The sequence below is a fragment of the Tinamus guttatus genome, unplaced genomic scaffold, assembly GCF_059628265.1.
Source record: "Tinamus guttatus ecotype Peru unplaced genomic scaffold, ASM5962826v1 Tinamus_guttatus_pri_ptg000472l, whole genome shotgun sequence".
NCBI classification, from domain to species: domain Eukaryota; kingdom Metazoa; phylum Chordata; class Aves; order Tinamiformes; family Tinamidae; genus Tinamus; species Tinamus guttatus.
Genome location: NW_028289006.1, coordinates 5,753,338 through 5,897,516, shown reverse-complemented (window position 1 = coordinate 5,897,516; position 144,179 = coordinate 5,753,338). Strand labels below are relative to the sequence as shown.

The 144,179-nt window shown below is 41.1% G+C and overlaps 2 protein-coding genes across 3 annotated transcripts; one reads left to right on the top strand and one right to left on the bottom strand.

Moving 5' to 3' along the window:
• The first annotated feature begins 97,171 nt into the window (after nucleotides 1–97,171).
• On the top strand, nucleotides 97,172–120,377 carry NUDT4 (nudix hydrolase 4). Of its 2 annotated transcripts, none has more exons than XM_088532942.1 (5): nucleotides 97,172–97,465; nucleotides 110,049–110,159; nucleotides 117,430–117,474; nucleotides 118,572–118,656; nucleotides 120,072–120,377. In XM_088532942.1, the coding sequence occupies exons 1-5, from the start codon at nucleotides 97,367–97,369 to the stop codon at nucleotides 120,272–120,274; spliced, it is 543 nt and encodes a 180-aa protein (XP_088389068.1). In that variant the 5' UTR covers nucleotides 97,172–97,366; the 3' UTR covers nucleotides 120,275–120,377. The 2 variants fall into 2 exon arrangements, with proteins under 2 accessions (XP_088389068.1, XP_088389067.1); XM_088532941.1 differs by having other exon boundaries at nucleotides 118,569–118,656.
• An 8,769-nt stretch (nucleotides 120,378–129,146) lies between these two features.
• On the bottom strand, nucleotides 129,147–143,784 carry UBE2N (ubiquitin conjugating enzyme E2 N). Its single transcript, XM_088532944.1, has 4 exons — nucleotides 143,646–143,784; nucleotides 130,765–131,011; nucleotides 130,430–130,570; nucleotides 129,147–129,842 (listed from the first exon to the last, which is right to left on the bottom strand). Exons 1-4 carry the CDS (start codon nucleotides 143,673–143,675, stop codon nucleotides 129,802–129,804), a joined length of 459 nt encoding a protein of 152 aa, XP_088389070.1. The 5' UTR covers nucleotides 143,676–143,784; the 3' UTR covers nucleotides 129,147–129,801.
• Nucleotides 143,785–144,179: the final 395 nt, after the last annotated feature.

Here is a 144,179-nt window from a genome sequence, read left to right as displayed (position 1 = left end):
GTCAATGAGATAGGATTTTTCTGATTGTGGGACTATATTAAAAAATTAAACTAATATTAAATAGGTACCTCTTGATATGTCCTAAAATTTGCATAATTATGCATTTATGAGCTGCCAAACACAGCATCTTTGAGCATCTCTGAAGACCCTCCACCCACCACGAGGGTGCCCTCCTCACCAAAAGCCCTCATCACTTAGGCGGCACAACATGCTCACCAATTTCATATGCAAGATTTGGAGGCAGTCTCCAAGAAGCCATGGGCTGAGCAAAAGCACTGGGCAGGATTCATGATTTTATAGCCATGAAACTTATAAAAATTCAGCCTTTTTTTTTTTTCTTTCTATCTGAGGAGGAGATTTCAATCCAATACTTTGTGGATTGACTTCCAATCCCTACCTCTAATTCAGAGCAAATACTTATTATAACTGAAAAGTATCAGCTGATCTTCAACATCATTGTATACCATGGAACACTACGGTTTCTATTAGTCTCACACCATGGTTCTTATCTGTTCTCATTTATCCATTCTTGTCATTTTTGTTTCTTTCAATTAATCTACTGCATTTCCTTTCACTCTGTCTGTGCTCCCTACACTCCATGATTTTGTCTTTACTCACTCCCTGACCATGTTTCTCACTACTGTAAATCTTTCCTCCTGCTTTTGCCTGTGTACCTACTGGCTCTGCCGGCTCTGACACTCCAGCAGTTCATCCTGCTCCACCTTCTCCCTATGCTCTTCCTTCCTCTCCTCCCTGTAATGACTGCTTTGCCTAAATTCCAGTCATTAGAGAAGTCAGGAAAAGACAGGATCTTAAACCCCATGGAAAAAAAAAAGTTCCTTCTACTTCCCACTTTAGGATAATCTCTATTCCAGATGGTTATACATGTTACCTGGTTGTGAATTGCTAATGTGCTCTAAAATTAGGCAACAGAGTGTAAGCAGATTCAATTACAGAACAGAGAGAGACACTGCAAAATTAATGTGTTGGTTGTTAGAGCTGGTTGCCACACCTATAATTAGCACTGTCTGACAATTCCCACACTGAAAACTTTGCCAGATTTCTGTCGCTGTAACTTACATATTCCAGCCGGACATCTGCTTTAAAAGAATAGCTGTCAAGAGAGTACAACAGTGTCTAAAAATAAACTCAAAGAAAACCATGCTTTACTCACATTTAATGCTGATTAAAAAATGGAGATTAACTTTTTCTTTGAAAAACTTTTATTTAGGGACAGGGGTTTGAAGCTTAGCAAGGAATTACTTGATGAAAGAGAAAAGGCCTTTTTCACATACATAGGAGGAGAGAAGATGGGAGATATTCCTTATATAGAAATGATAATGATGGAATTCTGAAACTAAGTAAGAAATATGAGGCTGGTTCAAAAAAAGGAGGGCAAGCAGGTGAGCAGGAGGTGCCTGACTGACCAGCGGGAATTTGTGTTCAAAGCCAAAAGGCCCTGTGCCCGCTGGGACGTGGTCCCCTCCGGAGCGTGCACCTCATCACTGCCCAGCTGCAGCAAACACGACACAGACGTACTAACCCTCTGCACTCTGGTGTCAGCACACGAGAGGGATGAGAACGTGCCCAGGTAATGCAAAGGCTTCAAAGGGCCTACAGAAGCATCAGTGTCATTGCCGTGTGCTGAAATTGTTTTGTAGTATTTAAAATTCAAATGAAGGAGGCATCATACCGTGAAATACTTTCTATTTGCCTTTTTTAAGCACTGCCACAGAAAAAAAAAATCTTAGGCTGCAGAATCAAGCAACAAAGAATTAGGAAATGTCACAACTGCTTGCACTACCTTATTTCATCTCCATCTCCTGTGCTACCATGTATATGCTCTATAACATAATCTTTCATTGCAGGAATATGTATCTTTTTTTTTTTTTTCAGTCTGTGCCTCATTCAGTGCACAGAAGGTCCTGCTCTGAGGTATCTTCTCAAAAGTGCCTGTTCTTCCACCTTGCCTCTTTGGCTGCAGTTGTAAAGTGCGTAGTAAAGTAGATTTATAACCTCCAGAAGAGAAAGGATCATTCCACTGCTGAACACATCCGAGGGTAAATGGGTTCTATATTTGTCTCTGCTGCAGACTTCCACAGAAGGTGTTTTATGGACCTGTGTTATTTCAGGAATATGTATAACTCCCTAGTAGACATAAAGAGCAAAGTGCCTGTGGTTAATAAATCCCTTGACTTTGTTTGTTTTTCAGCCTGCCTGCCGCCTTCTCCCCAGATACCTAAACCAGGAGCCTGAAGCCCCCCTAGGTGGAACACACCAGTCATTCCCAGACCTGGGCATTGGGGCTGGCTGGACTGCGACGTCCTACCTCCCCAAACTGTAGCAAGGAGTTTCAGCCTGCAAGTCCCTCAGTCCCAGAGCTAGAAGCAGTAGCTACACTGAGATCCAGGTACTTCCTCTGAAGAAAGGCTTCATGAAAGCAAGATAAGAAATGCATCGTGTTTAGTTTTAAATATCCAAGTGCAAATTTGTAAGCAAAGACAAAATAGTCTGAAATCAGCTCTGCTTCCTTCTTTTTGTAGAACTGGATAGCCACTGTTTGTGAGTCATCCTCTGACAAACGTAGACTTTTGTCCATCCAAACGCCAGGGTCCTGAGGGCACTACCCTGTCCATGGCCACCCCTAGGCCTCCCCGACACTGCCCAGGCTCAGTCCCCCTTTCAGCCCAGTCCGAGGGCTGTCAGTCCCTGCCACTCAATGCCCTAGCCATGACTCTGTGCCGCCTCTGCCCTGTCTCCTGCACGGACTTTGGACCACACTGTAACCTTGTTTCCAGTCCTGTCTCTGGTCCCCTCTCCTTTTGCTGCCAGCTAAACTGAGTACCTGGGCCAGTGCTCCCTTTGAGCCCCATTACCAGCAGCCTCCTCTGCCCACTGTGTTCAGCTCCTGCGGGACTGCCCCACTCACAAGGACACCGCGCCACCGTTGGCTCTTGGGCCTCCTGACCTTTAGGGAGCAGCCTCATTGCTTCCCAGCACAAAGGAGAGAGGTCCTATGGACCACAACACAGACAAAATTTGAGTTCACTAAGTCTCCAGATAAGAGATGAGTCAAGCTGTGGCAATTAATTATTCTCCAGAATATCAAGTTAGATGATAGACACTGCCCTAATCCTAACGCATCCAAAGCAGAGCCTTTCCAAATCCCTTTTTTTACCCATTTCATAAATCTTGTTCACCTTCTATTAGAATCATCTGGTGACTCAACATCCATCTGAGTCAATGTTCCTTGTTCATCTCCCACATACCTCCCCTTTTTGAAGAGTATGAAGTACCACTAAAACACCTTTTTCAAAATGCTTTGGCAGTGTTTCAGATTTCTCCACCCCCCAAACACCTTTTGCTTTCAGAAACTGTATCTGAGTTGGACCCTGGCACCTATAAAAAGCACTCTCTTGAGTGCCATCTGTCAATGAGTCTTCAGCAAGGCTATGAAACAAGGGCACTGACAAACACATGCCAAAACACAAAGCACATCAGATTGAGCGTTTACAGAAAATATTCCAGGTTATATAACCACGGCTGCAGTCATATAGGGTTCCTCAGCCTCTTTTGCGTCAACCTCCTATCAGAGCTGGCATTTGCTCTTGGCTTTACTCCTTTTTTCCGTCAGTCAGATTCGAAAAAGGGGATATCATCTGCCCCCCTGTCAGTGTTAACACCACTGTCAGGATGCTGAGTGGCCACAGCAAGCACAAACGCTACGTGTGATGCAATTGGAGGTAAGGAGAGACGATGGTTTCCAGGAAAAATGTATTCCAAGCAGATGTAAACACTCCAAACCTAAAGCAGGAGAGAGGCTGCAGATTAGGTGACAGGGCAAAGGCCTGAGAGCTAGGATGCCTGGGTGCTAATCCTAGATCGGCTTCTTACGGGCTGTGTGACCTTGGCTATTCATCTCTATATGCTTTTGTTCATCTTAGCTATTCCAGTCATAAACCTCTTGCTTTCTCCAGATACGTTCTTTGACAAATGCAGCTACCTTTCCCAGCACTTTTACCATGGCGTGATCACCTCCAGTGACCAGGCACATTCCCGCATGGCACATCCCCACCAGCAATGCCGCACCACGCTGACGCGCGTGCATTGCTGACCATGGCTGGCTGCTCGACAGGGAGTCAGGATGCTCCTTGGCAGCAGCAGCAGGTCCTGGCTCTTCTGCTGCCCAATGCACAGGTGCAGGAGTGGAAGTTTAACAGCAGCCAAAAGAGCTGTCTCCAGGCATGCGGGCATCCCCCTGAGGAAAGGTGGCACTGACATGGAGGCAGGAAAGCCAGTCCATCAGGGACTGAAATAATCACCAAATCTGACTAATGCTCTGGAGTGTAGAGTCTATTTCCAAAGACCTCATGGGGAGCTCTTAAAAATAACCATCTTGCTGAAGACAGTGACAAAGACAGTACGTTTTTTTTTTCTGACTTCAAAGAATTAATGCTTTCAGTTTTATTTATATTTTTTAAACTGAACAGGCAAGGGAGGAGTCATGAGGCAGAACTGTGAAAACTGCCTCTGCAGAAATGTTTATTATGCATCCCATTTTTTTCTCCTGGGGAGAAGCCATCACGGGGAACAGAGACAAATCACTAGGCTGACATCCATATGCCCCAAGAACTTTCCTCAGTTAAATGAACAATGTTAGTGATAGGATATAATATGCAATAACATGTCTCTGCCTGTCACTACATCCAGCGATTCATGTCTGGAAGACAAAAGGATGAAGATAATTCTTGGAGAGACAGAACATGTGAGTTCTCAGCTGAGATTTCAGGACATGTGATATAAAATGGACTATTAAAAATGGAAAGGGTGAGTAATTACAACACACTCTTCCAGTGTACAATTTTGCTTTTATTTCAGAATTTCTCTTCCCTAAAATAGAACTTCAAATATTTTTGATAATTGAGAATTTGCAGTTTCTCTCATCTCCTGTTTTGTTTAGAATATCTTAAAGCTAGAAGAGCAATAGAGCAATATAGGTTTCAGTTGGTCGGATGTGCTAGCTAAAAATAAAATTACTGGATTAAAAAAAAAAAAACACTGCAGAGCCCTTTCAAAAAAGCAACCACAATAATGAGTAGAAAAGGGAAGACTAACTAGAACTTTCACCATTATTCCCAAAATGGAAAGGGGAGAGAAAATGCATAGCCCTGTTTCCTCACAGGAAAGGTCCCACATGAGAGAGGGAGAAAGAACTTTAAACAAATAAATAAGTAAACCTCTTCATTCCAAGACAATTTAAATTTTTTTCCCCATTTTTTTTTCACTCCAAAATGTTGTCAACATGGAATTGTTCTCCCCCAAACTTTGTCATTAAAAGAGCACTGTCTAGTGGAAAAGTTCTGCCAAAATGCTCCAGCCAGCTCTATCCAGCAACTTCTGTTGCCACGGAGATAGTCTCAAGGTTACAAACAGAGCATTAAAAATACTATTTCTCAGCCAAGTTGCTCACCCTGCAGAGGAGCTGGTCAAATCACCACTCCGCAAGCATCTGCCCATGAGGCAGGAGTGCAGGGCAAGTCTGAAATGGAGATTGCAACATTTTCCAGGTAGGTTGAGTCATTTTGTGAGATAGTTAACCTACTTACAAACAGTTATTCTTGACTTTATTTTTTAATTTATCTTCCTTTTCTAGATAATCATATCTGGAAATCTCTAGGCCATGAGTAAATGTTTAATAATATTTTCCTCTACAGGTAACATGCCTGCTATGCTGTCGATGTGCACTGTCCATGTGGATGGTACAGGTGTGGACCAGGCTTGAGCCCCACTGAATCTGTACCAATGTTCCCTAGACTCAGAGCCGTGAGAACAAATCCCTGCACCTGGCATTTTTTTTCCCTTGCAAAAAAATAAAACAATAATATTGGCTTTTTCTGCCTTCAGTTTATATGGCCTTTATCGCCAGGTCTATTTTTAGAGAGTATGATATGGTAAACTGCAGTTAGCTGTTGATACTGGGCTGCACTGGGCAAGAAGCAGGTTCCAAGCATGATAATGAAAGTTTTTTTGTAAGCAGTGCTTGAAGTTCCAATTTTCAAAGTATAGTTCTGGTCTGTCTAGACTCTCAGGGCCACAGCCTTTCCTGTATGTGTACGTATGGAGGTAGACGCTCTTCACTCCATAGTAATGGGCTACACTGCCCTTGACCTAGTAGAACTAATGAAGTAGGATGTTTTAGGCAGCATTTCTCACTGATGTTACTTTGGGGTACATCCACTGAGCCTCAGGGAAGAGGCCTCGTCATGTTGTAGGACAAGGCAGACACACCTTCTGCTTTTATTAATTTAGTACAAGACTCTCCCACAGCTGCTTCTTGAGTCTAGAGGTCCCTTGTACTTCAGAGATACCTTTCCTCCTAGCATAGCGTCAACAAAGCTTATTCATTATCAGCTCCAAAAATAGCTTCCTCCTACCCATCACAGAGCTCTCCTCACTGTTCCTTGTCCTAAGTTCATCCAGCCTCACTCTTCCTGGCTCACAGATCTTCAGCAGTATAGTGAATTCCCCTCTAGGGCAAAAGGAAAAGAATCAAAAGTATCATGGCCATGGGACATTAAATTCAGTATGAATTCATCCTGCTGGTTCAAATACAATAAAGCGTTTTTGATGGGTTAATTGTGTACTAGCAGAATTTATGCCAGATCAAGCACTGCCCATCTTTGTATGGTCACCACAAAACCTAAATAACAAAAAAAGCAACGTCCACACCAGAACGAGTCCAACAGAAACAAGAGCCATGTGTCTTTCCAGCTTCAGACATGTCTTGCTGGGATATCTGGGGGTACATAGGTCTGCCAGGAACAGTTGTGCTACAAGGCCTGAGGGAATTCACGCCCTATAGGGAAGGGAGAGACTCTCCCCTGGATTACAGGATTATGACTTGGCCTGCTGTTCTGTTTTGTGGGGCAGCTTCTGCTTGTCTACCCAGCTCCACCTTTGCTTTGCCTTCTTCTCAAGGGTGTGGGGAAGGGCACATGCCCCAGCAATGCTGGCTAACTGGTTGTGCGTAAAGCGCTTGGCCTCAGCCCTCTACAGTCGAGCAGTTTCATCACCCTAATGAGGAGTGGACTAGACCACTCCTTAGAGACAATATCTGAACTCTTCAGAGCCAACCATTCACAATGATTAACAGAATCTGTCATTCCACCTGCAAAGCTATTGATGATATGTTATCACTCCTCAAACATGTCTTTAGATTGGAGTTTTTAGCTACCAGTGGTTTTATAGCTTCCCCAACCTTTGGCCATGATCTGCTTAAGCAATTCAATAAAAATAACTGCTTCAGCAACAAGTGAAGATAGGAAGAAGTGAATAACCACTGTGCTTTCAAAATCTAAAAGCTCAACTGTGGAATAAAATACTTTGTCTGATCTGTTCACAGAACAATCCTAAGGTGCTCTAACATTGTCCGACTGGAAAAAAAAAAAAAAGGTAAAATATTAGTTAGGTACTACCCTGGTCCCTTCTGGGCAAAGCGAGGAAGGCAATGAGAATGCAGCATAATGGCTTTGCTCTAGGCAAGATGGTAAACCTGAAGCCATAGTTCCACAGTAACCATTTTTTGGCAGAAATGCTCCATTTCAGTGCCTTTGCCTCCCATTGGCCAAGCAGGTCCTCCCCACTCCCACAGTGAAGTACTACCCTTGCACTACTGCCCCTGAGACCCTGCCGTGAACTCCACCAAGAAAACAATGTGAGTTAAAACAAAATAATGGTTATTTTTTAACCTGGAATAGTTCCTCGGTCTGTGTTAGCCGACTGTGGGGCTGGCTGCCTGCAGTGCAGGGGAAGGAAGGAGTATCCAAAGGCAGGAGAAGGAGGAAGTGGGAACTTGGCACAGCCCCCAGATGCCTCCTATCGTGGGACCTCGACCTGAGGCTCTAAGCTGAATGCACCTTGTGTGCACGACAGCACAGCTCGACTATGAGCACCTTGAAGGGAAGTGGTGCAGTCACTGTCCCTGGCAGAGTTTAAGAAGCGTGTAGACGAGGAGTTAGGGACATGGCTTAGCAGCCATGCTCATGTTGAAGGGTTTACCCTTGGACTCAGTAGTCTTGAAGGTCTTTTCCGACCATTTTCTATGATTCCAACCGGGATTCTATGATTCTAGGTTTTGGTAAGTTTGAACATGGTACATTCCTTAAATACAAAACACCTCTCCACATAGTCTATGGTAAAGAACATTCCAATTTGTAATGATTTTGAGAACTGTCTCTTGATTAAGATTCTTCTTCTGAAAAGCAAGAGATTTCCTCTATACTAGATATATTCATGATGATGGGAGAAATACTAAGGATATCAGGAGGCGATATCAAGAGATTTTTAGGAGGAGCTTGGACAAAATGAAAAGGGGATCATAAAAATACCTGAGTGGATATTTTTTGTAATAGTAATAAGCTACAATAAGTTGAAAAGAAACTAGTCGTTCTTCTAGAAGTCAGTATTAGTGACTAACTTATTCTTCACCCACAATATGATCTAAGTAAGACAAAGAAACAGGCCAAAGGCATTTAAAGTAATTTCTTAAATCCCCAAACACTAGGCAGTTATCACCCATCATCTTTTTCTAACACTTTTAACTCAGCCGTACTGACATTATGAAAAGGTACTACGAAATACAACTGCTATATTCAGCAGATAATAAACTCTACTGTGGGATCTTCTAACTCCAATTTATGACAGGTAACTAAGGTCAAGTTAAAGAGTAGAATTTTAGCAGCCTAACACTCAAATCTTCATTGCAGAAATAAATAAATTTTTACTTGTGTGTACCTGTACTTAGAAAGAGAACCAGTATAATCAGGAAATGGATTTCCAGTGCTTCTCCTAAAGCATATCTGCTTGTTAAAATCGGTCCGTTTTTGTAAACTGTTGGAAAATAGTTAGTGAGATGAAACTGTGGGCATGGTTATGAACATGGTCTGGCCACTACATTCCTTCTGAATATTCCTGCTTGAACTTAATTCTGAGATAACCTCCATTCTGAGTTAGTATAACTCATGAATCATTCATTCGCTGATGCCATCAGAAAAGTTCTCTTCTATAGCTGCCCAATATTCCCTGTGCCCAGAAAGGAGAAATGTAGCACAATTGTATCAGACTGATAGTGCGGGACATGGTACTCTCTAGGATGGTAAGGTAGCCATCCCCAAGTCATCCACAGGCATTGTACATTAATACTTCCAAGGAGCAGTGCCAGGAGAAGTGGTAACCTACCCCATTTTTAAAGGGCTAATTCAGGTGCCTAAGCTCGGAAGGTCCTATGGATTTTCATCTGGCCACAACACCTTCTTACCGCCCAGTGTTGGCCAAGAGAAAGAAGTGGCTTTTAAAACTGCTTCTCAGTTGACTCCTTTCTGTTGGATATTTTAGGTAACTGCAGACTGTCTTGAGTCTTGCTCTGAGAAAGATTCTCTGAGTCTTGCTACTTTTTTCTAGATTTTGTATTGGAGCCATGAGGCCTATTCCAGGGCTGAATTTCACCTCAGGAACCAGTACTCTACCAGTTAAGTGTTGCTGTGACAATGCTGAAGTGCCTCTGCAGATTTAGTCACCAGTGTCTAACCAGTCTAACTCTATTACTTGAGCTGGCAAAACTGCAGTAATAAATTCACAACTTATTTTTCTGTTAATTGTGTCAGGTAGTTTACTGCTTACAGCTACTCCTAGTGCTCCCTCCGGGCCAGATTTGTTCCTTCTGGTACCAAGGCATTTGCAAGTCATATTCTTCAGGGTCATAAACTTCCCTAATGATTAAATTAACAGCATGAATTTCCAACTTCTAGGACTGATAAAACTAGGCTTTGGAAAATCACTTGTCTTTTTTTTTCATGAAAAAAGAACAGAGTGCTACAGCCATCATCCCATATAGAGCTGATTTCTGGTTCAGTTTGGTGACCTTTTTGTCAAGCTTTCTGATTATTGTACAAAAATCATAGAAGCCATAGCCACAGTTTGGAAAAAACTGTGAAATATTTTGGTTAAGGATATATACTTGCTGCTTCTTTTGCCTTCCACACTACTGCTTGCCAAAAATAAAAGCTTACGAAGACCTACAATCACTTTGCAGCAGTAGAAGAAAGTGGGAAACACAGAAAATAATTGAAGTTTTTACATCTAAAGATTCAGGTCATGAAAATACATAGTGCATTTTATCCATGTTCAACCACTTTAACCTATGCCAGAAGAGCAACCATCAATAATGAGATAAGCAGACCATGACCACAGCACAAGCCTGTGTCAATCTGCACACCTGCATATGATAATGACAGCCACCGGAAAGGATAAGGGCATCAACGGGTTGATGATAGAGACTTAAGCCTCCTAAATCACATGGCAAAGATAAATTGGAACTATATGCCATCTGCATCAGATGGCGAAGGAGGCAGGGACACAATGCTCTGGATACCAATTAGTAGCATAATGGAGCCGGTATCTTATGTTCTAGTGTGTCAAATTCCAGCAGTGCCAGTGAGATCAGAACAGAAGTCACAGCAAGGTCACTGCAATCTGTCAGCAGGACAACTTCAGCTAAGTGCCACATCCTAATCCCTGCCTGCTGAGAGCCTAGCTGAGGAGAAATGCCTGTGGCTAAGATGCACCTAAAACAATCTCCTCCAACAGCATCGGGCTGAAAGCAGAATTTGTTTTACATGAGAACAGAATGTGGTCTATGTTAACTGTTAAATGAGCAATCTTTATTTTGATACAGGAGTGTACTGAAGTCTGCTTAATCACAGAAACAGCAAGGACATCAACAGTGTGGCAGGGACTGCAGCAACTCAAACTCCGTCAAACCACACACCACCTTTCCCAATTCCAACTTGGAGAAGCTGTATCTGCATGGAAAGGTGGCAACCCATATGGAACCCTTTGGTGGCTCAGCTTGAGGGGACAGTCAGTTCAAGGCAACCACAGTGACTGAGTGCTACACATACATTGATTCATTTATCCTCTAGGATCACTTGTCAGGCAGAGAACTAATGTCCCTGTTGCACAATGTGTGAAGCACAGAGCAAAAACCTTTGTCTACACTAATGCCAATGCTAGAAGTAATTAATCAGAGCTTATTCGCATGTCTTAGATTACCTGTTACAATATGGCTATACTTGTAATTTTAGCATACTTCTGTCGTGTTTCATGCTTGCCCTGAGGCTGCATGGAGCCACAAAAAGCAGTATAGCTTCCAGAGCAAAGATGGCAAGGAACACAGTCTCTCTAGTGCACTCATCATGCCTGGAAGGTAGGCTGAAGTGACGAATGAACTTACATGACATGTTTGGGCAGTGATACCATGCCCTGGGATTGTTGCTTTGTATGCAAATACAGTGTTTATGTGCCTGTTACAAAAATAAACATCCTTTCTTTTCACTTGGTTAGAAAGTCCTTGATGCTAAAAAAGTAGCTGTCCTAATTTGGTCAAAGTATGTGCAAATAGAGAGAAGAACCCACTCTAATTGATAAGAAGACTCATTAGTCTCATCTTTGTTCTTTTTGAGGTCCACTGGATCCTGTCATTTCCTCATCTTGCCATCAATCCTCTGTCTCGAGTGAACTCTTTTCATGGAGAATGATCCCGAGGGAAGAAATTGAGAGTTAATTTTAACTTCAAGGTATTCAAAACAGCTGTTGGAGTGAAAGGAGGTGGGTAGGCCCGTTACTAGAAGACACAGTAGCAGTGCTCGTTTTGCTGTGCCCTTTTCAGACTTCTGCCCACTTGCAGCATGGTGTGCTCATTTAGGTACAGTTTCACACTGCAGCTGGCCAGGCCTGAGGGCACAGTGCTGCCACAAGGTGGGCTGCCTCCTCTGCCATCCCCTTCCGTGCATTCCTGCCCTGTCCCTTGCCTGGCCTGGCCACTGATTTGGCTCACTAAATGCTCACAAAAATACTCATTTTCTTGTGCTGTGTCAGTTTTCTGTGGGCTCAGTGAGCTGCACTGACCTACCAGGGATAAGATGAGTGCCAAGGGAAAAGAAGGGAGAATCATGCAGCTAGTGATGAGAAAAAGATTAGGAGAAGCAGAGGGAGAAAGGAGAGAAATCTATGTTTTTTTCACTTGACAGTGAACTATGGATCAGCTCAGCTATGATATGAGACCTCAGCTTTACACACAGCAACAGAAAAGAAAAACAGTTATTTATGATGTACAAGATGACAGTTTCCATTTGTATCATGGAAATATTTCTGGATCTTGCATTAAAGGACCTCAGGTGACCAAATGACTTGACAGGGGTCTGCAAACTGCAGAAGTGGCAAGGAGATGCTTATCTTATCTTACAAAAGCATTACCGACAGAAAGTCTTCTCTCCGGAACAAAACTAAAATCTATATCTAGACGCTGTCTAGATAAGCAAGTGGTTTGGCCAAGTAGGTAAAGCATGTAAACACTTCGCAATTTAGATTTCATCAGGAGGTGGACACAATATTTTAAATCTTTATATTCATATTTTTCATTTTCAAAGAAAAGTTCACCTCCTGGGAAGTGCCAGATTTCCTCCTTTTTTTTCTGTATTTGCCAGCTACTTTGAAGTGCATAGTGATAAAAGGATCTCAGGAATCAGTGGAAGAGAGCAGCATTTACAACAGAAGTATTCTAACAACTTAGAGCTGCAGCTGGGCTTACATGATAAAAGTGACACAACAATAACTTAGCTTTTATGCCCCCTTATACCTAAGGGGAACAGTTTGAGCAGTGGGATCCAAACAATGGTAGAAGAATATGTGAGATCCATTGGCAAATGAGCACTGGTGCTATCTCTAAACACAAAGCTCCAAGATGTAGATCATTCCTTCTATTTCCAACTGTCCTTTAAAATAGAAACAATGACAGTTGTCTCATCCCTGAGATGCTGAGTTTTAATCCACTTGCTTTGGGAAACTGTGCAGCATATATTCATTCCACGATATCCATCTTGTAAATCAAAGCTGACCTTTATCCCACGCCAGGGTAAGGTCACTTACCTCCTCCTTTCGTTCTTTGATGGCCATGTGGAGGGAACTGGGTTTTGCAGATGTCCACATTCCACAAGAATAATTTTGCCCGTGGCCAATGCTTCCAGGAGCGCCCGAGTAGGGACCACTCCAACACTGGAAGATCTACCACCTGACTTCCAGCCATCTCCCTTCAGCCGCTTTCTTCTCCTCCCTACACTGATCTTCGGTTCTCTCGAACCAGCAGCAGCTTCGTATATGGCATCCTTTCATTGTGAAAGTAACAGGTTGTGCTCTCTTCACCAGACCAGCATCAGACACCTACGTGTTCCTGCAGTCAAGCATTTGGTAAGCAGACTCTCGGGTTTCTGAACGGCCACCATTCTGCTGCTTAAAACATAAAGGATGAAAATTAAAGAGACTGTAGGCAGTTTGGGATAATAGCTGCTAAACAAAGATTTTATGTCTTTTATATTAGGTCAATGGTTTAAAAAAGAGTCAACATGAGTAGTTTTACAAGAATAAGTGCCCAGAAGTCTTCTGCAAAGGTATTAGAAGACTGTACATGTGTTTACTAAATTCACGTGGCAGCAATAGCTGATAAAAGTCACCTCAAAGTAGCTTATGACAGTGCTTTCATGTATGGCTCTGACAGCTGCTTTAGATCCAAGAACGCACCCCATGCTGAGGAGGGGGGAAAACCCAACTAGGTACAGAATTAGCACATAATGAAGAAAGGACCTGACGCTAGAATCTCTCCCAGCAGCCAAATCTTCCCTAATTAGCAGAACAGAGACGCTGAGCAGCAATATTCCTGTCACAGCAGTAAGACTAATTGAAAAGTACAGCAATCAGTTATTAATTTCATAGCTTCTCTTATTGCTGTAAAAATGCAGTTTTGTCATGATCCATTCATAAGAGATTTCTCATTGCACCAGCACAGATGACTTCTTACACCATTATACCTCCATAAGCGATTAAAATCAGCAGTACAGGAAGTCGGAGCAAGTGAGCTTGAAAACATATCCCTAGCAGGGATGACACCACAGTGTGGCAAACACACTCCCTGAATAGTTCCCACCTGAAGAAAGATGTAATTTATAACTCTGCTTCAGTGCAGATTATAGAGACTGAGCAATGAAGAAAGACTTCATTTGTTTCTGCTTCAGCTCTTTCTTGATGAAGCTATGACAGACTTTTCTTCAGACATACTTAGTGGTTCATTTACTACTTCAAATCTAGCTGATACTGACAAAAATAAGTCAGATTTTGGCAAATAATTAAGACTAAGTATCTCCCATCTAAATTTAGTGAACACTGTGTTCTGTTGTTTATCACAGTGGACATTTATTGGATGAACTAAAATCCTAATATAGTAGGAATGTATTACAAAATAAAAAGCCTACTCTAAAGTTATTAATATAAGCCTATTTTTGAGAGGCGAGGGAGACCGGGCAAGCGGAGTGATCTGGAAATAATGGATGACTTCAGAGTGTGACACTCGTTTTGCGCAGCTCACACTGGTATATGGTTACACCCGATATCTAATTTTCACAGTTATGTCTCATGATAAGTAAGAGTGTGTTACTTGGTAGATTCACATTGACTGGTGTCAATTCTGGCTTCTTCAACATTACAGGAAACTACTCAGCTGACCACAATTATGTAATTTCTGTAAATCAATACCTTGCCTAGGATATCAACAAAAAATGAAGTATAAGTGCACTGATCAAGGTGATAGCCCTGAATACCTTATTGTGCTGTAAACGTCGCTCAAACTTATAACATTCGCATTCTGTCTTTTTAACTGGATGTATCAATAGGTAAACAAGATCATCCTGATAGAACTTAGAAATATGCCTAAAGATGGGGAAACCTAAATCAAGGTTTGGAGAGGAGGAATTCTCAGTGCCATCTTCTCTTTGCCATTGAAAGATCAGAAGATATATGGCAAGTCATTACAGAGCACCATGCCTCCTGAAAAACACAGACAGTTCATCCTCATGAAAAATAACAGAGTTGAATTATCTACTATAGAGAAGTAGTGAGAATATCAATTAGGAAAACATTTTCTTTTCCTCATCTTGATTTCGATCTACTTCTTTCATTATGTGATGATGAGTTTATTTCTAGTAATGTGAATTTCACACATGTAGAGAGCAGAAGAACATTAAGTATAGCCCTCACTTCCAAATTATACATTTCCCGCCCCCCCCCCTTTTTTTTTTTTTACATCTGTACTTCTGTAAGATTGAAGCCAAACATTCTAGTCCATGGATGGAAAACTTAAACACTCTAGAACAGAACAGGTCATGCACTTCAGTGAATGAAACAAGGAGAAGAAAATAGAAGAAGATTCATACATGACTAAGGAAGAAGAATCAGAAAGAACACAGCAGCTACAGAAGAACTTTAAAAATAGTAAAGAGAAGCCCCGTGACTGGAAAGGTGAGTTACGAAACAGACTCTCAGCACACATGAATGAATACTTCCATTTTCATTTTTTCATTCTGCAGAATTTCAATCTGGAGCATGGATTTTTAACCCAATTCTTTCCTTAAAAAGTACGCAGCATGTTTGTATTAATCTTAACTGCCCTTCTTGTATGGGCAAACACACTGCCTCAATTTGCTGATGCCTTTCTTTAGTGTAATGCTAGTTTGAACAACTCCCACCTTCTTGCCACCACCTGGGGTTTGATTCTGCCTCCTTCTCCATCATGATGCAAGTTTGGAAAGCCCCAGAGTGAACTGGTATGGGTCTGCCTGTGCCCCTACTCCCCACCCCTTCTTTTTTCCACGGGGAACATTATTTCCCCAGCTGCACAGAGAGATTTTGAATATTTAGGAATGAGAATAAGCTGCCTAGAGAAAGGTGGCCTAGAAGGTGCTTATGAAATATGAGACTTGCCACCAAAGTCACAGTTCAACAAATACTTGCCCCCAAGAGAAACAGTCCCTTGCATCGTGGGTGCATCTGCACTTTTCCATCCCATGTGTCCATTCCCCCTTGGCAGACACTGATGTTTTTGCCTCTTTGCAGTAAACAGAAACAGATTCAGCTAAAAAGCAGACCTCCTCTTTGCTTTGGTCAAGTTACTTCTCAGCAGGATGTAACCTCCATCTATTTCACCCACATGGGAACAAACATGAGGGCATGAGTCAGTGTGTGGGAACCACAAGACTGATTCTTTTGCCTGGTAGGATGGCCTAGCTGGTTGTGTCCATCGAGCTATAGCCCTACAAGCCCCAAAGTTGTCCTTTGTAGCCGTAGCCAAGCCACTTCTTTGTTGTAATTGTAGACACAGCAAGAAGCTAGTGGATTGAAGTAGCAACCTGCAAATAAATAAATAAATTTCCTCTCAGGTTTACTTCCAGTTAATCTGATGATTTCTTAATGTGATCTTCTGCTCTGTCAACAGATACCTGTGGAACCTTATCGCTCAGAGTCACTTGTAATTAATTTGATTGCTGTCAGCAAAGACAATCAGATAAGCCAGTCAGGCCAGGCCTGGAAACATCCATGAGGATCCTGAATTTGCCTGAAACTGGAGGAAAAGACCAACTGCTCTTGCCCCCTTTTTAATGCTCTGCTATCTTTCTCTAAAATCTAGAAATAGGGAAAGCATGGAAAAATTTCCTAGCATGCCAATGCAGAAGACGGTTCAAGGAACCCATCAATCAACCTGGCATGTCAAGGTACTTAGAATTACCAAGGGTAATGTGAATGCATAGCTGAAAAACAAGATAATTCTTCAAGGCTGTCAGAAAAGTCAATCCAAAAGCAAAGAGAGGAGGGACTGAAAAGTCAGTCATTGATCTGCTCTAGGTAATAGGAATTTGCAAATATGAGGGGAACAAGTTCTCCTGAGATTATGGGAAAAAAAAAATCACAGTATGTTGGGCAAGGCAGGGCAGAGAACTGGACAAGACACCCAGCACCGGCACTGATCCTGCTGCCCGACCTGAGCCAGGTCGTGAGCTTGAAGTTCCCCACGCCGCCACCGTGACAAGCTGTGCACTGTCACCCACGGGTGCCACCCTCCCTGCCCAACCTGTGCTCCTGCCCCAGCTGTGCCCTTCATGAATGAGCTGAATGAAACTGCTGGTTCTATTTGCAGGGCCCGACCTCTCCCTTCAACAGCAGCAGGGCCTTAAGCTGGGTATGAATTCACAGCTGAGTCCATAGCAAATATCTGAGCACCAAAAATAGCCTGCAATATTTACAGTAGAGCTGTAACTCACTCTTCCGCTGAAGGAAATGATTTGGGGTTATGAGAAAGATTGACTGCTTCTTTCTGTAAATATGTCTAGTAATGGCAGGCTTCCCATGCCCTAATTGCTGCTGATATGAAACCCCAGCATACAGCCAGACATCTACCAAATAACTAATGGGTTAGAAATGCAGTGGAGTTAATATGAAGACAGCTTGATGGTGAGTGTGCAGACTACAGAGTGGAGACATTTCAGAAAAAAAGCTACTGCAAGGGAAAAAAAATGCTCAATCTCTTTCAAAGTATTTAAAATATCTTATTTGAAAAAAATCAGGCCTGTTAACTTGGGACACATTGTTGCTGAAGTCTGGGACCACTCAGGGTTGGTGAGGAGAAATGAAGGTAAATGGGGAGCCAGGGTGTACATCTTATAGGACTTTACAATTTACCTCCCATTTCCAAATTCTTCACCAGAATGAAATTGCCCAGTCTGAGATGAGTGCTAAGAGGCTTCAGTCAAAGTATATGGCTCTTGCTCCTGGAACCTGAGAGCAAATAAGTATTAGAGGGAGCTTCCCAGCAGGAAGATTTTCCTCCCCTGTGCACCCAAGCAGAGTTATGGGTCTCAGAGGCGATCAGCCTCCCTCTCTTGGGTCATGCTCTGTTTTACCAGTAACAAAACAATGACCAGCTGTGCAAAACCCTTGCAGAGTTTTGCAATCTCTTGCACAGGCCGGTAACTATCACCTGAGCCTATGTCCTACAGGCACTGCTGCTCTATTTTCCGGCACTACTTCCTGTACTGGGTCCTCTCTTTTTTTTTTTTTTCACTAAAAGTTAACTAGGCTCTGTGATGGAACAGCTCAAATTCTAGGGAGCAACTGACCGTGAAATAAAACTCAGCTCTAAGTAACCCCAGCTGTTTCTCAAAACACAGGGAGAGAGGAGAGCAGTGAGAGGAACAGATTGATTGGGTGCGATAGCAGAACCTGCCCTCAGAGGCAGAGCCAAGAGGCCTTTCTGCATCCACTTAGATGTCCAGGGCTTGCAAATGAGTTTTTGGCTTTACCTGTCAAAAAAAAAAAAAAAAAAATCGTTCCTCTGGCTCAGGGATTGACAACACTGCCTATAACTTTACAAAGCATTAAGAATAATATAAAGCATAAATCTTGTGACTTGCTGGACTGGGTTCAAAAGCCAAGAAGTATGTTATAGGCAGAAGCTTATCCCCTTCCTCTTTGTAGTGACCTTACATGTATTTGACAGCCGTTATCACATCTCCCTTCAGTCTTCTCTTCTCGGGGCTAAACAAGCCTGATTCTCTTGGTCTTTCATCACAGGTCACGCTTTTGAGATTTTTGATTATTTTTATTGCTCTCAAGTTGGCCACAGTTCTAAAAAATAACCTCAGTTTAAGGCAACCTTGCAACTGACATACCACTGTGCTACACTAATACAGCAAAAGTTTTAGTGACCTCCTGTCGTACTAACAAGCACTCTTTGCAGAAATCTGGCAGATGTTAAAGAAAATAAAAGGAAATAAGCTGGGAAAGTCGGACTATTTGTGACGAGGCAAGAACTGACACTGCCTGTCATCTGAGAGGGACTTTCCTTGTTTACTATGGACAATTTTTCACCATGCTTGCTTGCTTGCTAAACTAAAAGAGAGATCAACCTTCTTACCTTAGGAGAGAAGTAGAAGCTTCACATTTGCAAGGAAAATGCACGGCTACTGATATTTTATGGCTTGATCTGCGCTACAGAATGCATTGAGTGCAAATAATACAAATGTAAATTTGTTTTTTAAAGTTGCATCCTGGCAAAACTCCTGCCATGGCTACCTGACAACAGGAACACTTGCTATCTACTTCTGTGAACTGAAATTCCAAAACAACAGAAGCAATGCAATTCTGGTAGCTGCTAAAAGCTACACCTTTATTTAGAGTTGACTGATTTTCAGGCAACTTTATTCGAGATGCCTGATGCAGGTAATTTATAATTACTTACACTTGTCTGGTATTATCCTGCAATCTGGGTATGTTCATTAAAACTGTAACTTCATTTAATTCTAGTGGGAAATACCCACCATTATCTTCTTAAAAATCTCAAGGAATCTAATTGCAGGAGAAATCTGTATTTTACAGCATCACCAGCTTTGAGGGCATGGGTAGGCTACATAGAAGGTCATGAGTGAATTTTATCTACTGAATAATTGATTCCTATATTTTTTAGGCAAATTAAAATAGGTCTTTGAAAGAGACATTGCATTTTGTTTATTGTAGGAAAACTTGCTTTTGTCAATACTACTCTTCTCAATAAATAGCCTGTAGTTCTGAAGAACAAGCAGTTAATCCTCTTTTTTGGGTGCTAAGAGGCAAAAAAACCTCTGGCAGTAAAACATGCGGTGGAAATCATATGGTTAAAACTTTAAAAAGGTTTTTCTTACTGTCTCATATGATATTTCCATGATCAAGCTACAGGAATGTTGTCTTGCTACAGTTACTGCATGCTAAGTGCAAAACAAGCTGGAAGACTTTATTCAAAGAGTAATTATCACTGTAAGGATACATTAGATAAGAGTTTCACATTAGATAGAGGTTTCTTGGGTCACATTTTATTCTGTGTTTTCATCACTGATTTTGCTGACAGGATAGCGAAGACACCTTTTAGATTATAACAAGCTGTGAAGTGCTGCAAAAAACAGAGTGAAAGGGAATAAAATTCAAAATGCCCTTAACAATCCGCTGGACAGGCAGTATATAATTCAGTGAGGATAAGTTCAAAGTACTACACTGAGGGATAATTGATGGCATATATGCATAACAAGGAAAGACTGAGCAAAAATTCTGAAGAAGAAAACTTGGGATTACAGAAAACCACAAACTGAACTTGAAACATTCTTGTGCCACAATATAAAGGACCCCAGAACTGCTACCAGGTCATCTTCAACCATGTAGATAGCTGTAGGCAAACACCATTTTTCCTAACTACATTCTGACTACATTTCCTGACTACATTCTGCTCCTAGATAGGGCAGCATTAGATAATATAATTTTAAAAGGAGCAAAAAGAAACTAAAGTTTTTTTAATAAGCATTTAAAAAATCATTGATAGAATCTCATGGGTCATTTTGGGGTGACAGAAGTAAAGTTTTATCTACCACCTTATGCATGAGCCACTTTGCTCCCTAGTCAGCTTGTCAGCTTATTTGTGATAGTCTTGAGAACTTCAGAGCACAACCTCTTCCACATCCCACAAAAACAGTCTAAACAGATGTAGCAGATGCAGCTGCAGAGGTATTCAGCATATCACTATAAAGTCACTTTAGACCAGATGGTTAAAAAATATGTATGGCTGACTCATTTAATCGCCTTCCAATACACAGAGGGAAAAAACATGTTAGTGGTAGAAATATTTTTTTCTTACTTAATCCAACATAAATCCAAATATATTCAAGTAAAAAAAGTTCCAATAGTTTTTATAAGTGAAATATAATATAAGGAAAATAATGTTATTATATAATTTACACAGTCATACCCAGGAAAGCAACTGTATTCCAAGAATGATTGTTTTGTTCATGGTTTTTAAGGTCTAAAACTCTACAGAGTTGAGGGTGACAGGGAAAAGAAGGTTCTAATGTGGAATTTTTACAGTTGAATAAGCTTATTACAGAAGTATGCGTGTAAGACCAAAATGAGAAAGTATTATTTAAAATAATTCAAATACTTATACTTTATTTGATGAGGAAGGAATTGAATCAAATTTGAGACAATTTTCCATCTTTCCCATTCCATTTATTTATTAAAATCCACTTTTTATCTTCCTCCTTACCATAACTCAGTTTCTTTAGTTTCTCACCATAATTACGTCTTTAAATCCCTTACAACAGACATGAATGATTAAACATTTCTGATAATGGAAGATAGCCTCCATGTACAACATTCTTCAATTAAGATAATGTTTATGCATCTAAGGGAAAGCAAGACTACAATTTTAAATGCCATTAATGGTTAAAAAGTACCTATCAAACTATCTTTACTTCTAACAACAGTGAGAAAATAGCAAGATAAGAGAAAACAAGAAATAATGGAAGATATGGCTATTCAGCATGGTATCACATGTCACAAAACTCAGAAGCTACATGCAAACAGAGTCATCAATGTCATCCAGAAGCTCCTATGTCAGTCAACCCACGTCATCATTTGTGACTGGATTCAACTGTTAACGGCAAGCGTTAGAAGCTGGCTTGAATTTCTTGGGCATGACTTCCACCTTTCATTTCAGGGGACCATGGAAAAGTCCCCAAGGTTCTTTGGGAAATCAGATGAAATACTGACACTCTTCAAAACATAAGCCAGATTTTCTTTTTTTTTTTTTGTCATCCCTGTGCAAGACTGAATGAACTATGGAAAAGGTCAGTTGGATAGGCCCTTGAAGACGGTGAGCCTCAGGTAGTCCACGGCACAGCAATAAGACAAGGTCAAGTTCATGTGATCTCACGGAAAGCTCAGTCTGAGAATTATTTCCCCCTTATATCAAAATGGCTAAAGTTTTCACATTTTCATATGTTCACATTTTCTACTGTATAATGCAGACTGGGGACATATTTTAAAAGAAAAGTTCCCAAATATGATTTGGTTCCTTTTGATTGCTTTGTATCCAAGTAAGAGAAGGTGGGAAACTGAGGAGCATGGCCTTTGTAGAGGCGTATGACTAAGTAAAATAAAGTGGTTATGAGGTGGTGACTACCATTCATTGCTTCCCCTTTGTACAGAGAAAGAAAAACAAGCACTGGTACCTGCATGTCCAACACCCAGCCATCAAAACAAGTGTTCTTCTTTTTAAACTCTGCTTATTTAGGAATTGTCCATTACATAAGATAGATAGGATAACAGAAAGTCAGTTCAGGTTCCACAGTGCTTATCTTTTGTTACCCCCAGTACACTGTATATGGTCCAAAGCAAACGGCACGTGCTGTTGGATTAACAAATCACCGCTCTGCAGGACCAGCCCCTATGAGAACAATAGTTTTGAATCACACCAGAAGGAGATCACATGAGCAAAGGAGAAAGAATGCAAAACTACCTCAGCTCCCCACTCATGTCTATAAAAAAGCACCGGGGGAAGTTCTGCTCACAACTTTCCCTGAAAGTCAATGGGATTTAAGATGGATAACTGGATTAAGCAAATTTACACACTTGTATCTTTGCAAAAATCACCTCCTTAAGTATCCTGAAACACAGTATGAATTTATACCTAACTGGCCTAAGTATATTAAAGACATGCATTCTAAATGACATTTCCATGGTCCCACAGCTTGGACATCACACTACTACTGTATACTTAGAGAACCAAAAACTGAACTGAAAGGTCTAGTCCCTGAGATAGGCTTGAGTTCCTAAGAATTGCAAATTAGAACCCTATATTTATTTAAATAATGAGAAATTTGTGAATTTTGAGAATAAATTAATGCACAAGAGGCTTCTGCTACATACACAGTATCACAGATCACTTCTGAAGCACTAAAAAATATATTATAGGACAATTCCCTTTGTCAGAAGTAACTAACTGTTCTTTCTTATCTCCAGCTTCTGTGGAAGAGAAGACAGCTTTCTAAATACCTACCAAATGCTGTTCTTATTGTATCGTGGAAAACAATTTCTTTTTTTAGATGCTATCTCTTCCTAGACACACAAGTGAATGCATCACATAGAATGCCTGACAAAAAAAATTGACATACATTGCATAAGTGTATATATAACACTATGTCGAATCGGATCACCAGGCAGAGTTTTAAAATGTTTAAGTATATGCCTAAGTGTTGCCCTGAATCCTCAGTGAAACCAGGCACTTATATGCAAGTTTAAAAGTTTTCAAGATACATTTTCTTGATAGAAGTTATTGACTACTATAGGACGTCATTGAAACGCTGTATGAAAGTTCCATTCCAGAAATAAAAATATTGATTAAACTACTTGAAATTAAGCAGTCATACTCCATAAGAAATTTCATCATGATTATTCTGCTGCATAGGCATATGAAGTAGGTTTGATGTACATGAAAAGTTCTTTTACATAGGATTCTCTCAGACTTATTCCGCTTAACTTCTGATATAATTATAATTAATTTGTTGAACATCTCTTTTCTGTTAAAAACTTCTTTGTTATTCTTTTAGCTGCAGAATATATACCCTTTTTATTTAAGAGGTTTACCGTATAATGAAGAAAGGTCTGTAGTCAGCAGCTGACTAGAAACCATCCTATAAAACTGTGTATGAAGACACAGTCTCCACCTGAGATTAGTACCACACTTCCATATCAAATTTTGACAGGGGTGTAAGTCCTGTGCTCCAGGTAGCTCAACTTTGGTACATCATAGTTGAAGCATCTGTAGGAAATTCATATAAGCCCAGCTCTAAAAAGCCAAAACAATGTACAGATATTAGCAACTTTGCTAAAATAATATCATGAGCTAAAAGTTAAGAAGAAAACCTAAAACAGTAAAATCCTCTTTTAGTTCTGCTACATGATTCACTTGTAACCTTTAGCCATGGGCCTCTCTGTGCCTGCATTTACCTATCCAGAAAAGAAGGGTTTTGAACAGCTTTTTAAGGTGTTTCAAATTTGCTTTGCCTCCAAACTTCTATTAATAATAGTGATGTGCAAAATGGAAAGAAGCCAGCTGTAACAACAAAATATGAGTTAAGGGAATTTGCCAGTTACAGAAAAAAAAAAAAAAAAGAGGCCAACACATCTTTAGCCAAGGAAAGCATGACCTAGCACTCGGCTTAGCAGCAATTCTCTCTCTGTCTGTACATGAAGCATTAAGTTTTGGACATCATTGCTCATCAACCATCTAATTATATAGAAATGTTTGGTTGTTTTCATATGAAAATTTGTAAGGAGAGAGAAAACACAGGTTACATTTGTCAACCTGAGCTTTTTTTTTTTTTCAGCAACTTCCATTTTACCATAAAGTTTCAGGAACTATGGTTTAAAGAAACCATAAATACCTCCTATTCTTATTGCAGTATCTATCTCATCTTGATCGTTCAGCTCTGCAGGTGTTGCCCATTCCTGAAGAGACAATTCATAGTGCAGGCTGGGAGAAAAGAAAAGAGAGAGTGCATGGGGAGAGGGCAACTGGAGCGACGTACAGATCACTGCCAGGGCAGTGGAGGAGCCCACAGAGCTGCTGGTAATGGGTAGGGGATTGCAGGGCACTGAGAGCAGCATGGGAGACTGGTGTGTGCAACGACAAGTGCACAGAAAAGAAGGAGCACACATAATCCCTGGCTTGGAAGAGGCTGTTCCAAGGGGTGTGCATAAACACTCCATCAACATAACCTTCACATGCCCATGGGCTCTTCACTCTGTCTTCTCTTCTCTCTGGGATATCCAGCTTTCTTTAGTACTGATTTGCCCTTGACAATCTTCTCCATTCCTTCAGCCTCTGTCAATCCTTTATAATAAAAATTTGATGATTTCCCATAGAGGCCTGATAAGCTGTGGGGCTAGTTGGGCCTTAGTTTTAATAGAGTCAACTTGTTGCAGGAAGGCTGGGTTACATTTTCAAATATCCTTGGTATTTCTTTCATTCCTGTACCCAAACAGAACAGTAGCCCCAGGAATATATGAGCACCAGCAAAGGGCCTTCCCAGTCCTTCCCCAACCCTCATGTGCATGTCTTATGCTGCTTTGTGAGGCCAGACTATCTGGATTAGTCAGAACCATATTCTCAGCTAAACTGCAATGTAATCGTACTGGAATCCTGTCTGGATGCTTCTTTTCCTCTGTACACAACTGCCTTCTCCTCCGCCCGGTCCCGCGCGGCTCACCTGGGAGGGCAGGGTAGCTCTGACGGGATCCCAGGGCACAGCCAGCAGGAGCCCACGCTTGTACCTGCTGCCCTACACCCACCTCAAGCTTATTAGTAGTACAAACATATTGCAGGATGCATGCACACTTGTTTTGCCCAGCCTTCAGGATGTTCCAGCTTCATGGATCAACATGTGTTTTTCACATGGTTTGTAGCAGGTCTGCTCTTCGTTTTTTCACTGATAGTCACAGCTGAAAGGTCTTATTTGAATCATAAAGTTAAACTTTTTTTCTGTTAATTTTTAAACCCTCCCCTGCTCCCCCTTACACTCCCCTCATATCAATAAACATCTGCCTTCCTTCCTGAAGGCCACCCATGCTAGTGTATTCCAGCAAGATCCTGTTACAGGTCACAGCACAGCCCAAGCTATGCACTCACTTTCCCTCCACCCAAAGGGATTTAAAGAAATTTAACCACCACACAATCTGGAAAATCTAAGAAGTTGATCATTTACTGCTACTAACTGCACAAAAGATTACACTGAGTTGATATGCACAGGTAGTTGCAGAATTTGCAAGCACAGACCTCGCCATGTACATATGCCACATGAACAGGATGGATCCAACAATTTGAAGTCAGCACACACTGCTTGAACTGTTGTTCATCTTTCCCCTTATTATCCTTCTCCCCAGCCCACACATATTTCTCCTCTTCATTTTTCTTCCAAGGCAGAGAAAAAATTGACTTGATTCTCCTCTCACTAGTATCAGTGAGCATTAGGAGTTGTTCACTGCATTCAGTGCCACTGGACTGTGTAATGACTGACCTGCAAACAATTTCTGCAGCCCTCTAACTAAATTGATTGTTAACCTGATGAAAAAAGAGAGAAAGAGAGAAAGAGGAAGGAGAGGAGAGGGAGAGGGAGGGGAGAGGGAGAGGAGAGCGAGAGGAGAGGAGAGAAGAAGAAAAAAACTAGAGAATATAATTGAGCCAAACCCAGTTGCTACTGTAGTAGGCCCAGTTCAGTGATGTTAATCAGAAATGTGCTGAAGGAGCACACCACTGGCACACCATAAAAGGCTCATCACCTTTTCTTAGGAAAAATCTAGAGCAGATGAAGGAAAATACTTCTGGCAGTTAAGCACACTGCTAGACAATGCATACACAGATCGTGGCAAGCCTATCAACACAGAAAAGAGACAGACTTTACCAGAAGTCTCAAAGAAGTTGCAGTGTCAGTTGTCTGTTCCCCACAGACACTCATCCAGATGTTACACTGTGGAAGATATGACTCAGAAAAGCCTGATCTGCTCGGACCTCTTTTTTTTTTTTTTTTTTTTTACCTCACATTGGCAGCCACTGCCTCAGGCCAGCAGTGCTCCCATTCTTCCAGCCATCCTTCTCTGTCTCTTCCAGTTCATCTGTGGTGGGTGGGCACTTTCACAATCAGCTTAGCGGGCGGGTTAAGCTCTCCGGAGATATTTTGGCACTCCAGTCACTGCTGTTTCATTTCATCTCCCCAGTGGGTCTCTCTCTGAGTCTACAGCTAGATCCAGCAGCAGTGTCCCAGGTGCTTCATCTCTTGCTTTCAGGAATTATGCAAAGACAGAAAACAAAGTGGCACCAGGCTGACAGCAGCATGACTGCGAGAAAGGCTTTGCACCCCCCAAGCAGCTGAACCCCTCAAGACTATTCTGAACACAACAGAGCTTTTCATGACCCTTCCGCTCGCATGACCCTTCCACCGCTCTCCAGAAATCTCCAGCAAAAGAAGGAAGCTGTGCAGATTTCTGCATGTACAGCAGCCAGGCCAGAAGAGATAACCGAAGAGCAGTCAGGATGGTTGTATCTTACTTACCTGTTTGCCTATTCCCTGACACCTTTTTCTTACTAATTCTATTCAAACGCTGTGCAGAGACTCTGTTTCCATCATTAGCAGTACACTAAAGTGCCTCCTGTGTCAGAAAGCCCTGTTTGTCTTCCCCTTACAGCCCTGAAACGTCCAGTGCTTGTTCCTCTTCCCGCTGGCCAGCTTTTTAAAGCCTCGCCAGCATGTCCTGTTCCTGCTGTTAGGCTCTTGCTACTCCACTGTTCTGATTTTATTGACAGATGCTAGGGCCTGCACTATAATACAGTAGCTCTCTAGTCACAAGAGCACAGTATTTCAGAGCACAGAGGCAGAAAGGAGCTGTTTAAAGGTGTTATTTCTCACAATTTGTAAAGAATGAGGAAAAAAAATAATTAATATAACAGTAACATTTGGTGAAAGGAAAGCTGCAGTAAGAGCCTGCTCTGGTCAGCCAGTACTGACCAGTCTCATCTGGTGACCAGAACAAGCTAAGCAGCACATTGTCCTGCATTACTCGCCTGTCAATGCGCTCAAGCAAACTCAGCCACCTGGCCATGCAAAGCTGGTGTGTTTTCAAGCTATTTGCTCCCATAAATGCTTAACATTCCTGCTGAAGCTGTATCCTCTTACAGCTATTGGAGAGCTGTTGTTAATGTCCATAGTATTTGGGAAAGGCTTACGTGCATCAGCTGTACATAGTACTGGAGCCTGGCAAGTGCAATGAATATGAAAAAAATGTTTGATTCTTCCTCCTAAAACCCTGAAAAAAAAGGGATTTCCAACTGCTAACATAACAGTGGCTTCATATGTTCCGTTGTTCTGGGTAGTTCCTCCTGGCCCAAAACCACAGAGGGGAGATTAGTGATTCTTTCCAGAGGGTGGAACCAAATTCATCAACACTAAAGCCAGCCCCACTGCTTTCCTATAAAGCAGTCCATGGTAGGGGTTGTCCCTGGACTGCACTAGTCAGCCTTATCCCCAGGTTTTGCAAAAAAAAAGAGGAAGAAATATGAATGCTAGAGAGGATTTTTGGTAATTACATTCAACTTTTCAACTGTTTTCCATACTTACTCACAACTTTATATGGCCAGAAATGCAGAATAAATCAGTCACGTATAATCCCCCATTTGGGAGGAAGTTCAATGAATGACAAATTTCTCTGACACTTTACATCCACTTTAGTAGCTGGTAGCTGTCATTCCTAGAAGCAGGGAGCTTTCAAGGGACAAGACCTGACCTGCCTGCCGAGCCATACTGCCATTAAACAGCATGGTGTTTCCATAGCATTTTTGTAGCCATTTGTCAGGACAGAGAAAGCATTCAGTGTGTAGCCTGTAGAGATAGCCCTAGGTCACTAGGTCCAGCTGAGACAAAGATTTCCTTTTACTGTCTTTTCTTTTCCTGTCTTTTACAGTGTGTGTCTCTCAAGCCGTCACAAAGCTACACCTATCAAGTTCTTAAAATGTGTCTTTTAGGAAAGGAGACTAATTTTTCATCTCTGTTGTTAGTACCTACTGCTACTGAGCAAATATCCAGGTGCAATCTCCTATCCCACTGTCATGGCATTATGGAAGCCAAATGACACTGTGTATTGCCAAGAATAAGCTTTTGTATTTAATGTTTTTAAATCAAAAGAGTGGTAGAATTCAAATCCTCCCCTCCAATATTTTCAAAATATATCATAACTTAATGTCGTCTTCTCTGTAATTGAAATTCAAAGGAGTGTTTAAGGTGAAGTAACATCCACCTCCTGGGAATATTACATCACCTTTGGCTGCCATAAAGAAGTTTGAGCTGTGATCAAATCTCAAGCTCTGGTTAAAAAGTTCCTGTTCTCACTTCTCTGTACTGCAGCAAAGGTCCCATCCCTTCGGATCTCTGCCTACTTCTCTGTACATGCTCTTCACTCAGTCCTGACAAAATGGCCCCCATCCCCTTCTCCACACATCGCTCACTCTTACAAGGATTCAGGCTGTCCCCGGTTATTCTGACAGATCCAAGGGACTGAGGGACCAGCTGTGACACGCAGGGAGGCAGGCACAAGGCAGTGTCAGGAGAGCCAGTTAGCACCACTCCCTCAACATAAAAGACATTTGTGTTCATGCAGATCAAATTTAGAGTGCAATTCCCAATCCAAGGGCAGGCAACGCATAACTAACATCTTACTGCAACCAAAGCAGGGGGTCCTGACTCATTCCTGTTTCGCTCTCAGTTATGTCTCTTCCTGCTTTGCTCAGACAGTGATAGGGCAAAGGGTAGCGGGTACAAGTTGAAACACAGGAAGTTCCACCTCCATATGAGGAAGAACTTCTTTCCTGTGAGGGTGACAGAGCCCTGGAACAGGCTGCCCAGAGAGGTTGTGGAGTCTCCTTCTCTGGAGATCTTCAAAACCCACCTGGATGCCGCCCTGTGCCACGTGCTCTAGGTGTCCCTGCTGGAGCAGGGGGGTTGGACTAGATGATCTCTAGAGGTCCCTTCCAACCTCAACCATTCTGTGCTGACTTTGGCACCAGACAGATCGCTCAGTGAACTAACTGAGATCACTAAAGAGGTAGAAAACTAGTTTTAAAAATAAAATTTAAAAATGTCTGACTTTGTGAACTGAATCAGAGTAGGGTCAGCAAAGCAGCAGGATCCACATAAGGGAAAAAGCAAGACCCTGAAGCCAGCAGCGTGGGAAGGAAAATGAGTGTAGACCCTTTTGGAAGCAGTGCTCTGGCAGAACCCAGAGCTGCCTTGTGCAGCTCAGCCCTGAGGCATCGCTGGTATTTCCCATTCCAGGAACACTGTAAAGCTCACAAAACATTAGGGCAATCCAGCCAGGAACAGGAAGCTCAGGGATGTGCACAGAACTATAATGAAAGACAAAAGGGAACTAACCCTTTTATAAAGTTTCTTGTTATTTAATGCAAGTCCATTCACCCATTCCCAGAGCTAGTCACATTTGAGCAGGCAGTTCCACGAATTTCAAGCACCTTTCCTTCATTACAGTTACTGTCAGAGCTGAGCCTTCCTCAGCCTCTAAATGGCCCCACAATTTGAGGCCAATGGATAATAGGCTGAAACTTTACCAAGATTTCAGGTCCTGCCTCGTACCTCAGTTCTGATGATACCAGCAGAAGGGTTCAACTGGGAAGCTGGGTGAGGTTTCATGGCATGAAATCAGGCTATATCAGCAGGTCTTCCCCAGTTCCCGGTACATTGTTTTCCAGCACGGTTCAGATAAAATCAGGATTGTCCAGCAGCTACAGGTCAGCACAAATCCTGTCTGCTTCTCGCCTCCTGGTACACTCTCGTACTTCTGCCTAACAAGGAAGAAACATTTGAGCTTTAAGTCAGTAAAAAGCAGGCTACTTGGATATCCACACAGAGGTTTGAGGAAAAGTAATAGGAGAAAAGGAAACTAAGAAACTAACATATGTGCTTGTGTTTTTTTTCTTTTTTTTTCCTTTTTTTTTTATTCTCAGTCCCCATTTCAGGAAAATCTGAGCTCCGTTTTGTCACCTCTGCTGGCCTGCTGTCCTTATTCTGGAAGCACAAGGAGAAAACAAAGCATTCCCTTCCAGGCTCCTGCTTACAAAACAGCTCCTATGTGTAACTCCTTTAAAACATCTGTTTACACTTGTAACATGAGAAACAGTGTTGAGACTTTTTGTGTTTGATAACAAATTGTGACCTTTGCTTTGGAACTTGGTTAGACGTAGCTTCTTAAGCTCCCCACAGTGAGTCACTTTTGGAACTTCAATGAATTAAAGTCTAATTATTCTAAAATGAAATGATTCCTGCGCTTCTGTTTTGGAGATATTGAGATTACTAAAGAGGGCTTGTTAGCTTTGCTTCATTTCTTTTAACATTTTAATTATACTAATGGATTAAATTCTAGCCAATGAGTCAGAGCTCTCCTACACAAGGTGGTGAGCTCATGGGCTGAATACAGCATGCCAGAACAGTTCATCCAGGCTGTAGCCCTGTCTTAACACCTTTTTCCAGGGGGTCCCTGAAAAGTTGACTGACAGCAGGCCACAAGCCAGGTGATTGCTCCAACAGCCTGAATCAACGTTCTTTCCTAAAGGCCCTTCAGTCCCTCCGCTGCCTTGCAACCACACGTTCATCTGTTTTACTGCCTTGCGGCAGGCCTCACCATCATGAGAAGGACACAAGGTGGGACTGTGCAGGCATCCATGCTGGGACAGATGTACATGCTCTGGCCATACAACACATCACACACTGGTCCAGGGTCAGAGTACACCTGCACTAGCCACGCAACAGGACATACCTGCAGCCTCCAGTGAGATGACTCATTTCACACATATAGCTACAGGTGTGGTGGCCAGATGACATGGCAGGGGAATTTTGAGAACATGATATATACGTGTCCAATCACCTAAAAGGGAAGGGCCACACCCCCCCTTAGCACATAGCTAAGATCAGAAGCTGTGTGACTGCCCTGACTGGAAGCAGGGCTGCTACTGCCTCCAAGCAACTCTGGCTGTGGTATGTGCATTGCTGCTCCTGCAGTCACAGTATTTTTCTCCTTCCCTGTTTTGCAAATGTTCCCTATTACTGTGTAGTATGTTCTCTATCTCCAAGATAATGAGCTAGCCCTTTTTATTACACGTTAATGAGGTTCCGTATAGAAGTTTCCTATTATTTTCAACCACTTGACTGATAAGCAACATTCTTGGCATACTCAGGTGGCTTGCCTCTAAGACATCCTAAGTCCCACTCATTCCTACAGGCTGCTCATAAAACGAAGGAGTAAAAATGCCAAAGAAGCTGCAAATACTGAATTAGCTAAAGAAAGAAATGTCACTGTTCTTTGCTGAGTACTTGTTTATTTGCTTTTCTAAAATGTATGGATGCATGGCTCTTCTTAAGAAAGGGTTCTTTCTTAAACCATGGAAAAACATAGGAATACCAAGCATCACACATCAGGGACAGGAAGGGATGTGAAGCAGTAGCCAGACCCAAAGGATACAGCTGTTTTGTCTTTTACAAATGTGATGTGGTATCTGGCAGAAAAACATACTGACAGGATAAATTCACACCCCCAAATTCAATGGCAGAGGCCCATACTTCCAGGAAAGGAAAAGGCAGAACATCCATAAATCACAAAAGATTAAAACCCCTGCATTCTTCCCTTGTTCACTCATCTTGTGCACAGTCCCTCCTCTTCCTCTTTCTCGTGCTCCTTCTGCTCTATCCCACATCTGTCTTCTACCTCATATCTATTCTGCAGTTCTAATGCTTAAAAACAATTCCCCTCTTCTCCATTCAAATGCCTCACATCTTTATTAAAAATACATTGCTTTCAAAAATAAATCACTTCAGATGCATCTGGATCTTTCTACCCTGCGCAGACATAGCATTGGCCTCACTAACTTAGCAATTTATCACCTCTTTGGTATGTGTTGCACTTTTACAATTAAAAATAAAGCATGACATTTTTCTACATAACTGTAATTTCCTAATAGGTTTTTCACTCAGGCACTTTTCTCTAACATACAACTATAGGCATAGAAATGACTCTGTAAAATGCGATGCATACCCAATTACTCTGATGGTCTACTTTCATAGTGGTCAGGAGTTATCTTCTATCTTAACTGACATTAGGAAAGTGTTGCTTCCGGTTGAATATCAGAGATGATTCAGCTGGAGCAGAGCAAACTTATTTCTAGTCTTCTGCCCACACAAACAGGCCAACTGCTGCAATTCCGAGTGCAGGATTTTAGTTTATGACAGTGACCATGCTGCACTCAGCCTCCATAAGAACAGGCTGGGAGAGGATGCTGAACCTCCTGCTGCATCAAGCGATCGGACAAAGCCAACAGCCTGTGTCTTGTCACAGGGAGGAGCACATTGCCCACTGGAGTGAGGCCTGGGAATGGGAAGAGGAAAAACATGTTTTCTTCAGCTGATGAGCAGTTCCTCTCCTGTCAGGAGCTTGTGCACCAAACCATCCATTAGTGGCATTTAAGGTGAAAGAGTGAGAGAAACCGTAATGGAAAATTAGCCACATCCCTACTGCCAACGCCAGGCAAAGGGATATGGGAGCAAATGTGGAGGCCAAACTTCCCCCTCCACAACCACTTGCCCACTCTTGTAAATCCATGCTTGAGATGGTGCTACAAGAATACAGCTTAATGTCTATTAAAACCTAGGTTGAATTTGCTGGACTATGATGTCTAAGGTACACATTAGCCTTGATAAATTGACAGGAAAGTAATGGAGAGCAATAAATAAAGCTCCAGTGTCAGGCACAGTCAATTTTCTGAATACACTCAAAAATGCACTTGAAGAATAAAAGCAGGGGCTCAATCATTATTTTTTGCTGTAGTCCTCCAACAGCAGTAGCATCATGGCACAACTGAGATAAATTATGAGATATGGCACAGTTTATCACAAAACTTTGAAGCCAAAACATCAAACCTGTTTTTCTAAGTCTTTTCCAAATTCCAAAAACACCTGACTTTGTGGCATGATGTATGCTTGGCATTATCTCTGCACACTAAGTTATGGGCTTAAAATCTGGTGTGCAGCAATATATTTTTGGTATAGGCAAGTCCTTGCCTTACCCGGTTTACCACACATATCTTCTTTGAGGCTGAACGCAGATTATGTAGTGATGGAGATGACTGTTTCTGGACACTGTTCCTCTGTATCATTTGTTGCAGAAATTGGCAAGTGATTAAAGGTGAATTTGAAGAAAAGAAAGTATATCACAGTGAAAGCAAATGAATGTGGCTTTTTGCCACGGAGTTGTATGATGCCAGCCAGCCATTTAAACCACACTTTTCATTGGTGTTTGCCATTTGCAATATTCTAAGTATCTGACAACACTAAGCCATGAATATTCTAAAACACCAGCAGCTGGTCATCTTGGTCTAGGAGTCCTAAATTAGTGAGCATAACAAAGCAAAAATAACAAAGCCACATCATGTCACAGGAGTATGAGGGAATACATTATATAGGAACGCACAATGTGGAAAAGTCCATAAGGAAATCAATCATTCTAATTTCAGAGAAAACTCTTGTAAGTATTTCCAACTCTGGGAAATTTGATTTTGCAATCTAAAAGATACCATATTGTGAATAATTTCATAGACTGTTCTCAAACAACAATGTAGGAAAAAAACACAGAAGCTCTGCACTACATCACCATACCAACTCCTGCCTGTGTCATCCTGTCATGGGTGCCCACCACACATCCACAGGCTGGGACTCTACGAGCTGCCTTCCTGCTGGTGATGCCACAGGAAAGCTTGCAAGGCAGTTTGTCAGGGACACCTACCATTATTTGCTGACAGGAAAGGAAATTCAGGGATAGTGGGTTCCATCAAGAAAGAAAAACATATTCTGATAGATAAAATTCCCACTCACTTCTCAGATTCAATTCACGATACCCAACACTTGCTATCTGTCCCTATCCATGAAAAGTATTTCTGTAACTCCAGCTCCTACTTCCAGGCCCATGCCTTTTGCCTGTCAGTTCATGTTCTCCACCAAGGCCCTCAGCCTCAGTGACCAGCCCTCTCCCTTTACCATTCCTCCAGGGTCCCTGCCTGCTTCCTCCAGGGTCCCAGCAGCTCCAGCCTTGTCTTCAAACCTGCCCAATCACTCACTCCTTGTTCAAAGCCTCTTTCAGTGTTTCTCCCAGGTAGTTTCCCTACTGAACCTTTATACACTGAATCTCCTTTACATCTCCCAAGCTATTGCTCCTCCTTGTTGTCTTTCCAGATCCTGCCTTATAACCTTCTCCGTTGTTCTTGTCTCCAGGCCCAGCTTCCTGCCTCACCTGCTTCCTCTTCCTGCACCATCTCCATGCCGCGCTCCAGCTGGTTCCAATTCATTTCCCCACTCCTATGGGGGATAATGCTAGAGCGACACTACAACAGTGCGGGGAAAAAAAAAATGTCTAGAACAGTTTTTAAAAGAACAAAAGAAAATATTTTTTTCCTTAACTTCCCTCTAAGAAACAGATTAGTCATTTGGCTTCTATTTGACAAAAATCCTCCACCTCAAGCAGACATCACCTATGGAAAAGTGCAGCCCAACCAGTTAAAACTTCTGCTGTCTATGAGCAACTGAATACACCGGCTCATGCTGACATGTGCTGTGCAGCCTGAGCAACACACAGGCAACAAGCCCCTCCTGAAAACTTAATTATACATAGGCACAGTGTTTTCATGCAGATTATTGGCTTGAGTAAATAGCCACTAATTCCATTAATTCTAGCTTTCCTTCAGTGAAAAATATTAGTCCTTGTTAAATATAGAGGTGGTCAGCTTTGAGCACACAGAGTTTGCTAAAAATGCCTGCTAAAAATTCCATCCTTACCTACGTGGTAGCTAAAAGCCGCCTCAAAAAAAGCAGCAGAGCATATGTATGAAGTGGTAGACTATGAATGTAGCACTGCATCAGGATAGCCAGATAACCCTAAGATTAGCTCGTTTGTCACTGTTACACTGCCACTCTGCTACCAAATCTTGGTAAAAAACAACACGTTAAAAAATACACATTTACAGAGAGACGTTTGGCTCTAATATATCTAAAGAGTGTATGGCCTGGCATTTCCAAAATCATATTTGCTTGTTTGTTTGGTTTGTAATTTGTCAGTGTGTTATTTCTTTGTATCTTGTAAGATATCCTCAGTTACTGCTCGGTAGCTATAGGAACTCAGATCATGTGGGAGAAGCAAAGGACAAAAGTATATACACAAACATGTATGTGAAATTCTAAATCTTCACAGGCTTTCAATAAACACAGATTATAAATGAAATGCAAAACTCCTTGCAGACTACACAGCAACAATGCTTAAAATATTTCTTTCTGAAAACTTTGTAAAAAAGTAAAGAAGCACACAACCTCCCACACAGCATTCTTGAAAACATAAAAATTGAGTTAATTCTGTTTGTATGCTGCTTTTTCTTAAAAAAAATACAGAGAATTTTAAGGAGTTTTCTTATATCTCACTGTAGTTTTCATAGGCAAAATTAAAAATAAAGAAGATTCTACATATACAAAACTTTTGAGTTTAATTCTGAAGTAATAGAAAACTAAACTAAACCTAGTGTACCACCACTAAACTAGTAAGAGGAAAAAACTCTCATCTTCCACTCAATTTTCAGTAGTTCATCACCAAAAATTAGAAGATACAGATGCTGCTTTCTTTCAGATTTCAGCAAACAAGATAGAAATTCTGAAAGTAAAATGCCAAGGACAGTGGACTCATTTTACAAATAAAAGTGTGAGCACGTACAATATATAAAATATATGAGTTCATTTTTGGTCTGATAATGTTCTTACACCTGTTCATTCAGGCTCTGGACCAAAGCACTTGCAGATATAGTGAATGATATCTGAACAGAGCCGGATAAAAATAGATCTGTTCTTGTAACATTATCAAAAGAATCTGACCTAACAGATGACGGCATCTTATGGGGTAAATTTTCTAAAGTGGATGTTTCCTCATGTTTTAGGATTAGGTAGCATTACTCAGTGTGCATAAAATAGCTGACCTCTACCACAGGACACGTCGCATTTAGGGACCCCTTACCTATTTCTTCAGGCCCGCACAAAGCTCATAGTATTCTCCTAGTACACCACAACTTTCATCTTGCAATCACTGCAGTTGTTTTATTAACAAATCAGTGAAGCAGCAAACTGTCTGCTATTTTTTGAAAGTCTCATATGCGTAGCTATGTACATAGTTAAAGATATTTAACTCTTAATAGCATTTTTACATTTTTACTTCATTTCACAGGGAAGATTTGATGAAAAAAAAAAAAAAAAAGCCCAATAGCTGCTACATCTTAGCTCCACATCTCTGATTTGTTATTAAGGTTGCTGTCTGTGAAGCATTTAGCTTTAGCTGTCTGAGTTAGGACTGTGCCCCCTCTCTATAAGCATTCACAGGAAGCAGCTCTGACCAGCACCGCTAGCTGAAGTGGTCATTCGGTGCAACTGGGAAGATTCAGCCTGTTTTCCGCTTACAGAGTCGCCAAAGAAGATATCATGGAAACAACTGAAAAACATTGCTACTGGGCATAGACAATACACGTCGGTGTTAAGCAAGGAAGCAGGTGAGAAGCCTCTAGGAATATGCTTATGGCCTTTAGGAGACAGTGAAAGCACCAGTTGCCTGGATGTGTCACTCTGAATTCACGTTTGATCAGCTTTTGCAGGCACTACTGCAGTTTAGAGTGGCATGCGTTAATAAGGCAATTGCAGCAATGTGCCTCATTTGCTAGAAACCCAGAAAAATTCCTACTGATTCAGCATTTGGATTACATTTCGGCTCACTGCATGTGAGACTTAGCAACCATGGCTTAAACCTAGGGCCCTGTCTATGCAAAGCATACAGCATCACTTCAACTTGAACAGTTTGTCAAGCAGGTAAAAAATCTGATGGGACATAGATGATTTAAGAGCGATTTCCTTCATATTTGAGTGACTCCGATTTTTAATGAATAAACTAAAGCAAATCTTGGGTGTGGGATCTGGGACATTCATTGAGCCACAGCATATTGCAAAAAAATATAGAGTTATAATTAAAAATCAATGTTTAGAAAACTATTCTCCAGTTTCGTGCCATACTTTCTACGTCACCACGTTTGTAGTCTGTACTGTTGGTGCTTTCCATTTGCTCCTACAGGAAAGTTGGGCTTCTGCTATACAAGTAGGGCAGCGAAACAAAGCATTGCAACAGAGATAAATGTCAGAATCTCTCCCACTCCCTGTCCTGCAGTTGTGAGTAAAATAAAACCACCAGTGATTGTATGCAAAGCTTGGAAATTCCTGTATGGAAATCTGTCCTCCCTACTGAAACCCCCACACAACACTCCTAAGCAAAATAATTATCTAACAGAGTAGTCAGCACACCATTGATTGAGATTGCCAACACAGTAAGGAATTCCTGCTAGTCAAAAGAAGTAGGAAATATCACTGACTCTGCCAAGCAAGTGTTAAGAAAGGGATTCCTAGAGGAGCCCAGGAGCAAAAAGTGAAACAAGGAAAAAGAAAAATACTTTGCAAGGGTTGCTAAATGCTGAAGAGAGCGTGACTTTGCAAGCAGGCAATAGGGGAATGGAGAAGTTAAGGAACTCAGTTCTGTGTATTCACTAAATCCCTGACAGACAAGAAAACAAAGCTCTTCCACGCTCACTTGCAGTCTAAGGTTAAGCTAACAAGATGTGGGCACCTGCCATGGTATGTCCATGGGATCCTTGTGGAGATCAAATGACATGGCCACTGTGCAAACCAGTACGAAATAAAATTTGCGGTTCTGTACTCTAACAAAATAAAACCAGTCGACAGATTTCAAGTATCCACTGTACTGGAGTGATATATTTCTCTTTTAGAAGGAGCTATCTAGGAAAGGTTTAATAAAAATAGATAAGTCGTTATCTTTTGGGAAAAAAAAAGGGAAAAACATGTTTTTCTTTTCCTTTGTATGAAGTGTGGCTAGATGTTTATTCTTTTAAAAAGATTTCAGCAACATTCACTTTCATGTAGAGAGCAAAAAGATGAAATTTCTGGGATTTTGGATACCAGTCAACACCGACTAATTAAAACAATGATTAGACTGTGTGTTTGTGTCCATGTCTGGCTGACCATTTAGCAAAATTTTGCTTACATAAGGGCCGCCAGTATTCTGAAAGACAGCAGTGGAGTGTTGCTTCTGGCTTGGAAACAGTGAGCAATTCTACACAGTAATGGGGCATTTGCTTATCTTTTAATTCTGTGAGCAGAGCAGCATGATCCTTTCCATGTACAACAGCTGCAACTTTTCACATAAAGGCCTTCTCATAAGTTTAATTTGAACTTTCACCATGCTTTTTATCAGTAGAGCATTTAGGTGAAGAGTGGCTTCTCTTCAGGAATCCAGATGATCTTTTGCTTTAGTTTTTAACTGCAGAAAATGTGTTACTATATATACAGGCGATCTGAATGTGTGCAATACTCACTGTACATGAAAGTGTTGGTCATGCAACCAGATGGGCATAACGCCAGCCAAACTCATCTGTCAGGCTGTCAACATCTTACTTTTTTCTGCGGTGACCTATGTGGAAAATTTTTCTACAAACAGCTGTTCAGATCGTTGGCAGACTACAGGTTGTTTTAAATTCAGTTTCAACAGTACATAAAGTTCTGCATATTTGTAGTTTCCCCTGCAGTGTTAGCCTTGATGCTTCCTTTGATTCTTAAAAGTACCCTTTGGAGATAATTAAAAACAGTATTTGTTTTCTATTGTTTGCAGAAATTTTTCTAGACCTCCTAGTCCAATTGCCAAAAAAAAATCATTCGGTTTTTCCATTTGATGAAAAAAATTCAGATGTGAATTCTGCAGACAGAACTGGATTCTCTTCCCTTCTTGTCTTCTTCTTTTTCCTAAGGATTCACCAGCAGATGTGCAAAGACAGTCCAGAATCCTGTGATAAAATCTCAGCAATGTGTACTGTCAAGATAAGAAACTCATATTTTATAAAATTGAATGGCTGTCCTATTATTTGGAGTAGTGTATTTTTCAACAGCACTGAAGATAACCATTCTAAAAGTGCTAAAGGGACTTTGGACCCTAATCTTTAGGACTTCCAAGGAGACTAGGCTACAGGCCAGATTATTTAAACATTCTCTAACTCCTTTGCATAATATTTCCTTCTGGACATTTCTAGGCTTTTAGAAGTGCCAATAGAAATAACTGATTTACAGTCTTAGGTGGAACTTAGACCTTCTGAATAAAACCATGCATGACCATGAATGGAATTCATCATGCTGGATTAGGTGTCTGAAGAAAACACCTGAGCTACTCAGCTAAGTATTTTTGCCACAATCCATAGAGAGAATGGGGCATCTAACCAAGTTTGGATGTTGTCTTTAGGATGAATAAAATACACCCTACAAAGTACGCAATTCTCTTCACCGAATAGGCAGGTAGCTCATTTATGGATATCAACATAGGCCCCTTTCCAATTCATTTTTGAAATAGGTTTTAGGTCCCTAAATCATTAAAATGCTTTTGAAAATTCATCCTCTAATAATTTTTCTAGTCTCATATAGACTCTTAACTTAATGCCATACATAAATAAATCTGACATGTGGGCAACATTAATAAAAGCAATACCTAGATCTCATTCATTAATGTGTCCTTAGGTCTCCAAACTTCACCAGAATTACCATTCTTGTTTTAGAATGGTGAAAGCAGACATAAACATTCTCTATACTACACAGAAGTCATGGAGAATATTCTAACATCTGATTGATAAAAAGAAAAACTCTTCTGGGGGCAATATAGGACTGTGGTTTAAGTTAGTCATACCTTATTACCTTTTGAAAGAATGGATTGGGTGTGGAATTACCTTTCCATTAACTATACAGAGAGCCTTGGAAGACTACTGGCCTCAGCCTTCGCAAGTAATCCTGGAGTTAGATTGCATTTTATTGATGATCTTTATTAACCTTTTCCTCTCAATATGACACATTTTGCTCTGAGGCATACCATATTAGGCCTTCAGGACTCCTCTGCTCTTTTATTCATGTACAAAAGAAATGAAAAAGTACAATCAGAAATTCAAACTGCTTATTCTTTCATGATATCGCATGCAATTCCCTTGACCATATTTGAAAGCAGTACCTCCAAAGCACAAAACTTTTGTTCACAAAATGGGGGGTTGGTTTTGTTTGCTTATGCTTTCCTTTATACAGTTCCAGAATTTCAACTCTGACATTCTGTATTTTTACTGGAATTCTTCTTTGTGGTCTCATAATTATGTACTCTAAGCTTACTCAGAGCTATAATTGAAGGTTAAGTCAATCAAAAACAAATACGTTTAAACCAGAGTTTTGAACTCACTCTGTTCTGCACTGGCGCCATCCTGGTGATTTCTTCAGCAATCAAAGGCTTTCCTGGTTGTTCTTGATGTAAAGGTGTAGGCCAATGCTAGCAGCAAATAGGCTCCATTCTGCTTTGTTTTGTTTTGTTTTGTTTTTAACATACAAATTCAAGAATGTCAGTCTGCCAGTGTTTCCATTCTCCCAGGTTTATGATGGAGACTAAAATAGTCTTCACAGACTCCTTTTGAGTCTTGGCTTGGTCATACATACTGTGCAGAGATTGTTATTAAAAGGATTGATCTCAAGGCACACAGTGGTGTGAAATCAGTAAGAAAAGTTACGGTTTCAATCAGCAGATGTCCAGATAAAATGCAATAAAAATGCTAGTATAGCTGACACTGCTTGTATCATGTGCATTAATAGGGGTCTTCACATTTTTTACGTTTCTGTTCAGAGTCCGAAAAATTATAGATTTTGTAGAGGACTAGTCTAAGGAACAGCATACAAATGTATATTCCTATCACAAGGAATCTATTTGTTAGAAATTTGCTCTTTGGAGAAAAAAAAAAAAAAAGACAAACTTCTGGCTTCCTCTTTAACTCAGAAAAAGCTTCTGAACCTTTTTCTCAGCTCAGATTTGCTATCAGTACAAAACACAGTTCTGCATATGTAGACAATAGAACTATTCTACTGCCAAAAAAAAACTTCAGTACATAGTATTTCATTATGATGAATTTAAAACCACAGGCAGCTTTGAGCAGTCTCCTATTTGTATACAATGCAATTATAGAGCTGAGCAAGTTGTTGACTTTTTGATTCAGTGGATAATATTAAATAAACATAAATATTTCCTTTCAGGTTCACCCAGAACTTAGGCCAAAGTACGGTATTTCATTTTATTTCTAACTTGACAGACATGCTATTATATCGTAAAAAGAACTATATCAAAATAAAAATTCCATTTCAAATCTTAAATTTAAAATTCTTAGCTTATAAAGTGACAAATGAAACATGCTGACTTTCTGTGTTTTTTTCTTTTTTCTGTCTTTGAAAATAAGACCCAAAACAATTCTTTTCATTCCTCCCAGAACCACATTTGGCAGGGGGGCTGTTCTGCTATTCACAAGCAAAATTCATCAGTTTGATGTGCACGCTACCTCTCTGACCATAAAAGCACTTCCTTAAAAACGTTTAAAAACTTTGGTGTGTTATGATACCGCTTACCAAAGAACCTGAACTTTCTTAATATTTATGTGTCTTTTGGCCAAAGAATTATGGTATTGACCTTTACAAACACACCCAGGTCACAAAATTAGAGAATTTGCATTTAAGGGAGGAGTTGGCAATGCAGTAATGCTCTACAGTTAATAATGAAAGGTGTAGCTTAATGCAATGCAGCCTTCAAAAGTTCGTGTTCCTCCTTCCAGCTACCACACGCTGTTCCTGCACTGCAGTTCCCTTCCCCTCAGTTGCAGGGGGCTGTTGTGGGGCTGTTCTGCAAACTGGACCACTCAACTGAGTGTCCAGTTAAAAATAATTCTCACAGACTCACAGAATGGTTAAGGTTGGAAGGGACCTCTAGAGATCACCTAGTCCAACCCCCCTGCTCCAGCAGGGACACCTAGAGCACGGGGCACAGGGTGGCATCCAGGAGAGTTTTGAAAATCTCCAGAGAAGGAGACTCCACAACCTCTCTGGGCAGCCTGTTCCAGGGCTCTGTCACCCTCACTGGAAAGAATTCTACAATTATTTTCCCTGTCTTCCAAAGGAAGCAAAGCAAGGAAGAGGTATTTTCTGCTAGGGAAGGAAAGGTGGTGGGGAAAGACAAGATCTTTTGTTAGACCAGGTGCTGTTCTTAGGAAAAGCAGATAAGCTTTCAAAGACACAAATATTTCTACAGGTCCAAAATACAAAGCAGCAAACTTAAGCTAACTACATTTTGGAGACAATCTCTCTGGTATTCTCTCGTTTGGCAGTATCAAAGAAAAGAATAACAAGAAGAAGTAGATCAGATGGCAAATATTAGCCAGACAAGGAACAGAATACTTAACTGCAGTTGTTATACAAATGCCTGCATTTTAGCTTTGCATTTTTTATTCTAGCACAGTTTGTTGCCAGTAGTGGTAAAGCTGGGGTGGGATGAGAGCTGTTTGGTGCCTTGTAGTAAGGGAGACAGGAAAATCTTCTTTTGAAGTGTGATTTCATGATAAGTAATCTAGTATAACTGGAAAGAGATTATATAAGGGCCCAAGCAAAACAGTCAACTTAAGAGTTTATCAACTAAGCCACAAAACCAATATACTCTTAGCCTTTAGTAACATAACATGATTCATTGCCTGCTAAAATTAGCCAATTACCTTGTGTTTGTTGATACAAATGGGCACATTTGTGATTACCATGTCATGACGTGCAGTGGCCTGTGCCTGGTCTTATTTGTGTGTTCAACTCCTTACAGGCAGCAAACACCTCCTTGGAGACAGACACAAAGACTAAAAGTGGGCCAGGTGAAACTAGTCTCACTCATGCATGTCCTTCACTTCAGGATAGCAACCTCAGCACAGATTTTCACAGAAGAAGAGTCAAATATGGATGCCTCAGGGAGATTCCAAAACACCACAGGCTCAATGGCTTACCTCAATGTGGGTTCCAGTTCAGGCTGCCAGATGAGCTGATATCTCAAACACACAGAGCACCTCTTGCAAACAGAAAAACAGCTGCTGCTTTAGCGTGCTAGGTTAATTCAGGGTGGCTTTCCATGGAACTCCGTGGAAAAAAATCAAGAAGTCTCTGCTAAAAACGTTGCTTGTCCTTGGTTTGCAGTTGCTAATTGCAGAAATGTTTACGCACTACTGACAATATGCTTGATGTTTTCAATATCTAAGAACCATGTTAAGAATAAACACTAATGACATACTTTGCAAGATACATAATCTGTTTCTGTTTATGTGACTCAATACCTCTAAAGAGGAGATTTTGATTATTTTAATACCGTCCTGTGGTGGCTATTGTTGACTTTCCAATAGGCAAATGGGCAGATGGACAGCTACATACTTGAAGAGGTTCCCATAAGGCCATTCTATCTTACACTTGGATTGAGGCACCTAATAAACAAGTGAGATGTTGGTCAAAGAAATATCTTTGTTTGTTAACATGTATGGGAGCAGCTGAAAAAATAATGATGTATTGTCAACATTAACTTGTACTTTGGATAATGCAAAATAAAACCCCTGCAAAATGTTAACAAAACATACATTCCAAATACTTCTGCAGCTAAATTTCTTTCCTGTGAACCTCCTGCCCCTCCACAGAAGCAAACAAAAAACAACAAAAGCAGAGGAGTGAAAATAAGTTTGCAGACATATGCTTTATCAATATATTATTATTTTAGAATATACATGTCTCCATAGGACAAAGAAAATTTCAAATTAATGTTCATTTTTCAAAAACATACATTTCTTTCAGGAAGGAAAAATTGCAGTCACGCTATCTCATCTCTCCACCTTCCTACCATCACAATACCAGCCTAAACCAACTGTCAACAAGAACTGTCCAATTTTAGCCTAAGCATGTCATCACATTTAAGCACCATCCTAAACAACTCCATCCTTAACAATCACCTTCTCCAAAATACAGGGATATTTAAGGACTGCCAAATTATGTGGCTTCTTCACAAGTCATCTTGAAGAAACGACTCTAATGACCCCATCAAACCTATTCCATACCTAAGACATGTGTGACATCACTACCCAAACTGAAAATGTCGTCTCCTTTACTGCGTTCCACCACAAACTCACTTAACTATCCTCCTTCTATCAATCCTTTTCTAGAGCATTCCTAAACCATTGTCAACTTCCCTAGACAGACACCATGAACAACATCACAAGTAGTGACTTATCACACATAGAAAAATTCAGAATAATGTACCTAGCTCCACAAATTGGCAGCCTTCCCAAATACTCCAGTATAGCACATCCATGCCATGAACTGATTATATTCTGAGGAATCACAGCATGACGGGCAATCATACATTGGGAAGACTGAATGAAAGAAGAAGGAGCCTTATGGCATGGCTGAGCACTGCCCATAATTTGTTCATATAGTGAGGGATCATTATATTTTAGTTAACATCTAAGACAGCAAAGAGGAAGCTTCACTTCTAGTGGTTATGGATATTTAGAGAGGTTAAATATAGCCAAAACAGTAGGGAAATAGGATCCTGTGTGCATTATTTCCCCATACTCCCAGAAAGAATACTTTTAAAGAATGAACGTCCTACTAGGAAATTATTATTATGTATTTTGCTTTTACTAAAAACTGGTAATAGGTTAGGGATTGTTCAATAACACTTTTAGCTAAACTTTGCTAATCAAGTCTGAGTGAAAAGACAGCTTACATGGATACTTTATTTAACTAGAAAAGTTATTAATGTGAACAAGGAAACTGCAGAATGCTATAGTGCACAGCTACCCATAACGTGAAATTGCTTGATCTGTTCTTGGGAAAAAAGGAGTTTATGGGAAAACTCTAGCCTTGTTGTCACGAGGTCTGGATTGCTTTGTAGCACAATGTCTACAGTGTTGGGATTTCTGGTACAGTGGCACTGCCCCTTGCAAAAATCCAGCCCATGTGCTCAAACTATGGACAAGCAAGGAAGGTGCTACTAAGTCCTGCTCTTGTTCCTTGCTAAAGTTAACCCAGTGTATCATCACTTAGAAGAAAAGTCTCCTGAGATTTCCTAAGAAACTAGAGTGAATTTTGTAATTGACTTCACACATCAACCAATAAAAATATAGCTTTTTGAGACTACATTTTATCTGCTTTATGTGAATTATTTCATGTGGACTACTTCTTCAACTGTGTGCTACAGATTTTTATTTAGATCATTATACACAAGTGTGGGTAGGAAATGGGAAGGCTGTACTCTTTTGTACTCAGCCCATAGAATCAAGAAGTTCAAAAACCCGACTGCAGAAAGGGATTAGCACAGTGTTCAAAATGGCTATCATGTTAACTGGGAATTTTAAAATTAGAGTAGCTGGAAAAAAAGTACTCAGGTAGAGAAGATTGAGATTGCAAGGAGATGTGGGCTCAGCGATTTATCAGATGTTAATGATAGAAGGGACCTATAATTAACAGTGATAGCAGTGCAGAGGATTTGAGTGCTCTGTTGCTGTGAGACATGTCACAGACACCAAGTACTAATCATGCCTTTTTAAATTCTTCTGTCCTCAGTGACCCATTGAAGTGTCACTGAGGAGTACATCTCTGAGGGTGTCCTCACCCTCATCATGTGCTCAGTCTCTCACAGAAGGCACTGGCACAATTTCCTTCCTACAACAATGTTCAATTTGTTTTTCAGGGCTGCCAATTCTCAGTTTGCAGTAACTGACAGGAGTGGCCCTGGGTAATTTTTTTCACTAGCTATGCTCTCTACAGGACAGTTTTCACCAGGAATCTTTCCAAGGATGTGTCACCGTGAGCTTGCCTTGTATTCAGATCTTAAGTAACTATTAAAATCTCCCCATCATAGTCTTTTTTTCCTGTGTATAATTAATGGAAATGGTGAATCAAACAAGAAGCCTATCAATCAATCAAAAAAAAAAAAAAAAGAGAGAGAGAGAGAGAGAATCTGATTAGCAGCAAGGCAATCACAAAACAGCATTATCTTTTTGGCTATAAAGGGGTAATTAAGAGCAAGATGATTGATGCTTTTAATTAAGCAAGTAAAGAAGAAGCTGGACAATCAGTTTAAAGAGACTACAGTTTCAAAACCACATAGTTAAATGGGATAGCCCTCTTCCTAAATATCCGTGACTTGTCCTACAAACTTTGTCCTGCAGAGGAAATTGGAAGATACGAGATGCAAGATTGCCCTTCCCACAAAACCATACTAATTTAATGAACTTCAAACTTGGTTTAAAGTTGCACCTTTCACTTAAAGAGTAGCTTCACCCAGTAAAAAGTTTATTTCATTCAGTAAACAGCTTCTGATGCCCTTGTGCAACTTGTTTTTTTTTCTTCTCTTCAATTGTGCTGTGTAGCTACCCATGTGGGACTGTTGTTTAATTCAACATCTGTTGCACCCCCAGAATTTCAAATGTGGGCTAGGAATGGATTTTCATTCTGAGCCATTTCACCAATCTATTTACAGTCAGCTTCCACAAAAAGCTCAACAGCATAACTGCAAAAATAGCAAGCTGCAGCACAAGAGCGGGCACGAGTGGCTTCCAGGTTTAGATGAGAGCTGAAGGTGGATAAAGAAGTTACTTTTATAGTTTTCTGGCTGTAGGCTGATGACAAAAGAGCTTTGGTGGCACAACTGAGCAAACACAGCTGTTTTTCCTACCCTAGGCCCTCTTTAGTTGTGCCAGTGCAACTCTTTGCAGGGCTACAGTGTGCAGCAAATGAAAGAGCTGATCTGTGTTAGGAAAAAAAAAGTCTTCATTCTAGCAGGTTTTTTAGCAATGCCACGAAGGGTGGGCACTCCCATAAAGCAGTATTTCCATCAACATCCCTGTCTCATCCATCCATATCCCAGTGAATTTTGGTGTCTCACTGTACTTTTATGCAAACTGTGGCTAGTCATTTTGAAAGCTTTTCTTTACTATGCATTGCAAAATAATAATAATAATCAAAAATGAAATATCATGGCAAGAACAGCTAACTGAGAAATGAAGTCCTCTTACTAAAAAACACATATGATGTTGTTTTTCCACAGGTCAAATGTCTCATTCAGACATATGCAATTTTTGTCTTCTTAAAGAAATCACCAATACAAATATTGATCATAAATGGGCTGTAGCAACCAGAGGTGGCAATGGGCTTATTTAAACTCTGTCCTTGAGAACCAGATTTAAGATACATATTCACTTTGAACAGCATTGAGCACACATAAACTAGCCATGGTATTTTAGTTAGTGAATTGGACTGGCATTGAACTGATAGCTTTGAAGTCTAACATTTTCATCTTACTGAAAAGCTGCTGCTCCTCCTGGACGGAAAAAGTCCTACTTACATCCACACACTTCTAACTCAGTGCAGTGTACTGTGGACGGTTTGTATCCCATAGTTTAATAACCACCATTGTAACAGATAAACAAGTAAGATTGCTGAAGTACTGGGAATTTAAATCACTCAGCTGGTCCATTGTTGGTAGTCCCTAGAGGGAGCAGATCATGAGAGCTAATGTTAAATGTTATCTGGAATTTGCTATTGAAATTAGATATGAATGATTTTCTAGGCAATGATAGGGGAGAGTGTGATTCTATATGCAAACTTAACTTTGTCTTTCTGATGATTATTTTTGCTTCTTAACTGGAAAAATCTCCACTTATTTAGCAATCTCTATTTGTTACTTCATAACCAACTCTCCATTTCTTTCACAGCCACAACCAGCCCTACATAGTTTTGCCTCAGTCTTCTTCACCTTGTCCTTCAATTTTTACACTCTGGTACCAAGAGAGAAGCGCTGCTAGTCTGTCTCATGCTGACATCTCAATTTCATAATACAGGAGATATTGGCAGTGCAATTCTTCTATTTCTCCTCTTCCAATCCCCTGTTTTTGCTCAGCACTGGAGCTCTCTCCCACCCAACCTGTGATGACACAACAATTTGCTAGGGCTTCCAGAGGCAAACTAAACTAAACTAACAGCTCCCTTAAACCAAGAGCAGGAGGTCGTGCTCCTGCTGTTTCTCTCCTACCAGCTCCGGTACTCATCAGACCTTCCTTTGCACTCATTTAATGTTTCGGGTGGGGATGGGCGAGAGAGAAAACAGAAAAAAAAAACCAATTGGCTAGTTTTCTGTTGCTCTAGTGAGCTAAATTAGCTCACAGAAGAGTCTGAGAAACCCTGAAGCTGTTGCCTAGGACAGGGAGAGGACCAGCACCAAGCACAGCTCAGAGCTGTGCAGGCTGTGAGGTGCAAAACCTCTTTCCACAGAATTGAGCTGTTACCATCTCCTGCCCTTTTCTGTTTGCTTTATTAAGCTTATCTGATTCCCTGATCTAATTCACAATCCTCAAACAGTTGTGTCAACAACTGAGCAGGGGACCATCTGAATGTAGAATTCCATCACAATCACTCCCTACAGATTCTGCACAAAAGTTAGGCACTAGAGTAAAGCTGCCTTGACAATTCAGAATTTATCTGAAAACATATGGTGATAGACTGTATTTCACAAGTAGAAATATAAGTTTAATACCTTAATTTGACTGACTATCAAGATTGCAGAAAAATGACAAGGGTGCATTTATTCTGATTAAGCTCCTTCCATGAGTAGAAGAGTTCTTAGGAGAAAGATCAGCCAAAGTCCAGATGACTTCAGCTGGCCACTGAACTGATGCTGAGGGGAATGCCTCAAAGATTGTTCTCCAGGAACCCAGCTCTATATCCTGCAAAACCCTTCGCTCCACTAGACTTCTCAGCTCTGCGGGCTGACTTCACACGTATCGTAAATTTACATTGACACGTAGATAACATGTAGAGCCTCGTCTTTGTCATTCATTTGTTTCTTTCCGCACGCAATGAAGAGTTTCTTTAGTTCATTTTACTTCACCATTAAACCTTGCAACTGGGGCAACTTTAGGTTTGTCTGGCAAACATTGGGCATTTGCATCTCCCATGGTATAAAACTGATCATCCTTCGGATCACGGTCTCAGAGTGTTCAGCATAACCTGCTCAACACATCCAAAACTGTCTGTCTTCCATGAAGCTACAACATGCAGACACAGTGGTAACCAGAATTTTCTTCCTTCATAAGCAACATAGCAGCAGGCAAAAGACCTAAGGGTGGGCTTTCCTACAGATCTAACTACTATAGATTGCTTTGTCTCCAATCTGCAGGAGCAAGGCAAAACTAGGTATTAACAACAACAACAAAAAAAATCTATCATCTCTGAAAATAAAAATATTCAATGCACTAGGAGATCCCTGTATTTTAAGTATGAAACAGTAATTTCATTGCTTAGAGATATTCCCACTTAAGTGCTGATAGCTAGACCTAAAAAGATCTATGTGAGACTACTGTGGATATGGTTTTTGAAGAGGATGAACTAATTATGTGAGCAATACTGAGTTACTTGGCTATAGCCTGCATGCTATAAAATTGTCAGAAAATGACTGATAAAAATACTGAGAAGAAAGTTGGGAGTTAAAAAGTTAAAATGCTGAGATTCAAGAAAATAATTTCATAAGTAACATCTCACACACAGAAATTCAGCAGTATCTCCAACCAGCAATGACCTCTGACCAGCTCAGAGGGAATGGTAGCAGCTGAGGTAGAGCTGTCACTCAACACAGAGATCAAAATACAAATTGATCATCAGACCCTACATGACACTTGCACTGTATCCTTTCAAGCTTTCACCGAGTTTAATGTTCATTTATGCAGGACTTCTAAGCAGCTGAAAAAAAATATTGCACAATGATTCAAGCTGAGATTTACATGGCTAGCTGATTCCCAGACTGTTTATCGTTCCGAGGGCAGTGGTGGTCCTCCCCATTCCAGTCTTATCCCTTCCCTTTTAAGCAATAAGGCTGGTTTAGCAAGCCTCCTTTCAACTAAGCATTTCTATGAAGCTTTGAATTAAACTTGCAAACATTGCTAAACATGATTCTCAGCACTCATGCAACCTTTCCTCACTAAATTACTGCCATTTATATTAGTGCCGCTGATTTGTTCTTCATCAGGACTAAAATACAGCCATAATAGAGAAAACAGCAGCAAGACAATTCTCCAAGCAGTGTAAAATTCCCAGCTGCAGCCCCCTGAAGGAGCATGACCAAAAAGATATAGCTGAAGATCGGAACCATGATTTTATCCATGTAATAAGTGTAAGGTATGATATCTAAAAGAAAGAAAATAATCTTGCCTTAGATCAGACATCTATACATCTAACAGATGAAGAAGTAAGAAAGCATTTCATATTGCTTAGTTCTGACTAGAAAATGATATCCCTAGGAGCATATATGCCATTTTCCACTCTTCCATTATACAAACAGGGTCCAGTGGAATGATGCAGCTGAAAAGGTGTGTCTGCTTTTCTCCCCTAGTACCTTTGTTTACGATACTCTGGCAGTGGCAAGCCTGAAGGACAGAGGGAGGAAAAGAGGCTGGATACCAAAAAGTTCACTGTTCTCTTTCTTGTGCTTAAGAAAAAATGTCTGCATTTATTCTTATGGGCTTTTCTTTTTCTTAGTTGTCTCTAAATAATCTCCATGTATTCATCAAATAATGCAGCATCACTGTGTTAACTCCCAAAAAAAAATAGTTGTTCAATATATATGTTTGTTTTCTTTGGTTTACATAGCTACTGGAATGAATCAGGAAAGTACTGGATCCATTTATTTCATTGCCACAGAAGGATTAGCAGTCACACATGCACAGATTGTCATACTCTTTTAGCACAGGCTTCAGTTTTGCTTTGTCAGAGATTTGCAAGACTCTTGTCAAAACCACATTACTCTTGCTTTGACTGGATACAATGATGTTTTCCCAAGGGCAAAGTTTAGACAGACAAAGAGATAAAAATATAAGGTCACTTGAATGAGGCAATCTGAACTGGAATGTACATTCTGAATGAACAAATCTGTCGACTTTGTACCAGGCTTTCCTTTCAGCTCCTGTGCAGGCCTTCCCAATAGAAAATAGCAGCTTGGGGACTGAAGCACAGGCCAGAGCATTGGCTTTTATTCTTGGCTCAGATACTGATTTGTTGTGTGACCTTGAACAAGTAATTTCAACTCTCAATTTCCTCATTTATAAACAAGAATAATCACCGTCTAATACCTCATAGGTTTAATTCATGAACCCTTGTAAGGAGTCTTTAGATTCTTGGCTAGACATTGCTATAGGAACAAGAGGCATAAGACTCATGTATGGTACTTCTATGACTCTTGTCACTATGACAATCAAGTTTTCTTTTTTTTTTTTCATATGCAGTGTTACTGTCATTAAAAGTGAAATAGCAGCAATGTCCTATTTCCAATGTCCCTGTCCACTTTTGGATATGGGGAATTGAAGAAAAAACATTACAGCTACAAAGACTTTTGAGCTCATACCTGTTCTTCAGCTTAACTTTCAATCTAGCTGCTGACAAGAGGTAAATACAGGGAAGACTGAGGAAAGAAAACTCAGACCTGCATTTTTCTTAACATGGTATATAGACCATATGGGCAGGATGATTTAGCTGGCCACCAACAGTTATCTTTCTGCAAAGTGTTTCCCAAGAAAATTCAGGCATCATCTATTTCAAAAGCAGATGACAGAATTTTTAGGCAGCCTAAGAGCCTGGCACCCATTTAGCAAAAGGTATTCGGCAGATAAGGATCTGGCTTTGCAGAAATGGGTCAGGGATTAAACCAAATTTTGGGTTCTCTGTAGCCCAGATAACCCCTAAGAGAGCATAGGCACAACTGTGGAGACTTCCCACCCCACTTAAGTTGGAGTTATAATTCATACTGACACAAGTCAGCAAGGTTCAATGGACAAATGACTGACTCAGAATCACAAAAGAAAACCTAAAGCAGGTCCCTCACAACGCGCTTTCGTGCTCTGCCTAACCAGCCCATCCTTCTCCTGAACATGTCAGACTGGCAGTGACATCACTGGGAGCACTGCACATTTAGGAGAGGCCAATAAGGCTGAGATCATCATGACCCAAAGGGATACTTTTGCATCAGCATTTAGTGCAAGTGATGGTACGCACCATTCCTGCACCAAAGTAAGTCTGTGCAACAACCACTGAACTCATTTTGTTTCAGAAACATGTATTAAATAGTTATAAATTGCTATTAAATACTAAATAATGTTACGTTGTTTCTCAAAATTTAATCCTGTTTGAACTATAAGAACAAAAAAATAATCCTTGTAAACTAACACATGCATTTTAATAACATACTTGCTTCAACATGTTGACATTTGTCAGAAGACATTTGCTTACTGAAAGGATTTTTGCTGCTCCTCCTCTGGTCACCAACACTGAATGCAGCCAGTTTAATCACAGAATCATAGAACGCTTAAGGTTGGAAGGGACCTCTAGAGATCATCTAGTCCAACCCCCCTGCACACGCAGGGTCACCTAGAGCACGTGGCACAGGACTGCGTCCAAGCGGGTTTTGAAGATCTCCAGAGAAGGAGACTCCACAACCTCTCTGGGCAGCCTGTTCCAGTGCTCTGTCACCCTCGCTATTAAGAAATTTTTCAAGTTCATGTGGAACTTCCTGTGGAACTTTTGGAGTTTCAGTTTGTGGCCATTACCTCTAGTTCTGTCAGTGGCCAGCACTAAAAAGAGGCTGGCCCTCTTCACTCCCTCCCTTCAGGTATTTGTATACACTGATTAGATCCCCTCTCAGCCTTCTCTTCTCCAGGCTGAACAGGCCCAGCTCCCTCAGCCTCTCCTCATAGGGCAGATGTTCCAGGCCCCTGATCATCCTTGTAGCCCTGTGCTGGACTCTCTCCAGCAGCTCCACATCCCTCTTGTACTGTGGGGCCCAGAACTGGACACAATACTCCAGATGCGGCCTCACCAGGGCTGAGTAGAGGGGCAGGATCACCTCCCTCGACCTGCTGGAGATGCTCTTCTTAATGCACCCCAGGATCCCATTGGCCTTCTTGGCCACGAGGGCACACTGCTGCCTCATGGCCAACTTGTCGTCCACCATGACACCCAGGTCCCTCTCTGCAGAGCTGCTCTCCAGAAGGTCAGTCCCCAGCCTGTACCCCTGTTTGGGGTTATTCTTCCCCAGGTGAAAGACCTTGCACTTGGCCTTGTTGAATTTCATAAGGCTTCTCACTGCCCAGTTGTCCAGTCTGTCCAGGTCCCTCTGGATGGCAGCGCAGCCCTCTGGGGTATCAGCTTCTCCTCCCAGTTTGGTATCATCAGCAAACTTGCTGAGGGAGCACTCTGTGCCTTCATCCAGGTCGTTGATGAATAAATTGAACAGGACTGGACCAAGGACTGACCCCTGGGGGACACTGATAGCTACAGGCCTCCAACTAGACTCTGCATCACTGATCACCACCCTCTGAGCTCTGCCATCCGGATAGTTGTTAATCCACCTGAGTGTCCACTCATCTAACCCACACTGCTGGAGCTTGCCCAGGAGGACGCTGTGGGGGACGGTGTCAAAAGCCTTGCTGAAATCCAGATAGACGACATCCACTGCTCTCCCTTCATCTACCCAGCTGGTCATTCCATCATAGAAGGCTATCAGGTTAGTCAAGCATGACACTGAAAGCTGTGAAGTGCTGAATTAACTGTCTTGTAAGACTTCTTTAGGATCTACTAATTGGAGACAGGAATGAATCACTATGTGGCTTACCCTAATGATAAAAATGTCAGTATAGAATTTACAAGTGAAAGAGATAACATTTCTATTGATTCAGATTCAGCCACTGCAAAGACACACGAGACTATATCTACAGCAACAGAGGTAGAAGCTTGAAAGGACAATACATGTCATCAGTTACCATCACTGGCAAGTGTTGTATATGGCGGAGAAAAGAGTATCCAAAGCAATATTATCATAAAGTACAAGATTCTAAACTTAACCTATGCTTAGACATTCTCTTATTGATGTAAAGATAATTTTCTAAAAAATTATATACTCCATTTTCTTACAATACTTACAGAAATGTTTTGAAATATTTTAAATTATATTTTAAAAAAATATTAACTGTGCATAAATCTTCTTACATAAAGCCTTCTTAGAAGTTTTCTCTATGCTGCTGCAACACGAGTGTTTGACCTAAAGATCTTTTTCCTTAGATTAGACAAACAAAACCTTGGCAACAGTTTCTGGACACCAAGTTGCACAGCTGGGTTCCCTGTGGACCCAAGGATGCACTTAGAGAAACAAGAGTCCGGTGCAGACAATTTTCTCTCAGACCCTCATCAATATCTTGCTGAATATCCCACTGTTGACAGAGAGACCATATACATTAGGCTGGCCTCATAAGAAGGCCTTTTTGCAAGACCATCTTAGTTCACGAAACCCAGCTCTTGGTATTATTTTGTCTGCCTGCCAACACTAAGCTTTGCATAAAACGATGACCTTCAGTACCTTTGCAAAGAAACAGTGTAAATGGCATGTTAGCAGCCAAGCCCTGTTGATTAGCATGAGGCTTCAATGGTTTTAGTTAGCAAGTGGCTGCGAGTTTGGTTGACACATTGGGGGTTATTATTTGAGGTCTCTGTACCTTTGGAATAGCATTTCTATGAATCAGATAATAAGGAAATACCTGTATAGATATGATATGTATAGAAGTATTTTTTTTATTAGGCAATATATATTCATTATATTTTGTGGCTTTAGTTGGACTAATACGTAAGCCTGTATCAAGGAGCACAAGACACTGTTCCTTTATGTAGCTTCTGTCTACTGCTCTCCTCCCACCAAGAGCAAAGTAAGGCAGAGTCAGAGATTGGATCCTCTGCATTTGAAGACCCTAAGATCTCTTCCTGTTGGGATTTTTCCAGGTGTGTCTCATACATCGCCTGGCAGCGGGAACGCTAAGGCCTAGAAATTTCATAGCCTGCTTCCTGCTACTTCCCCTCCTGCCTGTAAAGCCCTCCCATTACCACCACTTTTAGAAGAATATTTTGCCATTGTTCCTGAGATCATTTTAGATAAAACCAGGTTTATGATTTCTATGTTTTGTTTTTAAAGTACATGCCCTCTCTTAGGAGAGGAGGAGACTCCCGAGCTATTAGCATTCTTTTTTTTGCAAATAAAACTCTCTGAGTCAATGTGCATGTTGCTGGTTCAAAAATCAGCAATGTGCCAATAAGAGCATGTTGGATCGAATCCTAGCACAAGGCTGAGCTCTCGGCATAACAACACTTATAGAAATGAAAAAAAAGCAAAGTTTCTTGAACAAAACCAGGGCCACAGGATTGCTAAAAATCAAATGCTTTGGTTTTTTACCCCTCATTCATCATATAAACCAGCAAAAAGTGTTTAGCAATTAGGTTGTGCTTAGGAAAAGCACAGAGGCAGGATCAGGCTCCCATAGTTTGTATTCAATAACCGATGTGTCAGAAAGGCAGTCTTGGAGACACTTCCACAGCCATTAACGGCAGGGATTCTGTGTCTGCAGTGCAGAGCTAACTTCACAGAGAATCACACAGAAAATATCTCCCATGATAAGATATTTGACTGCTAGAGGCAACAGAAGCAGAATCAACTGCTGACTCGGCCTTCTTCCTCACTGCAGAAAGAGAAAAGCTAGAACGACCATTAGTTGTGTAAGGCAGCATTAGTTACTAAAAGCAGTGGAAATAATGTATAACACTTTAGTCCATGTTTCACATAGCCTAAGCTGATAAAGAAAACCAGAGATGTCACTTAACAAAACACTTACCTTGACTCATTCAGAAAAGCCACAGTACAGGAAACAGCACTACCTGTTCCTTGCTGTGCTGCCTGCCATGGAGAACCCCTGGTCAAAAGAGGAGGCGCCTGTCCCCACATCCACTCATTCTTTAGCCCTGGAGACTACTCATTAGCACGTCCTGTTCACGGGTTGTCAGCTGGAGCAACAGCTGGAAAGGCTTCATAAAAAAAAAATAAATGGTAATGTCCTCTGATGATCCCACATTTTAGATTTCCTAAAAGGTGAAAGTCTCCATCTCTCCCAGCTCACACTATTCTAAAGCCCCTTTTTTCCCTCTTCAGACTTCTTATAGCCTGACCTCAAATTTAGGTTTTTAAAGGTTTCATGAACTGCCATTTTGTCAAATACTTTACTGGCCATACTGTGAAAGCAAGCAAAGCTGTGCATTTTCAATCTTTACGCTTATGGTTCAATAGCAGTGCAAGTAACAAAGCAAAAGAATGTTTTAAAGAAGAGTGTGTCCTTAAAAAGTTAACTTCTAATTAACTAGGCTTTGTATTATCGTAGGAACAGCTCCTGAGAACTGCAGTGCTTTTGCATTTCCCACCAAAATCAGTATTTCCCCAGGATGGCTGGGAAAGAAGGAGAAGGGATAGTGGTGACAGGGCAATTCACAGCACCTCCAGGGGAAGGCCTTTTTTAGGACTCTTGGAAGTATGAGTGGCACTGGTCCACAAAGTGTACAAACACCTTGGTAATCTACAGAGAAACAGAGCTATTCCAGCTCCCTTGGCTGACTGCAACAGCTCACATTTTTTGCATTGACACATTGATCAAGACCTCAGTCATCACATAAGCACTGCTGAGTGTAATAATTAGTGTGTTCACATCATCATTTATTGCCTACAATATGTGGCACATATTGTGCCACAATCATGTCTTATTGCCTAATTGTTTCATAACAGAGGACTACGTACTGCGCCAGGTACAAGTTCACAGCTCCCACTGATCTCAAGGGCTTCTTTCACGCATAGATCTGTTGGTATTTACGTTTTTCATAGCTTTATTTATCTGACCTGCAGATATTTTGGAGAACATAATGGTGCTTTTAAATGTTTGCATATTTACCTTGACTACGCATTGAAGCTGTACTTACACATGTATCTCTTGCAGAATTCATTCATGAGGAAAACCATAAAAGTTTAGAAGTTAATTATTTTCTGAATGTCAAAAGCCAGGGCAGATCTGGATGTACGTTGCATTGGCAGAGCTGCAAACTAGGCTGCTTTAGTATTAATAGCAAACTTCCTCGCCTCGGTGAAATTTTTAAATAGATTTTGCAGCAGGTTAACACTGTAGCCATGGATATTTGCAATGAGTAACTGCGGAGCAAAGGAAAAAAAGCATAATTTTAATGAAAAGGAGGGGCTCGAATTTTCAGAACGTTTATCAGAGACTTTCTAGTGCTTCTTTTTAGTTTTCTACTGCTGAGCGAGACAGATGTTTTACTTCAGTGAAAAGGGATTTCAAGAATCCACTGATCAGCAGTTTTTATATCCCAAATATCCCAAATGTTCCAAATCCACCTCGAATAAGATTTTGTTACAGCTGCTAGTTGTAGAAAGCAGCTCATTAGCTCACACACATAGGCTTATACTTCGGCCTCAGGATCAACAACATCAAAAAGGCAACAGTGAGCTGCATAGAGTGGCATGGCAAAATGTCCCTTCCTGGCAGATAAACCTAAAACCCACCTCACACACCAGGCCGTTGACTGGCATGCTGGCACACACTGTCATTTTGCTTTTGGGGCTAGTAGTATCTGGCAGAGGTAATATGAACATGTGAGAAAGGAGGATTTTTTAGAAAGTAGCCTTTTTTTTTTCCTACCTACCTTAGGAATGTAGAAAACACTGAGAGTCTTGCAGTGACTCTTCAGTTATAGTCACAGGATCAGCTACTCATGACAACCAAGAGAAGGGAATCATTCTGCTAGGATTGTACTTTATCAGACACTGGCTTTTTTTGTTTGTTTGTTTGCTTGTTTGTTTTTGTCATTCCCCCTTACACATGCTTCCTTTTGGTTATAAATAATGAGATGCAATTCATTAGAAAGCTACTGAACATCCTGCCTCTCTTGCCTGGCCCCAAACTGCCTCTTCTCTCATTCCCAGATGTGCTCCTCATGGTTCCTTACAAAGCTCAAGTAGAAAGTAGGTCAGATCAATGGGCACTGTCAGATAACTAGTTTCGATTTATGCAGACTCTTGTCTCTGTAGTACCATAGCAAGTTATTGTTACAAACCCACAGAAGTTTGTTTTAGCTCCTCAGCTAGCAAAAGGGAAGCCTTTCTGCAGGAATTTCATCTGCTTAAGTCAGCAGACCTTTGCCTGCAGAATATAGCTTCCAAACATGAAGTCACATTTTTATAATAGTTTTTTTTTTACCTGTTTCTGTTTATGACGAAAATACTACCAAACACTTAAACAACTTAATAACTGTTTTTCTTTTCCCTTAGCCCACCTTTGTCCACACACTCCCATCTTCCAGTCTCAAAAAGTCATTTCAGTTTTTAATAACAACAAGCACTGGATACAAATGCTCCTTGATAATGCAGCCCTGTGATAGCTTCCCACCATGAGACAGAGAGGGAACAGGAACATCACACTGGAGGGAGCTGATAGGATGGAATGGATTTGGGTTACAGTTCTTTTAACTTCACTGCTACAATGGCAAGTAAAATACTCGGATGGAAGCTTGATTCAGGCTGACAATGGTCCTCCAAACTTCGGCAGAGTTTCCAACAGTGCTCAGATTGCTGGATTAAAGGATTGATGGCAGGGAAAACAGTATCTACTCATTAGCTCTGTGGTCTGGTAAGGTCAAGATGACAGTTTTAATAGTTTGATGTCAAATCACCTGCCAGAACAACTATCTGTTGCCTCCAGACTCCTGTCACATGTGAGAAACATGGTACAGTAAATAACCCTAGGCTGGTACTTTGCTAGACCACATTATTACATATTACAGTAGTAACCACAAGCAGTGCTTTAACTCCAGTCACAACAAACCCTATTCAGATTTATTGGCTTAAACAAAAGGGCAACCACTTCCTCCTGTTCTCTGGAAAAAACACAGCAGGACAGAAGTGCACAGAAAGGAATGTTCAGAGCGGCCATAAACACACCAGAGGTGAAATTTTAATCTCACCAAATGAATGACTTCAATGAAATCAGCAGGACTAAAATTTAACCCTGCACGTCTGACTTTACATTGCCCAGTGAAGCTAACAGACCAGTCATAGCCATCACTCCTCCTGTCCATAGAGAAGCCCCAAAGTGGTGCCAGGCCAACAGAATCATAGAATCCTTAAGGTTGGAAGGGACCTCCAGGGATCATCTAGTCCAACCCCCCTGCACACGCAGGGTCACCCAGAGCACGTGGCACAGGGCTGAGTCCAGGCAGCCCTTGGAGATCTCCAGAGAAGGAGACTCCACAGTCTCTCTGGGCAGCCTGTTCCAGTGCTCCGTCACCCTCACTGCTAATACGTTTTTCCTTAAGTTCCTGCGGAACTTTCGGTGTTTCAGTTTGCGGTCATTTCCTCTCACTCTGTCGGTGCCACCGCTGGACAGAGGCCGCCCCCTCCAAGGGATGTCTTATTAAGCTGGGATCAGGAGAGGGGGGAAATCAAACTTGAAAATGCTTCAGTAATCCAGGGGCAGAAAGAGAGTCCTAACGGAACTGTGCCAACTGCTAAAACATAGACCAACCTTTAAATAGTCTGAAATATACAGGGAATGGAAAATTGAACTTCTCCCTATATATATTCCACATTATGCCTAAGGTATAGGCTTAATGTTTCCCTGTAAAGAGACATACATTTTTTCTTAGAAAATATGTTCTAAGAAAAAACCATTGTAACTAATCTTCGTTTTAGGTTTTCTGTAAGTGGATCCAAGTAAGATAGCAAAAATGAGTATATTATTACCATGTCTGAGAAGAACTGCCCTAATATTACTAAGCTGCTATTAGCTTCCTCTGCAACAGTAACTTATACATGTTCTGGCTAGTAAACCAATGGCATAATGGCGCTTTTTGCATCTTATGCTTTCTCATGACATAAGGATATTTCTGGCTCGCCCTACCCGAAAAAAAAAAAAGTTCAGTGTGAAAGCCTCAGCAGCACTTGGTACTCCAAAATTCCTCAGTTTTCTAACAGTACTCAATTAAAAAAAAAAAAAGGCAGCATTAAGTGCAGTAGTCAGAAAGAGACTTTCCAATTTCATAAGGTCATCCAAGCCAGTTGGTTACAGTTTAGACTATCTGTCATGTATCTGAAGCAGATATCAAGCTTTTGGTCAACAGCTTCTTAATACTGTCCATTTAGTTCTTCTTTCACAAACATTAAGTATTGTAACTATTCCAAAATAACAAATACTATAGTCATTGCAGAACAGAAAGTACACTGATATGGGAAGAAATTCATAAAGAGTGCCAAAGTCTTACAGTGAATAACTCATTTGTTTTGCAGCACTCACCAGTCCTACATATGCAGTCAGAAACATTAATGTACCTCAAAACTGAGCCTTGATTTGCTTTTTATTATTGCTAAGTTAGAGGTATTATTTTACATTCAGAATTTAATTTCAGTATATTTAATTTTATGTCATTGGAACTTAGATGTGAGTCTTTGTTCCATTGAACACAAGGCACAAATAATCACAAAGCGAGTGAGTCATGCACCTTCAAGTTACCATAAGACTCTAAACCAAGAGAAGATCCAATTCTGCTTGGTGCTGCACAGTCTCATAAGGAATGCCTACACTTCTGGCAGAGAGTGATTGCACCCTCTGAAGCTATACCCAAACATGTAGACTGCAAAAAATGTGCAGAGCCTAGCGCAGACCATGAAGGCTGCCTGAGAAGCAGATTCAGGAAGATAGCCTGTGCTAAACTCTGTCCTCATGAGTCTACACCATGTAAGAGGGAGTCGTCATGTGATTGCCATGTAGATATCTTTATAGTAAGACACGGTACTTTCTGTGGTAACCATAATTAGATAAAGATAATGTCATGAGAGAATGAGGACTTACTGAAGTCAGAGGGCTTCCTGAATTTTGAGGTAAAAATGGCATCCAGTTGCTAATAGAAACTACCTGGCATGAACCACAGTATGGGTACAGAAAAGGATAACTCCTACTCTTCTGTCTCTGCATATGTTAGAAGTAGCATTTGGGATTAAGTCAGTGCAGTATAATTCGCTTTCCTTAATCGGCACATTGGCAGTTATTTTGTCAACTTTGCTTCCCAAATTTACCCTATCATTTCACTTTCCCCTACCCACAAAAAAACAGTAACAGCAACTCAAAAGCAGCAGAAGGAAGGCTGGCAAGAGTATTAATGACTGATGTTTATCTTTTTTATTAAATCATACCAAGAGCTATGGATGTGAAGCAGTATGTGAAAGAATTATTATTCTAACAGTTCCCCTTACTAACCTCTTCTCTCCACAGCTAATTACAGCTCCTATCTCTGCAGTGCTGATTGCATAAGTCATTTGGAAGACGACAGCAGATCTCAACATCATAAAGTGGTGGCATTAAGCAATAGACAACCACTGGGTTCAAATACATACAAGAGGTTTCTATTATACTGCTATGATTATGCAGTCCTCTAAATTTATTGTTTCCAAACAGAGTCTTCCAATACAGTTTACCTCAATACATAGTGCTTAGGTATTCACTAAAGCAAGAATCTAGGAAATGAAAAAAGCCCAAGAACCCAAGAACTGAACCCAGGAACTGAAAAAGAGAGTAAAAGGTATCCTGTCATGAAACAACCCTTCAATTTAGTTCCCTGCTTCATAGAAGTAAGCTGTAAAATATGTTTTTATGTATATATATAATGCTTTTATGTATATATTTATTGCTGATAAAGGAACCTAGGAAGAGCAAGCAGAAGAGTATCAAATTCCCCTATCAGAGAGAACAGCAGGAGTTTAAACAAGTATGTGGCAATCTCAGTACTCTAAGCACTAGTGAGGCTTCAGTCTGCTTATTTGGTTCTCAAGGGTAAAACAAACTCTTAGGCAAATACTGCACAATGAAAACTTTATATTTAATGCCTAAACATACAGTGTTAATGTTTAGGTCTAGAAACCAGATGTAAACTCCCCGCACAAGGGAGCACAAGTCTAGGAGCTCATACTCAGATATTGTTTCAAAACCCATATGACAAAGTCCTTGCAAGTCTGCAAATGTAAATACAATCTGTTTGTAGAGATTTCTTTGTATTGCTGCAATAGCTCAGTAGGGCATCAGGGAAGAAGATGCTTTATTTGGTCAATAATGTTCAAACTTACTCCTTGTTAAAGCCATAGTCCTAATTCCCACTGACTTCAGCTGGAAACAGGAACTGGTTCAAAGCTCCTCAAAATCAGCTGTAACAAGGCTGAGCCATCAATGAAGGGACTGCAGTCAAGCCCCCTCTTTGCAACTGTTGAAGTAATCTTACACTAAATGACCAAGTTACATAGTTTCACATCAAGTATTAGGTACTCGTAAATTGATCTGTTATTTTAAGTATTTTTGTCCCATGAATTGTAAGGAAAAGAAAGCAAAGTAGCAGATAGTGATAATTGCAAATCTTCATATTCAAAAGCAAGGAATCTGTCCAAGAATCCCAAGACTTTCAGAGATATTAAAAGATTTTTTTAAAAAAAATCTTTGTTTTTGTTGCCTTCTCACTCAACCGTTCGAGTTTGTGCTGCCTGTAATTACAAATGCTTGAAAATTTCCATCTTGAATATCGGATTTATGCAGGAGCCAAGATGTTGGAGACACACATAATCATTTGAGGTTTGACATAATTATTACAATCTCAACACTGCCTATTCTTCCTGCAGACATCTTCTGTGACTCTACTACCATCCATCAGTGAGTTTCTTCCCAAGTCTAGTCAGCCACTGAAATGGAAATGTGTAAATCTTGGAATGACATGTGTCCTATATTACGTAGCCAACAAATCATGAAAATGCATTCCACACTATATGAATTAATTGTGACTATGGAGTCTTACAGTGACTGTTCTGCAATTGTAACAATTAGACATTAAATAGGAAACATCTTCTAAGTACCAGAGAGTACTTTTCTGCATTTGAAAGAGCATAGAAATTACCCTTGGTACTTGACTTTAGAGAGTTGAAAGCGTGCTCAGGTGTCAACACATAGAGTACATAGTAACAATTCTATGAATATCAACTGAGAGCATGGACCCATTTTCCAGGCTTGTAGGTTTGGTCTTGCTAAAAGTTGTAATCAGAATGAAAACTTCTCAAAATCAGATTGAAAGGTGATGATGAGTTTTTGTGGAGGAGAATGATCTCATAACACAGGATGCATTATACATTTTAAAATTATCTGGGAATAAATATATTTGTTACTACAAGAACAAGGGGCACTAATGATGTCTTTTAACTCTCCTCCTTTTTCAGTGGGATGTAGTTGTAAGTTTCTGTCCTCGAAACTGCTATCACAGATAGCACTGACACTGCAGCTGTACTGTGCTTACTGATCATGGTAGGGAGTGCAATCGCAATCTTAGTACCAGCAGGATGCATTATGTCACCAATCTTCATCGTACTGCAATAATGGATATCCATGTAACCTCTTGGATTTATTGACTGGAACTCATATGATCAGGTCCTATCCCCAGTTCCTCCTTGGTCAACAAGTGTAAACTCAAGTGATACTCTTGAACTCGGTATCTTGACTTCTCCATTTCACATGTTACCCTCACTTTTTATAAAATGCTGATGCTAGTGGAAGAGCAGAGAGTACAGTATTGTACATGGTTAAATAGACTCAAAATAAATCCAGTAGGAATGTCTTGTAGGGAAAGAGAAGTGGGGCCTGTTTCTTCATTTTATGCTGATGCCTTTTGTAGTTATCTTTTCTCTCCTCCATCACTCTGCCCATCTCATTTTTCTGGTTTCTCATAGCTCCACACTGTAAAAGAAGCAAGTAAACCCCAAGAGTGTGATCATAGAAGTCTTATTTCACCCATCCAGCTCATTATCTACAAAAAATGCTGAGGAGAAGAGCTAAGAGTCAACTATCAGCACTTCTCTAACAAAGCAGAAGAAAACAGGCAAGATGATTTCAAAAAGTGAAGCTCAATACTTCAGAAACTAGCCAGGGCACAGTGGAGCTGTTCAAGTCCTGGAAACAGAGATAATCACCCAGCAGTGTCTTTTCCAAAAGTACCCACTGTGCATTTGACAATGTGAAGTCTACTTTTCCAAGAAGCACTCAGATCACTCAACCCAGGAAGACAGGTTAAAATACTGAAGACTAGACATGGATGAGATTGACACTTTATCCTGGAACACACTGGAACCGTCATTAGACAGTAAAGAACTCTTAACCAGGAAAATAATATTCAGCTAGCACAACTCTGTGCACATTCCTGCTTAATTTCCAGTCCCACTGAGAAAACCAGGAGCACAAAGTTGAGAAAATTAAACCACTTCCCCCAAGCAATGTAAGTTCTCTCTTGACTTGCTACCATTAAAATAATAGGCAATCTATTTCAACCAGCTTTATTCAGTTACAGACTTTTAGCACTGAAAGAGTCATCTAAGGCCTCCGTTAATAATTACTGAGGAGAAAACACATATAAGGAGTGATTCATCTGGCTTATATTAGACAGTGACATAGGGATGAGAAAAATTGTGCTGTAAAATGAAAAAATCCCAGCACAAGAAATGCCCCAGAAATTTCCCTCCCTAGACCATAAATGAAGTCCAGATGAGGAACTGTTTGTATTTGGTAAAAGGAATGCCACCCCATAAACCTGTGAGAAAACCGAGAGGGGATCTTATCAATACAAATAAATACCTGAGGAGAGGATGTAAAGAGGATGGTGCCAAACTCTTTTCTGTGGTGGCCAGTGACAGAACAAGGGGTAATGGGCACAAATTGAAAAACAGGAAGTTTCACCTCCATATGAGGAAGAACTTCTTTACTGTGAGGGTGACAGAGCCCACAGGCTTTGGCTGCCCAGAGAGGTTGTGGAGTTTCCTTCCCTGGAGATCTTCAAAACCCGCCTGGATGCTGCCCTGTGCCACATGGTCTGGGTGTCCCTGCTGGAGCAGGGAGGTTGGACTAGATGATCTCTAGAGGTCCCTTCCAACCTCAACCATTCTGTGACTCTCTGATTCTGTGACATATTGGAGTGAGCCAGCATAGGGCTAATGTCATGTTTAAGAGCTGGAGAGGCTGGAAGGACTGAGTCTGTTCAGCCTGAAGAATAAAAGACTGATGGGAGACTTTTTTTGCTGTCTTCAACCATGTATTCAGAGGATATAGTGAAAATGGGACAAACTCTTCTTGGAGGTACACAGTGATAGGACAAGAAGTAACACACACAGGCTGGAACATAAAGAATTCCAGTTAGATATATGGAAAAAAGTATGATGAGGGTGGTCAAATACTGGAACTGATTTTCCAGAAACATGTAAAATCTCTGTCCTTCAAGATGTTTGACTCAACTGGACATCATTCTGAGAAATCTGATCTAAGCTGAACCTGCTTTCAGCAAGACATTAGACTAGGTGACCTCCAAAAGCTCCCTTTCATTGTATATTATTCTAAGGTGGGAACCAGAAATGTGTGTAGAACACTAAGTACAGACTTGAGGAAGCAGTTTGTATGGCTTTAAGACATCTGAAATAGCCACAGAAGCAACTAAGATAGATGGTGATGGTTAGCCAGGCATACAGCCTACGCACAGAGCAGTAAAGACTCTCTTGTATGAGCTCTAAAACTCCAGCACTACCCAGTATTTTTCCTGCTGTAGCTTCAGCTGTTTTCATGCATCCCCAGATCCAATTCTAACAATGCTCTAACAAGTACAGAATAAATAGTTAGTGTGTTTGGCTTCAACACAATTGCAGAGCACTACAGACACAGTTACTGAGACCTTTTTCCAATGCCACATGTATTTTGCCAGCTCAACCTTAAGCCATGAAGCAATCTATTGCCAATAAAAGCAGCCAAATATGAATGCATTCTGCAAAAAAGACTCACTAGCTGCACTATGCTGACAAAATGTTTGCCTGCTAAGTCTCTCTGTGCAGAAAAGGCCTTGGATTCCCACTGTCTCTATAATTGTCTGTCGAATGTATTAACATTTCATAACCAGTGAGATGACACTCATCTTCCCGTGAGATGACACTTCGTGACACATGAAGATGTTTATCTTCATGAACATTGTTAGTCAATGGTCACACTAGTCAACCTGTAAATTTACACCATCATCCATGTTCAATCATGTAAATACAAGGCTGTAAATTTCTGGGCATGCCTAATGAGGTACTATTAAAGTCCATAAATGTAGAGTTACTTGATAAGTCTGCAAGTCTGTACGATTTCATATGCTATTATATCCATTACAGGCTTATTACTTCAGCACCTAAAGCCAGCAGATACCATAGAACCACAGAATCACAGAACATACCATCCTGAAGTAACTACCTTTGCAGCTATGCATCATACAAATCAAAAGGACAGATTTACTGTGTCATTATAAAATAATGTAATTCTTTATGTCACCTGGGATTTTGCTTTTTGCAGTCGCAGAAGGAAAGCTATCTTGCTTTCCTTCTAGCTAGCTTTCTAGCTACCTTGCTGGAAAACTAAGAGGTGATTCAGGGTATTTGTGAGTTCTCTAAAAAGATAATTTTGTTGCACTTTACTGATACCACAAAATAAGAATTCAGTCTGATGCTGAATCACATAGAAGATTCAGATGAGGCATCTGTTTAGCCATTTTCTCACAGTCCCCGAAAATGACCTATGGCCTTCAGCCTTTCTGTCTCTCACCTTCTCATTCTCTCTCTTTTTTCCTTCCTTTCGAAAAGACATTTGGCTCAGAGCGCAATAGTTCATTATCATAAGGAATACTTCGTTATCATAAGGAAGGCAAATCTGCCTACACTCTCCCTACAGAAACAATAGTGTATAACTGAATCTGTGCTGATTTTGGTCATGCCTTCTTTAACATACACATAGCAACAAATCTATAACAAAACAAACCCAGCAAACTGTCTGTCAGATAAAACAATCTAGAATATAACCTTTACCCCTTCAGGAGAGGATGAGAGAGAACAAGTGCAGGACAAATATGTAGGCAGATTATCCAGTGGACTACATGAAGGCTCTCAAATACTGTGATGATATATATAGACTAGAATGTAGGCTCTCTTGAAATAACAGAAGAGCCAGGGACAACCAGAAGATAACAAATGATTTTATAGGCAAAGAGAAATAAGAAGCTAACTCTTTCCAGATCCATTTTCTTATGCCTATAAATAAGACACAGACATATATGCAAAAATTTCCATGATGCCCACCAGAAATAAAAGCTCCATTGTAACAATGTTATTGATATGTTCACCTTAAAAGTCACATGATCAAAAATAATATTTTATTCTCTGTGGTAAACACTATGCAGTACTTACAGTTAGTACTAACACAGAATTATGAGAACTGTTGGCTTCCTGAAAAAAAGAGAATCCTGGACAGATACATCCAATAGCAAAGCGTTTCCATCCTATTGAGGTACCGATTAATGATACTACAATGAATTCTACTTGGATGTTCAGGATCTTAAAACTGCTTCCCAAATCTTTTCTGATTGGATCCCACCAGCAACCAAATCAAGCTGATAATAGGCCATTGGGTAAAAAAAAACATTGATAACAACTGCTGACATAGAAACTAGAGTCTATCACTTCCATGGCAGGAAGGTGTTTCAGGAATCCATTCGCACAGTGCGGTAGAGCAATTCTGTTCATTTTAGGAAGAATTAAGGAAGAAAACATTTTGACAGTGCTCTGGCTATGAAAGTCTCAAGACCAAAACATCGAACTAGCTAGAGTAGGAAACTTGCCGAAAGTTAGAGTGAACCTAGTGAGGGTCTTGAAGCCATTCAATAACTGGTGAGGAGACATCAGAAGTTCATCATCAGGCTGTCTAGGAACAGGTCACTTACACCTTACACATCAGTACACAACTTCCAACAGGATCAACATAAATGCCGGATACCTCTGCCTTGAAAGAGGAGGTAACTCCCAGAAAGTGTATCCTATTTTTTTGACGGAATAGTCCGTACTTAATAAGTAAATTTGCCAAATAGCATTTGCCTTCTGGAGGTCTTTGGAGACCTACAATTTTGGAGAGTTTCACTTCAAATTTTGAGTTGCATAAATCTAGCATTTTGCAGAAAGTTTTTTACTGCTATTATTCCATATCCTTTTCTTACATAATTATACAGATTATTAAGCAAACACTCCCAAAGACCATAGGTAACTAACAAATGTGGTTAGAGAAATACTATGTTTAAAATAAAAACTGATTCATGTTTATCATTTAAAGCCTTTCAGAAGTCTTTAACAGCCTCATTTTACAAATTAAGGAGAGTTTGGCTTTTGACTTCAGTGGTTACAGGATCAGTTCATCTTAGCATGAGCTAAGACCTCCATCTTTTAAGAGAACAGATCCTTCAATAAAGGTATGCATTCATACCTTTATTGAAATATTTTTGCCTTAAAAAGGCAAATAAACACATTAAAATAATTTATGCCAAGCTCCTCAGCCTACAAAACTTCTTATTGGAAAATGTAGCTATTGACATTTCAGGTCTTTTAGATCAATAGAAATAGATATTCCTCCCACCTACTTATTCTTCCCACATTAACACTGTTGTGTTTAAGTCACAGGAGGTATTTATGATGTCTACCTACACTAGAAAAAATTTGCTCTCAGACCTTTAAAATCTCAACAGTCTGAAATACATTTTTTCGAGTAGTTTTGCTATAAACAAATCTTTTTACAATACCAGCTGTTCATTATTTTATCTATTCTCCACCTAAGGTCATTTCTGAAAATCACTAATATTTATCCATTACCCTTTGATATTCCATGGTAAAAAGCGGTAAAAAGTCTACTAAGACCACTGTCCAGCCAGGGTTCACTACATACCTCATTACTGGGTAATGCATGAGTTCAACTATTTTTTCTAACTGATCTGTCTTTAACAGAGGTAGTTCAGACTAAAGAGTTAATAGAATGACTAGTTGGGTAGAACTAGATTAGTCAAAAATATGGTCTTTCTGTGGTATGTAACATTCACAAAAAATAAACAAGTTGTCACTTAAATGTTATTGTTAGCAATATGTACTAGTACATCAAAGTGAAAGCAACCTATAGCTCTCCTTTTGGCTGAAGGAAATAGTTTTCCCCTTATGGTCTTGTTAAACTCCAAGTAAAAATTAAATGTATAATAAATGGAATAAGGATATTTTGGAAGACTTCTGGGAGGGTTAATATTACTTTAAAGCCCCGCCTCCTTTGAAATACTATTTAGAGCACAGCTCCAGCAGGTGCAGGTTAAGATGAGACTGAGAGGACTAGTGTGGTATCCCTTCAGCATGTTGTTTGGTGGGGTGCTGGGCAGGGTGGGAGCATAGTGATGGCTTAGGCAGAACTTGGTGGAGATGTTTCCTTGCTCTATAGTGCATGCACAAACTGTTAGTTTTAAAAGTATTTGTCCTGAGAGCTCTTGAGAGCTCTTGTTATATGAACTTTGATAGTTAAAGATAAGCTTATGTTATCTCCTTTTTTTTCCTTAAACAGAAACATTTCTGGGGTAATGGTGGTGCACTCTGACCCTGATTTATGCTTCTGTCTGCTGATTGAGACTTGCTAAGGGACAATTCATGTTTAATGCAAGTTTCATGTGTTTTTTGGTGGTGGTGGATTTTCAGGGCCTACTGTCTTCCCTTTTTGTCTTGTCTCCTTGCCCTTCAAGGAATAGGGATGTTATAATGCATATCTGCATTGCTGTCATCAATGGGACTAAAAGTGTGATAAGACCTTAAGATCTCAAGCACAGAACATGATTTCAACATCTGAACAGTCTGAGCTTGATTTATAAGCTTTTAGCCCCCTCTTCCTAGAAATAATGTCTTAGGCTGGCATTTTTCCAGCTTTAGGCACCTCAGCTGGAGGGACCTATTCTTAATGAATAATAGTTTGTGTATCTCAAAAGTATGAAAATTATCTTCTAGCTTTAAAAAGATTATTAATGTAAGGTTCATTAACACTATATGTGTTAAGACACTCAGTAGGTCTGTTGAGAATCTATTCTTTTCAAAATATATAGGACTAAGTTTGCAATTTTATTTAAATGACACACAGCCTCTGCTTTAAAATGCATATACATGCATGCTGTATACAGCTGTGCTTCTTTAATTTTACTCTCGGAAGAAGAACAGTGTTGTTAGCACCTGTTCATGCCTTGCAGTATGGTATCTGAAGCTGGCAGCACTAGGTTAAATTTAAGTTTGACTGACAAAACTCAGACCAACATCAGTGTTGCTCAAGAGTAATATCTTGCTGTATATTTCTTCCAAGCTAAAACTTTGAAATTTGTGTGGGATCAGAACATGTGAATCTGGTAAGGGTTTGGAAGAAAAGGTGCAAATTAGAATCACAAGAATGAATACTTGTCCTTTAATGTAAATGAATGACTCCTCTGGCAAGGCTCCTTGAGGAGACTATGCTTCTCTCAAATGGAGAAAGTTCATTTTGAAAGCAATAAGAAATAGTTATAACACTCCTTAAAATTTTAAGCATTACTGTTCTGCTATTTATGTGCTTGACATATGTCCTGTGTGTTTTCCAAAAATGCTAGATCTGTATTTCAATTAATCTACTATTCAGGCTCCTAAAGCACCATGGAAATCTTTTTTTCTTCCTTAAGAGCCAAGCTTCCTTTATCTTCCTCTTAATTAAAAGGTGTTGGCAAGATTTAAAGTTTGGACCATGTACTAACTTTAATCCACGTTGTTCTACAGTAAGCATATTGCATTTGTTTGACAAACAATTACACTCTTGTTTAATTAAGGTATTGCTTTATTTGATACTATCATAGAATGCCATCATTATTGTTTCTTTGTATGTGCGTAGATACATGGTTAATTGGTTTTGTAACAACTGAACACTTACATTTGGAAATCTGGCTCCAGTGTCATCACTAGATCACAGTTAAGACAGGAGTGCAGGACACTGATACCCTCAGGCTGTTTTTGAACTGTCTGCAGAATCAAATGTTACTCTGCAGTATTGTTCTACTCCCTTCGACCTTGCTACAATCATTCCCTCTTATCATGTGACTTCTCTTCCTGTCATCTAAATATCCAGGAATTCTGCTTTCAAAAGTCAGCTTTATCCACTGGACAGATACAGCATTCTGCTATGGTGCAAATGGGAGCATTGACAGCATGCAAAAGATAGCTGGGAAAAGGGCGTTGATCTTTTTCATCACATTCGACAGCTGGAAACAGCTCAATACAGAGAACAGTGGCCTATATTAGTACAGGATAGAATTGTCATAACTCTACTGTATGACTTTATTAATGAATTCTAGTATATGTAGTTTTATAGGCACAATTTAAAAGGTAACATCTGTTGGTGTAAAAGATATCTTTTAAAATATAGTAGATGATTTTGTGGAGTCTGTTCAGTTCTTGTTCTGAAAATGTAAGAATCTTTCTTTAGTTCATTCCTAGGCAGAGGAGAAGCTGGGAGTCATCTGCCCCACTTTGGCAGCCATCAGTTATAGCATAACCTCTCAAGAGTTTAGGGATTTTAGTTAGTAATATCTATCCAAATATACACGACATGAATTACTAACACTAACTATTATGCGGTTAGCACAGGTATCCAAACCAAGCACTTGCAAGACTTTTAAGTCTCTGAACTTTCATTTTACTGCTCCCAGCGATCCAGTCAAATGCAAAGTTATTTGCTGATGTGGTGTGTTTATTCCCCCTCACTAACACATCTGTGAATGGAACTTTTCTACAGTGGGTTTTCATAGTCCAAAGTATCATTGAAATGCACAACAAACTAGAATATATTGGTTATTGCAGAACAGGAGGAAGTAACACTAATTTAAGCATCCTTTAACAGTATAGTTGTGGTCAGGATTCCAGGATATTTCAGATCACGCATGCAATTGACATTACATACTATCTGACTACCAGATGAGTTCATCTTTTCATCTTCATTCTATCAGGCAGAGATAAAATTCATAGTACAGAACTGATTTATATATATATATATATATATTATATATAATCAAGGTAGTCATTAGAATCATCTCATCAAAAAAAAAAAATCACTGACTGAATGCTTAGTCCTACTTCATCTGAGATACTGTTGCATAAAATGTTTCATGCATATGTGCTTTTCTCCTTGATTCATTCATCTAGCATTCCTAAGAAATAATTTGCATGTGTGTCAGTACTACTCTGTGCTATTCTTGCTGTTCAAGATGATTCCATCCTGAATGCAAACATGGTTTTCTGCCACTTAAAGTGCTTCTACATTGACAAAGCAAACTCTAGTAACTTCGACTGACCTCTACTCTTGCACTAGCAGTACAGACGGATGACTGTATGATTCCGCTCCAAAATTCCATTACTGGATGAAAAATAACACGAGAAACAGAGTTATTATGAGCAATACCTGACCTGATGCTTATGACCTAACTATAATAAAATACATTGTCCTAACTAAAACCTGCTGTTTTTCCTTTATTTTCCAAAACTGGAAATTTGCACTGTGCATGGTCTGATGTGCACAGAAATCCTGCTACACATGTTTAAAATAAATACATAACAATGTTCAAGCACAGCTACATGGGAACTGCTGCAAGGGAGCCTCAATAGCTAAGTTTCCTTCTCAATGTCATAGCATGGCTTTCTTCATCTAATCAGCCTTATAAAGTTAGGACTTTTGTTCCCACATCTCCTCCTTGAAGGTTTGGTGGTCAGAAACTTTGTTGTAATTTATTTTTATAAATTGTAAATTCATAAACCTAAATTTATGCATGGCTAGTTTATATGCACATGTTCTTATCTGAACATTGTTACTCAGCCTAAGTATTTATTCCCCTCCCATATATTTGGAGATGTGGGATTATTTAGTGTACAAACCAAAACTTTTATGGCCTCTAATACCAGGCTGCCCCTTCCCTTGATCATCCTCATAGCCTTTTTCTGCACCTGTTCCAACTGGAGTTCATTAGCCCTCAACATGGAAGAGCAGAATGCTACACAATATTCCACAAGCAAATTCTGTTAATACTTTTCTCTGTTCTCTCTATCAGAGACATTTTCCTAATTGTGTAGATAACAGATCAGTTGATTACTCCTCCTGACTAAATGGGAGAAAATGCTACAATGAAGAGCCACACACTTACTTGTCCTGGGCTTACGCTCCTTGCTCCCGTGGTACTGTGGAGCAGGCTGGGTGACAGATGCAATGCGCTTTTCTGCACCCTCCTCACCAAGCTAAAAGAATCTTCCTCACAACCATAGGGCCAGGTCATGCTGGCTGCAGCTATTTCACTAAGGTTTGTCTTCCAAGCAAAAATCAAGTCAGAAATTTTTATTATGGCTTCATTTCTACACCACTCATGCCCCATGCCTGATGCCGCAAACTGCCTTTCTCAGGCCATCTTCAGCAGCCTCTGTAAGCTGCTCTAAGAGGCAGAAAGATCTTGGCAATGAGAGGACCTCGGACCTGACTTTAGATGGACCTTCCCATCCGAAACGGGCAGAGGGTAGGAGGGTAGGTGGTTTTTTAAACAGATGGTAAACCTGCATTTTAAAACATGGATATAAGGGAATATTCCAAAATTGTTCTTTGCTTGTACTTATCTCTCCAAAATGCTAATACATTAAAACTTTCAAAAGTAACAAAAGTGACTTAGGTCTGCAAGTGGCCTAGGAAAATGGCACTTAGGTGCTTTAAAATTTCCATTCTAAATAAGTTCCTAAATTAGAATCAGAAATAGAACTTCAGCAGTACAGAGAACCATCTGATAAGCCAAAAATTGCCATTAGCAAAACAAATACAACTCTAAAGAGGTACAGGCTATTTAGAAGAACTGTGGAAGGTAGAAGATGATGGAAGAAGGGGAAAAACTAATGCAGAGATCACTTATAACTTATGACGTAAATGAACTATGATCCCGTGACATCTTGAAGCTTGAGATATATTTATTCATGAGGCACAAGCTCATCTTCTACATAGTTAGGACAGTCCTGACATAACAGTACATTTTGTCTGCCCACTCTCCCTAGAACTTTGAAGGAGGTGGAAGTAACAAAGCTTTTAAAGCACAAAGAGGGAGAACCTTTATACTGAGAAACTCACTCAGAGTTTTCTGCTCTTTACTCCTGTCTGTAATCACATTGTTTTAAATAAGACTTTGTTTCTGTCTTGAAATCATGCCATTAGATACAGTCATAAAGGAAGACCTGCTTTCAAACCCCTTTCACTCTTCCCAACTTCCATTTATGGGAGGGAATATCCGATGTGAAGTGTGCTGTGAGGTGATATTTTTTGTCTGAAAACAATAACAACTTTGGAACTAAAATAAACTAAAAATATGAGACTCACTTTTTTGTCTCCTGAAACTGCAATTCTACTCAGTGCATCAAACGTTTTGCTACTTAGAGAGATCATCTATGGGAAGGAAGCAAATGTCAATCCAGTATGAGGAAGACTTACTGTAGCTAAAATTACAGGGTAACTTTCAGCTCACTGGGAACTTGTCACCTGTTAAACATATCTTACCTTCACTATCTTGATAGATAGATACCTACGTATATACACACATACAGACATAGCTATACATTTCTCAGCAAAATGGATTTGCATCCCTTCTCATGTATGATTTTTCATTGGTACTCTATATGAATAAAGTCATTCTAAAAAAGGATGCTTACCCTTTGCTTCAGATGATATTTTTAGAGTGTCAGTTATAAAGATATACTAAAGCAGTAGCTCCCTTTTACTCGATAATAAACATAGCCCAACAGCTGAAAAGATATATTTACAGTCTTCCACCAGTATCCTCCCAAGCTCTTACTGCTAAGGAAAACAAGTGGGCCTTGCAGCATGTCCTAGAACTATTTTGGTATTGGGGGAAGTGCAGGTTCCAAAGCAGTATGGAAAAATGCCCTGCCAGCTGCTCCCCTCTCATAAAAATGAAAGCTAAAATCTCTTCCCTGATCTGCTAGTAGAGGAAAGGACTTTTAGAGAAGTCAGTTCTGTCTCATACAGCAATATCCACAAAGATATTCAGATGTCAGAAGGCTCAAAAGTACAGATCTGCTTCTGGAATAATTTGCTGTGCAAGCTCATAGTCTACAAAAAGCGCAGTGTAACTCACCGCTACTCAGTCTTCCTTCACTATGGAACACACTCACTAAAATTACTTGCACTTGATACATATTAAGAGCACAGAGCGTATGAACATAGAGAGGTACAGTAACATCTTACCTCATATGAACTGGCTCTGTACTGAGTAATATTTGTATTTATAAATATAATTCTGCTTTCAAAGCTCTGGCATCTGAAAAGCTATTGGTGATTAAATTTTCACCACTCAAGATAGTCGGATGCCAAAAGTTCTACAATTTTGCATGCTGAGATCTTGGCTTGGCTGAGTATTTTAAGGGCCTGTCTCATGCCTACAGCTACTTAAGATTCACAGGTTATCAGGTCTGTGCTTTGTCTACTGATCTACCCAATAGAAATGCTTGTAATACACGTGCCGCACAAGATTAGATTAAAATACTGAGCATGATAAAACACACTTTCACCTAGAAGCACATGCAAAGCAGAAGATGGCATCAACCTTCTTTTACATAGCTATCTAGAAGCTGGAGTGCTCCGGGAGAAGTATTTAGTTGATGATATTCAAACCATGGTGGGATTTTTGGAGCCATGAAAGTTTCAGCCTTTTAAGAAAGGATTTCTAATGATTCCTAAGGAAAAGTTTAAAAATGTGAACCTCCAGTGAGTCAATATGTTTGGAAACAAACAAAATAAGTCAGGCACATGAGGATTTTTTCCAGATTTCGTGATCATCTGGCACCTGATTCACAGATGTGGCATTAACAACAATAATGACAAGTGAGTTGCAAATTTTGAATTACTCTTGAATGCTGGATGGCGGTAGCTGACATGAAGCATTTTGAAACTGGTTTAGTCTGGAGGTTATAAAGGCAACATTTAGATGGTTTATATAAACTGCATATAAAAACAGCTTGCTGGTCAAGCTGAGACCAAAAATAGTTGGTCCGGCTCATGATGCTTCAACCTTAGTGCTCACTTGTTAAGCAAACGGTCGAAAGACGCAAGCAAACAGTCACCAGATGCAACATAATCTCTTTCATCTTGACTGTTTTTTTTTTTCTTCCAACAAAACAAATTCCTTTCATTAGTATCTTCTATTTCTTGAGGATGAATTTCAAGCTATATATAACTTGCAATTCAAGTTAGGACTGAAACTGAGGTATGCCAGAACTCATTAGCTTTAAGCCAAGTAACACTGCAGAGGGTTCAGCTACCCAGATAGTAACAGGATACTTCCCAGGTTCATGCAGCTGAAGCCAAATTCAGTGTTGTTGTAGTTTCACTGTTACAGTCTAGGCTAACTGTGATGAGCATTTGCAAAGCAATTTCAATACAGACTGCAGTCTCACCTTTACCTGCAGCGTAGCTGTAACTGCACAAGTAGCTGTCAAAGGCCCTGGAATTGGCAATTTGCCTTCTTAACTATTTGAAACAGCAAATTTGGGGGACTACACTAGATTTTATTAGAAGGTATGAATCACAGTTGGAAGGATATTGCAAAGTGATAAATAAGAACACAAAGCACAGGAGCAACCCAAGAATTAGCTCTCAGTATCTCAGTGCCAAAATTTTAAAATATTTTGATAACTGGTATTTCTAAATGAACTTTTGACAAAAGAAGCTAAACTTATTTTGATTGCCTGCACTAATGCTCACATGAACTAAAATGACACTTAAATTTGAGGGGAAGTAGTTAATCCATAAGAAACCACTCGACTACCAAGATAACTTTCCTTTTTCACACACAATCATGACCTTCTTCTGAAAGCATCATATTGCATCACAGCAAGGCACAATTTTATTTTGCAGTGCAGGTATATATTTAAGGTGAACTATAGCATGTTTTCAAAAATACTTTCATGATCCAAGCATCAAAGACAGAACCGATGCTACTAATGCTAACAAAACATTTTAAAATGCTTTAGAGTTTCTGGGATTTTTAATACTCAGTTTCATCTCTGATGCTTTTCTAAATGACAATCAAGACAAGGAGGACAGAGGACCAAAGAGTACAGCAGCTCTTCTATCACCTGTGCATAAATCTCATGCAGAATGGCACTGCTGGAAGAGTTGCTGTTCCTGTATCATCCCTTATCCATTCGCATCTGTTATAATTCAGATGTGTTTTAAATAAAGTCTGGGTCATTTTCAAGGCTTTTTTTTTCTCCTGCTTATAGGCAAACTGTTCTCAGATTCCATCTCGGAATATAAGGCAAAGGCTGGGAGCTTGTCCTAAAACTTCTACCTGCAGAACTGCAGATCTTTCTTTTGCAAGAAATTCTTCAACACAGAGCATAACTCTGAAGATATTTATGACCATATTTGATCAATGGAGTGTGAGCAGATATAAACACTGCTTGAGTTTGTCTCAGATTTGATTTCAGAACATTTAGACTATATGCCTCCAGAATCACCAAATCACAAAATGGTTGAGGTTGGAATGGACCGTTAAGATCATCTAGTCCAGATTTAAGCTTGGGGACAACAGGTTGTCAGGATCCCATTCAGATGGCTTTTGAATATCTCCGAGGAAAGAGACTCCCCAACCTCTTCAGCAAACCTGTTCAAGTGCCGTCACCCTCACATTAAAGTTCTTCCTCATGCTCAGATGAAACTTCCTGTGTTTCAGTTTGTGTCCGTATCTTCCCATGCTGTCACTGGATGCCACTTAAAAGAGTCTGGCCCCATTCTCTTTACACCTCCCCTCCAAATATTTATGTACCTTAGACTTCTCCAGGCTGAACAGCCCAAATTCTTGCAGTATTTCCTCATATGAGAGCTGCTCACACACACACAGGATGGCTGAGCTTGGCAGGGACCTCTAGAGATCATCTAGTGCAACCCACCTGCTCCAGCAGGGACATTCTAGTCCATTGTCTTAGTAGCCCTTCACTGGACTCAGTCCAGTAGCTCCATGTCTTTCATGTGTGTAGAAGTGGGCACAGTACTCCAGATGTGGCCTTACCAAGGCCAGAGTAGAGAAGCATGATCACCTGCCTCAGCCTGCTGGCAATGCTCTGCCTAATGCAGCCCACAATAGCATTGACCTTCTTTGCCACTACAGCAGAGCACGTTGCTGGCTCATGGTCAGCTTGTCCCTCACGACTCTCAGGTCCTCCCCTGCAGAGCCACTTGCCAGCAGGTCAACCTCATGGAAAATGGAACACAAATAGCAGAGAAGGAGGGAGACCTACAGTGCTGCAATTCTCCCTTTCTTTCATGATAGTAAGAAACTACTAGAATATTCAGCTACTGTAAATTTTGTCCTGGCATTGTTTTTCACACCGGCTGCAGCAGTGAAAAGAAATCCACTTAGTTGCACTCCGTTTGGTTCACTTTTTGCTTACTGTTTATAACAGACTCTCCGTTTAAAACAGTACTCCGTATAAAAAAGAATTCCCAATGAATCATCTGCAGAAAATTCTATAACTTCTTCCCTTCACTGCCAAACACCCGCTGATCAATAAAATCAAGCGCAAAAAAAAAAGGTTTTGGCATGTTTTCCCAAATATTCTCTGCAGAATTTTACAACTACAGAAGCCAACTTTTTTTTTTTCCCTCTCTCTCTCTTTGCTATACCAATGCAATTCTGCTGAGGTCGTACATGTGAACCTGAACCAGCACGACGGGGGGAATTTGGATCTTATTCTACAGAACTGCAGGTGATCTCTACAGCCAAGTCCATCTATCTGCTTCTGAAAGCAACCATGTCATACAACCCCAAATAGCACAAGTTTTAATTTACCACGCAAGATGATCTGCTCAAAGGGTATAGTATATACAGTGCATTTCTTATCCCTGCCAGCAGTTAATCAAGATGTCATTTATTCCTTCTGTACATTTGAGGGACTAGAAGAGGTTAGAAAATGGGCATTGAAAAGCAGTGGGCAGATAATCTACCCTTTCTATTTTTGCTTATACTTCGGCTGCCTGACAGCATTTTTATTGCAGATCTCTCAGGTTCAAGTAGGAGATAAATTAAGTATGTTCTAAAACAAACAATTCTAAGCCATAACTTCCTGTATTAGTTCTCTACTTACTAAACAAGAGTAGCTGAACAGGTATCAGTGGAATTGATTTTGTTACAATACACTTAGTTTTTTTGTTTAGAAGTGGCTTCTGACTAGCATTTTTGTTTGTTTGTTTGTTTTTAAGAGGTAGTCAAATAGCTATGTCAACTAATTTGCACAGTTGTAAATGATTTTTCTGTCAAGACAGCAGAGACTTTGTTTTGAGAGAAAATAGCTACACAGCAGCGTGATTTAGAATAAATATGAATAGAAACCACGTTGTAACTACAGCACATATAATGCACAACGGCAATTGAAATGGAAATGTACTGTTATTCACCTGTCTCTCAAGAGGGTTTTTTTTCCTATTTCTCCTATTGTTTGCCAGCAAATCATTTTCTGTGAGGCAATAATAAAACACTTTTCGCTAGGGATTTCAAAGCAATTCAGTGATCAACTGACTCCCAAAATGAGAATTAAAGATGTAAATATTCTTAATTCACATTATCACTGAGAAGGACAGATACATATAAGGCTGCTGTTTCACTTGAGTCTAAGAGAAAACAGAAAACTTAAAAACTTAGTATAAATATACTTCCAAACTAATTTACAACAATCTGACTAACTCTCTATGCATTGGAGCGAGTGACAAAAGATTATATTTAAACTTAAGTATAGAGTTTAGTAGACTTAAGACTATTTTTTTGGATTGTGTTACATTGTTTTAATACATTATACTTGAATTACTGCAATAAAATTACAAAACAAACAAGCAACCACAACCACACAAAGGCGGTTCCACAGATCGGCGTTTTACCCAGGTCATAGGTAAGTCAGCCATACTTGCCTTCCTTTCCTCACCACAGCCATAGCTGCCCTATTGTCTCTTCTCATCTCCCTCCCCCAGTTCTGCTCTTGGTTGCAGAGGGGGTTCTGCCACCCATTTCTACTCTTTTCTTCCATCAGATGAACCCTCCCTTTTCCCCCCCACTAAGTTTTTCCAACTGACGTTTCCTTGGGTTATCCTACATCCACTGAGTTGTAACCTCCTCTCCTCCTCCTCCTCCACAGCCACAAAGCAGCGTGGGCAGCAGCTAAGGAGAGTCAGTGCCTGTCATCCCAGTTTTGCCCTGCACTAAAGCCAATAGGAAATTTCACACTTTCTTAGTAGGGCTAATGTGCTTTTTCACCCTCCTAACTAAGCTTAATTGATTAGACCAACATCACCCAAGACTCCATCTCCAGTACAAGAATAATAATTGTACTTCCCTGGAAAAGCAAAATCCCTGGGCTGTAATGCATCCAGGGAAAAAAAAAAAAAAAGGGGGGGGGGGGGGGGATAAAAGTTGCCATGTACATTTGCTATTGTTGGCTACTGACAACTAGGACAACAGTATAAAATCCAGCCACCTCATCAATATCCACAAATGCTAACATAGAAATGCAAGAATACAAACCTCATTTTCCCAAAGAAAAAGCTGCCTGCAAACTCCTGGCAGATGATGGTCTGCAGGGTGACCAGCCTTGTGCCAACAGTGGGTAGGACTGACACAAAAATGGAAGTGGAACCAAAACATGTTGGTTGATCCCATCTCATCTGTGGTTCTTCTCAATGACACTGGCATGTAGCCTGGCCAGAAGTGAGACCCACATTGACAGTTGCGCTTAGACACCTAATTTCTATCAATTTCAATAGGAATGAGGCTCATAAATGCTTTTGTCAGCCTGTGCTTAGCTGCCTTTGCCCTCCAATAGGAGGAAAAAACTCAGCTACCATACTGCTTCTGCCTCAACATCTTTCCAGGAGAAAGTGGGGGAAATATTACATGCATCTTAGGCATGAATCAAGTGCCTTTTGCAAGCAGCTGACCATGTTACTACCACAAAAACATGTCAAGAGATATATCATTGTGTATGGGTATGGTCGATTACCAGTGCATCATCATAACCCTCTCAGGAACTACGAGAGTATAACCCAAAGCTAAGGAGAGCTCTTCTCCTGCTTCATCTTTTCTTCAGATACCTTTTGAAGACCATCTAGGCTCTGCATTTGTGTTACGCTTAGTAGCTATTTTATAAGCAAAATGTACGAGGATAACAAATGCACTGGGTACAGTTCCTATGGCTGTCAAGCAGTCTGTCTGCATCCCAAAGGAAACTGCTGGGGGAAATTAAAGTGACTGTCTTTAGAGTTAGGTTCTGTTAGTATTCAACTGACATTATGAAAGAATATGATTGAAGAAAAAAAAATAAAGGAGAGAAATAGCACATAGCAGCAAAATTTTGCAAATAATACGTCTTTTTCTGGAACTCTGAATGCTAGTCAAGTTACTGCAAGAGTAAAAAGTTAAAAAAGGTATCAATTTATTTTATTGCTTTCTGGGGTTTGCTTTTCTTTTTTTCTTGTTCTTGCCTAGCAATAGGACATCCTTGTTGGCCTTATGAGGAGCTGATGCTTAAAAAGGAAAAATAAATGTGCTAGAAATCATGTCTGTCAAAGACAATGCAGCACGCTAGCACACGCTGAGTCTTGTCCTGCAGCATATGAGCCAAAGCACATTCCAAAAGCAGGTTACAGCCTAAGAAAATGGATTTGGGGGAGTTTCTCATTACAGAGACATACGGAATTGTATAAAATGATAAAGAGTACGTACATTACTTTTAATCCTTAAAGTCTTAAATCACTTACGGTCAAACAACTACAGACACCATTTATTTTTGCATGCCACACTGACATCACTACATTCCGCAAAGACAGTAGGTTGACTGTATCTCCTTTGCATGAGGGGAGAAGCTAGTGGTTGGGTAATTTTGTTCCCATAGGCAAAGAATCAGAAAAAAAAAATCTTTCTAGCACAAGAAGCATTTGTAAAAGGTAGACAGATGATCTGGTCCATTTTTCTAAACTCAAGGCAGAATTGTAGGATTGTATACCATTGTTTGGCGTTCCATATCTATATCTAAACTCTATCTGAGGACTAAGAGATCCATTGAAACCAAACCTCCCCTATTCCAGAATAGGTTTAAACCTCATAAACTAATTATTAAAAAAAAAAAAAGGAAAGAAACATGTTACTCCAGCAGTTGTACTTGAATGGCATAGTTTGATCTACGTTACTGTAAGCTACAGTAGGTTATTGTAAGCTGTAGCGTTGCTCCTGGTGCAAACATTCCTGAACACAGCAGGGCCTGCAGACCTTGCCATTGGGTTACTATGTGCAGACCTAGAAGCAAATCAGGACTGGTAATATTTCTGATAAAACAACATCCAAAAAACAAACAAACAAAAAACTGCTTTATTTTATGCATCTGTTAGAAATGCAGCAAACAAGAGATATCATTCAACATACAAAATAGCTTACAAATAATTAAAAATTTCTTCCTTACCAATGGCTAATGGGAATTGATGTAGCTTAATCAACTAGGTGGTAAAAACGTGATCCAAGTAATTGGATGTTTTACGTTCCTCTTGAAAACAATGTGATTTTAAACCTATTTACATAAGAGGTGATTTTAAGCCTGTTCACATACAATGTGCAGAACTTACTTCCCTTCTGAATAGTTCTATGTTTTGTTGCTGCAACTCGGACTTGTGTATTAGAGGAGTGAATAAAAAAATTAAAGATAAGCTCATCTTCTAAGACATCCCTGGGAACAAAATGTTGGCTTTTTAAGGAAAAATTTCACAAATATCATATGCGACAAAGTTCTCAAAACAGTAGCTTGCAGCAGCAGAAAGTATGCTTCCACTGATGAAAAAAAAGATTTCTTAATCCACAGGAAAAAATGAAACGCTGCACCATCAGGGTGTCTTGGTTGTCTTGCTCTTTTTTGACCTTCTTACCTACATTTCTGCTCCATCATAACTTTTTCTCCTTTCCATTAATTTTCTTGAAGTCATCTCTTTTTTTTTTTAATTTTAGCTTTCAGAAATTATTTCTATACTGCTTTGCCTTACTTTCAGATCACCCCAGAACTCGCTGTCTATGCATTATCCTCCAATAATCTCTTTTTTTTTTTTTTTTTTTGCGAGAAAAGATCCACACCTAGCTAACAGGGTAAGATGCCTTTAAAAGTTTAAAAATTAACCTTTTTGCAGGGCACTTAAAAATGAAATATAAAGAATATTTTTACTTCACCAATGAAACAGGACACAGGACATTAAACACAGGACAATCTGGTCGGGGTTACACTTGAAAATTTACTCAGTATCATGATTAATGTGAGCCTACCCGATCTGCTAAAGTCACTTTGCAGATCACTTCTAAGAAGGATTAAATGCACCATTAAAGCCATAGAAGTAAAGACATCAGAGAAGCCAGCGATTCTTCTGTTCTGTGGTTTCCTCAAGCACTTGCAAAAAAATGCTTCAAAGGAGGTTATAAGAAGCCCTGAAGTGACAAGTTCTAGAATAGTCTGCCCATATGGGAATTTCCTTTTTAATTACAGTGAATAATTTACATGTATTTTTAGAGTTCCATTATTCTAGGTTTCCTCATCTATCCTTGTAGCCAGGCATATTTTAGAAGATACATGTGAGAATTGAAAACTCTTGAAATTGTATAAGATACTCACTCTTAATTTACTGAGTATTTTTTTTTCTAAAAATGACACAGAAACAATTTGCATAGCATAAAACAGAAAAACAAACAAACAAACAGAAAAAAAACGCTATGGGCCTAATCCTCTGGGTTTGTTACAAGTATGCTGTATGCTTCACTGTTGGCAAAAATACAGCAACTGTTTTATAGTAGGAGGTGAGGAAGGGAAGGGTGTGACCAAATAGTGACTATTTTCAGGTAAAGCAAGAGATAAATTATACTTAGAATGTACATGCATATGGCATTACCAGTTGCATCCATTATACTTGGAAGACTTTATTTCCTTAAAAACCACATGTAACCAATACTAAAGTGTGCACTGGCACAATACTGTCATATAAGTATTTCAGTCAGCACTAAAAAAGGTGTTACACAGTCATGTACAGCACGATTATCAAGTTAAGGGTATTAGAAAGTCACAACAAAATACTCTCCCACAAGCATGACCAACATCTTTACAATTCACAGTGGAAGAGTTAAAACATTCCAGTCAGGAGTGATGCTCTGCAATACAGCCACTGTTACAAATACACATAATAAGAGACCAGTGCAAAAAGTAGCTCCTACTTCAACTCTCCGTGTAGACACATACAAAAAATATCCTGGCTAAAATTTTAGCAGGGAAGACTCAGGAAGAGTAAGTTTATTTAGTGGTATGCCACCAAAAAAATGAGCCACCAAAGAAAGAAAACCATACGAATGCTTATTCCGCTTTCCATCTAGGACTCTACCTCCAGTCTTTCCTCCGAAGATCACCAACATGTTTACACCATCCACTAGAACCCGATGTCCTTAAAAATTTCCTAAAGCGGAATGGACACACTTTCACGCTGTCCACACGCACTGGGAAAGATCTGCACTTATCAGCAAAGGATTGACCTGTCTTGGATGACGCTCAGTAGAGCTCTGTATGAGTTTCTGCATCAGAGTAATTGAGACATAATATCATATTGCAAAAGAGTGGCTGCACATGTTTGAAGACTGTGTGAGAGAACCTGTGTGAGAGAAAAACTTGTACATATTTTTCAAGCTTTGCATTCTTAACAGAAAGAGTTCAAAGATGCATTCATGTGATACATACCACAAAGATGGACACTTGTTGTTCACACTATTCAGAGGAGCTCTTGAAAATGGGCAGTGAAGACAGCAGCAGCAAAGCATTAAAATAAATGAAATATAAATAAAATGCAAATAAAACATTAAAAGCATAAATCAATTAACACTTTTTTGTGTGTGTTATTGCTGACTATTGGTGTAAAATCAATTATGATAAAAGCTGAAGATGTATCGGCACAGTACAGTCATTAACAGGGATTATATTAGCATGTTCTTATATTAGCAAAGATTATCCCCTACATAATTTACTTACTACCAGGATCACCTGATCATTGCAAAAAGGAGCAGATGGGAAAGGAAGAAGAGAAAACAAGAAAGGAAATTAGAAAACACAAAAATTTTCAAAAGCATTGTATTCTGTAATGCTTTTTAATACAGCCCAATGGGTTTTGGTTTCTTTTACATATATATGTGTATATATATTCATATCTTTTCCTTAAAAAAAAAAAAAAAAGTTACAAACTTGGAAGGGAAGTTGGTCACAAAGTATGCTCAGCTACCCAAGAGTCCTTACCTTCCTTGACACAGATCTGCTCTATTCTCTGGTACTTCCTTCTGTGCAGCTCCCATACTTCCTTCAAGCTTTTGGGAATTACTTGTCCACCTCACCAGTCCTGGCCTTCCCAGCACTTTATCACCTTGACTCTGCCTCTTGAGTGGAGTGAGTCTGACTTACACTGGCTGCACTTTTCTCTCATTCTTAACACCTGCATGAGAACCTTCTTTCTTTTGTCACTCTAGAATAATTAGCTACCCCTTGCTGTTTCTTGAATAATACTGGTATATTTTTGCGCTCCTACATGATGACAGGTCATTCACACAAGTTCTAATGACTCTTATGCTCTAACACCACTCTCTCACTTTCTCCTGGCTCTTGACAAACCTTTACCACTCTCTTCTGTGCACCATTAAAGCCCATATACCTTCACACTCAGGTTGACTCCACACCTGCCCTTACACATCTCTGTTCTCAGAACATTCTCTTCCCCACATTTGCTTAACGATGCGCTCTTCCTCCTCTAGCACTGTTCGGCTTTTTAAAGTGTAAATATATTATGTCAAGGTTTAAATCTAAGTGTGGTTAGCTGTAAATCTTACTCAGTAACTAAAAGGAAATCCAGTGGGTTAAGAAACTTGCTTGTGAGTGCAGAAAAAGAAGGGTAAAGTGGAAGTGTGCAATAGTAAGTGAACTACAAAATGGAATCATCTGGTGGTTCACCAGGCATATTAAAACAAGACAGCACAACCTGACTGTGTTTACATTATGTTCATGTTTAACAAGTGCTCCTTGTATGTTCAGATAGAATGAGTTTAAAAGTTTAATTCCTTGTTCATGTAAAAGAGAATTTAAAGATATGCCACTTTTTTATTAAGGCCTCACTATAAATTGAGTGTGCAACACACTGGTAGTACAGCAGGGAATGACTGCTGACCATTATGCACATTGCACTGCCAGTTTCTCACAGGGAGCTGTCTTCATGCACATCAAAATCCTGCTTTGATGGTTGACTTAGGCTCAACTTCAAGTGCCAAGTCATATATTTTTGGTTATTTCTTTCCTAAATATTTATTTCACAAAGCATTGACTCAAAAGAAAATACGTGAAAGCACATCTTCTTTATAGCATTTTACATTTCAAACTGATGTTATTATAACAATGTATTCATTCAAATATAATGAGGCAATATATTGTACATCAAGTTACAGATGGCACTGTGGCATATGCTCAATAGCTATAGATATGTAGGATCTCTTCACGTGTCTGTAAAAGAGCAATATTATGATTTTATCTGTACAAGTCCCTAACACAAGCATGAATTTTACAGCACCTTTAGAAATAAGACTATTGAGACAGTGTCTCAGCATGAATCATATATAATAAGGCAATCAGTATAAAATAACTATTCCTAATTACCTTAAAATAAACTAATATCTTGCTATAATGTACATGTTATATTTAATGACTGTTTAAGACCTGTAAAGTCAGCATGCTGCAGTGCACAGTGTGCTGATGAAATATAAATATGCATACTAAAGTACTTGAGCCACATGTTCCATCTTTGTAGCTTTGTCTTTCTTACATAAGAGGCCTTTAGGTTGAGTGCAGCTGAGGACAAACCGGATGGCAGACATTACTTCCGAGTTAAGTGGGACGGCTCCCCCGCTGCTGTACCAGGAAAATGTACAACTGGAGTTCACATCTCACAATTAGTGCTCCGGAATGAAATGGCCTTATGATCAGTGATCTTGGGACAGTGTTTACATATCAGACTCACAGCACTGCTATGAAGCATAATCCTGGTTCTATAATTGGATCCGTGCAGCACACTTTCGCCTACACGAAGTCCAAGCAGCTTCAACAGACCTTTTTATTGTCCATATGGCAGTAGCCTAGGAATGACGAAAAGCCAATGCTAAAGGAAAAACACTACTCAAAGACAAAAGATAAAAGGAATGTTATTAGAGTAATCAAAGAAAATCAGAAAAGGATGAAGATAAAGGCTAAGAAGCATACACTCTGTTTATATTACTGCTTTTTAATTCATGTTTCATTCAGCTTTCATTTAGTTTATTGGACAGTATCAGGAACCACTTACGATGCAGCTTTAGAAAAGATCTAAGCTTAGTCTGTTATTCAACAATTTGGTCTTACTATCAGGGAAAAAGCACTTAGTATCCAATTGCAAACTCCAAGGTTCCAACTGCAAATCTGATTCAAGCTACATTCTGAGATGAGTATCTTTATTCTAATAGATTTCAGAGAACTTGCCACCAGCCTGGAGTGGCAATTTTGCAGGATCAACCAGTCCTAGCATTTCCATAATCAACATAGAAGTTGTGAAGCTCATGTCTTCTAACCATCTAAACTTACTGCAATTCAAATCAAATTCTAAACCGTATTGTAAACTTAAGATCAGAATATTGTCAGTTCTTTTAAAACTAAAAGCGACAAGATCTGTAGCAAAGTCTCTCCCTAAATCTTCATTATACCAGCAGGAAAGCAGTGCAATAAACAGTGAATCAGAGATGAGGTCCTTCACTGATATCAGGAAAAACAATAAGGTAGTTGGTGAGTAGTTTTCTGTTTTCAGTGATGCATTGCTACTGTCAGACATTTCTTTCTTACATACATAAACGATGTTTTATCTAGACTCCTAAAAACCATATCATTCAGAATCAGGAAGGAATATAAGAATCAATAGAAGCTTCTTTATTTTACAGTTATGTCTTCTGTAGTTTGAGACAAATGTTAAAACTGGCTACAAAAATAAGAGATAAAAATAAGGCACTTTCTAAGCTCTTGTCCCAGAGTTGTATTTTAGTATTAATTTGCATCAATGAACTTTAAGATATAACGGCTCTTTTGAAAAATAGGTTTTTGGTTTGGTTGGTTGGTTTCCTTACCTCAGTCTGTGCTCATATTAAATATTCATTTGAAGGGTTCAATTTCAATTTCATCAGAAATATTACTGATTTATCACAGTAAAAGCAATGCTAAAATCATGCTCTGAACAAAGTGGAAAAGAAAGCTTTCAAAGGCAAACTCTAGACACCCACTTGATCTATTGAGAATGAGGTGGACTCAGCAGCATTCCTGAAAACTCACACATACACATACAAATAAAGAATTCTTCATCTGAAAACAGTATTTTAGGAAGTTTTATGGTAACCACAAAGCTATAGGGTCGTAACATAACTCAACTAAAATTATATGGACCGTTGTAGCTGCTTTCGTCTGTGAGCTAAAGTGATAGAGTTTGCACAAGCATGATGGAGGCAGGAACTTGTATTATTTTATAAGATAGCAAAGAAAATAGTATAGCAGAAGTTAAAAAAAAATCTTCAAACAATTGAAGGGACATTTACAATATAATGACAGTCACAGGCAAAGGGTTGAAGAGACATTGAAGAGATTAGAAAAATCCTAAGACCACCATAAGACTTTCCTCTTTTTCCTGACAGAACTTTCATCCGTGCAGAAGAGAACATTTTTTGCTGTGCTTGAGTCTGAATTTTGGATTTGTTCCAAGAGCCAGCAAACTTCAATAAAACAATGGGTAGACCAGCTCTCATGTGGTTCAGCTTTACAAACAGTAACAATACACAAGACACTAATTTACACGATTCTTACACTAAACGCCACTCCATCAGTATTTTACCAGTTGTCATCATAAGAATGGGCAAACCTGAGCCTCATTAAAGTGAAAGAAGTGAAGCTGTTAACACACATCTCAATAAGCAATTGGATTTCAGAATCGGACACCCTCAATCTCAGCTTGAAATTGCCCACATTTGTTGGCTCTCAGGACATAGTCCAGGAACTGTTTACCCAGCCCTTGCTGCAAATGAGCCATATCTGTGATAATGTAGTAGCACCTAAGCTACTAATTTTGGGAGGGAAGTACATTTTTCATTTTTTACTACTCCATTTTTTTCATTTATCTTCCTAAAATTTGGGAAAGATGTTTTAAATGCTCACCTATTATTAAGAAAAAAAATACATCACTAATAAATACATTCTAAAGGCTACTTACCTATACTGGACTCCTCTCGTATCAGTATTATGAAGAGAAAAAAGCAAATTTTTATTAAAAAATGAAGAGACATTTCCACAGATATGAATGACAGCATGCAATTTAAATAATTAAATATGGATTGTGTCATAAGGAAACATATTTACTCACTGTTCTCTATGTGACAGAGACAAGTATTTCCCTCTAAACTGCTTCTAATCTGGAGTTTCATGGGCCTCAGTTCTGCAAACATGTCCCCATGTAGGAATTCTATTTCAGAGAACCTGGAAAGTTTTCCAAAGGCAATGTGTCAAAATGAATACATTCCTCATAAATAAATAAATAAATAAATTTCTGGTATTGGGAGGAGGTTGAAAGTTTCCTAACTAACTCTAATAACACAGTTTGGTTTAACTCCATCTCCCATATTAATGTCGTTTTATGGTAACTACACAAGGAAAACTTACTGCACTTGCTCAGAAGCCTAGGTTTTTTTCCAAGCATGTAGAAAAAATCTAGAACCACTGCAGTGATTTCCTGCTGCTTTCAACATACAAGTCTACATGTAGCTCTTCTGAATGCCTGTACACTCTCTTTGCACATGTTTGCAAAAAAGAAAAAAAAAAAAAAAAAAAAGAAAGAAAGAAAAAAAAAACAGGTCCACATCTGTGACTTGAACCCAAACACAGCCTTTATGTACAGCTAAAATGTTACCTTGTGTTGGTCTGCTTAACACCAGCAGGTTGGACTGTTCTTATGTTTCAAAACAGCCCTGATGCATATATTTAGTAACAGTAGCTAAACCACATTTTGAAACAAAGCCCTGAAATAGAGGTGATAATACTAGGCCTCAGTAATTTGCTTCCAAAGCGCATAACATACTCAGCCATCACATAGCCTCTTTAAAAACACAGCAATGATCAGCTGTGTGTCTTTGTGTCTTCATAATCGATTTTATTTTTCATAATCGATTTTAGGCTCTTGGAAAAGGTCATAAAAGGGATGATGACTAAGTGGGGCACCAACGAGGAGAGCTCTCCACCTATATTGACCTGTAGACCTCACCTTCTTTAAAGTTTGCTTCATATGAGAAAGGTTAAGCCTGACTAAACTAATCAGGGTGAAAAGTCAGCATTTTGGAATGAAGCCTTCGGATGAACATAGCAGAGAGGAACATTCAGGCTTTTTTTTACTGCGCTCTCTGCCACCACACCTTTGCAGTAATCACTTTTTCCAGTGACTTGCTCAAAACCTACAGCACAACAGCACTCAAAACGTCATCTAAATATCTATGAAACCACTGATACCAAGATTTCAAATTCAACTAGACCTACAAGAGTAAAATTTAAACCCCTGTTTATTTGTACAGAATTAGTTTAGCCTTACACTGCTGAGACCACTGCATGCCTATGATTGTGGGGCTCAGCTACTGGCAAGACAGTGTGGACAAAAAGAGGAGAGGATAGGGAATAATCACATCACGAAAGTCATTAGGTTAAAAAAATACAACACTAAATCAATATTTGATGTCATTGGATTCAACTCAGGGATTTATTTCCTGAAGTCATAGTTACACAAAATACTTTCACTACTATTTAGCACAATTCCTCGTGAAATATAGTTTGGCCAAGCCTTTTTTTTTTTTTTTTTTTTTTTTTTTTTTAATAGCTTACTATTTCTTTCTACATAATCAGGAAAGAAGCTTGTAATCAGACAAACTCTTCTATTAGATTTATATACCATCATAGCAGAGACAGGCTCAAATAGTCACTAACCTGGCTACGCAAACGTACCAAAATAAACATAAAAAATAAATGACCTGTTCTGTAGGAAGTGAGTGCCAAGTCTAGCCAAGCAGATTTCAGTTAGATTAGGAAGGAAGATTGCTTAAATAACAGCCTATCAATCCATTTTTAATTTAATAATACATTGTAACTATCACTTTATTATAAACTTGGCTTCTAACAAATAGGGTCTGGCAGAAAGAACTGCATAGTTTTGAGGTAACCCCACTACCAACTGTTCGATTCATCCCTGCTGAAGACAACACTCCACTGTAGAATTAGCCAAAGGTAACACGTGCCCATATCTTGGTAATGCTACTCCACAGTCCAATTTCCTTGGTAGCTCAATCTCTCTGGAACGGTTGATGTTTTGCCCAGGCTTGCTTCTAACATGGGAGTAATAGCATCTTAACCACAGGTAGACTGCCAAAGAGATTCAGGTATGTTCTCAACCGAGTTGATGAAGTCCTATTTTTCCAAGAAATCAGGTACTCAAAATCTGGGCAAATTTTGCCCTACTTTATTCAGGAGAATGAAAGGGACCAACACAGAGCCTTCTCTTACATGATCTTCATAGAACATTACTAAGGAGCTTAAATGCTTGCAGGTAAGGCAATATTTCAGTGTAAGCAGTGTAGGGCATAACCCTTGTACTGAACAAGTCTAGTAGCTCACACAGTTTCCTCAAACCACATGCACTTAAAGCAAAAAACAAACAAACAAACAAACAACAAAAAAAAAACACCACCACCAAAAACAAAGAAGCCTTCCCATTAGAATTAACTCAGAAAGCTGGAATAAAGAGCATGTTACCATGACGAATTCATAACTAAAGAGCAGAATATACTAAGGACCCAATTGTGAAATACATTATTCATGGGCAAAGCATTGATGGCCATAAGACTAAACAATAGGACATCCCACTGACAACAGCCTTCAGGTTGAGCATCTCAAACCAATTTTAAGATTACATAATTTCAAGAGAATCTAAAATACAAACCAATGCTCTTAATTCATACTTAGATATTTCACAAAGGTTGTTAAAATCCTTGAAGTTTTAGGTCATGTCTATTAAAAATTAAAGAATTTTGTACCAATTAGAATTCTTCCGGTACTTCTACTGAAACTGAGTGGCTGGCTCTATATTAGAGGACCAATAAAATATGTTGAATACTTTTCAAAATAACTACATTCTCTATTTTACTAAAAGGAAGATCAATTTTAAACAAATCTAAACCAAACAATCCCCTTCTCATTTGCCTGAACCCATAAAAGCACACAAAAGACACACAAAACTCAAAATACATGAAAACAAACATGCTCAGAGTTGTACATTCACATAAACACAGCTGTATTTAATCGATCATCACATTTTCATTCATTAATGCCCGTTTGCAAGTATTTAATGCAAAATCCAGGTTTTACCGGCAGGATCAAGCCTACCATGCATCAAGACAATGCTAACTATTCTTTCCCAAAACAGACAGGATTTCAAAGCCCTACTGGCAAATAGTTTTAGTATAATTGCATACTGCTCATACAAGTTGCTCAATGTAACAAATCAACTGAAAAGACATTTTTGGCAGCTTCAATGGCGCTGAAGGTTAATCTGCAAAGACAGGAGCCCTGCAAACTAGAAATGCAACTGTTAATGGGGTGACCACGTATATTTATACTCTTTAAAGCTCATTTTCATATAACAGGTTCAGGTGAAGATCTGCCTCTAGAGGAAAACAAAATATGGGACCTAATACAAAAGTACCTTTTTGCAGCAATGTGATTTATAAATAAACACCTTTTAAACTTATTTCTCTGTGTTCAGGATTTACTAGAAGACAGAATGTGCACATGTATGATTTGCCAGGCTATTTCCCTAGCAGTAGCACTTCATTTCATGCTTGCAGCAAAGTTAGCTTGGCATTACACTCACATGCTTCCTTATGGCTTACCACAGAGGAATACAACATTTCAGAAGAATTACTGTTCCCTTCTATTGTAATTTGGGAAAGTAAACTGCCTTAAATCTGAGCTAACCTAACAAACCTTTCCTTATACTGAACCTTCTTTTCTAGGCTTGGGATAGAGACCAGAGGTGCCTGCAAGGATGCCAGGTTAACCTTTCTATCCTCAATACTGCTAATTTCACTGCAATCATAGTTAAGTTCTGCTGAAACCATGATTGGGCCTAGAGCTGCAGGCAGCCTCTCACTGGGCTCCAGGACAGACAAATGAGGATTTACTCTTCTGAGAAACACACATTGCACTTTAGGCATGCACTTTAAATATACCGTTTGCTCTTGCATTTCTGTGCTGGTTGAACTGTTGAATACCAAAGAAATGTTACAGCCATGACAGAACAAATGATGATAATTAAAGACACTGATTTCCTTGATATAAGGTAATTAATTTGATGTGCTGCTGGGGGAAATAAGAAAAAAAATATGTACCTCTGTTCAGAATAAATGTTAAGCAGAGAACTAGAAGTACCCCCAAATCAAATGTTTCATTTTTATTAACATTAATAAACTAAGAGAAGAAAAGAAACTTGCCAGAACATGGTCATTGAACTCTGCAATTTCTAGTCTGGGCAATAAATGTAGGTCAAGGGAACTGGAAAATCTAATTACTCTGTAAATTTTTAAACCTGGTTCATTCTTCTCAAGGGAAAGAAAATTGCTCCTTTGCATTTAGGCAGACTTTGCTTCACTCCAAACTATAACTGTAGCTAGATAGTTATTTTTGTTTGTATATAGACATTTTTGGACTTCCTTTCACAGTGTCTTTTTATCTTGCACTGTTTACTCAGCTGTAGTTCACATTTGTACTCAAGGTACCATCAGTTACTTTACAATCATTATTGCTATTGTGCAAGTTCCAAGCAGAACTTCTTCACTGAGAGGAGGAAAAAAATAAAAAAGACCTTTGGTACAATACTGTAACAATTCCTTCAGGTAATATAAACTCTGTGATCCTGCGTCAGTACCTAGTGCTAATAAAATGTATTAACAAAAAATAAGATAATGCTTCATTACCAAACTACTGGGAATATGAATATATGGTTGCATTAGAAATGTTCATTACTTACTAGTGGTTGATGATTTGACTATTTCAAAAACAATTGTTGCTGACTTCTGAGTAAAGGCTAATCTATATATATAAAAAAACAAGAGGACGACAACTTAAAAGAGGATCAAAACCCCAAAACTTGAAAATTTGAGCCTCCTGAATACTCTAGAGCCACAGATCATAAAAAATCCTCTCAAGATCCAAACCCCCAAAGATCACAGAATCATAGAATCATAGAATGCTTAAGGTTGGAAGGGACCTCTAGAGATCACCTAGTCCAATCCCCCTGCTCCAGCAGGGTCACCCAGAGCACGTGGCACAGGACTGCGTCCAAGCGGGTTTTGAAGATCTCCAGAGAAGGAGACTCCACAACCTCTCTGGGCAGCCTGTTCCAGGGCTCTGTCACCCTCACTGTCAAGAAATTTTTCCTTAAGTTCCTGTGGAACTTTTGATGCTTCAGTTTGTAGTTATTACCTCTAGTTCTGTCAGTGGCCACCACTAAAAAGAGGCCAGCACCATCTTCTCCACTCCCTCCCTTGAGGTACTTATAGACATTGATCAGGTCCCCTCTCAGCCTTCTCTTCTCCAGGCTGAACAGGCCCAGCTCCCTCAGCCTCTCCTCATAGGGCAGATGTTCCAGGCCCCTGATCCTACCACTTTACTTTTGGGATTCACTTGTCCTTACTTTATGGATTCTTCTATTTTCATAAAATAAATGAAGTGCTTTTAAATAAAAGCCTAAGTACATGTAAGCAGAAGTTGGACCTTCTAGGAAAGCAAAAGGAGCCCCAATTAATTTACAGAACTTTGAAGAATTAAGTTGTTACTGCATCTGATATGTGGACTGGGAAAGGCAACCACAGCCAGTCTGTGGTTTTTACTGACCCGTTGATCTTGCAGACTACCACTTCCCGCTCTCACTGTTGTAGTACGTGATTAAGAACCATAGAGTTTCACAAGAGAGAGGGTTTGTGTGTTGTGCTCTCATTTGGCAGTCCAGTGTTTTGTTTGTTTTTTGGGGGGTGGGAGGAGTGAGTCGGACTGCATCTGATCTTTGGACAGTGCTCTTGCTCAGGATAAATCCGGCTTCAGTTTCCTCCAATTGCCTGGGAGGTGAAGCCTCCCCCCCCCAAAAAAAAAAGGTAATTCAAAAAGAAAAGTAAACTGCAAAATGGTAGCTCAAAGTAAGATGAGTTCCATTGTAAGGGGAGAGAACAAGCAGACCAGTGTCAGAAGATTTTCTTTCACTGTGCTGCATTAAATAAATAAATATGTTGTTTGTAAACATGTCTCTTTAAAACTACATACAAATATCACAAAGGCAGTGATGCCAATACTTACAAATGCTAAATCAAATGCTGCAAAACATTGGTACAAAACCTAACCATGCAATCTTAATTTGGAGCCCTTGAGCTTAATTGCACCACAGTACTTTTTCTGCATCACGAACATGTTTGTGAATACTGGTATCACAAACATGTTTTCATCTTTTCTACGGTGCTCTCCCAGGATTCCAATCTTAACTCTTTAAACTTTGAACAAACAAACAAAAAAGACCTGATACTAACTGTATCTGATACTAGCCATTCCTTCACAAGGAATTTTTGTTCTGATTAGGGATGAATCCGAAATGGAACCACGAAATAACAAGCAAAACTGTATGCAGCCCGGGTTCTGACTAATGATGTCTAGTAAGGAAATAAGCCCTGGATCCGCACTGAAGAATCCCGCCCTGCTACCCAACTCCTGAAAGAGGCAGAGACCTTCTAGCGAGACACATGTTTACACAAGTAAAGCCATGTATATAGGCAAATTAAAGGGGCAATTTATTAATATTTGGTGCTTTGATTTTGCAGCCAATTATAACTTCAATATAATAATGTCAGTCAATATGATTGTGTTTTCCCCTTCTTCAGCTTCTGTGATTTTTCACGTGTGATATTGGCTTGGCCAATCATTTAGCAAAAACTCTGAAATGAAAATCCAAATTGTCCTGACAGCTTGAGGGATGATGAACCCTTCTCCCTTCACTGTATTGGTTACAGAAGAAAAAAAAAAAAAAAAAAAAAAAAAAAAAAAAAAAAAAAGCTAGCAAGTCTGACTTATTGCTGACCAAAAAGACAATAAAAAACAGGGAGGCTCTTTGTGGGGTTTCTGGAACAACATGCAGCCAGGATGGATGTTGCACACACATCAGCCCGCTCTGAAAACAGAGGGCAATCTCCTGAGCATCCAGGAGCCCGACAAGGAAACGCGTTTGCGGGACAATGTGGATGAGTGCCTGCTACAAACGCAAGCGTGCCGGTGCACAAGCGTGCCTCTTTCTCCTACGGGCGGCAAGTCTCTTCACGCAGCGTCTGGAGCCGTTGGAAACAGAGGTCGCGGCACAAACATGGCGGTTTGGGATCATTAAGTTACTCAGGATGCCAGGGTGCCTCCCCCCCGCGCGCCCCCCATGATGCCGCTCGAGGCGGACACAGGAGCCGCCTCAGGCCGCCCCGCGCGCCCAGGCAACGGCCGCCGCCAACGGCCGCCAACGGCTGCCCGCGCTCCGCGGCGCCCCGCCGTGACTAAGCAGAGGCGCCGCCGCCCCGCCCCGCCCCGCCCCGGCCCGGCCCGGCCCGGCGGCGGCTCCGCCCGGCCCCGCGCGCCGCTCCGCCCCGCGCCCTGCGCCTGCGCGTTGCGGCGCGGCGGCGGCGGCGGCGGGCGCAGGAATGCGCCCTACGGTTAAATAGTGGGCGCAGGGGCGGCCGCGCCGGCGGCGGCGGCGCTGGGGCGGAGCAGCGGCAGCGGGACAGCGGCGGCAGCACAGCGGGGGCAGCCTCCCTCCTTGCCCTGCGCCTCGCTCTCCTCCATGGCGCCGCGCTCGTGGGGCGGGCGCGGCGGCGCGGCACGGCTGTGACGGGCGCCGGGCTGGCCTGGCTGCTCCACCGGGAGACCCGGAGCGGCGGCGGCGGCGGCGGCGGCAGCCGGGGGTGTCACCGCCTCTATGATGAAATTTAAGCCGAACCAGACGCGCACGTACGACCGGGAGGGCTACAAGAAGCGGGCGGCGTGCCTGTGCTTCCGCAGCGAGCGGGAGGACGAGGTGAGCCCGCCGCCGCGCACGTGCCGGGCCGCCGCCGCCCTTTGTCTCGCCGCGCACACGCGGCCGCGCTTATTCATTTATTTATTACTTATCTACTTGTTTTACAGGTTTTCTTAAGCTTTTCCCTGGACGGGGTTGGGGGTCGGCGGCGCCCGCCCACCATCTTGGTGCGCGGGGCCCTGCGCGCCGCCGGGCGCGGCGGCACTTGCCGGGGGGGTGGGGGAGCGGGCGAAATTTCGCGGTTTTTATTAACCCCCTGCTTGAAATAATGCTTTAATAACATAAAAATGTGTTTTTTATGTGTGTGTTTAGCGCAACTCGGCTGGCGGGGAGCGGCGCTGCGCGGGCGCCCGGGGAGCGCTGCCCGCCGCGGGTGAGCGCCGGGCTCTGCTCTCTTAGAGACGTGTTCTGCGCGCCCTCCCTTTTCTCTTGTCCTTCTTCCACAACCCAAGCGAATAAAATATTGCTTAGTGATATTTGTGTAAGCAGCTGTGTGTGTGATGAGGCCGGGGTGGGTTTTGAGCCCTTTTTTATAATAGGGAAGCAGAATAGGGCAAAGCGGTGGTTTTATGTTGCAGCAGACTCCGGAGGCAGCAGTGAAGTTGCCCTATATTCCCAGGCAAGGTCAGGTACCTTGGCAGTTACCTGAAAACTTCTTGGGTGGTTTCATTGCACAATGTGCTTAAATAGTTTCTCAGGCCAACACTGTGCCCTTTACTTTTTTGTTTGTTTTATTTTTTTTTAAATGGTTATGAAATAACCTTAAGTGTTAGGGCTATTTTTCCCTCTTCTCCCATTTGCTGTCCTCTCCAGCCTGTTAATATGGCAATTTTCTTGTGTATCTTTAAGTATATCCAGCAAAAGACAAATGTGGTAGGTAGAGGCCCCATCTCAAAGTGCTGATCTCTGAGTTTGAGCAAAAACCCTTCTGGCATATGCTGTTCTCTGTGTAGTATAAATACAGCCTTGTGACTGCACTACTTGGTTTTTGCTAAACCTTATGAAGCTCTTACCGCTGGTGAAGCTTTTTCTGGGCTTCAGCAGCACCTCTGGTACTCCAGCAAGCTTCTCCATTTGTGTGGCCTCAGTAATTCTTGTTGGTTGTTAACCCTTTTTGGCCTTTTTTGGGGTTCAGACAGCTTTTTTTTTTTTTTTTTTTTTTTTTTTTTTTTTTTTGGTGGAGCTGTGAGCACTGAGGTGCTTTCTCACAGCACTGGTAGCTGAAAATCCATGGTTGAGGTCACACTTATCTGTGGCTTCCATTCAGTCTTCATTTCCTGCTGCCAAAAAGATTTTTGCTCTGTGAAAATATCTGAATAAGGCTACTGCAAATACTGCTTGTGCCTTAGTGTGCTGCGCATGGTGGTGGCTCTGCCTGGCTGCGCTTAGGGTGGAGGCTGCAGCTTTGGGCTATCTCGGCTGGAGCAGCTGTACGGGCAGAGCCTGTGCTTCAGGGGTCCTGTGAAGGTGGGATAACCCTGCTCCCAGGTGTGCACACAGCTGAAATCAGCTTCAAAGCATTGACTTCCAGAGGAGCAGTGGTAAAATAAACCAGTGGGTTTAACAGTTCTTTACTTGCCTTCATATAGACTTGTCTCTTTTAAGCTTGGTGCTTGGCTGCTACTTTTTATTACCAACCATGTTCCTCAGGTTTGCTGGGCGAGGGCTGCTTCTGCTGTTCTTGAATGCTGTTTTTAATGTGTTTTAGTGTAGGCTTATTTCATACTGCATATAATGGTTTTGAGTACTTCCCTTCTTTAGTGAATTCAGCTGATTTACAACTCTGGGGATCTTTGGGTGCCAGGTAACTTTGGCTTTGAGGAAGCAGAAAAGAACAACTGAAGTGACTGGGGGGAGCAGGGGAAACAGTAGACTTCTGTAGGAGCTATTGAAAACAGTTTAATATCTGACCCTGCAACCCTCAGGGGTTATTACAGACCCATAAGCTGAGAGCTGCCCTGGAGATGAGGCATGAGAGCTTGTTCCACCCATGCAGGTAACTGACATAAGTACTTAGCAGTGTGCTCCATTTTGGAGTCTTAAAGTGAGAGAGCAAAGTCTTGAGGTTTTTACATGGAGGTATTGTCTGTGATGGTCTCTTGATGGAGCATGCTCTGACTTTAAAATGACTAGCTTGTGTCCAGAGGAATATTTGCCACATTCTTCTGTTAGTTTTACAATTAATTAAAATTAACTCATCTTCTAGCATCAACCCCAACTTTCTAAATGGGGGGTTCATATCTAGTTGTGCCTGTGCTTTTTTGGGGGGGAGGTTCTTCCTTGACAGGGCCTGTTTCCGTCCTGATTACAAAGCTCTTGGGCAGATACCTTGCAACCAGCAGTAGCAGCTGAGTTGCTTTCACTTCATGACCTCTCAACTGGTAGCAGAAGCTGTGAGTCTAGCACACAGGACACTGTATGTTCTCCTTAACTAAACATTTCTCTGCAGCTTTTGATACAAAATCATGGATTTCCTCTTTTGATATTCTGGTCTTCCTCTATGGATGCTACCTCCTGGTTTGGAAACTTGTAAATTTCAGCAATTACTCTTCATCATAATCATCGATGGAAACAAGACTGGTCACTAAAGTGATACCTGATCTCCACTCTTAATCTTCTAGTACAAGATGCTGTTATTGCTTCTTGGTCTGTCTCCCACATGTTTTGTAGAATTTGTGCTACCTTTGTAGTTTTATGTTTGGAAGCCTTATTGAAGCGTAGGTTACAGCTGACCTCTGTGGATAATGAAATAATACATCAGTTGAATTACCATGTTAATTTAAATATTTTTGGTTAAGCCATATTTTATTTCACTGTTTGCTTCTTGTTTCAGAATATGGGTGGACTGTAGAATACCCCTGAGGTCAAACTCAGTCTGGTGGCCCCTGCAAACAGTTCAAATCTGGCAACTGAAGTGCTGTTCTCCAACTAGGACACTGTCCTGTTAGACAGTGTGCTTTTTTTTTCTTTTTTTTTTCTTTTTACTGCCAAACTGTAGTTTTTTTAAGCAAGCTTTTTGTTATGGGGTGGAAATTGTGCTTGTCCATGGTTTCGTAACCTGTCAAAAGCTGCTGCTCAACCTTCAGAGCTGGCTTTATAGCATAAAGTCTGTACTTCTGCAGCAGTTGCTGGTTGTCTGGATGAACCATTGCAAAATCCTCCCTTCCTGTTTCTTTCATCTTCTTCAAAGCACTCCATGTCAGTATGTTAGTCAGTTTACTGCCCTAGCCCTTCTTGGTTTAGCTTTCACAGCCTTCATGTTGTGATAGTGTGATTTTTTTGTTTGTTTGTTTTGTTTTCTTCCCTGAATATGAAACTTAATGGTAGCCTATATAGGCAGGTGATACTTTTTTGGATGTTTGAGTGCTTTAAAAGATCCTCCTGGACTTCCAGTGAGGAGGGCCGGATACGGTGGAAAGTTGACTGCCTAGTGGGGGTGATAAAGGGGCTGGAGCAATGACTGCAGGTACCAGCTGCCCTTGGAACAAAAGTGGGAAAATCCTGTGGAAAAACAACACAAGACCATGGAGATGAGATGTTTTGGGGCTGTAGGCCTTGTGTACTATGCGTGTGCATGGGGTGCTCCCTGCACACTGCGTTTGCATAAAGCATTGCTGCTGTGGGCTCTGGGTGGAGGAGAGGCAAGGAAATCCTTGCCTCTCCAAGCAGAGAACAAGGCAGGCTTTTATGACTGCAAAAACAAGCAGTCATTAATGTTTTTTTCTAACCATTTGGATAACTACAGCATTTTAAAAGCTAATTTGATTATACTTCCATCAACCACATTATATGAATAAATTGGCAGTTATTTTTAAATACCTTGAATATAAAACTTGAGTATATTCTAATTATTTTAGCATCTGTAGATGCTGTTTTCTGTAGCTGAATGTAACATTAACAGTTCTACTTAAGCGTTCAACCAGCAGTTTAGTGACTGTTCTATAAGTAGTTTAATGTGAATTTTTAGTGAAAAAAATCTCTTCACCAGATATTATATTTTTCTGGTTCTATTGTTCAGCCTTATATAGAAGGTAAAATCAGTTGAGAAGGGTATCCTGTTACTGTTGAGACAGTAGTAGGAGTAACTGCTATTTATGTTGTCACGCTCTTATAGAAAATGTAGCTTCTGTGCTAGTCATATGCTTGTGTGTCATTCATAACCTCTTCAACTTTGTTGTTTTTCAGAAAAGCTTCTTTATAAAAGGTCAATATTTTAGAGGGTTAAAAAGGACCTAGAGGTATCACCTGGCTAGGTATGAGATGGGGTGTGTTAGGAGTTTTAAGTAAACTTTCAAAGTAACCCAGAGTTTGTCATTTGGAGTCTTTTATCTTTCACTGTAAGCCCTCAGCTGTAATTCACAGATAATGTATGCTTTAAGTGTGACGTGGGATGTGACAGCTATATTCCATATTTAAGGTTGGCACACTCTCCAGAATGGGCTAGGAAATGATGCAGGTGATCTAGCTTACTCTATTGATGCGTTATATTTTAAAGTATGCCTATATACTATCAGATGATCCCTTTTGATACGCAGCTTGGGTACGCTGTGGGGTTTGTTGTTGTCTTGCTCCTTTTCGGCAGTCCTAACAGCTAGGAGGATTAATTGTTGGAGAATGGTTGCCTCTCTAGCTTTGCCTTGCTGTTTTCTGATAACTTGAACATCATTGTTTTTCTTGTATTTGTAGGTCTCAATTTTAGAAGATAGATTCCTTCTAACAGCTTCCAAAATGGTCCTTGATGTATCCTTACGCTGGCTGTGGCGTGTCTGCAAAGTGTATGTGTCTGCTTATGCATCCCTATAGGCTCCTATGAGTCTGTCGTGGCTTAAGCTTGTATTATGGTTAAGAAAAATAATTGAATGTTAAGTTGCTGGTGAGATTTATACTGGCTGCTAACTTAGCAAGTGCAGAAGCTTTGTTATCTGCAGCAAAACAGCTTTCTGCAGTTGCTGTGTATACACCTCGTGCCGAGCTGGGAGCTTCTTGGCAAATTCCAGCTGCTTGCTAGAGATGAAATCTCAATGTACTTGCAAGCTGTAGGAATTCAGTTATCAACCTGACAGTTAAGGCTTCAGCCTTAACTCGTGTCTTTTTAGATACTGAAGTCTGCCAGCCATGAGTTGTTCAGTGGGAAACCTGTTCAGGGAGTTTTCCCCCTAGTACTGTGGCATTGGCTGTGCCTGTGGTGTCCTTGCTCAAGCAGAGCTGGGGGCAGAAAGCCCTGTGGCTGCCCCTGCCTAGCATCAGCTCAGTGTGTCTTGAAGCAAAACCTGTTTTATGCTTTGTCTCAGTTGGGAAGTGCTGTCTTTTTGAACTAGAAATATTTGTGATTATTTAGGTGCTTCAGAAAATATTCTTTATAGCTTACTTTCCCATCCTGAGTTTGCTTTGAATATTTACACTTGTGGCTAAAATGTCCTTCCCTTTGAATTATCAGAATTCAGTGGTGTTCAAGCTTCCAAGTTTTGAATCTCTAAAAGAAAAGAGACTGTTCAGAATTTTCATGCTATTTATTTATTTATTGCTAGCTAGGATTTGTGGCCAAGTTTTCTCAAACAACTTTTTTAGGTATGTGAATTAACAGATTGCAAGTTGGTTTGTATTTTCCGTCTTGTTTTTTTTGGAGAATATTTATAAACTTTATTTTCATTAGGTGGCTTTTTCCAGTTCTTCAGCTTGAAGAAACATGCTTTTGGCTTTGAGCAGATGCTGGTCTTATGGAACATCAGTCTAATTTAGTGCTACAACACTTCAGTAAAAGTAGTCCTGTGAATGTAAATACTCAAAATACTGTCCTTGTTTTTTTTTTTTTTTTTTTTTTTTTTTTTTTTTTTTTTTTTTCCCCCCCTCAAAGTACCTTGAAGGCTACAAAGGCTAAAATGTAACTGGTGCTTGTCAAGAAGTAATCTTGTCATGTCTCTCCCTACAGCTGAATGGCTCCCAAAGATTGGGAGCTGTTGCTTCTGAAAAGTACGTGGGAGCTGATCCCGTAGTCAAATGGATTATGTTGCTGAGTAACCACTAAAAGGGGGTTCTGCTGCTCAAGATTAGACTGTGGTTTCAAGTTGCGAAGAAGTGAGTTTTGGGTGTTCTCCTTGGTGCCTTGTGTGTTCTCCCTTGGGCTGCCTTTGCCAGTGCAGGGGAAGGGCTGCACTGTAAGGTGGATTGGGGACTGAAGCGGCCTGCGGATGGGCTGGCTTTTATGGATGCCTCTGGGGTTTTGTTTGCTGCTTTTTGGGAGGGCGGGGCAAGAACCTATTATCTTACATGGATGCAAGAACTACACCCTTCACTGCACCATGAGTCCTATCAAATCTCATTCTCAGAAGAATATTGACGTTTCGGAAGGGACTGAATGCTATAGGTGACTCTCATACTTGATGTGAGGAAGTTTTCTGAATGCTGCAGTACTAGTGCTGTCTGTTTCTTATATGCACACTCTGTCTTAAGGTGAAAACAAGCTACTTGAACCAAGTTGGAGGAAAATACTCCAATTCTGAATCACTCTGACAGGCTGTCACCCACATACATGAATTCTGTGTGAAAAGCTAAGTAATAGTTTTGTCAGGGCAAAATGTTTCCTGAAAAAGCTGATTTTCTTGCTATTGTCATGTAATCTTAAAGTCATAAGGCCTCAAAGGAAAAATCATTTGCAGATAAGATTTTGAAATTTTGTGATACAGAAATACATATTTTTACATGTTATCTCTTGAATACTACCCAGTAGAGTTGCACTAGTGATGACCAAGCATCATGGTAAAGTGATCTGTAATGTTTTCATAGTTTATATCAAAATTTTGTTGAAAATCTTCAAGTGTGGGAAGAGTCATCTTCTACTTAATTTTTACTACCTTGATGCTTATTTTGCACATTGAATAGCTTTCTAATAACCCAGTGACTTCCAGAAAGCTGTGGATAAAATGTTGCTTTTGAGTGTGGTAAGGAGGATATTCTAGACTTCCTTCACAAAGTGAAAGATTCAGAATCTGTTTTCCTGGGTTGCTTTCAAGATACTGTGCTCAAATTATTCAGATTTAGGAGTAATGTACATCCAGTTAATATACCACTTCTCAGTTTCTGTTAACTGAGATTGCATCTCTAACTTGACGTGTCTGGACACTGTGCGTTTTGGTGAACGGTTGGTTATGTGTGAGGGGCTCTTGAGCTGGCTTAGGTTGGTCTAAGGATGGGCAGCTCTGGCCCCGTGTCTCCGTGCCTGTTCCTGCGGCGCTGCCCTGTGGCCGTGCAGTGGTTGGGGAGGGGGACCTGGCTGAACATGTGGCTTCGTGCTGCCCACTGGGCCCCAGCCAAACCAGCTGCCCTTCCGCCAGCCTGAGGGGAAAGAGGAAATATCTTGCGACCCTGGCCTGAATTGAGGTCTTAAAGTATGGCAAAAGCTCAGCTTAAGAGTTTCTTTTACTACTATACAGTAGCTTTGCACATGTAACACCTTTCTGAAGACTTTTAGAAAGTGGTTGCTGCAAGGAGTGAGGTCTCCAAGCAATTGATCTGCTGAGAATGCTGTCAGGAAGGGGAAAGTACTTTCCTTACTAAGGGCTGTGTGTGTGGCACTGCTGTCGCCTGTTGTAAGGACTTGTGTTTTCCAGATTTTTGGAGCCCAAAATGAGACGGTGATATTCTAGGACAAGGGCACTGTGGTAACCTATAGGAGAACTGAGAAACTATTTTAGAACTACTGAAATAAGGCAATGATCCTTAAAATAGCAAAAAGTTTTAGATTAACGAAGTTGCTAAATACAGTAGCAGGCTGAAATGAGCTTTCTAATTTCAAATATGTGCTTTTCTGCAGGATTTATACAGTGAATATTCCAAGTGTTTGCTCTAAAGTTCTGACAGGGTTTGTAAGAAGTTCATGCTTTTCCTTGCTGCTCTGTATTGTTCTTGTGTTGCAGCATTCAAAGTAGTTACCTGGCACTTCTAAGAGTGTTCCTGAGCTGAAAGTAATTGGAGGCTGCAAGAATGTTAGGGAGTATTATACGTTTTAAAAAACTCTTTGCATCTGCTAATGGACACTTGAAAACAAGCTACAGGGCTTGATGGATGCTTCTGACTGTTTGGGTTAAAGCATCCTTAGCTTTCACAGACTGAGCCTGTAGGCTGAAATTTTCTGCGGTGTGTTGTGTTAATTTGGTTCCCTTTCATCAAAAGGGATCCTGCTGTTTTCTCAGAATGGTGTTTTCCCCCCTCCCTTTTTAAGATGTTTCTGGCAACTGTGAGAACATCTGTGCTCTGAAATAGCACTTTGGCACTCTGTTTTGTACTGGAGAGGTGCTTGTTGCTACTGTTTTGAGTTTCTGGTCTGACTAGTTCAATGCTTCTGGAATCATTAGCATGTGCTCAGCTTTACCCATGTGGGGAGCTGTGTGCTGTGTTGTCTGCACACCTATGTCCTTTCCTCCTCTGCAGGGCTGTTGTGCCTGCCTAGCACTTCCCTCTTTGCAGCCCAGCTCCAGTCTTCCAGGAGAGAGGTGTTGGTGACTTCCCCTCTGGAAAGCTGTTGCTGTCAAGTGCTGGTTGGCACTAGATACCGAGAGGAAAGGGGAGACTTCCAGCTCTCCCTTTCTGGGAATTCAAACTGCAAGTTGGGTGTAGCAGTGAGACTGACTAGCCGGAGCTGATGAGGAAAGATGGGATGCACAGTGCGAAGGAGAGGAGTACACTTGATTAGGCTCTGAAGAGAGACATGGACCATCTCTTAAATACTGTCCATGGAACTAGCCTTTTCATCTGTAAGTGTGCCTTTTCTTGCAAATATCTGCTGTAGGAAAAAATCTAGTCTTGTAGCTGGGCTATGGTGGCCTTTTGCTTCACGCCGTGGACAGTTCTGCCTTGCAGGCAGATTGCAGCCCGGAGGTTTATTTTCTTCTGCCTAGAAAGCTTCAACCTGAACTATTCTATGTAAGCTGGCTTTAACGTAATCATTTTCATAAGCTGCAGTTAAGGAAGGTCAGCAACCCTGAAACTTTGTATAACCTTAACTCACTTTCTACTTTTTGGATTACCCAGTATGAAAAATATATGGAGGAATGGTTTTTGGCAGTAATTTGTGTTGTGAATTGTTGCATTTTAGTCTTCTGGATTGTATGGCTGCTAGCTGTTTCACAACTTTCTCTTGACTTGAGAACTTAAATAGGCCAAAATTTTGGCATCTTTTTCTTGAAATCTTTAGTTGTTTATCTGTAGAGCCAGTGTTTATAGTGAGTGAGTCCCATGATGCCACATGCTCTGTAATTACTACTTTTTGGGTTAACTGTATCTTGGTTAAGCAGATTGATAGCTGCTTATTACAAGTAGGCTGGCCAGCAGTTTCTTTCTCACTATGCTCAAAGGTCACTGCTATTTCTGGGCTTTAAGTGAGGGTAAAATCTTGGTCAGCAAGTCCTAGTGGAAGAATCTTTCCTTCTTCTCTTAGTTGAATTGCCATGCTGTTGCCTGACTTGGTGAGGGGAAAATAACAATTTACCCTCACCCTTAAGTTTCTTGTTCCAAAGACTGTAAGTAGGGAAGCAGGTTTGATGCCATTGCTGTGTATTCTGGAAATCTTACTTTAAGGAGAATTCTTCATCAGCTCTGGGACTTCGGAGACACGGGAAAGGCAGTGGTCACTAGCAAGTAAGATGATGCGAGAAGTCTGAAGTCCTTTCTGTGTTCTTGGATGTGATATACAGCTTTTCTGTATATAAAGCAAAGTACTCTTCTTCCAAACATTTAAAAAAACTTTTATGTAAAACTTGGATTGCATAGCCTCAAACAGTGCAGTGTTAACGTTTAATTACTGTATCTACTTGAACACAAGCAACCTTAGAAAAGTTTTCTCTAGGGTGTCCAGGTGACCTGAATCTCTGTTCTCCTGTTTTGCTTTTTGTGATTTAAGGGAAATTGAACTGCTGCCAGTTTTGCTTCTGACTTTGCACTTTTGTGAAGTTGTGCACTCTTAAGCAGCTGCAGCAGCTCTTTGGTGCCTTAAGTGACTTACAGCCTAGTCAGCCAGGCACAGAGATCTGCATGGCTGGTTGGATGGAAATACCTGAAAGCTATACCCTCTGGAAGGAATCCAGAAAAGGGGGCAATTAAGTCCAAGATTGCTTGCTACCTTAACTAAAAGTCTTTCTTGGGGTCCTTTTAAGCCTTGCCATGCAGTCTTAGCATTGGTAGCTATCAGCTGGCAGTGTTCCCAGTGAAATGTTCTAGATGGTAAACTGCTAGCTTACCCCTTGGTGGGTGTCTCATGCCCTATTGGCTTCAAATTTTAATATTGCAGGAAGAAAGAATTGTGCAGCTTGCCCTAGTGTGATCCCTTTTAGCTGTAAGAGCAATGGGATCAGAGGAGAAAAGGGCTTAGAAGTAGGTATACTTGAGAAAACACTTCAGTTCTAAGGTTAGCAGGGCTTCAGGTTGCTGCCAAAATTCCCTGTCCATAACACTTTGGGTTTACTGTATGTGTAGCTAATACCTGTCTAGTGGAATGATGTCTTAGTGTTGGTTACTTGCTGGATATATTCACCTATGCTCTTTTTAAGGGTTAATTAAAACTAATAGATATAAATTTCAGCTCAATGGACTACTGATCAGGCTAGTGATAGTCAATTATATATATATACAAAAACTTTAAAAAGAGTTCTGGCTTTATGCTACACTGCCAGGAGCAGAAACCTGATTTATCCCCCAGTTGTAATTAGGAAATCTATGCTCAGCCTCAACTAAACAATGAACCCTGATTAAAATCATTGTACTAAGCTGGGAATGATTTAATGCGATGGAGCCCTCCTTTTGTTGGTCGTTGTGGCTCGCTTTCACATGACTGCAGCGCATACTGGTTTGCTCAGCAGAAAATAATGTGTGGTGCTCATGCCTGGGATCCCACAAGTGTATTCAGAACTTGTTTCTTTTACAAATGCTCTTTAAGCGTTGGCCAAGTGGCTCCTCTTTGTAGGTGGAGCATCCATATCACTCACTGCGTGTTCAAAAGCTTTTTGAAACCATGTTTAGTAGAACTGAGTACCTCTGCTGGAGCTTTCTGTTAGCAAAGATATTGGGAACAACAACTGTCATAAGGACTAGGCTGAGACTACCTTGTTGTCTTTGTCTATTTCTGGGGCATTGGATGAGGTAGTTGAATAAAATACTTTGAAATACTGAACTTCTAGGTCAGATGTTAGGAGTGATTTTGTGCTAAATAATACTCTCTCATCTGTTCTTTGCTTAATGTAGATGAATCTTTATTGCAAGTAGAGCACATTTTTACAATTACTTGCAATAAGTATTGCAAGTAAAAAATGTTACAATGTTACAAATTCTTGTCATGCGTTTCAATATGCACAAATGTGGCTACATTGAGTTTAATTACACTTCTCGGTTTCTGCAGATGAGCCTGCACTGTGTTTCTGTAAGTGCTATAGCGACACAGTGTGTGCGTGAGTACATATATATACACGCATTATATGCAAGCTGCCCTTTCTTGCTTTCATCAAGGAATCCTTTTCCTATTTAATCCAACATGGAGATGAATTTTAAAACCATCCAAGTAGCTGATGAGGATTTGATTGTCAAATCAAGTAATCTGGCTCCAGTGAACATTTGAACCTTTAAAACAAGTTTCTTGTTGCTAGTTTGTTCTTAAGACTCGAGCACTGATCCTCTTCCTCACTCCCTGGTTTCACGCAGGGCACAACAGGGTAAGTGTTGTCCAGAACATAGTGTGTTTCTGCATGTCTCTTTTCCATGTGTTTCCTTAATCAAGGTCTTGTTCTGATAGTTCTGTAGTTCTAGAACATACTGAAAACTCCAATAATTTCCTAAGTGGCTGAAAGTGTGTTTTTCTTTTTTTCACAGCTCTGGACACTATGGAAGGCAGGTCCTCTAAATAATGTTTATTAAATAGGTATATATCAATGATGTAGCTAGGCTATACACTCAATTTTTAGGTGGAATTAGTGTCTTGAATGAATTTGTCTTGTTAAATTAGAAAATAACCTAAAAGACAACTTGTCACAGCCTTTCCTTCTAGAGAAATGTTATAAGTAACCAAATTGGACAAGAGCCCATGAAATATTCTCCTCATATAGCTATGCAGTATTGTGAATATGTTATGCTAACATGTGACTTCAATTATTGAAAAGAAGCTTGTCTAAGGTTAAAAGTTACAAGTGTTTTCTGAAGTTCTATTCTTTGGCCAAAAACTCAATATTTAACTCAGGAATTAAACTTTTGTGATGAAAACGCCTCGTCTTTAACACTTTGCAGTTTATATGATCCTAAAACTTACTCAATGCTGCAGAATTCTGCTGTGATTTTTGCTGTACATCTTCATTTTTATGTACGTTGCATTTTTTTTACATTGCGCTGAAGAAAGTAAGCATGCAGAGACATCTGATCAAATGTCTTGATTTGGAAGCCTTAAGGCTCAATGCTTTCACTGACTGCAGTGTCACAGTTTTTGATTGCTATTGTGCTGCATTTTTAAAAGTTACAGCCATATTGGCAGATGAACAAGTACACTGCAGTAAGAGTACGTATAGCAAGACATAAATGATGTTTAACAGTGATTTGCAATTATTTGTAGGTGCTGTTGGTGAGCAGTAGCCGGTACCCAGATCAGTGGATTGTACCAGGAGGAGGAATGGAACCAGAAGAAGAACCCGGGGGAGCAGCAGTCAGAGAAGTGTATGAAGAGGTAACAAAACCAAAATAGATTCCCAGCCCCTTTATGCTGCCAATAGCTTCAGGTGGGGACTGGGAAGAAAGAGGGAGCTCTACCTTCTGTGTGCTGGATTTGGCTTTAATATCCACGACTGAGAAATTTAGATGTCTTGTGCTGCTGTTCTGTGTTAGAACTGGGGTATCTAGTGAGGTGAGTTAGTTAGCTTTTGTCCCAACAATATATTTTCAAAGCTGATGTTCTGACTACACACACTGGAATTGTGACTATGACTTTATGCCAAGTGAGATGCAGTGGTAAAATGGCAGTTTATGCAGAAAATGTTTTGATATTTAGCTCTTCTAGGAAAGACCAAGTGAACAAACATTTAATAGATATGCATCTTCTAAAGAAAGAAATAAGCAAAGCTTTGAGGAAATTCCAAGCTATGCTAAAGAAATTAGAAACTCACACAACTGAGCAGTTGAGAATTCAGTGGCAAAAAGTTCTTGTAAACATCTTGAAGGCTGCTACCTATATGGAAAGTATCATAGATATGGTCTGCTGTTCTATCACTGCTCCTTTCCCCAGTCAAAATCATTTAAGTCTTGATGAAAAAATGCAGTTCCATTACTAGGGTACTTAGTTCCTACTTAAATTCAATTTTTATAATAATAGTCTGAGGCAAGATGTTAAAAATATTAAATATTAGTGTCATCTATTACATATTTAACAAAATCAAATTAAAAAAAAGTCCTATTGAGTCACTTGAGCTTGCATCATTTATTGCTAAATTTAAGTGACCACAAATCAACTTGAATTCTTTACATTGTACTTAGGCAAAAAAGTATAAGATTTTATGGGGAAAGTGTTTAGGGAGTAAGACTGCAAGGTACACACTTGTGGCTGGTATTAGACAGTTTTCTCATTCCATTTTGGCTAGTGCAAAACATGCACACGTTGTCACTAAACAGTATGTGCAAAGGCTTTCTGAATAGCTACCTGCTGCTTTTGCTTGTTTACCTTGAGACTGGTTCACCTAGGTTGTCATTGCTAAGGAGCTTGATATAGATACAACTGGGCCCAAGAGTTGTTTGTTTTCTGGTGTCAATGAGAGTGGATTGTCATCCTGTGATTGCTCTCCCCTTACATGAGGAACAGAATAGTTCAGAGTTCAGTAGTGTCAGACCCCTTGTAACGACTCAAGAATGAATAAGCATCACTGGTATAAAATTATTCTAGGCTTCCTTCTCTATTGTTTTGCTGTAGATCCAGTTTTCAATTGCGTAAGAGGTATTCGAATAACTGCAATCTTTATAAGAGCAAAGGAGACTGCCACAGGGCAATTCCCTGCCATTTGAAAGGAGCAGAGATCTAGGATTCTAGGAATGAAAGGCAATAGTAGCACCTGTGGGGAAGCTTCTGACACTTCCAGCTGTTGGGTGTGATGGGGTTGGCTTAAACACAGGTCCTGGCTCAGAGTTCGTGCGGCCTCTGTAGTTCTAATTGCTGTGGTGACCTAAGACACAATCCAAGATGAAGGATAAAAAAAGTCTCATCTGCGTCAAAGAGCTGAACTGAATCAGTCTCTTTTCTGTGGTGAGTAATAGTTTGTCTTTAAGGGACACATCCTCAGTTAGTATGCTCTAAAACTCACTATGGGAGTTTGACTAACTAGCTTCTCAAACTGCCATGGGTTGAGCTACTTAGCTTGTAGGTGATGCAAGTGATGTGCGCAGGTCTCAGGTTAATGTCATAAAGTGATATGGTGGCAAGAGCTGTGATATTGGGGTTGTACCTAGCCTTTCACTACACTTTTGGGTATGTTGGAAGAATATTTTCAACTGTTCCTATTCCAAGACCTATTCATTTGGCTTTTGCTCAGGCTTTCTCTTGCATGTTTATATGGATGCAGCACAAGAAGGAATGAGTATTGGCAAAAGTTAAGCTGGGACAGGGGAAAGGAATGAAATACTTGATGGTATATTATATGGTATAAACATCTGTGGGAATTTTACTATTCATGTAAAAGCCCAGAGTATGTGAAGTAGTGTGAGAACTTGATGGCAGCTGGACACTGATACCAGAAGTCAGTTATTTTGAAGGATATTTTTCTCTTGTGGATGTATTTTTATACCAGCAGGCAGAAAAGAGTAAGGCAAAAAGTGAGAAATAGTAATACCTGCTGTAGCTCAGTCTTACTCTTTCATGTTTTTGTCTGGGCAGAGCAAAAGGCCATACATTGTGGTTGTAGAGTGGTGTCCACACAATTTTGTGGTCAGGAATAGCTTTTCTTCCTTCTGCCAGAATTCTTCCTTTTGGAATGAGGTCTTTCACATCAGCAGACTTGAAACACTCTGCTCCATGTGTTTGCTCCTGTCAGTCAAAGCATAAGGGATCAATCATGTACAAACAAGGCAAAATTCTGCTGGGCAGATGCTTAGGAGAAAGCAGTATTCTGTTCTGCGGACTGATAACATCTACATCCTGCATATTCAGCCTTGGGCCTTCGAACTTGCCTTGTGCCTGTTACAATTCATGATAAGGTACCTTATTTGAAGCTACTTCTGCAGTCATTTCAAATAGTGATTGGAAGTGTTGGGCACTGACCTTCAGTACGCTATAGAGAAAGTGCATGTATGTGTCTGAGACTGTAGCTAAGGGATGATAGATGCTTTTACAGTCTGTAGTGAGAGAACAACTTTTTGCAAGTGATCCTTACACTCCACCTTTAATCTGAATTCAAAGGTATCTAGTACTGACCCTCTTAGGGTGTTTTGCATCCTGAGAGCAGCTGTCAGCCTCCTGTTCCTCTGATAGCTTGTCTAGCTGTGTTTCACTAAGGTGCTAATGCACAAGGGGATCTTAAGAGCAGATACAGATCAAACTGCAGTTTAAGAAATGTTTCCAAGGCCTTTATGCTGCCCTATAGATGCTCTCTGCATGTGGTGGCATTTTAGATATCAGAATTTTTAGTAAGAGGCTTCATGGCAGGAAAGCTGAGTCCCTGTGTGAAGGGAAGATGGTAATGTTAGTGCTTATGTGCTGCACGAGTGTTTCTTTAAGGGAGGGGGGAAATAGCAAGTTTGAAGCTCTTGCAGAGCTGGCTGAGGTGGTTGTACAGTTGTATGTCGCTAGTGGGGGCAAGGCAGACTTTGGCTTGCTCTTAAGGCAATTGCTTTTTCCTTTCCAGAGAAAAGCAGACTGCAGGCCACAGTAGACTCCTGGCTGGGCTTGCTTGTGTGTGTAAAGGTTTCTCAGAAGCTGGTAGCTTTAACCGAAAACTGTTTGCAGACACTTCAGCCTTGGATTTTTCCTACTGTATAGCTGATGAGCTTCAGAGTTCATGTCCTCCATTAAAATATTCTTAAGCTACAGCACAAGTCTTGTGCATAGCCATTAGACTAAAGAAAAGTGCCATTTCTGAAGAAAAGCCAGTGTGCTTTTTGCTTGAGCCATGGAAGTTCATTCTACCCTTTTTAGAAATTGCCCTTTCTATTTTTATACTAAGGTCAATGTCACCTTGCGAGCTGGACACAGCACAGTGAAGTGAACTGTAAAGAGTTTTGTGAATGAGTAAACTTCAAAGGAAGCTGCAGCAGTCATTGGAGCTGCTGCTGCTTCAGTATTGGGTCATGTGCAAACCAGCCTGCAGCTTCCATCAATTCCTTAACAGGGGGAAATTGAGTTGGTGGGTGTCATGGTATTTCCTAATGGTGGAAGTGCTAATATACTTCACAGTATGAAGCCCATGGGCTCTAAATTGCCCTCACTTTCCCACTAGTAGTGTTGTATTTAAAACCCTTATAAAAAAATCCTTCAGATGCGTGTGCTGCAGTTGTCTGCATGATGTTTTTTGAAACTGTATAGTGTTGTGGGTTTTACCTCTAAAATGATTTAGTGTGGCTGTGAAACGCAGTATAGAACAAATAACTGTCAATTAACAGGTTATAATAATTGAGAGATTGTCTAGTTCCTTGGGTACATTTTTTTGCAAGCCTGAAATTAGAATGCCAAAGTTAGTGTAAAACAAAGTAATTGCACCTGCTCTAAATGAGCTATCCTGTTGATGAACTTAGAGCTTAATCCTTTAATTAGGTAGCATGAAAGATGGAAATGGAAATTGTTTGCACATGCCATGGTCAAAGGGAAATAAGAAATAAGTGAAGCTTGGCAAGCTGCTGCTGCTCAGCCTCTCGAACTGAGGGAGTTTCTCCCACTTTCTTCTGCCCTCCCTTGGAAAAAATTACTCTTGCTCTGTTTGTATTTATCCTAGCCTGAAATGGCAGCCACGGAAACGCATAATTCCTCAGTGACCTGTGGGAATGGAGCTCCTGAGGAGAGGAGACTGGGCACAATGCTTAGTCTGCTGCACCAGTGGAAATGGCAGTAACTTCATCCGTGACCTCTCACGGGAATCTGCTCCAGTGAGCATTTGATCTCTGGAAAATGGATGTGTGTTTTAGAGCTAGGACTAGGCACAGACTTGAAAACAGCCTTGCCTTCTAGGGGGAAGGTTGCAGCAGATGCTCTCCTGGTTTTATGTAAGTTTGCAAGATAGGGCAGGAATAACCTCGTGCTGTTTCTTCAAGAGTAGCATTTCAAATATTGTCTAACAATTCCCACAGTTAAAAACTCTTCAAATCTGGAACCTTCAGGCAGCTTTGTGCCCTGCTGTGCCGAGAAGCGCGCTGCAGCGTGGCTCTTGCTCCACCTGCGGGAAGGAAGAGGCAGGTCTGGCTGCGTGCCTGGCGCTGCAGCGGGGCTCCCGCTGTCCCTCCCGAGCCGCTTCCAGGCCGGAGGATCATGGGATGAGCTGGCCAGTTCTTCCTCTTGCGGTTGTATTTAGTCTAATGCTAAAATATGCATAATTTCAGATGTAATACGCTATCTACATGGAGCTCAGGCCAAGCCCTAAGGAATTCTGTGTGGGCGTAGTGCTTAATTCCACAGCTTGTCTGCAGAAGGAAATGCTGGTTCACCGGCCTTTTCTCCCAAATTTTAGTGTTTCTCCCTGCTTATTGTAGTCTATAGGATTCTCTTAACAGTTTTAACTGTTTTGTTTTGACAACTTTTGGGCATGTGAAAGGAGGAAAGATGTGTTTTAAAGGCAAATGGTTCCAAGTTTAGCACTACACCAATGTATTGGAGTAGGAGCTGGTACTTGGGAAAACGGAGCTTTACTTGGCTTTCTAGGAAAATGCTGAAGCATTTTTTTGGTCTAGCACTTTGCTCTTTATACGTTTTGAAAGAGCTACAGTGTGGTAAAAATCTTTTAAAAAGTGATCACTGTCATTCTAATGAGAGGTTTTGAATTCCAAAGATGTGATTGAGGTCAGAATAGCTTATTTTCAGAGAGGAATTATGAGCCTAGTTACTGCATTTTCTACTTTAGGGTATATATCTTTCTAAAGGTAATGCTGTCTACAAGAATACTTCACTTTGGAAGCACACCTTTGCCTGCAGTAAGTAGAAATCAGGAATACTAATCCCATATTTAGTGTAGCCATGTGTGGTTGTACAAATGCAAGTTCTGTTCTGGGTAGGGGGGATTTTCCCACTTTATGTAATAGTGCTTCTAATTATTTCATTCAGAATTAATCATCTAAGTGCTTGAACTTGCATGGAGGGACAAGAGAACATGCCTGTGGTGTGAGCTGATGCACTTGTTTTAACAAACCCATGAGCTAGCTAAACAGGACTTCTCAATGGCATCTAGTATCTTGAAGGTTTTGGTTCTGTCTTTCCTTTATAGTGGTTCTTTGGTACTTAAAAAAGCTTTTCTGGTGGCCGTGAAGCCTGCAGAGTCCATGCTGGGCTCTATTAAGCCATAGCTCTGAGGGTATCAGCTGGCCTTGCTCTAGAAATCTGCTGTGACCTGAAATGAGCAAGTTAGTTTATCATGGCTGTGATTAAGATGCTGATTAATCACATATCCAGTGTGAATTGCTGTGTAATTCAGCATTGTTCTGTGTTGCAACATAATTGCAGTAGGAGATTGCTGAAGAGCTCCAGGGGCTGCTTCAGCCAAAATAGTTTTTAATAAAAAAAGGCGGGAAACACTCCTACATAGTGAACCACGTTTTTTTTACTGAGGCTGTAGCTCACTGAACTTGAGAGCATCTAAAGTTGCTTATCAGCTTTCTTTGAACAGACTGGTGGAAGTGAACGTGCAGCCAGCTGATACACCGCGTCGCTGTTAATGGTCAAACACGGGGATTTGTTCTGTGCGATGGGAGGCCCACGAGCGCGTGCGCCGTGGCGGGCGTCCCCGCGCAGGGCCGTGACCGGCGCGATGGCGCGCGGGGCTCCGCACCAACCCTGGGCCTGGTCCCTGCTCCAGATGAGCAAACGCTTGCTGAGGTTTCCAGAACAGAGATTAAACTTGCTTCATCAAAGCTGCTTAATGAATAGCACCAGCCATCTGCTTGCCTTAAAAAGAAAGGCACAGAAATGTTCACTTTGTAAGATCTTCACTAGTTTATTGCTAAGGCCTGCCCTGTTGTCTGCCAGAGTTGCTTATCAAAATGTAATTAAGATCCATATGGTCCTTTGTATAAAAACATAAAACATCAGTGACCTTCTCTGAAGCTGGAAACAAAGACTGAAGGCTAGAAAACATCATCCTAGCACTTAAAAGCCCTGCTTTAAGTATGTTTAGACAAGACAAAAATGTAAATGACTGTCTGCCAGGAGGCTGCATATGTTTTTGTCTCAAGCAGATTTTTTCAGAATACATGGATGAATATAAATGACCTCTGTTGGAAAAAGTGCTGTTAATGGAAAGCCAAACTTCAAAATGTTGGTGGAATACAATGGCCAGCTTAACTGTATTGAAGAAAATTACTAAGCAGAAGCTGATACAGAGGGGCAGTTTAAAAACTTAAAACAAAACCACTTCTCTGAAATAGCGGAGCTCTAAAGATTCCTGCTCTAGGTTTATTACTATACTACTACTCATTATCTCTTGCTCATCTACTGTCATTGTTAATCTCAATACCAATGTCATTTAGCTCTTTAGTAACTCACAAAGACCAATTAAAACAGTTGTGATCTACATGGAAAGCTTGGGGGATCCGTGCATTCTTTGATCTGCACAATAGGCCAGGCTTTTGTGTTGTAAAATACTCAAAATTTAAAATACTCAAAATTTAAACTCAAGGCAGTGTAACACTCTAAACAAGTTATTCGGCTAAATAACTAAGAGGTTGACTCCTACTTTTGTAGGAAACTGGTCCTACAGTATTTTTAGTTTTTGAAATAACAAAACATATGTTAATACTTTTTTTTTCTGTTTCTTCTGTAGGCTGGAGTAAAGGGAAAACTAGGCAGACTGCTTGGGATATTTGAGGTGAGCTATTTTCTTTACCTTTAAAACAAAGTTATTTTTGAGAGAGCTGATGAACCACAGAAAGTAACTTCTACACAATGGAGTCAAACTGTAAAGTTCTTGTGACTTGCCTTTAATTTTACAGTGCAAATTTAATGCTACTGGCTGAAGTATTAGACTCTTGATGCTACGTAGCGTAAAAAATTTGAATAGGGTCCTTTGCCTGAACTGATAAGTTTTCTGGAAGGATTTAGCTAGTACTTGGAGAAATGGAGTTAACATGTAGAATAAAACCACTAGCAGTTTTACATATTTCAGAACTTAGACTTCTTGGTGTGTCAGGCTTGGAACATCTACCAACAACCCTTACATTCTAGATAAAGCTTCTGTAGTGCTGGCTTTGTGGCAAACTGCAAGTTCCAGACAAAAGTCCATGTGTCTAGAATTGCAGACCTAAGTCTTCACATACATCCAGTGTACTACACTGCACTGTACGGTGTGCAAGCTGGAAGTCTCTTGGTTTAGTAGTCATGACTCTACATTCTCCAATCATTTTAAAAACAGCTTTCAGATGGATTTCTCCTGACCTTTTTCCATGAACAAATGTTCTACATTTTTGGTTAAATCACACTGTTTCAGGTATTCCCTCAGGTTCCAGAAATAGTTTTGCCATTCAGCAGAATTTGAGCATTGTTCTAGTTCTAATTCATAAGATTAAAAAAATATTAAATGAAGAATTTCATGTCATGTTGTTCTTAAAATATTTTCTTCAGCTACAGCAAGGTAATGAAAGCCCCTTTTATAACTAGTACTTGTAGATAATCATGAGCTCATAGCTGAATATAAAGTTGAATCTGATTAAACTGGTGGCTGTTTAATGGTGAGCAGAATGAGCACCAGGCTGCCAAGCACCAATACTTCCACTTCAGGGTAACAAGGAAGCTTTGATCAACTAAAATACAACTGATTTATTGCTGCAATTCTGCATGTTGCCCTGTGGTTTGCTGGGAAAAATAACCTCAGGTCAAGTAACATCTAATCTTATAGTTGTGGTAAGTCTGCAAGTTATTTACACTATTTGATGTACATTAAAACCTTTATTTCTAACATTCAAGCAGAATCAAGATCGGAAGCATAGGACATATGTTTATGTTCTTACTGTGACGGAAATACTGGAAGACTGGGAGGATTCAGTTAACATAGGTAAACCTCTCCTCTGTCCTCATGTATTACACTTGATGTCTTAAATGTCTGTCTTAATGTTAAAATCTGTTACTGATTATGGGGAGAATCTTTATTCTGTGAAATAATTGGATGTAGCCATGCTTTTCTTCTGTACCTCTACAAAAATATAACTAGGTTTGCTTCAGTATTTTGTATTATTCTTTTGCTATATATTCTATGTATTGAGATAGTTTCAATTTCATTTTTAGTTGCAATCTCACTTCTTATAATACAAAAGTCTTTCTTAAAGGTAGGATACTCTGGTATTCTCCACCAGTACCTATCTCTTTATGTAGCTTTGACCCTACGCAATACCGGATGGATCTATTTTGATATTTTTAATTATATTGCATTTAATTTCATTAATTGCACTCACCAATTCTAAGTAAACCATTAGTTCCATGCTTAGTGTATGGAAGACCTCATCGTATTTGTCTGTTTAAATTTTGACTTACCAACCCTTTGGGTATCAAAAGCTGTGTAGTAGCTTGATTGAAATGAGGGCCTGTGTATATGTATCCACACATGTATCAAGATAGGATGGCACTGGGGTGTGCACAGGTACCTCCTTTGGTTGCTTTTCTTCAGGTTTCTGACCTGAGACTGCACAGACTGGGGACAGTGCTGGTCTGGTCCTGCCTAGTGCCCTGCTGGTGGGGAGAGGGCAGCATTTGGCTGTGGTTACTGACAACTTGTTTCATGTCATGTGGGGGAGAGCTGCCAGCAGTGAGATGCTAGAGCTGAATGAACTGCTGAGATGAGCCACATCTGGGTCTTGAACAGCTTGCACAGGCTATATTGGTGTTAAGTATAGTATTTGTGTGTCACTAACACTGTCAAGCCAATGAAAGAACGGGACCAATTCCACTTTTCAGAGCACTATCCTCATCTATAAAGATTTTCAGAGGCCTGTAGTGCTGAAGAACGTGTTTGTCTTAGCACTACCCTAAACACTTCTCTAGTATATGGTGTGTTCTTTTTGGAAGTGTTCAGGTGGCACAAGTATCCTCATGGCTGAATGTCTTGGGAGCGCCGCTTTCTGAGCCAGACCAAGACCACCTTGTTTTGCTGCTCACTGCCTACACGTGCAGTCTTCACACATGGCTGCTGTGCAAGGCAGGGTTGAGTCGCTCCCTTTCTTTACCTAAGGAGTAGATGCGGTTTTTCCCCAGCAGTTGCTGCCTGAAGGGGGCCTTAGCTGAAATGCTTTATTATGAAACTTCAGTGAATTTGAGTGAATTCATGTTCATGGGGTTTCTCAGCACTTATTCAGTCTGTATCTTATGTCTGACAATATGTGTTTCTAAAATAAAAGAAATAAGCCAAATCTAGCTTTCAGATTTCCACAGTGTTCTTTGCTAATTTGTAACTATTTTTGTGTATTACTCCCCCAGGAAGGAAAAGAGAATGGTTTAAAGTAGAAGATGCCATCAAGGTCCTTCAGTGTCACAAGCCTGTTCATGCAGAGTATTTGGAAAAACTGAAACTGAGCTGCTCACCCACTAATGGAAATTCTGTGGTTCCCCCGCTTCCAGATAATAACTCCTTGTATGTCACTTCTGCACAGACTTCTGGGTTGCCCTCTACTGTGAGATAAACATTGGGATGCCCTTTCTGTTCATGCAATCGCAGGGGAGAAGCTGTGTTCACACGTTAGGCATCTGTATAACTGTCAGTTCTAAGTAAAATATTTGAATGCGTTATAATGTCAGATTTGTTGAATATGTTTTTCCTTTTTAACAATGTAAAATAGTATTTCAGCAAACCAAAGCCATATATGGATTTTTTTAAGATGCCTTAATAGGCCATTTTTTAAAAAAAGGAAATGAAACTTGAGTATATAAATTTCCATATCCGCTAAAATAAAATATGCAGCTTGATTGTGTTCAGCTTATCCAAGACTTGTCAGTTCTAGTCAATAGTTCTGTAAGAGTTATTTGCCTGGAGAACAGCTTGAGTGAATAGTCTTAAACTATACTCTTATTTGGTATCTACAACCAAAGTGCTAAGAAATTAAGATACTTATTTGGGAAGACTTAAGTGTGGTGAAGGCAGAGATGCCTAAGTGTGACTATAAAGCAGTGTTAAAACATTTGGCCTGTTGTAGCAAAGGCTGCCACTAAGCAACACTTGCCTCAGTCCTCCAAAAGGTTGCCTTGTCCTATGCAGTCTTCATCTAATGTAGAGAACTAGACCAGGAAGAATAAATTCATTACTTGCAACTTCTCTTACCTGATGACCTGACTGCCTGCTGCGCCTGGAGAGTGCAGCAGGTCCCTGCATCCTCTGTTGCTCCTTCCAAAGCCAGTGTTGGTTTTGCTCATGGTATAATTGCAGGGGATGGGGGGGCTCCTTTCTGGGGTGCTCCTGCAGCCCTTGATGCCAGACCTTTTAGGTAGGACTTACCCAAGTGGACCCTTCAGGTTACAGAGCATCCAGGTTCTGCTGAGCAAGATATCTTAACACATGCCTGCTCCTAGCCTGGCTCTGCCCGGGCTTGGAGGTGAGTGGCCTGAATTACACTAACAGAGGAATGATATTCTTGTCTTATAAATAAGCTATGCTGAAAGCCCCAGTAGTGTTAGTTCTTAATTTAATTTTGCTGTTTTAACATCTGTTGCTTTCACTGTTTGAAGTGAAAGCTGACCTCTTGGTAAAACCTAGCTGGAATAAATGAGGTTCAGCTGACAATGTTGCTGTTCTTTTCTTTACTCTTTCAGCCAAAAAAAATGAAATGTAAATCCACTGTAGGTCTTAATATGTTCTTACCATAGGGTTTGTGTGTGAGTGTGGCTTTCTTCTACATGAACACAGTCTAACTTACATGGACACTCTAACTCCGCATTTTTCTTAGGATATAAATGTTATACCTGTCTGTACCTCCTCTCCAGTCAGCCAAAACAGGTTGAGGTAGAACAGTGCCTCATGTGAAGTTTATTCTGGGTAAAGCTCATTCTCTTACAACCTTTGAACATTTGTAAATAGTCCAACTAGTAAATAGTGAGTGTAAAATGGAAAATAAATGTAATTTAAACCTTTTGTTACTCAATACACAAATGGTTAACTTCTACTTTTTTAACACAAATTGTGTAAAATGCTGCTATAAATTAAACTTTTTTGTGCTGTTACACTTTTTTAGGAAAAAAAAAAAGTTGTTGCCACAGAAGTTACTCTTCTAGAATACAACCTTGTGCCATATGTAAATGCAGTGGAAGTGTAGGGAGACCAGTGTTCCAGTCTCTTAATGCTGCTGTCTTTGAAGAGGTGTAAAAACTACTGACAGGAGGTGTGAGCCGCGTGAGGGGAGGATGCTGAAGCTCTGGGTAGGCTGCATCTCTTCCATCCTGTATCTGCTCTCCCTGCCCCTTCCAGAACTGGGAGGAAGCCGCAGCTGCGTTCAGGTGCGTGTGAAGGAGGTGAATTATCGCAGCTCCCTCGGTCTGGGGGGTGGAGGGGCAGAGTGCGGTGCCACTGCGGTGCTTGGCAGGCTGAGCGCCCTGCGGCCTGGGCTGCTGCTGCCTCAGCCCCTCTCTGTGGACAGGCCTGTCGCTCACAGGAGCTTTTGCTGCACGAAGCAGAACGGGGGAGGCGGGCGCTGTAAACAGCGCTGTACCACCATGTGTAAGGGTACCTCGGGCTCCAAAGCTGCCTTTCAAAGAGGGAGGAACTTGGCTCCCTTATTGGGTCACTTACAGGTGATGCTGGTTTTGTTCAGTAGTCATTTTAACACTTCAAATCGAGCAACCTTGTACAGGCTTTCTTGTAACGAGACTATACAAAATCTGTGAAACATTAACCAAGAATCCAGAGTTCAAGTTCTTATTCATAAAAATGCTTCTGTACTGGTTTCAAATTCTTGAAATGAAACCAATCCAAGCTTGTATGAAATTTAGTGGTAATGCATGATTTATTTTGTAACTCTTGAATTATGTTATTTGATAATAATGTAAAAATGTACAGTATTGCTGTTGCTAACAAACTCAGCATTGATTGCCTATAAATATTTTGGTTATTTTTTGGTCACACACATTTGAGTTGTTTAGTGGTGCCAGATGAATTTTTTTTTTTTTTTTAAACAGCATTCATTGTATAAATCTCTTCAGTCTCTGTGCAGCCTTCAGAATGAAACCTAATATTGTTTAGCTGGAGTTCTGCCTTTCAAAGATATTTGTTGTATGGATTGTACAAACCTGCCAGGGAAGCTAAACTGGAAATGCATCAGTTATGCTACAGAACCTATTACAGGAAGGGGGCGAGGAGTATGTCTTGAGTGTTTAGTTGTAGTTAAGACCAGACTGCAGAAAAGGGCCTGTGTAAAAGTTGGGGTAGGAAGGCAAAGAGTTGTCCTAGTACCTATTAAACTGTTGTCTGGGCATCCCTAGTTAGATGGGCCAAGTGTGTCTAGTGCAGAGCAGATCCTGTTATTTACTCTTATGCCACAGAGCCTGTGTAACATCCACATTCCCTCCTTCAGTGGGAAGGGAAGAGAGCTGGTCCCATCCGCACGTTTCAGAAAGTCTGCTTTGCCCCACTGCTGTTCCTGGCTGTTAGGTTTTAAGATTGACTCTCATGAGATTATGGTATCAAACAGAAATAGCCTTAATCTTTAAACCCAGGTAGAGCTGGCATTAAATGAAACTGATATGTTTTCAACAGTGCAAGAAATGCTAAGGTATTGCATAGAGACTGTTAAAGTAACAAATCTTATTTTGGTGCTGTTTGCACCACTGACTTAGGCTAGTCTGTTAACAATGTGCTGTGGAGAGGGAAAAAAAAAAAAAGAGGAAAAGCATTGGTTTGCTCACCAACAGGGGCTGTGAAGTGAAAACTGAAGGGAAGGGGGTGGGGGCAATTTTGAGTTGTAAACATTTTGACCTGCTTGCATGGATTTTCTTTAAAGATTGATGTAAGAATTTTGACTTTTTATATTTGAGATATACCAAAATAAAATCTAAATTAGTCCTGTGGATCGTGTAGTCATTCCATCTCCTGTACAGCTACTAAAGTATTAATACAAAAGGCTTAGAGCTCACTTGAAAATATCCAGAAGTAGTTTTTTTGTTGGGTGGGTGTTGTGGTGTTGTTTTTTGTGGTTTTTTTTTTTTTTTTTTTTTTTTTGCTTGCTGCACTCTGATCTTTAGTGCCCTGTGAGGCTGCTGTAGAGCAGATATTTCTGGTGTCTTGTATTCTTCTCCTCAGCACTTCGGTGAACTGTTACCTTCTACTTCCCCGTTACCCCTCATGCCTCCCCCCCTGCAGCTAACCATGCACTGAACAGCTGCACTGTGACCACTCTGTCAGCTACCCCACATCAGCCCAAAGGCTGATCCAGTGCTTACAAAAAAAGGTGGTAAGAGCCAGAGAGTAACTGTTTGCCTCAAGGCTCCTCTTACCAAGACCCCCATCATTATTTTTCCCCCACCCTTCAGAGTGTGTAAGCTTTACTATCCACTGTGGCACAGACAGTGCTAAACGCTACTGTGCAGACACAGACAAAGCTGAAGCACTCCCAAAGTGGGGTAAAGTGTTTGTAAAACACAGGATGCAGCAGGAGCAGCAAAATGCTGGCTTTTCTTTTTCCGAGCACTGGAAAGAAAATGGAAAGAGTCTTCTGACCTTAAGACATTTTTACCTGAGCTGTGTTATTTTCAACACCCTCTGAAACCAACCGCTGCACACTGCTGTGGCCATAAGCTAGGTCCACAGCCCCTGCCCCGGGGGGAAGGCCAGCACGGCGTGCGCACAGCAGGAAGATAAGGACCCAGGCAAAGGCTGGCACCATGGCCTGCCTCCAGCCACAGCCACTGTGGCACCTCACAGCGTGGCTGCTGCAGGCAGGAGCACCCCCTGGGCTCTACACCGCCTGGCATGACACGGTCAGGCAGGTTTCCCCACTCCTTTCCTGGCCCTCACTAACCATAAACTGCTGTTCACAGAGCTCCTTTAGTCAGGACAGAGGCTGCTGACCCAGCCCACAGCACTGCTGGCTGCTGCTTGCCTGGTGGCCAGCTGAGCTTCCTCAAGTAACAGCTACCCCAGTCACATGCTTTGGGTGGCCTTCCCCTCCCTACCTCAGCACGCAATATTATGAAACACAAAAAACAGCACACTATTGGGCAAAGGTCCCACCATCCTATTCTCTTGTCCCCATGCTGGCTTAGCTGGGGCCTGGCCCCTGCAGCACCCCAACAGGCCTCACGCCACAGCCCTCAGCGCAGGCTCCTCTCTGAGGCGCCCGTCCCCCGCCTCAGCCCAATGCAGCCCCTTCTGCTTTCCGCCGCGCCACCGAGGGGCCCTGCCCTTGAAGGAGGCAGGCAAAGCCCGTGTGACCGAAGGAGAAACACCGTTAGCACCGCTCCATGGGGCTTTGCTCTGCTTGTTGTCTATTTGGAGCTGGGAGGTTCCACCGCCAGCCCTCTGTAAATCTATCCCTGCCCAGCTTCAGCTACAATCACAGCAGGTGGAGCAGGCAACTGCTGAACACCTCAGCTGTTCAGGCTTAAGCCTGGTCCCTGCAAACCTGATACTAGAAGTTATGGATGCCTAAGCTCTGTTATCTGTCAGAGTGGGAGGTGCAGATGAGGCCACAGCAGAAGATTCCTTTACAGCTCCCACACCAGGGAGGTTCTGGCACAGAATCCAGCAACAAGCCCTCCAGGCAGGAGCTTCCCCTGTCAGACAATTTTATTTTCCTTTTTTTTTTTTTTAAAGGATTCTGTTCCATCCATCTGTCACAGTGACATCACCCCCCTTATCACAGCAGGTTAGTGCTTGCATGGCATACAGAAACTTTAAACATGGTACCAGCATGTTCCCATTTCACCTTGAGGAGGATCCCTGAGTATTCAGTGTCTCGGGACAGGCTAGGCCAAAAGGCGACAACTCCCTCCCACCACCTGACCTACACAGAGAGCTGTTAGTGCAGGGAATAACCCCCCTTTTCCAGCATGTCATCAAGGAGGCAGCGCTCAGCTAAGAGCGCTTGGTCAAGAACATGGGAGAGGGAGCCCTTTCTGGCCTTGACCCTTGTCTACAGGACAAAACCCTCTGCACGCTCCTTCTGAACCATTTCTGGCTTTAACCTACACGGCTGAGGATATGTTACTAATGCAAATAAAGATAAAGCAGTTAAGCTGGTGGGATGCCACTTCTCTCATACAATTTAGTGCAAAATAACACTTGGGTGCTTTAAAAAAACTTCCTGCACACTTTTGCCAGCAAAGGCTGTAATACATGGTGTGAAATCAGTTACACAAAGCAGGCGTGAAACTACTCCCCTTAACACAGATGCTAATAATGTAACATGGCTTATCAATACACAGCAATACCTCTATTTATCAATTTGACAGTGCCAGCAAGTGCCCAAGCCGTGCACTGTGTGGTAGCGAAGTCTTGTACTGAAACATCCCACCAAACCCCCCTCCACAGCAGTTACAATGCGGGATAGGAGAGTAAGCTCTCAGTTACCTTCCTTTTCTTAAGGGATGTTAAGAAGTGCTAGGAAACAAAATGGCAAGGCAAGGGCAGCCCACTGCAGGCAAATGAAGCTCAGTGTCTATGTAATGAATAATCACTCTTCCTTTTATTTCAGTGTCATTTACATTACAGTCAAGACAGGTTATTGACAAAACCTACCAGACATTTTACTTGAAAGTAACCCTCAAAAAAAAAGAGCCCAAGAAGGAATGTACATAAATTGAGAGATGTCACAATTTTTGATGTTACTAGTCCATCAAGATGTTTTACAATAATCTTGGAAATACACTTTCTTACAGCTAGAGAAGCAACATTTCACTTGTATTTGACTAAAGTCAGCTAACACATAAAAAACCTGCTCCATCAGTTCCCAGGGAGAACACGCTTCACACCCATAAGAGAATGTGGCTAAATGCCTGAAGATGAGCACTGATCCTCCTCAGAAGTTTACGCAAAAGTAAGAAAGAGCCTCACAAATCCTTTTTCTTGATCTAAAGGAAATCGCTGCAAAGTCTGTGCAGGTGCCAGCTTAGAATCCATTTGATAATCCAGGCTCTATAGCTAGAGTTATTACCCAGAAACTAAAATACAAAATGCTGTGTCAACACTCTTGCTCAGGATTTCAGAATATTTGACACTTAGCACCAGTAATGTTATAGGAAACCCCCTTGCTGTGGCTCTATCCAATGTATATCCATTAAAAATGCAGATAAAACTAATGCTCACTAGAAGCAAGCTGCATGTGCCAGCCAGCTGTAATCCTAGATGTCCTAGGAGTAAACAAGTTTCAGATGATGGCTGTGAATATCCACCTTGCTGAATGGAGGGGAGCTAATCAGGTTCAAAAAAAATTGATTTAAGAAATTTCAAAATCCCAAATACAATATATAGCATGGAAGTCCCATCTTTGCTTTATACAGGGCCCTGAAGTCAGGCTCAAAAATTAAATACATATTTTATCTCTATATATACACATACACAAAGAGTCAAATTAAAAAGGAATAAAATAACACCTGAATAGATCCCACATCAAACAGGAATTTTAGTTTTAGAAAGCCCATCTAAAAATTCCTGTCACTAGAACTATCACTTAAGATGTTTTTCTCAATGAAGTTTTGAACCTTGCTATTTAACCTGTCCTTTTACACCATGATGCTCAGGTATCCCAGAGCTAGGGACTCACAAACCAAATCCAGCCAGTGGGGCCTCAACAGCTTCCAAGTTCTTGGGAGAAAAAGGGGAAAAATACACCCCCTAAAACACATGTAGTAACTTGTAGTAACTACTGCATAGCCCAAATGTACCATAATCCTCTTCATTCATTCACTATCAAATGGGGGGACCGATTTTTTTTCTATTTATATATTAATAATGTTCCATCAAGAACTTACTGATACTGTTCTACGAGCCCCGAGTTTCAGCCCTCAACACAGGCTAAGTGGCCTCTGCTCTAGAACCATTCCGCCCAATCTGAAGTTAAAGCCAGTTCATTAAAGCCAGTTCATTAAATGCCCATTCGGACCCTGCTTCCCACTGCAGTGCCCTGGGGGGAAGGCAGGGGCAGCCCCCGAGGGGGTGCCGAGGCGGCTCTGTGCGACCTCGGGAGCTGCCCCTCTTCCCCGGCTGCGGCAGCACCGCGCAGAGCTGCAAGCGGGAAGCAGCCGAGGTGGATCCGGGGCCTGCTGCCCCGTCGGGGGCTTCTTGGCCACTCACCACAGATCTGGTCACGGCCAACAGTGTTCCCAGGAGCTGGCCCAAGGAAACCCCAGCACACGTTTGCTGGCAGCAGGGAGCTGGGCTGAATGGCACTTACCCCCTCTGAGCAACAGCAGCTCTGCTACAAGGCTCAGAGACAAGCCCGACCTACGTTCCACACAAACTACCCTCCAAAGCACTTCTGTCACAGCTCAGTCCGGGGGAAGTTGGATTCTGAGCCAGGGTGCAACCACGTTACAGCACAGCCCTTTGAGGGGCATTTGAAAGCCCCTGAAGAGCACTGTGCATTGAAAACGCAGCCCTAACGGATATTCTTCATCTTACAGAAGACCACAATAAACACACCACATCCTATAGAAACTGCCAGGTGACACTAGAGGAAGAGGTGGAAGAGGGACAAGAATGACGGGCTGCATGAGCGTAACCCTGAGTGGCACGAGGAAACACTCCCTACCGCAACCACTGCACGCTGCCACCCACACACTTCAGGATGGCCCATTAAGGCTCAACAGCTTTCATCAGTGTTTGTTTGGGGGCAGAAAGGGCTGGTAAGGGCCGAAATCAAGGGATACAAGACATTAAAGGGAAGCAGTAAGATAGGTCCCCAGAAAGATGCTGGGCTCCCAGAGGAGGTGCGTACACACAAACACTAGCATGAGAAGGAAGCTTTTAATCAAACTTGCCTTCCACAGCAAAGCAGCTTTGCTGCTCTTTAAGCAGGCTGGTTGTTCCAGCAAGCAGCTTAGCGAGGAGCCTGGAGCGGAGACACACGAGGCCTCAGCTCCGGGGGGTCAAGCAAACCTCGGGTGATTCACACACTGGCTCTAACACACTGCTCCTGTGTAAGTACTAGAGGCAGAGCGCTGCAGGCAGGAGTGTGCACAGCCTCGCACACAAGGTAACCAGCAAAGGTTGCAGATACTCACACTGAGCGCCGCCGTTTGCTTTCAGCCTCCTCCTGGATGCCTCATTTCCAATAAAATGCCCATCGATGCATTACTACTAAAGCCAGGCCACGATTACGGTGCTCACACCAGAGGCTTGTTTCTGAAAAGTCACTCCAAATGTAACATCAGGCCAGGCAAGGTCACCCATACAACAATCTAACAACAAAGTCAGCAAACAGAAGCAAAAAAAATCTTGTGAATTCCACCTCTTTACTGTTTAATCTGTCAGACTGGTGAAGACAAATTGTCAATTCTGGTTTCCATTTTTTAAATACGATTGTCACATTAGAGAAATGAAAACACAGCAAAATAAACTGTACAAAGGCAAAGTAGAATAACAAAAAATATTTTACTAAAACATAAGATTTACAGGAGATTTTCCAGACAAGCCATACAAAATGGTCACAAGCTTTTTCTTGGAGGGACTGGAGGGATTTTTCTACACTTGACAGCAGAATCACAATATTATTAGTGATGATGATGGATGTTCGTTTAATGTTCCCATTTTTGTTCAAACAATGAAGCTTGTCCATCTACAGCGTCTAAGTTAGACCGGGCTAGAGGGTATATTCTAAAGTATAACTGGTTAGCTGCTTTAACCAATGCAATTAGCATCACCATAAAAAGGGAAGAGGAGCCCACAAAATTAAAACAAAAAGCCCCGCAGCTAACCCTGCCTACCTTCATTCACAGTGCTTATACTTAAACCATGATGGGAAAAATGATTAAAAGCAGAGATGTGCTGCTGCTTTTAAACAATTTCACAACGATCCAGATGATACTTCTAGCCTCTGCTCATGCGTTACAATAGTGAATTAGGACAAGACACAGATTTGCTAATGTGCATTTAATCACCAAAGGACTGAAGATGTCTGGGCTTTTATTCTGTAATGTTTCTAAGACTGTGTCCATTAAATGCAAACAAAAAAGGAAGAGGTCTTGGCAGAACAGGAGAAGTGATGCACACTTGATGTTCAAAGCGCATTTAAATATTATTCATGGCATATAGCCTAGTCCATGCTCTGGCTGTAAAGAGAGAGACAGAAGACATTTAGAAAACTTGCATTTTTCAAACTTTATTAAAAACATCTCGAGTAAGTCTTTGGCTGCCGCATATATGCGAGTTCTGAGATTTTATAAGCACAATTCTGACCCTCTAAGGCATACAGAAGCCATGGCTACTGAAACGGCCACGTTACAGCAGGCACAGAAGCCAAGAGGCAGAATGTTACAACTCTTCCTATCTACCACAGGCACTGGTAGAAGCAGGTATGGAAGTGTAACTAACAATCTGCATCCTCAGCTCCACAGGAAAGGCAAAAATATGCACTTTTGTTCCGTCACAAGTCCAAATTAGACACCGTTGCAATTTAGCTGCATGAAACACGAAGATTAAACAGATCAAGAGCTTTCTATTTCTCCAACAGGCCTCACTTGCAGGCTGGAAAGTGGACCCCATTCCGGGTACTCGGATTACGACCGCATGCAATAATTGCTTCTGCAAGTTGCCAGCATAAAACAAGAGATCAGGATTTAAATCCCCTAACCCATCAGTAATCAGCTTAATATATATTTCCTAAAGCTAGAGAAAAAAAATGAGAGCAATACACCACCTGTTTCTATGGCTTGGGCTTCATTGGTCTTCCATTGCTCGGCTACATCATTTGCTAATGGATCGTCTGGATTGGGAGCACTTAACAAAGCCTGGATTGATAGCAGGACTGTACGGATCTGCAAGGCTGGGGACCATTTATCTGAAGAGACAAGGGGAGCAGCATGAGACACCACATTCATCGCAATCCACACGGCGAGAGCAACGCGCTTCCCTCTCCGAGGCTAAAGAATAAGCAACCTCCTCTTGCAAACAAGTGGCATCTCTGTTTAGAGTCAATCTACAGGTCTCTGTCCGCGACAAAGGCAGAAAGAAAGAAAACAAGGCAACACTTACCTTTCAAAATATCTAAACATATTCTTCCCAGCTTGTCTACATTAGGATGATAAATTTTGGTCATGAAACGTACTTTAGGAGCTGCCATTGGATATTCTTCTGGAAGGAATAGTTCAAGTTTAAATGTCCCACCCTCAAAGGGGGAATCCTGTGGACCTGCGATGACCACATGAAAATAACGTGCGTTGCTCTCATCTGGCTCCGCTTTTATCCCAGGAACTGGCTCTGCCAGCAAGCGCTGGGTTTCCTACGAGAAGAAGAAAGGACAGTGTGAAAAAATACAAGCTATTTAAAATAATTTAAACAGATTGTAATTATGAATGACAAATAGTCATTATGATTGATTTGCCCTTATCCATTGAAAATATCATGTTAAACAAGGAGCTTAAAGTCACAAAACATCTGCAGAAAGAATACCAGGATGTGGTAAACCGATCTATGCACCTCCTCCCAGATCTCACAACTACTGCATTGTTATTATCCACTATAGGGGGCACAAATAAGCACCTTGACAAATTTCGACTGCACGACTGTCAAAACGCAGCTTTTTCAACTTACATAAAGACTCCTTCGAGGACACACAGTGTCATGATACCAAAATCACTTCCTTTTCTATCTTACAGAGAAAAAGATCCACAAGTGAATAAGCAAAAGACTTTATTGCTCCATGTGCAGTGCTCAAGATTTAACCCAGCAGGAGCAGACTGCTTTACTGCAATGGAGCGGTTTTGCCCTGGGACCAGCTCGAGCTTTGACGAACTCGCAGCACGGCTCTGCCGCAGAAGCGAGGCTACCGTGGGCACAGGCGGAGACCCGAGCACATCCCGCACCAGGGGCCTGGCTTCCTACCCACCTTTGTGCTCCCCAGGACACGGTGCTTCTGCCGTGGCCCTGAACGCACCTCCCGGCACGGGCAGGAGGCCGGAGCCGCCCCCGATGCGGCCCGGCGGCCCCGCTCAGGGCCGAGCGCCACGGTGACCTGTGCTGAAGCACCAAGGAGTTCCTCAGCCCCGCAGCATTTGCTGCTGCAGACCATAACATCTGCTTTGCAAGTGTGCATGCTTACACACATACATAAACACATCTGGCTTGGCTCCTCGTTACAGCTAAGCATTATCTCCTCACTGGCCCTAGCTGCCACTTACACACCTTACTAGGATAACCAACCTGCTTGAAACTGCCTACGTGCACACAGATAGATTTTAAAGTACACATGTAACTTCATAACCTACCCAAATTTGTATCCTGCTCACTACTTACTAGTACAGGAAGTCTGCAGAAGAACATTTATAAATAATGCTTGAAAGTTTAATAATGAGGTATGAAAGCCAGTGGATGAGAAATATATTCAGAACTGAAATTGTGCCATACTCTGGTTTTATTTTACTTTTTGGGGTAACCCTTTTCAATAACTGTGCTGCTCTTGGCAGTTCCTAGGCCCTACTCGCACTCAGGTGCCCACGCAGCCTTCCTGGCTATGCCAGTATGTGCAGCCTGCAGCCCTATTGGAGAGCCGATCCTGGCCAAAAATAACCCAGAACCAGCAGCCTCCTCGGATTCTGCAGCATCATCCTCACCTCTGGCGGTCAGCACGACTGAGGGAGCACTGCCTGACTGCGAGCTCCACATCCTGCCCACCAACGTGGATACATTAGCACTAGAAGAAAGATGCCCAAAACAAGCATGTGCTGCAGCACAAAAAGATTTCCTACTAACAGCACATCTTAGGTTACTTCCAAAGAGATGGGATGAACTCTACTACTGTAAGCAAGAGCTAAGCTGTGTCTCCTGCTCAGACAAGGTAGCTTTCTAAGGCAAGACAACAGCAGCAAACTTGTTAGACTACGAGGAAAGCAATAAAGATGATGCCACTCATTAAGGGAATATATACTGTTTTACCTGAGTCTTTTTTCCTGTCAGTCTAGCAGAAGGATTTTATACAGTTTTGTCTTTCAGTTATGAAGAAAAGGATAAGGGAAAATGAATCAGGTACGTTTTAAGCTTTGGCATATAAAATGCTTACACGTATAAGCAGCTCTGCCCATAGAGTCAAACCAATGAAGTCACTTCCATGTTTTAAATGGACAACCAAAGCTAGATGCTAATTTGATCGGGCTTCCAGCAGAAACCATTCACATTTGATATAAAGAACTGTCAACACACAGGGCTGCACTGAGTCGCTGGGAAGCTCAACCCCACTGAAGGACGTGGAGGGCTTTAAGTCTAATGTTACCCCCAAAAAGCCCTCCCAAAAAGTCACCCACAAAAAGTCACCACATGTGGTCCGAGTCTACAAAAAGGAAACTTACTTATGTGTTAAACTCACTTTGTAGTTTTATGACACTATTTTCCCCAGAGAATGGCTGCCCAATGGCGGGGGGGCAGGAGGCAGGGGACTCACACCTTCAAACATGAAAGTTCAGTTTCAAGTGAACCTTTTAACTTTCTACATTTTCCCACTCATCAGGAAGACCAAGCGTATGCAATACTACACTAATAATGCACTCTTTTGTTAGATGATACCTTTCAAATACCTTTTTTTTTTTTTTTTTTTAAGTTAAGGAAGCAAGTCTCATGCAAGCTATTGCTTCCCGCTTTCTCCCCAGACAACTTTGCATCCCTCTACCCACTTTCAAGTAGTTTCTGTGAGTTCAGTACACAAAGTCAGTGGCTATCGCAGAAAGAGAGGAGCGCTACAGCTGGAAGCTTGGGAGCAACCGCAACATTGCACGTTGCTCAGCCACTTTACTCGAGCAGGTAGGTACTGGTATTGCCTAGTAAGACGGTGGCAGATGGGATAAAAGGCAGTTGGAACATGTGAGCACAGAGTATGTTGAGAAGGGAAAAGCAAATCAAAAAGCAGGTTTTGCAGTCCCCCTGCTCATGATCTGTTTACAGCTCAGCATCAATTTTGTTTTCATAAGAATACAATTTTCACCCAAGCAAGCATCCCAGGGCAGCACTGCTTGCTTGCCGAATTTTAGCTTGCTGAATCAAGTCTCACAAACAGTTTCAGGGCATTTTGGCTTTAAAGTCATTTAACGCAGCACTCCATGCAGCAGGAGGCAGTAACTGCTATTTGACAGGTCCTGTAACATTTTCAAATGAGATCTTCTCACCCATGCTTTAACTTTGCTTTTACCAATTCCTAGTGCATGTCAATTTTCACCAACTGAAGATGAGCTTAAATGAAGATCCATGCCAGCTCTGATTCAGAGCCGGTTACACCCATCACAATTTTATCTTCCTTGTTTTTAAGTGGTTAAAAGGCAGACATTATAAAGGTGTATTTATAAGCAAAGCCCAAGCTCCTCTTTTTAATACAGGTGGTTCTGGAGTAGAGGGACAAATGAGAAGATGCTGCACTGAGGTGCAGGTGTTCCTCCATAAAGGCATGAGGCTGAAGGCTAATGGTAGCTGAGGGGAAAAATCCTCCAACTTATTATACAGTCATTAAAAAAAAAGCAGAAGTCACAAGGATTATCCAGCATCCTACACCCAGAACACAGAGCCCCTATTCAAGAGGGCGTCTGAAGAAACCAGAAGGTTTCCACATTGCTATGGACAAAAAGAAAGAGAAACCATACTCACTCCTGTCAGAGCATCCTGAGATACAACAGTACAAAGAAAGAATCTACTCGAAATATGCTACTATTTTAAATCAGCTCCAGTCTTGCAGAAGTCGCTACACAAAAATTCAAGTTGACAATGCCCAGTCAAAACAAAGAGTCTCATACACTGCATTTTTGTACGACAAAAACTATTGTAATGTTTTTCACAAATCCTACTGGCTATCAACAGACTGAGGCAGGATTAAACAACAGCAAACTGGCAAACAATTACAGTCAGAAAATGTATGCATGAAAGTATTCGCAAAGAATAAATAAGAAAAAAAGAAATCACCATTTCTTACAGAGCAGAGTCCCTGCGGCTGAAGTGAAATCTCTAAAGCCTCATTGGACTGATGAAGACCACACCAGTACTGAAGGGAAATACAGTTTCACACGACCGGAAAATCGCTCAGGTTTCTTCAATACTTTTTTTTTTTTTGGAAAGGAACCGTGTCTACACTTCAATGGAAAAGAATCATTCCTATTCCATTCTCTGCCCTTGAACAGTTAGTCACCACAAATCTCACATGGCTTAGTGAGGAATAAGGTTGAGGTTTAAAAGCTGCGGACAATTTAAGGACAAAATAATGGAACTTAAAGGTTACTGTTTTAAGGATACTATAGTTTTCTAAGAAAGAAGTTTGCTTGCAAAGTCAGCAGAAAATAAGAATAAAAAAATCTAAACTCTGTGTCTTCAGCCAAGCTTGCTTTGCTTAGTAATTCAGCTCTCTCTAGTTTCCTTACACCTCAGTTTCCATATTTCACATTTTAATACAGTGCATTAGTGCTATGGGACTGTCACTAACAGGCAAAAAAAAATATCGTGTTATCAATCCACAATTTCCACAAGCTATCTTCAGTGGGAAGTTAGATTAAGAAATTCACTTTTTTGACAAAAATCTAATATGCTTTTCATATCAGATATGACATCATCCACTAAAACCCACAGGATTCATTAAGACCAAAAGCACCTGGAGAAAGCCAAACACCTTAGGAAGCTTCAATATTTTATGCTGACAGAGGAGCACATGACCACTGGGCACGGATAAAGAATAAAAAATAAATAAATAAATATGCTGCCTTGCACGGAGACCTACTCTGCAGCCACATTCCTACCTGTAGCTCTTTCGTTGACCTCCTGGTAAAACCAAGCCTGTGGCCAGGCTGCTGTTCGTACTTGTGTCTCCGTGTGCGTACGGAGAGATCACTCAGGGAAAAGCTGGGACCTGCTGCCAGACGACTCCCTTTGCTGAAAACTGCAGTTCAAGGAGCTCTCACCACTGCCTCAATCACAGCGAGGGGGCAGCACAGCAGATCACCAGTCTGCTACCTATCTCAATGGAATGGCTACCTCCTCATCGAGCAGAAATGGAGTAGCTTAACTAACCTGACTGCTAACAGTAGTTTCCCATCTGCTACTGCAAAGTCTTGGATATCAAGAGGCAGCACATAGCTCCTTGCTTGCTATAAACAATTATTTAGCAGCCTTTTAGAGTGCTGAGATTACAAGAGCATCCTCCCAACCAGCAGCTTTGCTTTCTTAAGGTACTGGTTATAATGTCATTAAGCCATCCAGAGGCCAACATAGTTGTGAAAAACCTCAAAACGCTAATAAGGCCTCTTTTTAAGAGAAACAGTACTGTAGATATTAGAACTGTTAAATATTTAGGCTTCTAAAATGCCTCAGTGCTCCTTCTTTATTAATGCAACATCTCAGGAGAATTATTCCCTCTTGATATTTTTAGCAGCACGTATATTAGCTGCATGTTCTGAGCAGCTGGCAAGTAATTTGCCAATATCACCATGCACTAAAATAGAGGTTACACCCCCACAACCACATCAGAGCAAGGCATGGCACAAACCCTCCCTAAGCAACTTCAGAGAGGGAAACAGTTCAGCTAATACCCATCCACTTTTATCTGTATGTGTAACTGCCCCAGCTGACTTTACTCAGAGGAGTAGGGAGCAAACAGACTATGAGTGAATCTTTCTCCAAATAAGACTTAATCTGCAACAGAAATTACAACCCCTTCACTTGATATTACCATTCCCCAAATACACTGCGAAAGTAAAACCTGTGAATGCTGGCAAGTCAGTTAATGCAAGCGGGGGATTCTTCACTCCATCTCTGCTCACCTGAATAATTTTGACTGACAGCAAACAAACTCTGCTGACATCTAGCAGGGGATGGTAACATCCTGTAGACACAGTGGTGAACACTTGGCCTACTGACAGAAGCGTCTTCCACCAGCAGAACAACGCCCCAACGTGTTGCTACTAACCCAAGTTGCCCTCTATTACCAGAGGCCTCCAAACCGCTGGATGCAAAACCATCTTCAACGGCCTGGGCCTTCTGCAAAGTGAAAACTGAGGTACAGCCACACACAGACACTCTGGAAGTGGCTTAGTAGAAAAGTCACAGGTGAAACAAAAGAGACACCACACTGAAATGCATAGATTGCATGGCTTCTTCTGGGACATGTGATGTGTACGTGAGTGCAGCCCGAGTTAGGTGCACAACTGCCCAAGCCTAAGCCACAAAGTAACTTACCTGAAATGTGCTCAAATTGTTGTAGGCAGAAGCATTTTATCGAGGGTATGCTACAGAGTTTCAGATTCTTCAGACAGCCCTGCAAGTTCAAACTATGAAAAAAAAGACTGACTTGAAAAGCACTTGTCCTGTTTTCTGCCATTAAGAGGATGAGATTGGCCACTTGGAGAGTAACATGTACCAGTTTATGTGGAATTTGATATACTGATACGAAGAAAAAAATATAGTTTTATATATATTTATCTTTCAGCTTAAGTGATTGCTGATCAGTGTCTTTTCAGTATTTGCTGCCAAGTTCTCCAGAAAGATTGGTAAAGCAGATGAAAAAGCAGCAATTAAGGCCTTACCAAGGACAAAAAGTCAAGATCATTTCAAAGTAGTAGATTATACCTAAATTATCCTCAGAATGACTAAAGGTGCAAACCAATTCTCATTCTTTATCATCTTCAGTTTTTGGCTTGAGTGAAACTGCTCTTCTCCCCACTGTCCTACTCTGATTTCCAGTTTTGCTTGGCAACATACAGAGATTTCTCTCTGCTTATTCCATTCTACTGTTTTCCCACAAAATATCAGGGAGCCTTCCAAATGGGAAGTCATAGCCTTCATGTAGCAATATCAGTTTATACAACCTCTGTTCCATGCATTCATTTTATCAACCCAGGTATCTGCACAGTCAAATCACAAACCAGATAAGAGTGTTGATCTGGCTGAAGAAATAGCTTTTTTTGAAAGGCTCTCTAGCCCAGATCAGGTCCTCAGCCTAAGCAAGAACTTTTATTGCCCATAGAACAACTGTTCAAATAGTAAGACTGCTAAGCACAAATCACAGGATAATCAATCTTGAGAACTTCCAAGTCAATCCAGTTCCACAAGCCAGTAACTTTTCTGCCTTGAGCTGCCAAGTCCCCGAAGTAACAAACTGGCTTCAGCATTTCAGTTCAGACTACCCGTGGTGTCCATTTGCTTCACATTTTCATTCTGATAGCAGAAGACTATGATGTTCAAACCACATCTAATAGTTTAGATTCACTTCTGGGGTAGTGTGATAGCTTTCCTCACCCTACTCTAGTTCGTATAAAATAAAAGCTAAGTATTTTAGCTGTATACGACTAACCTCAACAGCATATTGGCACACAGGTAAGTTTAATCAGTTCCTGAGTGGTGATTCTGTTAAGAGTAGGATGAGGAAGAAGATCACACGGACCTTCACCAAGAGCTGATAAGTTGCATGCAACAAGGGGAGCTGCATGCAACAAGGGGAGCTGCATGCAACAAGGGGAGCTGCATGCATGTTTTTACTTTGATTTTTTCACAGAAAATTAATGGGGGGGGGAAGAGGGAAGTCCTCTGCACACAACAAAGCAGCATCAGAAAGCCAAAGACAATGCAATGACTTAATGTCATAGTGCATCACATGTTGGCACACATTCTTCTAGGGTCTATCAGTTCATTAGCTACAACTACGTGTGGATAAGAGGCTGTAGACAGCATTATGGAAATTCAATGTTACCTACACATATGTCACTGGCAGACAGCTTTCAAAACGCTTAGATAAAAATTGTTATAGCATTGTAGGGCAAGTGCATTGGAGAAAGTTTTCTGAGCACCATGTTTACCTTTCAGGAAAAAGAATTAGCATAAAAGCCCATTAAACTGCAAAGCAAAGGTCAGACTTCATAAATAGAAGGCTGCACTTTGTGGTTTCCAGTAGCTGACCTCTGCAGGAATCCCTTATTCCTTGCCATGTAATCCCAGAGCGTCAACATCCCACTCGCTTCTGTTTCCTGGCCTCATCAGTGCCTGCACACAAGGAGCAGAGGAGAGAAGACCCAACACTGAGCTCGACCGCATCCACCCCACAAAACTCCCAAACCTTCAGGGCATCAATGTGCCGATGCACCTACTGAAAAGAAGTTAACAGCTACTATAAGGTACTAGGCTGTACTGCAACCCTTGGACAACTGCACGGCTACCCGAAACTGCAGCTCTTCCACACAACGGTATGAGCTCTGGATCGCTCACCTTACCCCATCACACTTACTCCTGGCTTTCCCACTCTCTCCATGACACCAGCAATTTTAACCACCACCATTGTTGCCAAATGACAGTAACACGAAAGGGATATTTTTTTTTAGGGTCAGGATCACTCTTCGCTGAAAACATCTATATGGTGGAATTTTTCACAGCAGATTACAGGAACCATGAAGAGATGGTTGAGAGAGATCCTATGCAAATTCCTGGAGGATTATCCATGTACTAACACAGACCAAAATTTTTCGCAGTGTATCTCCATCTGCAGTAAAGGCAGACCTAGCTAAACTCAGGGAGCTAACAGCATATACCATTCCTGCTCTGATGGATCATGTTTGCATTAGATGGAGCATGTTTGCATTAGGGCCTTGCATTAATATACACTGCAGAGCCAACTATCCAGGTTTAATTAAAGCAAAGAATATTTGATATAGAGCTTTCATCCGAACACTATCTTTGGCAAAATTTGTCACTCGCTCTCTCACTCACCGATGCTATTATTCAGCTGTTGTTTGCACAGTAACTGAGGACATATTTTTGTTTTGTGTTGTGAGACAAGCATACTGCTGGTATATAAATAGCCAGTGGAAACAGGCAGGTACAGAAAAAAGGCAGTGTGTGCAAAGTGATGAAAAAGCCATTATCACTAAGAAAGTTTAGTTTACCATAGATCTGTACCCTAAAGTTGCCCAGGTTTTATAAGGGAAAGGTGCTCCAATATATTCATTGTGCCTCTAGTTAGATTATTTGCTATTCTTTCCCATTTCTAATCTCGAGTCAAAAAAAATTATTTGGGCAAGAGAGCATGGAAAGTTAGTGTGTCCTCTTTCAGACCTTGTATTAAAGCTCCAAGTTTTCCTTTTAAAAGTAGCACCTTAACTCAAATCTTCTTATTCTCTGGACCCGAGTCTCCTCCTCGGCTCCCTCCCGTACCCCCACCAGAGCAACCCGTCCTGCCAAAACTCCAGGCTTCCAGTCCATGCCTAGACACCCTTCACACCACCACAACCACCCACCAGCAAGGAGGCATCACAAAATGGGACGCTATCTTCCCACAGTTTTCCAGAGACTTTTTTGTCTCTTCCAACTTTCCTCCTTATGCCAAATTTAAGTTATCTACAAGACTGAAATAGTACACAAAGGACAAAAAGAAAGGTATTGCAGTTCCTTAGCATTCATCAGAGAAGCCCTCACAAGCAATCTGTTTTCTATGCCTAACGGCATTCGAACAAATCGTATAGATATGAAAAGGTATTAAACAAAAAATACTGGAAATATATTTAAAGGGTTTATTCAGGAAGCAAAGAAGTGCCCAGAAATGCCAGGGCAAGCAAAAAGTAATGGCAACCTAAATTTTAATGCGAAAAATAAATGTTCGTGCCAGAGCTACCATTAGCTTCCAGGAGGGTGAAGACAGAAACTGCTAGGCAGCTAGTTTGCTGCCAATAGGTTTAAGAACTTCCAGAAAGTTTCAGAAAATGCAAAGTAAATGCCCAATTTATATATATATATACACACACACACGTGCGCATATACACACACACACATGTATGAAACTTCATATAAAGCTGATGCAATTGGCCTCCAAAATAGAGTTTTACACACACCTAAGACCATACAAGCCATGCCAAGCTCCATAAAACCTCTTATGAAATGTTGCCTCAACGTGTAACATTTTTAGCTTTACAGTCCAAGTGTTACCGGTTCCTCAGCAAACACCACAAGGAGCAGCTCACTGGCAACAACGAGGAAATGGCGTCTTACAGTGAACACAGAGCAAGGAAGGAATCTCTCAGACAACAAAACATGGCCAGCAGGGCAGGAAATCAAAGTCTCAACGGCTTAATGCTGACAGATCCTTTAATAAAAATAAAATAAATAAAAAGCCTGAAGAAGCCCAAGATATTGATTCATATGGTTTGCCTCATCATAGGGGCAACTAGGAAGACTATAACAAAAATGCTGTTAACTGGCTACATAGTTAACACATAGACCAGGATATCAAATCATGGAGATCACGGCAGCAATGAAAACAGCGAGAGAAAAAACCCTTCCGAAGAGGACACAAGGCAGCATTGCCCATCCCATTCACATACACTGACTGCACTTGACACAGCAATGAGGTGGCTTGAATGTCAGCCAAAAAAAAAAAAAAAAACGCAGTTGCAATTCAACTCCTTACTCTACTGGAGCTATGTGACTTTGCAACACAAAATCAGTATAATAAAAAATTGCTTAAAACTTCAAATTTCTAGATTTATTTATTCTTTGTATTGCAAAGGTCCACTTTTACTATTATGCAAGAACTAAAAAAAAAAAAAAAAAAAAGAATTCATCTAGAAAGCTCATCTATGCGGATGTACCATAATGCATCTTTAAAAAAAAAAAAAAAAAAAATTGTAGATGTATTGGACTGATTCTGAGCACCCTTGTTTTTGGATTATTCAAAAAAAAAATAAAGGAGTTATGAATATTCACATATGCACCACTTCTCTATTCACAAGGTAGAGATTTCTCCCATTCTGTCTGCAACTTTGATTTCAAGGTTCAAAACTAGATTGTTATTTTCCACTCACTATTCGTGACACGCTAACCCTACTAGGTCACATCTCCAGAGCAAGGCGTCTCTGGAGCTTGCAGACAGCTCCCTCCAGTCACTTCAACCCTCCTAGCTCCCGAGTAACTAATCTGGCGGCAGGAAACACGCACAACGCCACAGCGCCCGCTCCGCGCACCGTCACCTTTTTCCTTGACCCAGGGGAGCCCCGGCCGGGTGGAGGAAGGCACCGCTCTGCCCCGGGGCCGGCCAGGGCGCGCGCGGCAGGGACACAGGCTGGAGCGCGCCGGGAACCCGAGCGCCCGGCCACCTGCCAGCGGTCACTCAGGAGCGGGAACGCCGGCCGCGTCTCGGGCACTTGGCGAGATCCTGCTCTTTGCTACGGTCTAGACACGCACACGATTCCCTGTTCCCAACAGGCTGCAGCTCTCAGACAGCAGCACGAAGCCCGCGCGCACATCAAAGGAAAAAGGTCTTTCCCCAAGCCATTTACTGGCATATAATCTTGTTTGCTACTGTGCATAAAGAAAATGGGATCTCCTGATTCTAGGGTTCAGCCTTCTGAGGCTCTTCCCCTTTCTCTAACATATCTTTATTTCCTTTCCTGACCTTTCTAAATCCCATTAGCACGAAGTTCACTCATTCTCTTCCACCTAAGGCAGCCAGCAACAGAATATTTACCATTAAGGCTAGCAGGATAGCAAAGCTCTGAGCAATTCTCATTCAAGACTCCTAAAAATCAGTCTGCCTCAGTCTTCAAGTTTGCATCTCTGCAGCTGTGCTTTTTGAAATACTCTGCATATTTGAGACTGTCACACCAGTCACTCAAACCGGGGACTGTGTGTGCAGCAGGTAGATGCAGGGCACAGAGGAGGAGACCCCGCAGCCGCCTTCAGAACACCACTAATCCAGGATTCAAAAGCCCCAGACTGACGGCAGATTATATATAACACTTATGGAAATAAACAACCCACTTCATCCTCCTGTGAAAAATAATCCCGCAAGAGTCTAAGGGAGATTACTCTTAGACACCCTCCCCATGAAGACTGCAGTTTCCAGGTCTCTCTTCTGCTGCCCTCACCCTTTTTCCCTAGGGCAACAGACAGCATCCCCTGCCACTGCACATCTCAGCAGGGAGCTCTGCATAGTGCAACAGTTCTTGTTTTGTTTTTCCAAGAGACTGCGAAATAAAGTATCCAGGAACTTATGTGCCATCTTAAAAGTGGGTGTGTTTCTTGGCTGTATCCAGAAGTATCAAAAATTACGGAAAAAAAAAGGCCCCCGTCCCTCCTCCCTGCCCCCAACACACACAGCCTAGACACCAGCTTTATATGCAGGCTCTTCCCACACCTCTGTGATGGACACCAACCCCACCACATTAGGAAACAGTTCTCACACCTGAAGTGCACCCAGCACGGCGTGCTGTGCACCACAGCAGGGGCATGAGCTGCAAACCCATCCATTCTATGGGACTTGTCCTCGTTATTTCTACTGCTTACTTCTCTGCATAATCTCATCTTTTCCACAGAATATAAGGAAAAAACAAGGCAGGAACATTTATCTCTTCTATTCACCTATTAAATAACTTTAGCTTTTAAAGACAACTCAGCGCTGTCTCTGCATTGCCTGTTTGGCACGTCCTGGTGTTTCACAAGGATTCCCAGCTCTCAGCACGCTCGACCACGAGCAGCGTCGTGCTGCTGTGAATTATTGGTGACATTCACTCACTCAAGGGGAAGCAAATCACTCCCCAAAAAGACTACCAAATCCCACCGGGACAACTTAATAGCGTTTAAGAGAGCAGAGAACCAGTGTGAGAGCTTCGATTGGCCTCAGGGCGAGCGGAGCGGCGGGGCCCGGCCCGGGGCGGCGCCACCGGAGCGGGGAGGCTGCGGGCCCGGCGCTCTCATTCATTCCCGCCGCGGCGCTCGGGCCGCCGGCGGCGACACCGCCAAGGCCCGAACCAGCCCGACGGGCCCGACCCGGCCCGGCGCGGCCCGGCCCGGCGCGGCGCCCGCCCCTCCCTCGCGCGGCCGCCGCTCCGGTCGCCGGAAGCGGCGCGCCCTTGCCGCGGCGCAGGCCCCGCGCGCTCCCCGCCTCCCCGCCGCGCGCGGGGCGGCCGCGGCGGCACCTTGATGATCCTGCGGGGCAGCCCGGCCATCTTGTCGCGTCGCGTCGCGCTGCGCTGCGGCCTCCCTGCCTCTCGCCTCCGCTCCGGGGCTCACGCACAGCCGGAAGTAGCCCGCGCCGCGCTTCCGGTGGCGCCGCCCTCCCGCCACGGCCGCCCGCGCGCGGCATGACGGGTAGTGTAGGCAGCGCCGCCCGCCGCCGCCGGGGCGGGGCAAGATGGCGGCGGCGCCAACGGTCGCGGGGTGGTGCGGCCTGGCCGGGGGATTCGGCCTGTCTGCCCTCGGCACACTGGGAACGGGCCCCTGCAGGAGCGGGGTCGTTCAGGTAGGCTAGAGCCCAGTGCTCCAGGCTGGCTCTTTCCTTCTGCGTGTGATCCCCCGAAACGCGTGTCAGCAGAGCGGGGGGCTTCTGCCTTCGCCCTCGCCGCCGTGTTTCCCAACAACAGACCCTGCTTTCCTTCTTTTCTGCCCTTCTCACTTAGCCAACTAACAAGTACCCAGTTGCTCTTTGCTGTTTGGTATCCTCAGCTTGTTCA

What these genes read in the sequence shown, in the direction of transcription:
- NUDT4 (XM_088532941.1), top strand. Translation starts at nt 97,367, where the DNA reads ATGATGAAATTTAAGCCGAACCAGACGCGCACGTACGACCGGGAGGGC. An exon ending in GCAGCGAGCGGGAGGACGAG is followed by an intron (nt 97,466 to 110,048) that starts GTGAGCCCGCCG and finishes AATTATTTGTAG; the next exon opens with GTGCTGTTGGTGAGCAGTAG. An exon ending in GACTGCTTGGGATATTTGAG is followed by an intron (nt 117,475 to 118,568) that starts GTGAGCTATTTT and finishes CTAACATTCAAG; the next exon opens with CAGAATCAAGATCGGAAGCA.
- UBE2N (XM_088532944.1), bottom strand. Translation starts at nt 143,675, where the DNA reads ATGGCCGGGCTGCCCCGCAGGATCATCAAG. An exon ending in ATGTTTAGATATTTTGAAAG is followed by an intron (nt 130,571 to 130,764) that starts GTAAGTGTTGCC and finishes TTGTCTCTTCAG; the next exon opens with ATAAATGGTCCCCAGCCTTG. An exon ending in AGCCCAAGCCATAGAAACAG is followed by an intron (nt 129,843 to 130,429) that starts GTGGTGTATTGC and finishes CTCTCTTTACAG; the next exon opens with CCAGAGCATGGACTAGGCTA.